Here is a 144,179-nt window from a genome sequence, read left to right on the forward strand (position 1 = left end):
GTATAGCATGGTTGTAAAATCTGGTTACTAAAATGTGTTTGCTGTGCATTATTTTGTATGAAGCAGACAGATTTATTGTAGGGACAGCAAGTAGGATGGTGCTCAGCAAGGACACAACTCAGTGAGATCATATATATATATATATATATATATGAGTGTGTGTGTGTGTGTGTGTGTGTGTGTGTGTGTGTGTGTGTGTGTGTGTGTATATATATATATATATATATATGTATATATATATATATATATATGTGTGTGTGTGTGTGTGTGTGTGTGTAGATATGTATATATATATGTGTGTGTGAGTGTGTGTGTGTGTATATATATATATATATATATATGTGTGTGTGTGTGTGTGTGTGTGTGTGTGTGTATATATATGTATATATATATGTGTGTGTGTGTGTGTGTGTGTGTGTGTGTGTATATATATATATATATATATATATATATGTGTGTGTGTGTGTGTGTGTGTCTGTGTGTGTGTGTGTGTGTGTGTGTGTGTGTGTGTATATATATATATATATATATATATATATATATATATATATGTATATATGTGTGTGATGGCTTCTTCTTTTTTTTTTTTTTTTACAATAATGCAAGTGTTTCTGAGAATCTGCATAACTATGCAGTATGATTTATAACAATTTCTATAAATACAATATTTTATTCTATTGACAATAATGAGTATGAGTAAAATGCTCATATACAAGCAATTCAAGGTTTTTTTTGGAAGCTGTTGACTGCACTTACATGACAGAAAATAGATGCATCTTAATATATGTAATGTCTGAATCATATTAGCCAAAGTTTTTGATTTAAATGAATGTTAGAACTTATTTTTCTCTCCTCTTGATTTCTAACATCAAGATTATTTGAATGCTATTTGAATACAAGTGTTTTATATTACATAGATGTATATAGTAGTATGAACAGTCTTTAAAAAAAAAAAAAGTTTATTTTAGTTTATATGATGCTGTTTTACCAAATGTGTAGTCTTGTCTTGCTAGATAATTGAATTGAAAACTGTTAACCTCAGTTAAATATAACTAATATTAAATTGATAAGGTGGTAGCTGAGGTACTGCTGCTTAGGGTAGGGGGTTAACTTGAGTGGTAAATACTACTCTAAGTTGGAGTTTATAACTCCAGGCTGGATGCAAGGTTTAATCCTTACATTATTTTCACTTGTTCCTTGTTATATGTATATAGTTTTGACATCCACAATATATTTTGTACACTCATTGTCACTACAAACAAAATTGAATCCTATACAAAATCCCATAAGAGATTCAATAAATACAGCTATATTTAAAGGTACACCTAAAGGAGGAGATGTAACATTACTTATTTTGTTATTTGTTATTTTGATCATAAGATTCTTAAGTTTTAAAAATGCCAAATGACATCTTTAAAAGGAATTTCTTTAAACATTAATGGATTGAATAATCCATGTAAAAGGGCAAGCCTAATAAGATACATTAATTTACATAAGGCCAACTTAGTCTTTCTGCAAGAAACCCATCTCTTGAAAAAAGATATTGATAAACTAGCCACAAACAAATATACAGTATTGGTTAGTTCAGAGCACACTCAGAAAAAAAGAGGAGTGGCTATTTTATGGAATAAAAGTATGTCCATTCCAAAAACCATTAAGTCTTATCAGGATGACAAAGGAATGTTTTGTATGGTTACAATACAAATTAATGGGAAGACTTACACTTTAATTAATGTATATTGGATACCTGGAATTGGTATTAATACAATGAAACATCATCTTGATAAGATCATATCATTCTCTATAGGAGATATTATTTTAGCTGGTGACTTTAATTGTATACTACATGAAAGTGATACTACCACTACAGGAAAAAGAAGAATTACATCTAAATGCAAAACATTTAAATGATTTTGCTAATTCTTATCATTTGAATGATATTAATAATCAGATAGATTCAAAATCATTACCATACACCTTTTTTCTAACAGATACAAAATTTATTCAAAAATAGATAGGGTCTTTATTTCTAACCAGATGGTAACAGATTTAATTAATTCCAAAATCATTTCATGTCCTATATCTGATCATAATTCAATTGTTTTTGAATTCATGATAAAAAATACTCATAATGTTCAGATCAAAAGGATACCAGCATACTTAACTCAACTAAAAGACTATAAAGAATATATACTTTCAGAAGTAAAACATTTTTAGACATAAATAATACTCCTGAAGTCTCCATTGTCTATGTTTGGGATGCCTTAAAATCATATCTATATGGACAAAGTATCAGATGGTATAATAATAAAAGGAAATCTTGGGATAAGGAATTGTTAGATATTCAAAGTAAATTAGACTCTTATAAACATAATAATAAAGAAAATATTATGGACAAGAAAGTTATTGAAGAAATAAACAAACTAAATGAGAAATACAAAGAAATTTTAACTCATAAAGTTAAAATAACTTTAGAGAAATACAAGTTTTTGTATTATTCAATAAGCCCCAAATATTTACATAGACTTAAAAATAAAACAAAAAGGTTGACTAAACAAAACCATATCAAAAAATCTTTTCTCTAAGGAAAAAGAAGAATGTTTCTAGTATACCAGAAATACTAGATGAATTTAGAAATCACTTTCACAAAATTAACCATAATAACATTAACATGGAACCTAAAGATAAAATAAAGGAGTTTATAACCACAAACATGAATAAAAGCTTAATAAACAACAGATTAAACTATTGGACAAAAGTATTTCATATACAGAGGTTATTACACAAATAAATAAGCTTAAATCAAACAAAGCACCGGGTAACGATGGTATTATACCAGAGATATATAAAATCCTCTCTAAAAGTACATATTCATTAATACATAAGGTTTTATTTTGGCCCAAACTGAGTTAATAACCCCCCCATCTTGGCAATATACATTTATTTCACCAATTTTAAAACCTAATAAAGATCCAACTAGATGTACTTCATATCGACCCATCTCATTACTTAATGTTGATTATAAAATGTTTATGAGTATTTTTGCTGATAGACTGAAGACAATCATCCCGGCATTATAGATATAGATCAGACAGGCTTGATTGTAAATAGAAATACTTTTGATAATATAAGAAGAACTTTAACATTAATTGATTTTGGAAATAGGAAAAGAAAGATTTAACACTTATTAGTCTTGATATAAGTTCAGCATTTGATTCAGTAAGTTGGGACTATCTGTTTACCTTACTAAAGTGCACAAACTTCTCAGATGCATTTGTAAATCTAATTGAGCATTTATACAAAGGAACTTTGGCTTATATTAAGGTAGGAACATATGTTTCACAAAAATACCCATTTTAAAGGTACAAAACAAGGATGTCCACTTTCTCCACTATTATTCACTTTAGTAATGGAGCCTTGGGCTAATTTGATCAGAAACAGTACTGACATAGAGGGTTTTGAAATAGATGAAAATATAACATCCAAAATTCAACTTTTTGCAGATGATGTTCTAATTACATCAGCAGGATCTAATTCTTCTATGCAGTCTCTATTTCATAAAATGATGAATTTTAAAAGTATTTCTGGTTTAATATTCAATGAAGAAAAAACTAAAATACTACCTATATATACACAGAAAAATATTCTCATTAGTGATTTTACTAAATATGTACCCAATTCAGGTCAGATAACTTATTTAGGTATAATACTATCTAAAGATATTAAATCTATTATATATAATAATTATAATACCTGTTTTCTTAATATACAAAACCTTTTTAATACCTGGAATAATATGTTTTTACTATGGAGGAGAGACTTACAATTATTAAAATGATAATATTCCCCAAGATTTTATACTTAATACAATCAATAATACTTCCACCTACAAAAATAATTATCAAGAAACTGAATACACTAATGTTAAATTTCCTATGGGCACCTAATAGACCTAGGATTGCATTAAAGAAACATACTAATAGCTGGTCTCAAGGGGGTATTTCTTTTCCAGACTTTAATTTATATACTATCTCTTCTCTTGTAAAAGTTATTACTTTATTAATAGATCAGTCATATGTTGCAAAATGGAAAGATTATTAGGAGCTAATTAGTATGCACTTCATGAAAATCTCCTTAACACATAAAAATATGATAGTAAATAACTCCATGTTATGGTTACTAAAGGAATTTTGTACTTCACCTATTACACCTAAACATATGGTTTGTTACCCATTAAACATTATTATTAGCTATCGTAACTTTATATTCATGCACCCCAAGTATAGGGAATGGAATTTTATTATATTCCCTATAATGTATACTCAGGGTATGCTTTTGTCATCTACTTCTGAAGGAACTCATTTAGCTATAGATAATTATCTAAAGTACTGGTATCAGTTGATATCTGATAATAAAGTTAAAAATCTAGATGTCTTAAAACAAGAATTTGATCTAAGAGAAACTTGCTGGTTAGAGGTTCAGACCTTTAGACAACATCTCATTAATAAAATAGATCTAATGTCTATAACAGTTAAAGAATCTATTCCAACACTGATTGATTACTTGATATTAAATTTACAACATAAAGTTTCTGATAAAGGTAAACTTTCATACATACATAAAATTATCAGACAAGAAACTTTTTACAGTGTAGATACATACTGGAATTATTTCACTTCTATTAATGGGGACCCACGAAATCAACAAGATAAACAATATATATTGGAATCTGCCTATAGAACTACGTCTTCCATTGTCTGGAGACTTTATACATGGAAATTTTTACATAGATCTTTTTATACACCTTTGATAATGAATAAAATAAATAATAAAGATAATCTATGTAAGAGATGTAATGTAGAAATTAATGCTGACTGGGCTCATATGTTTTATGACTGTATAAAATTGAAAGAATACTGGAAGTCAATTAATGAATTTTTGCAGGCTCTTTTTACAGATAATTTCATTATTTCTAAATCTCTTATATTATTCAACACACCTGTACCTCAAAGTGTTAAAAAGGTTAAGCTTCCCTTGTTATGGTCTATTCTAGCAGTGGCTAGGAAAATAATAACCAGAAATTGGATTTCAGATACACCTCCTTCGTTCAATGAATTTAAAAATGCTATGAATATAGTGTGCCATATGGAAATAAACACAATTAGGTCAAGAACAGCTAGAAAACATCTTATTATATTGTATGGGATAATTTACAAAATTTGTTAAAAAAATCCTAATTTCAATAGCATGGTATTTTAGTTTAATTAATTGATCTGATTGTAGTGGATGTCTTTGTAAATACTTTAGTTGTTTTGTTGAATGTTATAATCATATCTATTTTTAATTATTTGTATAAAATTGTTATGATATTTCTCTTGTATGTTAAAACAATAAACCTGTTTTGAGAAAAAAAAAAAAGCAGCTGCCAAAACAGTTCACATTGTTCTAGATGCAATTCACAATCCCCACCTATAGTAGGCACTGGAACCTTTTCAAGTACAGAAAAAACAAAATTTTTAAAGTCTGTGCATTTAATGGAATGTGTGTACAAGGCGTTGACATTGTGTGCCTTTTTAATGGCATAAATATGCTGGTAAATCCATTTTCTCAATGGGCTGATGGTCTTGCCAACATAGAACACAGGGCATGAGGAGCAAAAATTAATGTATACAACTCCTTTCATTTCACAGTTAAAGTTCCCTCTGACTGTTAGCAATTTGGAGCAATCTGCTGCCACGTACTGTGTGCCCTGTAAAATAAATCTACATTGTTTGCAAGTCCCACAGCGTTTCATGCTGGCATTCCTAACCACAAAGTCTTCACCATCCATGTTATTTTCTAAAAGGAATTTAACGTTCTTACTATTTTTGTAAACAAATTTGGGTTGCACCTCAACCTGGTCAAGTATCCCAAAAGTTCTAAAGACTGTATTCCGATGGTTGTTAATAATTTGTTTCAAACTGGAAAAATCTCTACAAAATTCCACTACAAAAACTTGAGTTGAATTCTTGTGCTTGACCAAATGCTCTTTGATCTCCGATACATGTGAACCACTTAAAAGTACTCCATGCTTTGTCTTTTTGTGTTCACAGACCCATTGGTAGATATTGTCCACCAATGTAAGTGGATAGCCATGTTCAGTAAAAAGATTAATCATAAAAGCCACCTCCTCCTGGAATATCTGGTCATCAGTCATTAGCCTACTCAGCTTTATTAGTTGCCCCTGACCAAGTTCTTTTTCTGCCAAAGGGGGTGCTGGCTGTCAAAATGTAAGTAGGCAGTGGAATACGTTGGTTTTCTATAAATGTTAGACTCGTACTTACATTCATTCTCATTCTTGTAGATAGTGACATTCAAGAAAATAATGAAGTCATTATGATATTGATGGGTGAACTGAAAGAAGTTAGTCGATTGGTTTAAACATTCGACAAAAATCAAAAGTTTCTCAATGTTTCCTTTCCACAGAATGAATATATCATCCAAATACCTGAGATACCTTTCCATGTGAATGAACAGTGGGGAATTAAACACAATACTTGTTTCCCAGTTCCATAATACCATATTGTCAAAAATGGGGGCTGAAGCTTTGTGTTGTTTATAATACACACCTTCAAAATAGACAACATCGTTGGTCAAGACTGTTTCCATATCCTGGTAGACCAGATTTATGTCATTACTACTCTGGTCTGAGCCCTTCACCATGGATTCCAAAAACCATTCGAGCCCCTGGTCATGAGGGATAACAGAAAAGAGGTCCTTAATGACAATGGTCACAAATAATGACTCGGATAAATATAGTAACCCAGCCATGGACTCACAAAAGTGCCAAGAGTCCTTGACTAATTGCCTCTTGTGGTTGTAAAAGTACTTCAATTTAAAGTACACAAATTTGGTTACTGGCTCAGTCTTGGGTTCTGCTGAAGCTACAATTGGTCTAAGAGAAGAGCTGCAGGGGGATTTGTATATCTTTGGGTTCCCAAAAATTGCTGGGATCCTAGGATGTTTCATTGTGAAATATTCTTGAGTTTTAGTATTCAAGCCGTAGGTGATAAACATGTCTTGCAGGTTCAAATCAATACCATGGTATGCACTATTGATTTCATTATGGGAGACTTCTGTGAAGAATTCACCATTGTTTGGAAACTTCAGCATCTTGGATGAATACAAAAATGTATCCATAAACACAACCCCGCTCCCCCTTGTCAGGCTTCATGATACATATACTTTTGTTGTTACAGAGAAAAGACAACAGGTCTCTTTCATCTGGTAGTATAATCTCCTCTTACTAGAACACTCTCTGATACTAGTTTCACAAAGGTGTTCAAAAAGTAAAACTAGTGGTATAAGGGGTGGGTTCAAAATACTGCTTCTACATAGCCCGTTATATACCAGGTTAATACCTCCATAATTCATAGTACACTGGAAGGTAATCTTTCTTGTGAAAAAATTTCAGTTCAATTATAGGTCAACCACTTTCAGCTGGCTCGATGGAACAAACTTAAAACCTTCCTGAAAAAGGGCACCAACTGTAAGGGTGATAGATGTGGATCAAAAATTATGAATCTTGTATCCCCCAAAAACACTTACTATCTTGACAGTCCCTGGATCAGTGGAAATTATTTGCATTGTCTACAGAATTGTTAATTCTGGTGGTATCCTTTGTGAAAATACTGTTTCTCATAACTGTCATGATAGTTGGAAAAATCACCACCTTGCCTACCATGTTTCTTCTGTGGTCTTTTGGATCATCGTGGATCTTCATAAGCCTGTGCAACATCCCCATAATCCTCAGAAAAGTGTTCATCAGGTTGCCTATAATCCCCATAGAATTCCGGTGTCTTTGCTATTTTTCACAAGGTGGTTTGGGGTTGACACCCTTATTTTTGTAGTCATTGATGTCCCTGGTAATTTTCTTTTGTTTATGTTTAAATGTAACTGCTTCGTAGCTCTCCAGCTTGACAAACATGCTTTTAAATTCATCTTGGTAATAGGAAAATAATAAGTCAGACTTAATATGACCATGTAAATTGTGCATTTGTTTCTCCAGTATTTTAATTTGCCTGATGTCACGAATCATAATTTCCATTAATTGTATGTTGGTCCTATCAAACAGTTCCAGCAACTCATGGTGGAATGGTGAGCCTTCAACCACCCCATTGGGGTATTTGTATATTTGAAGGCCCTTTGGGACTTGGCTATTTTTCACAGAATAATAGAGAAATAAATTGTCCAGTTGAAGTGCTTTGTACTTTAAAGAGAGCTTTTTGAAGGTTACAATTCATATCATACCTTCTGGCCTCAGTTACCAGATCGCAGTACAAAGGGCGGAGGTGTATCCATATTCATGAAGGATACCCATATGTCCAGGTAAGTAGCGCAACATGATGCCCCAGAGATCATCCATGTGCAACTATCAGCAGGCAAAACCACATTTCAAGTCGTAGCCAGTTACAGATCGCCCACCATGTCCCAAGATGCTCGCTCTGCATTCCTTGAGACATTGGAAAATATAAAGGTCCTACCCAACACCATAATCTTGGGTGATTTCAACTACCCTGTTATAGACTGGGTGAACTACCAATGTTCCAACTCCTATGCTCAGTGATTCATAGAATTTATAAATTCAAATGCCCTTGAACAACTAGTATGTTCCCCCACTAGAGGGGACAACATATTGGATTTAATCATCACAAATATGGGCGCCCATTGTACCACACCCGTTATCACTCCCTCCTTGGTCAGATCTGACCACAAACTGATAACCCTGGACATCCTCACCCCTCCACCTCCCCCAGTCAAAGAAACCATAGTCAAAAACCTTTCCAAAGCAAACTTCAAACTACTTGCATCCAAAGTGGAAAGCTTCACTATTCCCTTGCAGAAGGATAATGATATCCAGGATGCGGAATCCTACACCAAGGCACTCTATATGCATCTTCAGGATTGCATGGACCATGCTATCCCAAATAAAACCAAGACTCCTTCCTCAAGCAAGAAGAAACCAGTCTGGTGGACCCTGGCCATAAGCAAACTTTACAATAAAAGGAGGCGACTTATACAAAAAAAGGCCAAATCTCAAGTAGAAAAATAATCCATGATCAGCATTAGTAAGAAATTGAGGGCCCTCATCAAGTCAACTCAAGCTAATTTTTGAAAAGAAAGTTGCCAAGGATGCCAAGGATAACCATAAGGCCTTCTATGGCTACGTCAAAAACCTAAATGGCAACGCTCAGGTCTGTTCTGAGCTAGTACAAAATGGAACAAAATACACTGACCCTTCTGACATTGCCAACATCTTGGCTGACAGGTTCAGTGCAAATTTCTCCCCCCCCCCCCACCATCTACAGGGCCTATTACCATTCCAGGGGATTGTGTAAGTCCAATTATTACTGATACGTTGGTTAACAAGGCTCTATCTAAAGCTAAAAACACTGCCTCCATGGGACTAGATGGTGTCCCAGGCCGTGTCATACGCGAGCTCCAAAAGGAATTAACCCCGCATCTTAATACCCTGTTTAGTCTCAGCCTCTCCACAGGATATGTGCCCATAGAATGGCGCACAGCAACGGTGTTCCCGCTACACAAGGGTGGGGCCACAATTGACCCTGGGAACTACCGACGAATAAGCCTGACCAGTCTGATCTGTAAGGCTATGGAGCGAATCATTATGGAACTCATAAATGGAGAGATTGGGAACCTCCAGTTGCTGGACCCCACACAGTTCGGCTTCATCAAGGGCAGGTCATGCCTCCTGAACCTGGTGGATTTCTTTGAGACAGTTACTCAGGCTATAGATAAGGGAAAGAAGGTACACACGGCTTACCTTGACCTTGCTAAAGCATTTGACACCATTCCCCATTCAGGTATTATTGATAAGCTCACCAGCCTGGGCATAAACCCTTACGTCACAAGATGGATCGCAAACTGGCTCTCAGACAGATCCCATAAAGTAAGAGTAGCAGGATCTATGTCCAAATCCTGACCAGTAACGAGTGGTGTGCCTCAGGGCTCTGTCCTGGGGCCCCTCTTGTTTGGCATATACTTCTCAGAAGTACAGGCAAGCACGGAAGGGCTGTGGCTGACTAAGTTTGCAGATGACTGCAAACTGGGTGCTATAATAGAGTCTTTGGCCGACATGGAGATCCTCCAGAAGGGCCTAAATGAGACTGATGCATGGTGTCAAAGCCATGGTCTCAAGCTAAATGCAAAAAAATGTGTAGTAATCCCCTTTGGAAAAAACAGAGTACCTGCAAACTACAACATAGAAGGTAATCCCCTGAAATCTGAAGAAGAAATAAGGGATCTAGGGACCCAAGTAGATAGTCAGGTTTCCTTTGATAACCATGTTGCCAAAGAAGTTAGAAAATCCTTCTATGTGACCCATCTGATCACAAAAGGGTTTGCATCAAGATCTAAGGATGTAATGGTGCCCCTCTACTCTTCCCTCATCAGACCCATTATTGAGTACAATGCACCAATTGGAATGTACCTGGCTAGACATCTCCAGCAGCTGGAGAGACCACAGAGGTACCTAACCAGGGGGATTACTGGCCTCAGACAGCTGCCCTATGCAGCACGATTGAAAAAGCTAAGACTGTTCTCTGTTGCATACCGCTTTCTCAGAGGTGATCTCTGTCTAACGTACAGAGCCATGTCCAACCCAGAATTGTTGAACATGCTCCATCTTAGCAAAACCAAATCTACTCGAGCTACACGCTCTAGGGATATAAACCTCAACACAACAACGAATAGAACATGCTGGAGGGATAGATTCCCTTTGGAGAGACTTCCCTTACTATGGAACAGGGTCCCGATCTACATAAGAAAGAGCCCCTCAGTATCACTCTTCAAGAGGAACCTTGATGAGTGGATGGGTAACAGAAAGTTCACAACGGGGATCACACCAACAGCACTACTAGATAGGGGCCAAGGGTACTAGCTGCTAGTACAAGGGTCTAGGGAACTATTAAAGGGGTGGTGAATACCGCACAACGTGGCTGGGCTAATATATGCCTTCAGGCAGATAGTCCAGTACCAGCCTATGAACCTATGAACCTATGATCATGTCTCATAAAATAGGATGCTAGCCATTCTCAGATTCTTGAAAATGGGCTTCATTTACATTGTTAATACATTCCCCAAATGAATGTTTAGCCAAAAAAAAAAAATCCTGAAGTTTGAGATTGTTCCCACAAGTACCACCACAATCAGGACCATTAAAACCAGCCTCCATTCCAACCAATGTGCGTGATCCTTCAAAACGAACTGCTTCAACAAAACTTGAAGGGTCTAAACAGTCCATTAGAAAAATTGCCACTATCGGTGTTGTTGCTGTTAACAGGACAAGATGCAATGCTTGGTCTATCAGAAGTACCAGTATAGCTGTTTACCTGCTTCTTTAGTTGCTCGATAACTTCTAACAGCATAGTGAGGTTAGGCTGTGAGCCATTAGAAGCACAAACCATTTCAGGCTCAAGGAAAAGATCAGGCTGTGACTTTCCAGAAGCAGAACACAGAAAACACTTGCAACCAAAAACACCATGACCAAGCATACTCCAGAACTTAAATAAAACAAAAAATGCTGATCAGAAATGTCACAGCACACAGAGTTTAATAGTTCAAACACCTTTGTTCCAGTAAAGCAGAAACTTCCTCAGAAACAATGAAGCAACTTCCTGTATTCCTTAAAAATCCTTAAAGGTACCTAGCATTACAAAAATTAAACACATATGTAAATTAAGAAATAGTGCTAATTATTGTAAAATAAGAAATAGTACTAAGAAAACATTTAAAATACAAAGCCAAATAAATGAAAAAACATTAAAATTATTATATAAAGCCTGCGTATGTCTAAAGTGTAAAATTTAAAATGCTAAATGCATCAGTTGTAATCAATCCAGAATATAAACCTGTGTAAAACCCTCACTAAAACCAAACTGCCAAAAGATGGATCAACCATGGCTGACATAGAGTTTAATACTTTGTAAAACTTTATTTAAATTTAGTAAAATAACAGGAATCTTTTTAAATACTAGCTGCCTTAATTCTTATATTGGGTTTTATGGAGACAAAGTCATTCAATCCAGGGAATGTCTCTGCATTCAAAAGCAGCTGCTAAACTAGTTCACGTTAATCTAGATGCAACTTCCAGTCCCCAATGGAACCTTCTCAAGCACAGAAAACCCAACGTTTTAAAGACTGTGCATTTAATAGAATGCTTGTACAAGGTCTTGACATTGTGTGCCTTTTTAATGGCATAAATATGCTGGTAAGTTCGTTTTCTCAATGGGCTGATGGTCTTGCTAATATAGAACTCAGAGCATGAGGAGCAAAAATCAATGTACACAACCCCTTTCATTTCACAGTTAAAGTTCCCTCTGACTGTTAGCAGTTTGGGGTAACCTGCCACTATGTAGTGTATGCCCTGTAAAATAAATCAACATTGTTTGCAAGTCCCACAGCATTTCATGCTGACATTCCTAACCATAATGTCTTCACTATCCCTGTTATTTTCTAAAAGGAATTTAAGGTTCTTACTATTTTTGTAAACAAATCTGGGTTGCACCCAGCCTGGCCAAGCATCCCAAAATTTCTAAAGACTGTATTCCAGTGTTTGTTAATAATTTGTTTTAAACTGGAAAAATCTCTACAAAATTCCACTACAAAATTTTGAGTCAACGTCTTGTGCTTGACCGATCACTCTTTGTTCTCCAATACATGTGAACAACTTAAAAGTGCTTCATATTTTGTGTTTTTGTGTTCACAGACCCACTGGTAGATATTGTCCACCAATGTAGATGGATAACTACGTTCAGTAAAAAGGTTAATGATAAAATACATTCATTTGGGGAAACTATTGACAATGTGAATGAAGTCCATTTTCAAGGAGGAGGAGGCGGTCCTCCTGGAATATCTGGTCATCAGTCACTAGCCTACTCAGCCTTATTAGTTGCTTCTGATCAAGTTCTTTTTCTGCCAAAGGGGGTGTTGGCTGTCAAAATGTAAGCAGGCACTGGAATATATTGGTTTTCTATAAATGTTAGACTCATACTTACATTCACTCTCATTCTTGTAGATAGTGACATCCAGGAAATTAATGAAGTCATTATGATATTGATGGGTGAACTGAAGGGAGATGGTCAATTGGTTTAAAAATTTGACAAAAACTAAAAGTTCCTCAATGTTTCCTTTCCACAGAATGAATATATTGTCTAAATACCTGAGATATCTTTCCACATGAATGAACAGTGGGGAATTAAACACAGTACCATATTGGTGAAAATGGAGGCTGAAACTGCCTCCATTGCAACACCTTTGTTTTGTTTATATTACTTGCCTTCTAAATAGATGAAATTGTCTATCAAGACTGTTCCCATACACAGGTCTGCGCCCTTCATCATACATTCCAAAAACTATTCAAGCCTCTGGTTGTGAGGGATAACAGAAAAGAGGCCCTTAATGTCAATGATCACAAATAAACATATCAGCTAAATATGGTAACCCAGCCATGGTGTCAAGAAAGTGCCAAGATTCCTTGAGTAAATGTCCCTTGTGGTTGCAAAAATGCTTCAATTTAAAGTCCACAAATTTGACTAGTGGCTCAGTCTTGGGTCCTACTGAAGCCACAGTTGGTCTAAGGGGGTGTCACAGGGGGATTTGTGTATCTTCGGGATGTCAGAAATTGCTAGGATCCTAGGATGTTTCACTGTGAAATATTCTCGAGCTTTAATATCCAAGTCATAGGTGCTAAACATGTCAAGTTCAAATCAATACCATAGTATGCAATATTGATTTCATTATGGGAGACTTTTGTGAAGAATTCACCATTGCTTAGAAACTCCAGCATCTTGGATGAATGCAAGAATTTATCCATCAACACAACCCCACCCCCTTTTCAAGCTTCATGATGTTTATACTTTTATTGTTACAAAGGGAAGACAACAGGCTTCTTTCATCTGGTTTGAGGTTATAGTATAATCTCCTCTTACTAGAACATGACTCTGATACTAACTTCACAAAGGTGTTTGAAAAGTAAAACTGGTGGTATAAGGGGTAGGTTAAAAATACTGCTTCTACATATCCTTTTATATACTAGGTTAACACCTCCAGAATTCATAGTACACTGGAAGTTAATCTTTCTCATGAATAATTTCAGTTCAGTTAATAGGTCAACCAGCTTCGGATGGCTCAACAGAACAAACTTAAAAACTTTATGAAAAAAGGGCACCAATGGTGGCCTGATAGATAGGGAGGAAAAATTATAAGTCTTGCATCCCCCAAAAACACTATCTCGCCAGTCCCTGGATCAGTGGAAATCATTTGCATTGTCAGTTCTGGCGATTTCCCTTGTGAAAATCCTGTTCCTCATAAGTGTCATGGCAGTTGGAAAAATCACCACCTTGCCTACGTCATTTTTCCTGTGGTCTTTTGGATCACTATGGGCCTTCATAACCCTATGCAACATTCCCATAATCCTGAGTAACATGTTCATCAGGTTGCCTTTAATCCACATGGGGTTCTGGAATCTCTGCTATTTGTTTACCAGGTGGCTTGGGGTAGACATGCTTATTTTTGTAGTCATTAATGTCCCTGGATATTTTCTGTTGTTTACATTTAAACATAACTGCTTCATAGTTCTCCAACTTAACAAACATGCTTTTAAATTCATCCTGGTGGCAGGAAAATAATAAGTCAGGCTTAATCCGACAATCTAAATTGTGCAAAATAATTTGGGTTTGCAGAAATTAAAGCACTGCTGGGGATTCCCTGCTGGCTGAGGAAAGTAAACCTATATTTTTGTCTGTGATAGAACTGTTTTTTGTTTTGCCTTCTCTATTTTGTTTTTATTTTGTGTTAAGAAATGTGCTTGGCCTGGTGCTTTTGTTCTATGTGGGAGACAGACTTAAATTATCTAGGCTGCACATTTCACATGTTTTTGTTGGTTAATTGTCTCTTGAGTGATACTTAAAGGCACAGTGAATTTCTGGCCCTTTGTCTTTTGCTGAAAAGATTTCAAGCTTAAATAAACTACAGCACTACTGGGGGAATTCCCTGTGGCTGATGAAAGTAAACCTATATATTTTTTTTGTCTGTGGTAGAGCTGCTTTTTGTTTGGGTCTATATTACAATATCAAAACTTTAGTTAATTGAATAACTAAAGATCGATCTTGTAATATCGAAAGCCAAAAACCTTGAACGGTCAATTTAACGCAGGGAAACACTTCTCTTGGCCACATGAAAAAAAAAAAAACGTTTAATCCCAAATCAAGTGAGAGGCTTTGCCCCCCACACACTCAATGTGGGGGGTCGTGCCCCCCACATCCCCCTAACTAAATATACCAACTCCAAGATCGCTCCAAATTGGAGAAAAGGGCATAATCCACAGAACAGCCAAGGGAAGTGTTTCCCTGCATTAAATTGGCTGTTTGAATTTTTAGCTTTCGGTATTACAAGATCAATCTTTAGTTATTTGACTAACTAAAGTTTTGATCTTGTAATATAGACCCTTCTGTTTTATCTCTTTTTTTTTTTTTTTTTAAGAAATTTGCTTGGTGGTGTTTTTCTTCTGTGTGGGAGATAGATTTAAATTATCTAGGTTGCACATTACACATTTTTTTCATTGGTTAATTATCTCTTGAGTGATATTTAAAGACATAATGAATTTCTGGCCCTTTGTCTTTTGCTGAAAAGATTTCAAGCTTCCAGAAACTAAAACGCTGCTTGGGATTCCCTGCTTGTGTTTCCCACCCACCCTCTTTTTTTGCTGATTTGCTTTTTAAACCTGGTTATTTTTAAGTGCCCACTTCTACTGTAAGTTGAGCTTAATAAGCTCCTCCCTTTCTGCACTGCTGTTGATGTACTGAATTATTTATTTGCTTTTCCTTTTACTTGTATTGAAAAAAATGCATTTTGCTTCTCGTTGTCTGTTCTACTGATTTACTTCATCTGAATTCGTTACCTTCATAGATGTTGGATAAAGTAGTGTGTTTTTCCACTCTAGCAGGCACTTGGTTTTACATCAAGAGGTCAGTGGATATTCCATCTTGTGCACTGGGAGGTAGCCTGGTTTGTTTAGGGTGATGAAACATCTGAGATTTCTGCTTGTAGTTTTATTGGCTGAAGGGCTTATTAATCAGCTTATCTTGTTTTTAGTGCCTTTATAAATTCTATACAGTTAAGTGGCTCTTGGCTTACTTATACAAAGCGAAGTACTTTTATTGAATAATCACACTTTTATAAGCTGTTTAAAGCAAACTGCTGTATCCATATCTTTAAGTTTGTTTGTGGTAGCATTTCACTCCAGATGCTCCTTTACTGTGCTTTTGCATTGGGAGAACTGGGATTGTTTGTCTGGTGGTGTCTTGCCTAGTCTGTATGAGTTGGGAAACACACAAAAGGGCACTATGTATTTTTTTTGCACTTCTCTTATATACTGTGACTGTACTTTAGCAGTTTCAAAAAATCTGTACTGTCTGCTGCTGCTTTAAGTAGTTAATTTCACTGTATTACATTGTATCTGTTAGCTGTAGGGCTGTTCTATGTAGTTTGCATGATTTTGCTACACATGAGCTCCAAACTAGCTACTATACATAAAGAAAGTTTTTTCTGCACCCTTGTAGTGGAAGTGTGTTGATCTATTGCATTTAATTGTTTTATTACCTTAATTGGTGTACATCCGCGGTGGTGCAGTGGTAGCATTGTTGCCTCACAGCAAGAGGTTCTCCCATTCGATTCTCGGCTGGAGTGCAGGGAGTGCCTTCTGTGTGGAGTCTGCATGTCCTCCCCGCGGTTGGGTGGGTGTTTGAAAGACATGCGTAAATGGGCGTACCTTCGATGGAAGGTTGAACATCGAGCTGGCACCTCGGCGTTCGTCAAAATCTACTGCCAACCAGAGTTCCGCTGTGGCAACCCCTAACCGGGAAAAGCCGAAAGACAACAACATTACATTAATTGGTGTCTTTTTGACTGTTTTTTTTTCTGTCTGTGCCTGCTTCATTATTTGCACTTGTTTTGCACTGTAATATTGCTTAGGCAGCAGACTACATCCAGACTTGCTGAATCTAGACTGCTTTTGATACACTTGAACTCAAATCCAGCCATTTTACATTAAGAAGGGCTCCCCAGCACCCATGTGGTAGAAGAGTGTGGATTAAGCCTTGTCTCAGTTGGGGACTGGAGGAATGATTATTGTGTGATTTCTTATTGGCAGACTAGTTTAAAACTGTTTAATTTCACCTGTATATAAGCCTGTTGTTTACGCAGGTTTTGGCTCAATTATCCAGCGCTATTCCATGTTTGGCATCCTTTGCTAGAGGTCTAGAGTATTTCTACTTGAGTCCAAACCATCCACAACTAAGAAGAAGAAATTAAGTTTATTTTGAGCTTTATCTGCACTTGTTTTGCATGGTAATATTGCTTAGATAGCATAGAACAGATCCAGACTTGCTGAATCTAGCCTGCTTTTTATACACGAACTGAAATCCAGCCATTTTATATTAAGGACTCCCCTGCACCCTTGTGGCAGAAGAGTATGGTTATAGCCTTGTCTAAGCTGGGGATTGCTGGAGAAAGGATCATTGTGTGATTTTCTATTGGCAGACTAGTTTAAAACTATTTAATTTTGCCTGTATATAAGCATCGCATTTGCATGCAGCTGCACACTGCACAATGAGAGTTAAGTGGTACCCTGTATAGTAGCAAATTCCTAGAAACTATTTTTCCCTAGACATTTGTCAGTTGAACCCTCCCAAGCTTCCCTGCTGTACTGCAGGCAACTTAGCTGAGCACTGAGCAGCATTACCGCACTCCTTCACCCCTAATCCTCAACAGAATAAGCCTCCTTGTTTAGTTAGTCGAATTACTCCTAGAGCAAAAGCTAATCTAACTTGTCCACTCTTCAACTAATACTTACAGTTTAACCTACTACAATGGACAGCTAGTTTCCCAACATTTCACCAGCTAGCCTGATTGACATGGGCATCCTAGGGCAATACAGTAATTGCCTCATGTATATTGATGACCACTTGCTCCTAAAGCAAACACATATAGTATGTGAGAGATGTAACTATACCATGAAGCTGGAATTAATCCTTTCATGTAACAATAAACAAGACATCAAGCAGGTTGTCAGCACACACACCTCTCCTCTTACACAAGACAAAGTCAAGTCACATAGACCCACCTATGTGAAGGTACTCAATAAGAGCTTACCAATGGACCAGAGACCTCCCAAGCACATACAGATTGCACATACTGGAACAAGAACACTTCACATAGCAAAACACATACAAGTGTCTCAGGAAAACACCTCAAAACCTAATGTCCTGGTCATAGGCGATTCCATAGTGAGACACACCGATGTCCCCCTCACCAGGCTGGGACAAGGAGAAAGTCATGGTTAGCTGCCTGACAGTGTCAGGATCCATCAAATCATGCACACAATCAAGTCACTCAAAAACTATTACTGTTATGACTCTGTCATAGTACATGTTGGAGTGAATGACTTGAGATGTACCTGTCTGGACTATATGAAGGGAGACATGACTAATCTCTCAGATTATTTGTCCCAGGCAGGTATGTTTGTAGCACTAAGTAGCATTTTACCTTCACCCATGATGGTGGCACAATACAGACAAAAAAAAATGATTGACTTCAACAATTGGCTTAGCTTCTAGTGTTAGTCCAAGGGGATCCAGTATCTGTCAGCCTGGGAAGACATGGTCAACAGTCCACTCTGCTTTGCCAGAGGTGGTCTTCACCTGTCTCCTCTAGGATTTTGGATGCTTGCATCCCCCATAGTGCTTTTTTTAGGCAATGTCAAAACAAAAATATTCCTGAAGTAAAGAAATCCACTGGAGGCAAACTAAAGTTTATACTGCTTAATGCTAGGAGCCTCAACAGAAAACTGCACTCCCTGGAAGCACTCCTTACCTTGGAAGATGCTGGAGTCTGTGCAGTCACTGAGACTTGGTTCAAAGCCGCAGAGAGCGCCCCAGACTACATGGCTACAATGCCTTCCACACATTCACACCCCAAAATGAGTGTGAAAAACAAAAGGTGAAGATGCATCCATCTTGATTAAATCCAAATACACCTCAAGACTGGTTAAACAGTACAACTCTCTAGAGCTACTCCAGGTACAATTAAATATAGGTAAAACACCCTACCATATCATCACTAGCTACAAGTCACCCACCATGAACCAAGAGAAACACATTGAATACCTGGATTGCCAGAATCAATCCTTATACAGCCAAACACTTTGGCCATGGGAGATTTCAGCTATCCTTTCATAGACTGGACAACATACATGAGCAGAAATGTGATTGCCTTGAGGTTCATAGGTTCATAGGTTCATAGGTTCATACTAGGCTATCTGCCCTAGGGCATTTATAAGCCTAGCCAGAGTGTGTGTGGCTTTCACCACCCCTTAGGATGAGAATACTATACCCATTAGTTTGCTGTGCCTCTGTCCAGCAGTGATACAGAGATGATTCCCGGGGTAAACCTACGATCTCCCATCCACTCGTCAAGATTTCTCTTGAACAGAGTCAGTGAGGGGCTCTGCCTCACATGGACTGGGATTCTGTTCCATAGTGTAGGGAGTCTCTGGGTGATGAATCTGTCCCTCCAGCACGTCCTATTTATATCCGTGTTGAGGTTTAAGTCTCTTGCTCTCGTGGCTCTGGTGGATTTGGATTTTTTGAGGTGGAGCATGTCCATTAATTCCGGGTTGGACATGGCCTTGTATGTCAGGCACAGATCACCTCTGAGCAGACAGTATGCGACTGAATAGAGCTGGAGTTTCTTCAGTTGGGCATCGTATGACATATGTTTGAGCCCCTTTATCCTTTTGGTGAGGAACGTTTGGGGTTTTTCCAACTGCTGCAGGTGTCGGGTAAGGTACATTCCGAATGGGGCATTGTACTCAATCATTGGTCTGATAAGTGAAGAGTACAGGGGTACAATGACCTCTCCTGATCTGGATGTGAATCCCTTCACGATCAGGTGGGCAATGTAGAAGGTCTTCCTAACCACTTTGGCAATGTGAGTGTCAAAAGAGAGGTTACTGTCAACTTGGGTCCCCAGGTCCCTGATAACTTCTTCCGTGTTTAATGGATTACCACCTATGTGGTAATTAGGGGTTACCTTGTTTTTCCCAAAGGGTATGACTATACATTTTTTGGCATTTAGCTTAAGGCCATGGCTCTGGCACCAGTTATCCATTTCTATGAGACCTTTCTGGAGGATGTCTGTGTCTGATGGAGTGTCAATTATGGTGCCCAGTTTGCAGTCATCTGCAAATTTTGTCAGCCACAATCCCCCTATGTTTGCCTGCACTTCAGAAAAATAAATGCCGAACAAGAGGGGGCCCAGGACTGAGCCCTGTGGGACACCGCTCGTGACCGGCTTAGAGTCTGACATGGCACCAGCAACTCTAACCCTGTGTGTTCTGTCCTTGAGCCAGTTTGCAACCCATCTTGTGACATATGGGTTTACATCTAAGCTGGTGAGCTTTTCTATGATGCCCGAGTTCCTGGACTTATTTAATTCAAATGCTCTGGAACAACTAGTCTGCCCCCCTACAAGGGGCTTGAATGTCCTGGACAGGTAGTCACCAACATGAGGGACACTGCACTACCCCATTTTTTTTAATTTCTCCAAATCTTTTGGGTTTCTAATACCATGACGGGAATGGACCCCATTCCTAAGTCAAAGTATGATTCATTTTCATGAAATTAGTATTGTTTCACTCTTTGATGTAAGCCAAAAGTGCTCTTTGCAGCACCCACAATGTAATCTTTTTGTATATCCCGTATCTGGAAATTCTGGGCTTTCTGCATAATAGTAGCAATACATAACTTCTTTCTTATCCTCAATAGTCCACTCTATCGTCTTTAAGGCTTTTCTTTGGCTTATCAGTTTTTGTGATTTTTGTGGACTGCTACTTCTTTCTACAACGGGGGGGGGGGGCATCCTCCCCCTGGGCTTGGCCCCATTGAAGGAATGTGTCCATATTTTGAGGATTCTACACTGTCATTTTTTCCAGTCCTGGCACCAGTGCTCCTACCAGGATTGGGTACTTTTTTATCTTGGGTCCTGTGCACCCAGCTATCTTTTTTAGTTTTTGACCTACTTCTGTCCATGATATATGCTATATAAATACAGTCTATATATCAGTATTGCCTTGGTGAGATTTTGTGAAAAACAGGGTCCACCTTGTGAATACACTTACCAAGATTTGAGGATGAATTCAGTTTCAGCACTAGTACTCTCCTTTGTTTGCTGACTTTTCATCTCTCCATTTGGACTCATGCTATTAAGTGACAACCTAGCAAAATGTCAAGCCCCCATAAACCCAGAGAACACTTCTGCCTATGCAGAACTGTTCACAGAAACCCCTGTACAAGCATGGTAATAGCTGTATAGAGGTAGCTTTACCCACCAAGAGGAAGTACAGAACTAACTCAAAAAAACAAGCCACCCTGGTTGAATCACAAAATCAATTGGCTGTATAACAGAAGGAAGAAAATCATGGCAAAAATTAGGAGGTGCAACACCCAGCAGGATAAAACCACTCCCATTAAACTAAACAAACAACTCAGAGGACAAATAAAGTCTAAAAAGCCAAAGTTGAGGAAAGTTTGGCCTCCCAGGCCAAGGACAACCACAAAGCATTATTTAGCTATGTCTGCAACCTCAAAGGCAATACACACTTGTTTGCAGAGCTCACTGTAAATGGAGCCACCTATACTGAAACAGAAGATATAGCAAACCTCCTGGATGATAAATTCAGCTCCAACTTTACTCTTCTCTCCCACTCAACCTTGCCTCAGGAAATATAATCAAATATAACTCCCCCTACTATCACTAGGGAACAGGTCATTAATGCTCTCTCTAAGACCAAGAGCACTGCATCAATGGGCCCAGACAATATCCCAGGATGCCTTCTAAATAGTATGAAACATGATCTATCAGGGCCTCTGGAATTATTAAACTATAGCCTCCAAACAGGCTTTGTGCCTCATGAATGGATAAAGGCAACAGTCATCCCTCTGCACAAAGGTGGGCCATCTACAGACCCTGGAAACTACAGACCCATAAGTCTCACTAGTCATATATGTAAAGCCATGAATAGAATTATCAAGGAAATGATCAATCGAGATATATTAAACCTCCAGACACTGGACCCAACCCAGTCTGGTTTTGTCAAGAGCAGATCATGCCTACTCAACCTGGTGGACTTCTTCGAGAAGGTCAACCAAAGCAATGGATGAGGGCAAAGTCATTCACACTGCCTACCTTGACCTGGCCAAGGCATTTGACAGAATACCCCACTCGGGTATTGTTGACAAACTCAAGAGGTTAGGTACAAACCCATATGTCATCTGGTGAATAGTCAACTGGCTCACAGACAGGGCCCTAGAAGATAGAATTGGGGAGTCCACCTTTACAAAGAGGCCAGTCACAAGTGGGGTCCCTCAGGGATCAGTTCTTGGACCACACCTTTTTGGCATTTACTTCTCAGAAGTCAAGGCCAATATCAGTGGTCTCTGGCTGACTACATTTTCAGATGATTGCAAATTAGGAGCTGTCATTGAATCTCACACTAACACAAATGTTCTCTAGGAGGGGCTGACACAAACAAACAACTGGTGTCAGAGCCATGGACTAAAAGTAAATGCCAAGAAATGCATAATAGTATCCTTTGGGAAGTCATCCATGCCTTGTAACTATCATATTGACAACGCACCCCTTAGAGTTGGCCCAGTAGTCAGGGACTTAGGGACATACATAGATAGTAATCTAGCCTTTGATCATCATGTGTCTACAGTGGTGAGGAAATCATTCTATGTTGCACAACTTATAAACAAAGGTATGACATCTAATGAAGTCATTGTTCCACTGTAGTCAGCATTCATCAGACCTATCACTGAGTACACTGTTCTCTTTAGTATCTACCTAACTGGCATATCCAACAACTGGAACATCCACAGAGGTTCCACAATAAAAGAATGCAGGGCATAAGTAATATGTCCTATGCAGACAGCATCAAGGCCCCATCTCTGTATTCTGTCTCCTACAGACTTTTGAGGGAACATCTATGCCTGGCATACAGAGCATTGTAAGATCCCACTCTGATGGACCTCCTGCATATCCACATAACAAGCAGCTCCAGAATAACCTGTTCTAAAGACTTAAACCTTGCCTATGATATAAATAGGACTTGCTGGAGAGATAGGTATGCACTCCAGAGACTACCCTGTCTATGGAACTGGCTCTCCATCCATGTGAAACAGAGTTCCTCCCTAACCCAATTTAAGTGCAACTTGGACAATTGGATGGGAAACTGGAAATTCATCCCTGGTTTGGCACCTGTGTCTCTAATGGACAGAAGTAACCTGTAAATGGTTCATCTCCCAGGCCCATGCTTACACTTATCAAGGGTATTAGAATTTGTCAGAGATTTGGGATGCATGGCTAGGCTTAAAAAGGCCCTTGTGGTCATTAGCCTAGTAAACACCTATGAACCTATAAGCCAATACGAGAATGGAGAAAGGAGATTTTCCCAATAGGGATGACTGCAAGTAGGGTACTGAAATTAGGCAAGAGGTGGCGGGATTATTTACTTATTATTATTTTTTTTTTTTTTGGAGAAACCTGGCAAAGGAACCAAGATATTGGGAGTAAATAGCTCAAGCAGGAAAGGTAATAGAGTTAGATGAGGTCAAGAAGAGATTTGGATTGCAGGCTAGAGACTGCTTTCCTTACCAGGTCTTGATCTCATAGTATGGGTGAAGAAAAAAGGATAGGGGAGTTTTAAGTGAAAGACCTGATCTGGTAGAGTTCATAGGTTCATAGGTGTGTACTAGGCTAATGGCCCTGGAGGCTTTGCAAGCCTTGCCCATAGGATTACCCTGGCATCATGCCACCTGATCTTAGTTCCTAGTGCCTCTGTCGAGTAGAGCCACTGGAGTGATCCCCGGGGAGAATTTTCTATTTCCCATCCACATCAAGATTTCTCTTGAAGAGGGCCAGTGAAGTGCTCTGCTTGACATGTATGGGAAGTCTATTCCATAGCATGGGCAGTCTTTGGGTTATGAACCTGTCCCGCCAGCATGTTCTGTTGATTGTGGTAATGAGGATGAGGTCTCTAAAGCATGTAGTGTGGAGGGATTGGGATTTCTTTAGATGTAACATTTCTAACAGAGCTGGATCAAGAATGGCTTTGTAAGTCAAGCAGAGATCGCCTCTAAGTAGGCAATATGAGACAGAGAATAGTTGGAGTTTTTTGAGTCTGTCAATATAGGACAAGTGTTTAAGGCCTAGGATCCTCTTTGTGAGGTACTTTTGCAGCCTCTCCAGTTGTTGCAGGTGTCTAGTGAGGTACATGCCAAATGGGGCATTATACTCAATGATCGGCCTAACGAGGGAAGGGTAGAGGAAGACAATGAACTCTATTCCTGGATGGATTCCTGGAACCCTTAGTAATGAGATGTGCCACATAGAAGGACTTTCTGCCCACAGTGGCAATGTGTTGGTCAAAAGAGAGGTTGTTGTCAACCTGTGTTCCCAGATCTCTTATAACGCAACGCCTTCTGTGTTCCGTGGACTACCATCAATGTGGTAATTCAAGGAAACTGGTTTATTCCCAAGGGGGATGATGACACATTTTTCGGCATTGAGCTTAAGGCCATGGTTCTGACACCAGTCGTTGGTCTCATTGAGACCTTTCTATATGATGTCAACATCACTTGGGGAGTTAATAATAGCTAAACAAAAAAAAAGGTACAAGCCAGATAACCAGTCCCAGATGATTGTTTACTCGGCAGATCCATGAACCAACACTGATAAATCACACTGCAAACCAAAGAACATTAACATAGTACAAAATATCCTAACATTTTCATCATATCACTTCATCAGATGAATACCACAATCAAAATTAACTATTTAAATAGAAGTTTAAAATGTGGACATCCAAAGAAAATACAAAAACAATTAAAACCTTGTTAAAATTGTGACGTGTTTGAAATATTTTGTTAAATGCTAAAAATATACCATATATGTACGTATTTAAAAGAACTGAGAATATTATTCTAAAAACTGAATGTTCACTGTCGGGACCTGATTTTATAAATCAATAAAATAATAAAGAATTGAATAATATGTAAATGAAAGTGTGTCAAATATATGCATTAAAAACAGCTCCATCTGTTGGTGAAAGTAAAAAGCATTCTTAGAACATGAATATACTTTTCCAATGTTTCCCTGAGCTGTGATATGGATAACAAAAGTGAAAGCCATAACTGTTCAGTACTAAATCCTTAAAACAGATTATGAACAAATTTAATGTTGAAACATTTTTTAAAAACAATAAATAATATAAATGCAAAGTAATAGTTTAAGAATATAAATAATGTTGTATATGAGTGATATGTGTATATTTTATAACTTAGCAGCCCTTAGTTTCAAAACGGGCTTTACAGATACCATGTCATTAAGGCCTGGGGGATGACTGGCGTCTAAAACCAGCTGCCAGTACAATTCCCTATATTCTAAACGGGCCTCGCAAAGACCACCCCTAGGGTCTATGGGTACTACCTCAATAACAAAGAACTTAAAATGAGCTTTCTCACAGGTTAAAGTATGTCTAAATAAATAAAGCATCATTGTCCTTCTTTTTCCTTATATCATAACCATGTTCATAAATTCTTTGTTTAACCGTCTCTCAGTTTTGCCTACATAAAATGAATCACATGAGGCTAAATATACCACCCCTGAGGTGTTACAGTTTGCAAACCCGTTTGTATTAATGTATTTGTTTCTACTTTTTATATGAAGGGTCTCAAGGTTCAATATATTACAACAGTAACCACAACTACCACACTTATGTGTCCCTTTCTTGTTGTTGTCATATACATTGTATAAATACTTATGTGCACCCCCTTCCAAAATATTTTTTAAATTACGTCCTTTTTTGTAAATATACTGCAAAGGTCTCTCAAAAATAACTTCTAAATCTAAAATTTTTGCAAATCTAGACCATTCAGTACTTATTACTTTTTTAATTACGTTGGTTTCACCTGTGTAAGTCATAGTAAAAGCAGACAAAAATTTCTGCTCTGTGTTAACATGTCCTGAGTTTACAATTTCCGTGTTAGTAGTGGGCAATCTTATGCCTAAAATGGGAGCAAATCTATTTCTCCTACCATCCTTTACTTGTGCATAAATTTCTGTTAACATTTCATTTGGATAACCTCTAGTTTTGAACATATCTATAATGATTTCACTTTCTTCTTCAAATTCCTTGTCCAAAGAGGTCATTCTACTTGCTCTAACTAGTTGACCTTTAAAGACCCCTCTCTTTTGGTGTGGTGGGTGGGTGCTATTAAAATGTAAATAAGAGTTGGAAAAGGTTGATTTTCTGTGTATTCTGGACTTAAATCCATCTGTTGTTCTAACTAAATTAATGTCTAAATATACCAATTCATTGTCGTTAATTTGATGTGTGAACTTCAGAAAGTCAGTAGTTCCAGTAATATATTCAAGGAACTCTACAAATTTAGTTTCTGAGTCATCCCAGAATAAACAAATATCATCCAAGAAGCACCCATATAGATTCCAACAATTGTAATATTCTGAGGAGAAAACATATTTTTTCTCCCAGTATAACATAACAATGTTGGCATAAGTGGGCGCACAATGTGCCCCCATTGCCACACCCTTTAACTGCTTAAAATATTCACCTTGAAAGAATATAAAATTGTTTTTTAACACAAGGTACCATTAATACAAGACATGTTCGAAATGTTTTAAAAGAAATAGTGTGAATGTCTGCTAGGAATTCTTTAAACCAAACCAGACCTATATTGTGAGGAATACAAGTGAATAAATCTATCACGTCAAGAGTAATGAAACTTTTTGTGTTAATCAATGAACTGTCAATACGTCTTAAAAAGTCCCAGGAGTCTTTTAAAATAGTCTTGTTTTCCAAAATAACTGATTTAAGTTTAGAATCTATGTATTTAGCCAAAGGTGCAGTCACTGAGCCTTCAGCCGAAACTATTGGTCTCAGTGGAGGATCAACTAAATCTTTATGCACCTTTGGAATACAAAAAATTGAAGGGACTTTTGGTTTTTCGACAGTCAAAAAATTATATGTACTTAAATCAATCAATCCTTCAAAAAGTAAATCATTTAAACACACCTGTATTTTCCTGTAAGCTATGTGTATTTCATTTAATGACACCCTAGCATAAGTTTCTTCACCATTTAAAATATCCAACATTTTACCCTCGTATGTAATATAATCCATGAAAACAGCACCACCACCTTTATCCGGTTTCATTATTCTAATATTCTTGTTATCTCTACAGCCTTGTAAAATTTTCCTTTCTTCTATTGTAAGATTGGGGGTTACTCTAAGTGTTTTAAATGCTCCCTCAGTTCTTTTTCCACTACGGTTTCAAAGTTTTTTAACTGAGGGTATAAAGGTGGATTAAAAGTGCTTTTTCTGGTCAAAGGGTTTTTTACGTGTCTTTTTTCTTGGGCTGAAAAGAATATTTCCAAATTTTTGTTCGAATAAACAACTTAAGGTCAACTAGTAAATTAAAAATATTGGTCTTAACCTTTGGTATGAAAGTGAAACCTTTTGAGAATAAAGCAAAATGTCCTTTGCTAATCTCAGTATTGGTGTAATTAAAAATATTAAATCCTTGATAAGTACTAATATTACCATTCCTTAAAATTTCATTAGTAGAATTTACTTCCAATAATCTTTTTTCGTTGTTGTTGTTATTGGGTCTCATACTTTCTGTCTGTGGGGACCATAGTTGTACCTGTAATTCACTGGTTCCTTTCTCTGTAATCTCTCTGAACGTCTCGGGGAAGGGTGGTCTAAAGGGACCTGTCTATCTAGGTTTTCATGGTTGTCTTCGCCCTCCCATCTGTCCATATAATTGTCGTTGAAAGACATATTCTGGGAATTGCTGTTTTCTTTGTATTCCCTAGGCCTTGAATAATGTATTTGTTTACTATATTCATTAACATCTCTATCTATCTTTTTTAACTTTCTCTCTTGTGTCTTTTTACATCTTGACTCAATGTTAGCTAACATGTTAATGTATTTGTTTTTTTCTGTTTCAACTGAAAATAACAAATCATTCACTATTTTGTTGTTCACAGTTTCAATCTGATGAAAAACAACCTCCATTTTGAGCTCATTATTCCGTATAATGGCTCTCATAATGTCCATACCACATCTATCAAATGCTCTTAATAAATCTTTATGAAAATCAGATCCTTCTTTGACATTATTCGGGTATTTACATACCCGTAAACCTTTTGGAACTATATTTAAACTTAGACAATGTTTTAAATATGCATTGTCCATTTTACAATTCTTGTATTTATGCAGTAATATGTCCAATTTGTTAAACATCGTGGCATAAGAATCATTGTCGCCATGAGTAGTATTTTGTACTTTCGTAGAAAAGTCTATTTTAAAGTCTAAAATGCTGTTTAAAAGTCTTTTTGTACCTGTTGGAAATGAATTGTTTAATTGTCCTTCTCCCTCAGCACTTCCGTTGTGCGTGGTAACGTTCATTGGTTCACCTGCATTCGCGTCGGAACCTGCAAAAGTGAGTGCAGAAAACCCATCCAGACTACCACGTCGAACCTGGCCACTCTGTGCTGCCCTGTTATCCTTTTAAAGTCTTTGTTACCAAAATTTCTTCCTTCCTTCGAAGCTGAACATTTTAAAAGTTCCTGGTTTCCAGGTAAACCGGATCCATTAGCAAGCACCATTAACGACTGGCTGAGGGGAGTGAGAAGGTTGACCAACTGAGATACTTGACCAATGAGCTTTCGCAGCTCACCTGTAGCGGTTTTCTCAAAGCTGTTTGCCTCGTTGGAAACACCGGAACTGGCCATCGAGTCTATGACCACAAAATAACCACGAAACAAGCAAGTTGGTCAGAAGTACCCAAAACTGCACTGATAAACCAAAAAAAGGTACAAGCCAGATAGCCAGTCCCAGATGATTGTTTATTCTGCAAATCCACGAACCAACACTGATAAATCACACTGCAAACCAAAGAACATTAACGTAGTATAAAATATCCTAACATTTTCTTCGTATCACTTCATCATATGAATACCACAATCAAATTTGACTGTTTAAATAGAAGTTTAAAATGTTGACATCCAATGAAAATACAAAAACAATTAAAACCTTGTTAGAATTGTGATGTGTTTGAAATATTTTGTTAAATGCTAAAAATATACCATATATGTACGTATTTAAAAGAACTGAGAATGTTATTCTAAAAACTGAATGTTCACTGTCAGGACCTGATTTTATAAATCAATAAAATCAATAAAATAATAAAGAATTGAATAATATGTAAATGAAAGTGTGTCAAATATATGCATTAAAAACAGCTCATGGCGACAATGATTCTTATGCCACGATGTTAAACAAATTGGACATATTACTGCATAAATACAAGAACTGTGAAATGGACAATGCATATTTAAAACATTGTCTAAGTTTAAATATAGTTCCAAAAGGTTTATGGGTATGTAAATACCCGAATAATGTCAAAGAAGGATCTGATTTTCATAAAGATTTATTAAGAGCGTTTGATAGATGTGGTATGGACATTATGAGAGCCATTATATGGAATAATGAGCTCGAAATGAAGGTTGTTTTTCATCAGGTTGAAACTGTGAACAACAAAATAGTGAATGATTTGTTATTTTCGGTTGAAACAGAAAAAAACAAATACATTAATATGTTAGCTAACATTGAGTCAAGATGTAAAAAGACACAAGAGAGAAAGTTAAAAAAGATAGATAGAGATGTTAATGAATATAGTAAACAGATACATTATCCAAGGCCTAGGAAATACAAAGAAAACAGCAATTCCCAGAATATGTCTTTCAACGACAATTATATGGACAGATGGGAGGGCGAAGACAACCATGAAAACCTAGATAGACAGGTCCCTTTGCACCACCCTTCCCCAAGACGTTCAGAAAGATTAAAGAGAAAGGAACCAGTGAATTACAGGTACAACTATGGTTCCCACAGACAGAAAGTATGGGACCCAATAACAACAACGAAAGAAGATTATTGGAAGTAAATTCTACTAATGAAATTTTAAGGAATGGTAATATTAGTACTTATCAAGGATTTAATATTTTTAATTACACCAATACTGAGATTAGCAAGGGACACTTTGCTTTATTCTCAAAAGGTTTCACTTTCATACCAAAGGTTAAGACCAATATTTTTAATTTACTAGTTGACCTTAAGTTGTTTATTCGACAAAAAAATTTGGAAATATTCTTTTCAGCCCAAGAAAAAAGACACGTAAAAAACCTTTTGACCAGAAAAAGCACTTTTAATCCACCTTTACACCCTCAATTAAAAAGCTTTGAAACCGTAGTGGAAAAAGAACTGAGGGAGCATTTAAAACACAGTAGAGTAACCCCCAATCTTACAATGGAAGAAAGGGAAATTTTACAAGGCTGTAGAGATAACAAGAATATTAGAATAATGAAACAGGATAAAGGTGGTGGTGCTGTTTTCATGGATTATATTACATATGAGGTAAAAAGTTGGATATTTTAAATGATGAAGAAACTTATGCTAGGGTGTCATTAAATGAAATACACATAGCTTACAGGAAAATACAGGTGTGTTTAAATGATTTACTTTTTGAAGGATTGATTGATTTAAGTACATATAATTTTTTGACTGTCGAAAAACCAAAAGTCCCTTCAATTTTTGGTATTCCAAAGGTGCATAAAGATTTAGATGATCCTCCACTGAGACCAATAGTTTCGGCTGAAGGCTCAGTGACTGCACCTTTGGCTAAATACATAGATTCTAAACTTAAATCAGTTATTTTGGAAAACAAGACTATTTTTAAAAGACTCCTGGGACTTTTTAAGACGTATTGACAGTTCATTGATTAACACAAAAAGTTTCATTACTCTTGACGTGATAGATTTATTCACTTGTATTCCTCACAATATAGGTCTGGTTTGGTTTGAAGAATTCCTAGCAGACATTCACACTATTTCTTTTAAAACATTTCAAACATGTCTTGTATTAATGGACCTTGTGTTAAAAAACAATTTTATATTCTTTCAAGGTGAATATTTTAAGCAGCTAAAGGGTGAGGCAATGGGGGCACATTGTGCGCCCACTTATGCCAACATTGTTATGTTATACTGGGAGAAAAAATATGTTTTCTCCTCAGAATATTACAATTGTTAGAATCTATATGGGCGCTTCTTGGATGATATTTGTTTATTCTGGGATGACTCAGAAACTAAATTTGTAGAGTTCCTTGAATATATTACTGGAACTACTGACTTTCTGAGGTTCACACATCAAATTAACGACAATAAATTGGTATATTTAGACATTAATTTAGTTAGAACAACAGATGGATTTAAGTCCAGAATACACAGAAAATCAACCTTTTCCAACTCTTATTTACATTTTATTAGCGCCCACCCACCACACCAAAAGAGAGGGGTCTTTAAAGGTCAACTAGTTAGAGCAAGTAGAATGACCTCTTTGGACAAGGAATTTGAAGAAGAAAGTGAAATCATTATAGATATGTTCAAAACTAGAGGTTATCCAAATGAAATGTTAACAGAAATTTATGCAAAAGTAAAGGATGGTAGGAGCAATAGATTTGCTCCCATTTTAGGCATAAGATTGCCCACTACTAACACGGAAATTGTAAACTCAGGACATGTTAACACAGAGCAGAAATTTTTGTCTGCTTTTACTATGACTTACACAGGTGAAACCAACGTAATTAAAAAAGTAATAAGTACTGAATAGTCTAGATTTGCAAAAATTTCAGATTTAGAAGTTATTTTTGAGAGACCTTTGCAGTATATTTACAAAAAAGGACGTAATTTAAAAAATATTTTGGAAGGGGGTGCACATAAGTATTTATACTATGTATATGACAACAACAAGAAAGGGACACATGTGGTAGTTGTGGTTACTGTTGTAATATATTGAACCTTGAGACCCTTCATATAGAAAGTAGAAACAAATACATTAATACAAATGGGTTTGCAAACTGTAACACCTCAGGGGTGGTATATTTAGCCTTATGTGCCTCATGTGATTCATTTTATGTAGGCAAAACTGAGAGATGATTAAAACAAAGAATTTATGAACACGGTTATGATATAAGGAAAAAGAAGGACAATAATGCTTTATTTAGACATACTTTAACCTGTGAGAAAGCTAATTTTAAGTTCTTTGTTATTGAGGTAGTACCCATAGACCCTAGGAATGGTCTTTGGGAGACCTGTTTAGAATATAGGGAATTGTAATGGCAGCTGGTTTTAGACGCCAGTCATCCCCCAGGCCTTAATGACATGGTGTCTGTAAAGCCCGTTTTGAAACTAAGGGCTGCTAAGTTATAAAATATACACATATCACTCATATACAACATTATTTATATTCTTAAACTATTACTTTGCATTTATATTATTTATATTATTTATTGTTTTTAAAAAATGTTTCAACATTAAATTTGTTCATAATATGTTTTAAGGATTTAGTACTGAACAGTTATGGCTTTCACTTTTGTTATCCATATCACAACTCAGGGAAACATTGGAAAAGTATATTCATGTTCTAAGAATGCTTTTTACTTTCACAAACAGATGGAGCTGTTTTTAATGCATATATTTGACACACTTTCATTTACATATTATTCAATTCTTTATTATTTTATTGATTTTATTGATTTATAAAATCAGGTCCTGACAGTGAACATTCAGTTTTTAGAATATTATTCTCAGTTCTTTTAAATACATACATATATGGTATATTTTTAGCATTTACAAAATATTTTCAACACGTCACAATTTTAACAAGATTATAATTGTTTTTGTATTTTCATTGGATGTCAATCTTTTAAACTTCTATTTAAACAGTCAATTTTGATTGTGGTATTCATTTGATGAAGTGATATGATGAAAATGTTAGGATATTTTATACTATATTAATGTTCTTTGGTTTGTAGTGTGATTTATCAGTGTTGATTTGTGGAATAAGCAATCATCTGGGACTGGCTATCTGGTTTGTACCTTTTTTTTGTTTATCAGTGCAGTTTTGAGTACTTGTGACCAACTTGCTTGTTTCAGAGTTAGTAATAGTTCTCAACTTGCAATCATTTGCAGACTTTGTCAGCCAGCATCCCTTTGTGTTGGCCTGGATTTCAGAGAAGTAAATACCAAACAGGAGAGGACCCAGGACCGAACCCTGTAGGACTCCACTCGTGACTGCTCAGTAGTCTGACTTGGAGTCAGCTACTTTCACACTGTGGGTTCTATCTGTGACCCAGTTTGCAACTCACCTAGTGATATAGGGGTTGATGCCTAGCTTAGTGAGTTTTTCTATGATTCCTGAGTGGTGAATGTTATCAAAGGCCTTAGCCAGATCAAGGTAGGCTGTATGAACCATCTTGCCTTCATCCACAGATCTGGTGACTGACTCAAAGAAATTGACCAAGTTGAGCAGGCATGATCTACCCTTCAGAAAACCAAACTGTGCAAGATCCAGAGTTTGGAGATTCCCTATATCCTTGTTTATTAGGTCCATGATGATGCGTTCCATAGCTTTGCACATCAGACTCATCAGGCTAATGGGGCAATAATTCCCGGGGTCTGTAGTTGCTCCTCCTTTGTGGAGAGGGATGACTGTAGCAGTGTGCCATTTGGTAGGGACAACGTCTGAGGTGAGGCTGTGATTGAACAAGGCACACAGGTCAGGTGCCAGTTCACTCTGTAGTTCATGTAAAACACAGCCAGGGATATTTGCAGGTCCCATAGAAGCTGTATTCTTGGCCTTGGGCAGTGCTGTTTTAACATGTGCAGCAGTAATACTGGGTGCCTGGAAATCTACTGGTATTGTGATTGGTCCTTTGGGGGGAGAGAGGGGTAAAGTTAGCACTGAATCTGTCGGCCAGTATATTGGCAATATCTGTTGGCTTGGTATAGGAGGTGCCATTGTGCAGTAGCTCAGAGCAAACCTGGGTATTGCAGTGGAGATTCTTTACATAACTATAGAAGGCCTTGTGGTTGTCTTTACTATCTGTTGCCATTCTGTTTTCATAACTAGCTTTAGAGGATTAGATGAAGGATCTCAACCTTTTGTTGAGGCTAATAAGGGAGTTTTTCCAGTCTTGGGACTTTGCCTTATTCCTCATCAGTTTCCTTGTACAGCTTGTTTATGGCAGGGGGCCACCAGATTGGCTTCCTTTTTTTTTGAGGAGAGCATCTTGGTTCTATTGGGTATGGTGAGATCCATGCATTTGTGTACATGTTTGTACAGTGCACTGGTGTATGATTTGGTGGTCAGGTAACTATTCTCCATTTGCATGGGTGCCGTGAAGTCAGCCTTTTTAGGACCCTAAAGTTAGCTTTGGAGAAGTTTCTCAGGATGGTTATCTTTGTGGGAGGTGGGGGGTGGGACGGATGTGGATTTCCAAGGTGATGAGTTTGTGGTTGGATCTATCCAGGGAGGAGTTGACTATTGGTGTAGAGGAACAGTCGCCCATGTTAGTAATGACCAGGTCAAGGATGTTACTACCTCTAGTGGGGGTAAGAAAGAACTGGTCCAGAGCATTGGAAGTAATGAATTCCAGAAAGCATTGGGCAAGTGTATTGGTACATGAGTAGTTTTCCCAGTTAATGGAGGGGTAGTTAAAGTCACCCAGTATGAGAGTGTTAGGTTGGACCCTAATATTCTCCAGGGTTCATCCTTTATGAATATGGAAACACCACCGCCTTTGGAGCTTCAGTCCAAGTTCTGTGGCTGAAAGGTGTGGACAGGAGCGGCCTTAGGTCAACTGGTGCCCTAGGCAAAAGAGCTCCATGGCACCCCTCACCACACCACCCGGTGCCCCCATCCTGGTCTACCTACACCAAATAAACACTGAAAAAGTTCCCCTGCTAGAGCGGCGCCCTAGGCAGCTGCCTAGTTGGCCTATGCCTAAGGCCGGCTATCAGTGTGGAATGAGTTATAGCCTGGTAGTGCAGGGGTGCTTTCTGCTGCCTTGAACCAAGTCTCTGTTACAGCACAAATGTCAATGTTCTCCATTTTAAGGAGTGCTTCGAGTGAGTGCATTTTGAGATTTAGACTTCTAGCACTGAGCAGCATGACTCTCAGATTCCATTTGTTTGTAGCTGTTATGGTGGTAGTTTGGTCTTTGGAGCACCACCTAAAAAAGGCACTATATGGGTGGCAAGAGCCTTGGCCAGTATCTGGAAGCCCAGGGGTGACAGATACAGGCCATCTCTGGCAAAGCATCGAGGTCTGTCAATCATGTCATGCCAGGCAGACAGATACTGGATCCCCTTAGAATGACACCAGAAACTTAGTCAATTGTTGAAATCAATCATTTTCTGCTTGTACTGTGGTATCATTATGGGTAATGGTAGGATGCTGCTCAGGGCTAGGTTCATACCCGCCTGGGCTACATAATCCAAGAGCTCTTCCATGTCTCTTTTCATGTAGTCCAGGGAGGTATGTCTCATGTCATTCACACCCACATGTACAATGACAGAGTCATATTTGTATATGTTGTTGAGGGACCTGAGTGCGTGCATTATGTGGCAGATCCTGGCGCCTGACAGGCAGCTGACTGTTACTTTCTCCTTATTCAACCTAGTGAGTGCGACATCAGTATGCCTCACTATCGAGTCACCTATGACTAGTGCGTTGGGCATGCTGTTTTGCATTAGGGGCTTGGGTTTTGTGGCACACTGTTTAAGAGAGTTATGTGTCTCGTGATTAGTGTTGTGTTGTAGTGGTTGGGTGCATTTCTGCCTTGGAGGTTTCTGCTGTTTAGGTAGATTTTTATTGAGACCCTCTGCGAAGGTGGGTGTGTGGTTTGTGTTTTTATGTGAAGGCAGTGCTGCTGTGTGTTCTGGAGGGCTATGTGTTCCACGTGGTGTGTTGCAAGTGTTGACCTCTTGACCAGCTACTCCGGTCTTAGCTGGAGAGTGCGTGGCTTCCAATTTGGATATATAAGTGCATCTCTCACAAGTCTGAGTGTTGGGAGGTCAGTGTACATGAGGCAGTTGCTGCATTGCCTCAGGATGCCCAAGTTCACCAGGTTAATAGGAGAAAGACAGGGAACTGACCTTTAGACATGCCTGGAGGGGGGGGGCATTAATAAATACTGGAGCTGTTTCCTTTTAGAAAGTTTGGTGCTGGTAGCACTTTTGTGTGCTTTAATAATTGCTACAAGAAGTCTGGTAAAGTGCTAAACTAATAAGCTAGTAAAAGTGCAGGAGAGGAGAGAACTAGCAGATCTAAGGGGAAAATTGAAGAGCAAACTTTGGCACTGCTCAGAAGCTTACAAACAGTCCTGGATACAGCAAATCTGTATCTGAACTAGATTAGTTACAGGAAAGGTGGGAAACAGTTTTAAGCTGAATGTAGGACAGAAGCAGCTATTAAAAAGGGATAATTAGTATGGCATATAAATATTGCTTGATAACTGTCATAGTCAATCAGAGCAGGTTAGAAATGATTAGGAAGAAAGAATGGAAAATAAATTAACAAGAAAACAATGGGAAGATGTACTGTATGCTCCCAAGAGTACAACCAAATTGAGAAGGTTTAGAATCTTTGCTTGGATGTGTTTGCATAGGTATTTTTTACAGCCTAAGCAGACTTCAAAGAATATTTTCTCAGTTAGATAGCAAATGTTGGAGGTATGATGGAGAAGAAAGAGGTAACTGGGAATATATGTTTTGGGAGAATAATGCGTTGGCAGATTTTAAAAAATTCCCTACAGAATATTCTTTTGGAATTATTGGGAGAGCAAACAGCTATAAGTAAGGAAATGATTCTTTTGAGCTGGGATACAGGCTCTGAATTACCTAGACATAGAAAGGACTTAGTTTAATTCTGCTGGCTGCCAAAAAAAAGCAATTGCTAGAAAATGGAAATCAAAGTCTACACCAACTGTATTTCAGGTATTTAATATTATAAAAGAGATAAAAGAACTGAAGAGGGATCTTTGGAAAAGGGAAGGAGCAAATTACACAGAAGTAAATGCAAAAATTTTTTTTAGTCTGCTCGTGGTGAGGAAGGTCTCCCCAGCCCCTTTTCAGTGTGCATGCCTGCAACACACTTGGTCTCCCTGTATCATTGCAGCTCAGGTTCTCCACCCCCCCCCCCAGCAACTGCAACATTGCCAAATAAATCCACTGCTATGGTCTGGTTTCTCCCTACAGTTATTGCAAGCCAAGAATAATACTTTTTAATAAGGAAACCTACCAGACAAGTCTGCATAGCACACTTTGTCTGCCTGTATAATCACAGCTCGCCCCCCCCCCTCCCCACAGCAACTGCAACATTGCCAGATAAAACCACTGCTATGGTCCAGTTTCAACATGCAGTTATTGCAAGCCAAGAGTAACAGTTTTTAATAAGGATACCTGTCAGACACATCTGCATAGGACACTTGGGCTGCCTGTATCATCACACCTCAGGCCCCCCCCCCCCAGCAACTGCAACATTGCCAAATAAAACCACTGCTATGGTCCGGTTTCTCCCTACAGTAATTGCAAGCCAAGAATAAAACCTTTTAATAAGGATACTTACCAGGCAAATCTGCATAGCACACTTGGTCTGCCTGTATCATTGCAGCTTGGCCCCCCCCTGGTTTCTCTCTACAGTTATTGCAAGCCAAGAATAACACTTTGTAATAAGAATACCTACCAGGCAAGTCTGCAAAGCACACTTGGTCTGCCTGTATCATCGCACCTCGGGCCCCCCCACCAGCAACTGCAAGATTGCCAAATAAAACAACTGCTATGGTCTGGTTTCTCCATACAGTTATTGCAAGCCAAGAGTAACACTTTTTAATAAGGATACCTACCAGACAAGTCTGCAGAGATGACTGGATTTTTACAGTTCTTGTTATTAGCAGATTTGGTCCTTAGTTATGTTTTAAGTATTGTGACTGGTTATTTGCATTTTTTTTATAGCAAAGTTGTTACTTTTACTAGTTATTTTTTAAACATTGTTTTGGCTGGCATGCACACCTGCAAGGACTTCCCCCCACAGGCAACTATAGCTTTGTCTCTCACCACTGGGTGGCAGAACTAACAGTTTACTTGCTGTATCTTGTCCCAAATAAATCTACCTCCACACTGAATACTTGCAAAGTAAGGCTAGTACCATTTACTTGGTGTATTTTGTCCCTGGATAGATTTGCCTTCCTTTGTTTTACTTACACAGAAAGGCCATAAAAGTAGTGTTTCTGCAACTATCTGCTTACACTCCTACCTATTTGCCTCTACCTATTCCTTGCTTTCACTTACCTTACAGCTCCAAGGCTTCCACTTCTCATACTGATTGTTTTTCTTTGCACTCTTCTGTGAAGGGGGGTCTTGCCTGCTCCATTTGCCCTCACTACTCTTGGGCTCACTCTGCTCCCCTACCCTATCCCCATACCCACCCACCACTGCATCACCTAGGCTTATACCAACACTGACTACTCCTCTAACTTCCCTAATCAAGAATCACCCTCCATCCACCAGTCACACCTCAATTAACCAATACACTATTTGTAACACTCCTCCCTCTCCTCACACAACTTACTTGCAACTGTTCTTAATCACTCTACTCCCACCAGACTACACCAACACCCCTCTGTCCCTACATCTTCATCACACCATCCAGATAACCTAACATTTAAAAAGAATACATATCATGCTCTTTCTCCCGCCCACACTCTATACCCTACTGCTATCAGCATACTCTCTAACATCCTACACTCACCTACAGATACAACATATCCATAGACCCACACTACATTATACTAATACTATCCACTCCTCATTCTCCTACCTTGCTATCTCCTCCCAACTCTATAATCACACACCTATTGCATACTTTCACTTCAGACATATAGTTGTCAGCAATACCACTAACCACTTCAGCAACCTCCTTCACATACTCTCCAAATTGTCACACAAACATGCCTGTATATTATCTCAGATTCTCTGTAGTGGTGATATACGCTCCAATCCTGGGCCACATACTGCACAACATACCATCATGGCTACCATTTCACCCCTTCCTCATATTAAAACTACAGACCTTCTCATTTTTAACATGAACATTAGAAGCCTAGTTAACAAAATCACAGACTTTCATGCAGTCATGGCACAATACTCACCAGACTGAACCAAGAATACGCAGGGCAGACTAAGTGCACGGATTAAACCAAAAACTTCCAAAGTCCAAAAAAAGAAATCCAGCACAAAGGGAGATGAAGGTTTCAAAGTTTTATTGTGGCAAGCTCCATAAATAAAAAATCCACAGCAAACCGGTTTCGGCTAAAAATTCAAGCCTTCTTCAGTGCAAAAAGAAAAATACAATAGAGCAAAACCCTGATGCCTGCTTATATATGTATACTTACGTTAGCTTAATCAGCTTAATAAGATAATTGAGATATTTAGTCATTAACTGGACAAAAAACTTGGCCAGCCAAAGCTGTATTTAGCTTAACTAATTCAGGCCTGATTTAAATAAAGCACCTAGCCTGATTATCCAAGAGGATTCTTTATTATTTAGTATATTGTGCCAGCCAGCTTTGGATGTTCTATTCATCTGAATTTTGTCAATAATGGTAAATGTGAACTTAGCAGTTTGGTGTACTAAAGTGTGTTTATACAGAGCGTTTGAAATTCTTTTGTTTCTAATTTCGCTTAGATGTTCACTGATGCAATGTCTAAAAGGTCTAGACATTTGTCCAACATAAAATGAATGATAACTAGAGGCATGTAATAGGGTATTATATTCTGGAAATTTTCTGTGTACCTTGGTCTCTAAGGTATGATCATCCTGTCTAGTAATGATGACTTCCAGAAAAATAATTTCCTGATATTCAATATGTAATGTGAACTGAATACCCCATTTGTTCTCATTAAGATATTCAATAAATTCATGCACATATAATTGATCTCCCCGCCACACCATCCAACAATCATCCAGACAGCATCTCCAAATGTCCAACTGATCAAGAAAAAAGTTGTGGCTATCATCATATATAAGTTGTTCCTCCAAAAATCCCATAAACAAATCAGCATAAATGGGGGCAAAAGATGCTCCCATTGCTGTGCCACGGACCTGCCAATATATCTTACCTTGAAATTGGAAAACATTCTTAGTCAATACATGTTCAGTTAGGGATAGAAGAAGTGTATTGAAACCAGGGGAATAAAGTTTGGATTTTTCCAGCCAATATTGAATGGCCTCTAATCCCGCCCAGTGTGGTATACTTGTATAAAGGGAGGTGACATCGAGTGTACATAGGTACCAATCGGGTTCCAATTGTGCATCTTGGATGATATTAAGAAATTCAGTGGTGTCTTTTAACCTGGACCTGTCCATAGATAGTTAAGGTTGCAGATACTCAGTGAGGAAGGCAGATAAAGGTTCAGTCAAAGATCCCCTCCCAGACACAATCGGACATCCCGGAGGACAATTAGAGTTTTTGTGTATTTTAGGAAGTAGATATAAATATTGGGAGATGTGATCAGATACCTTCAATTGTTTACAAATCTTTTGATTTATAATGCCTTCCTCAGTGGCTAAGTCTAAAAAAGAATCAATTTCTTTCTTAAAATTAGGAGTTGGGTTAACAACCATAGGTATGTAAAAACGATGGTCGGACAATTGCTTATCCTCCTAAGCCTGGTACATGTACCAATCCATTACCATGATGCTACCTCCCTTATCAGCTGGTAAAATGACTATATCATGATTGGAACTCAAATCACGTAGGGCATTTTGTTCATCTTTAGTGAGATTCTGTCTCATAATTTGATGTTCATGAGAAAAATGTAAGTCTTTCAAAACACATTCCTTAAAGATAGCCACATGTTTGTCCATAGGGGGTTGAAGGTTGGATTTACCAAATTGGAAACCAGTAGCTCTTTGAGTATTAGTTGTGTCTGAAAAAATATTTTAAGGTTAAGTAGTCTACAAAAATCATTTGATTCATTAACCAAAACATGTTCAGGTACAACAAAAGTCGGTACAAAATTTAAACCCTTGTTTAACATTTTATTTTGTACATCAGACAGTTCGTATGAAGAAATGTTGTGTACATTGTTTATTGTGTTACAATCTTCTCTAATAGTTGTTGAATGTTTGGTGTGATTATATTTTCTGTGTTTTCTACCCCCCCCCATGTTTCTTATGCCTAATGGGACTGCCTGTGGTTTCCTTTTTGCTACTGGAGATTCTTGGGAGGAAAGGGAATCTAAATCAGTGGCAGAGGACGAATCTTCCTCTGAAGTGCCACTATATGCCTATGAGTATGGATCTTGGTCTCTTTTTTTATTATTTGTTCTAGGACCTGAGTCAGAAAAATGAACATTTTTCTGTGTAACAAAGGGTTTTCCTTTTTCATAATCTAAAGTATCCCTTTGAAACTTCTGTGTTTTCTTTATTATAAATTGTGCTTCCAATGTTGATAGATCTTTAGCCAAATGAGTTAAATGACAATTGAAAAAACTCTCAGACTCATATGTCTTGGCCTCTTGACAGTTAGCAGTAACTTCCTCTATCTTAGTTTCAATCATTCTTTCATAGTAAGAAATCAGAATGTCTACAAAAGCCATGGATGCTTTGTGTTGTGCTTGGGCCCAATCTTAAGACAATTGATCATCAATTTGTCCCACCAAAGGTTGAATCCTAACACGTAGGCCTCGTGGTGTGATATATTTAAGCTTGTAAGCCTTAAAAAGTTTTAGATGCCAGATATTAGCCCTAAGTGTCCTCTTATTTTTGGTCAATTTTTGGAATAATAATCCACAACGATATTTGGGATCTTTTTTCAGGAATAGAGGTAGTAGATTTAAGGGACTGTAAGCCAAAAACCTCTAAGTTGTCCCTATCAGCAGACAGGCCCTGCAAAATACCAGTGAGGTCCATGGTGCAAAAATCGGACAAAATATGTCTGTATTTATTTAAAAAGTATTGTTAATAGGCAAAAATATATATATATGTGTTTATATACATATTTTTTAATATTCCTTCTACAAGATGAATATATGTTATATCCATGCCTATTACAAATGGTCTATGTGATGAGGTTCTAATACTGGGCAAAACATGATAACAAAAAACATATATATATATATATATATATATATATATATATATATATATATATATATGTGTGTGTGTGTGCGTGTGTATAAAAATTATTAGTAAGAAAGTTCAACAAATGTTGCTCACAACAACCCCTAAATTATAGCAATCGTCCAAAAGACTGGGTTATGCGTTTCCAAAGAGACTATTTGTTAGTGGAAAAAATTATGGCTGACCTTCATCTCAGCCACTTCTCATATATTATTTAGTTTAGTTATAACTCCACTGTACTTATTGGCAACCTCATAATTAGAGGTGACCAACTTCGTCTCTGTCACCTGGTTTTAATAAGGATTTTAAAAATTTTTGTATATAACATATCAGTCCAAATCAGTAAGACTCAGAAAAACTCTATAGAACTGAGTCTAATTTGGTCTGTTCAATTATAAAGAAATTTACTAGGAGAAGTTGTGAACAGCACTATGAAAATTTATGTTCAAAAAGAACCCAATCTGAATATGTTATTCGTATAAAGCCCATATATAGAACAAAAATGGTGCTAATCATTAGTTGTTAAAAACAGACAATATTTGGCCACATCTATACACCATGAAGGTCACAATGGGATGTGTCAAGACACACCTAAAATGAATATACAAGGATATACCTTTCTGAATTCCCACAAATATTGTTAAATGACAAACACAAAAAAAACATCATAGTATAAAATCATAAACTGTGAACATGTATGTTCAATGAAGAAAGAATAAATCTGCTGTTACAAAGTTTTGGTAGATGCTAAATACAGACTGAATATATAAATGCTTATTATTAGCCCAATATATATGTATTTTTCCAACTAGAATCTATGCCGCCATAACATAAGATAATGTTGTCTTTATATTTAAAGAACATCTGTTGATAATTGACTGGTTGAAAAAAAGGTAAAAACCATTTTAAGCAGTCATGGTATGAAGCACCAGAACCAAAAAGACATTTAGATTCTAGTCTCATCAGAAATTGTATGCCAACAAAATTAAAAATGTCCGAACTTGGTTATAAAAAGTTCAAACAATGAAAAAAGCATACCCATTTATGTATTCACAACATGAAAATGATAATACACATTGCAACCATCAATATTATTCATTCATTACAAAAGGCATCACTTAAATACAATATTGAATGAAAAAATAATTTTCAAAATGTCCAAACCCAACCATTCGGTTGATAATAAATATGCAATATGAAAAGAGCGTTCCGCTTCACCATTCATAAGGACCATTCATGTGGAAACACAGACTGTCCCTTAGGTCTACATCAAAAATAATTAGAAAGTGTCCAAACACAACCATATGTTGTTTGAGATTCGTTCCTTCAGAATAAAAATGAAGGCCAATACTCACCAGACATTCTTATAGCAACAGAAACTTGGCTAAAATTCCATATAAGAGACCCAGACATACTCCCACAAGGTTATAATGTACACAGGTTAGACAGGATAAGTATGAAGGGTGGTGGGGTTGCAATCTTCTACAAACATAATCTAAGATAGACTACCTACCCATCAAATACCCTTAAGATAACAACTTTGAAGTCCTAGTAACACGGCTAAAAATCAACCCAAAGAAAAATATTACCATAATAGCCACTTACATATCTCCCAACAATATTCCCACTGCCATTGAGGAACTCATAGTCTGGCCAGCCTCAACCTACACCCATGAAACCATTATCACAGGTGGTTTCAACTTAGACTGGAACACTTGCACTGGTGATAACCATCCACCTTCATAAATCTACATGGTTTCTCCCAAACAATCCATTTTCCACTTGAATAGATAAACATAGCAAAAGGAGATCTATCTTAGACTGGTCACTTATTAACAGTACCACCCACAACTATCTCTCCGAATACCTTCCAAATAATTTAAGTGACCACATACCTACCTACTTAATCCGTCATCAGCTCAACCTGCCCAGGACCTTAGTTTACAAAGTCATACGAAATACCAAAAACTTCTCCAATGAAGCATTCTTAGACATGCTCAATAAATACAACTGGACACCACTCCATCATCTCCAACTTGACCAGGCCGTAACATACTTCAGTAACACATTTCTAGCTATTCTAAATAGCTTAGCACCAACTTGTACATGTTGTGTTAAAAATAAGAGATTTCCCTGGATATCAAAAGAAACCATTGGACTTCAAAAACTAAGGAGCAGAACCTGATTTCAATACCAGAAAAGAAAAGACAATAAAACTATGCTAGCATACCAGCAGCTCTGTAATCAAACAATAGAACAACTCAAACTAGACAAAAAACATACTATAAATCTATGCAAAACAAATATGAAAACAATACCATAAAGTTCTGGCAAGCAATTAACTCGCTCCTCCACCCAGGTAAAGCTACAACTCCAGAACCAACAACCAATAACCAAAACGTGAGTATTGCCTCACAAATTAACACCTACTTTATAAACACCATCCTCTCCTTAGTTACAGGAAACAATTCCACCCCTCTGTCTCTTCCACCTAATGTGGAAACTAACAACAACTCTTTTGACCTCAAACCTGTCCCAAGTAACACCATACGAACAATGCTGAAAAAGCTGAAAGCTTATTCCTTAGCAGCTGACCAAATCCCCAATGAGTACCTCAAACTTTCAGCTGATGCCATAGCTCTGCCTATCTCCATTCCGGTAAATAGGTCTATAACAGAACAATATGTTCCACAATTATGGAAAATGCCCTATATCACCCCTTTACATGAAGGAGGAACATCAACAGAATTAAACAATTACAGACCCATAGCCATCCTTTCCCCTTGTGTCAAAATTGTGGAAAAATGTATCCACACTCAATTACTACAATACCTGTTATCTCACAACCTTATTTCTCCCTCCCAACATGATTTCAGACCAAAACACAGGACCACCACAACCCTAATTAATTTCTCTAACACCATTAACCAACTCAGAAATTCAAACAAGCAAGTAGCATCAATCTTCCTAGATATGTCAAAGATTTGCCTCTCCTAGTTCCTAAGCTATCTTTCTGATAGACAACAAGCAGTATGATGGAAATCCAAACTCTCACCACTTCTGCCTGTCTTGGTTGGAGTCCCCCAGGGCTCTATACTAGGACCCCTTCTTTTCACCATCTTCTCCAATGATCCAGCCTCATCCACAACACATGCTAAAGTAGTTCAGTATGTGGACGATTCAACTTTAATCTGCTCAGCAGATACCTTACCAGACCTCCAAATAGTAGCCCAACAAACTTTTAATGATATAAAAACATATCTAAGTAAATCACAACTAATCCTCAACTCCAAAAAGACACAGTTAATGGTATTTACCAGTAGCAAACATTCACCGATCACACCTGCTTTCACAATTCTTTCAGTAAACAACACATTCAACCAGTTGAGCATACTAAACTCCTTGGCGTGATAATCAAAAATAAATTCAGATTTGACCAACACATAGCTGTCACAATTAAGAAAGTTTACATCAAACTTGGCTCACTGTACAGAAGCAAGCCATTCCTCCCTGACAATACCAGACTAGCCATATCCAGAACCTTCCTCCTCTCTATGTTCTTATATGCTTTCCCCTTTTTACCAACTTAAAAAAAATCAGACTTAACCAAATTGGAAACTTGCTACAACAAAATAGCCCACTTCGCAGCCAACCTTCCCCACCATTGTATTGCTCTACATACAGTGGATATAAAAAGTTTACACACCCCTGTTAAAATGCCATTTTTTTGTGATATAAAAAAAATGTGTCCACAATAAATCATTTCAGAACTTTTCCCACCTTTAATGTGACCTACAACCTGTACAATTCAATTGAAAAACAAACAAATCTGTTAGGAGAAAAATATAAAAAATAAAAAACATACAATACGCTGGTTGCATAAATGTGCACACCCTTAAACTAATATGTTGTTGTGTGTGCACACCCTTAAACTAATACTCTGTTGAAGCACCTTTTGATTTAATTACAGCATTCAGTCTTCTTGGGTGGGAGTCTATCAGCATGGCACATGTTAACTTGGCAATATTTGCCTACTCTTCCTTGCAAAAGCACTCCAAATCTGTCAGATTGTGAGGGCATTTCTTGTGCACAACCCTCTTCATGTCACCCCACAGATTTTCTATTGGCTTTAGGTCTGGGCTCTGGCTGGGACATTCCAAAACTTAAATTTTCTTCTGGTGAAGCCATTCTTTTGTTGATTTGGATGCATGCTTGGGGTCATTGTCATGTTGAAAGGTGAAATTCCTCTTCATCTTCATCTTTCTAGCAGACACCTGAAGGTTTTGCGCTGAAAGTGACTGGTATTTGGAACTGTTCATAATTCCCTCCCCCTTGACTAAAGCCCCAGTTCCAGCTGAAGAAAAGCAACCCCAAAACATGATAATGCCACCACCATGCTTCACTGTGGGGATGGTGTTCTTTTGGCGATGCGAAGTGTTGTTTTTGCGCCAAACGTACCTTTTGGAATTGTGGCCAAAATGTTCAACCTTGGTCTCATCAGACCATAACACATTTTCCCACATACTTTTGGGAGACGATGTATTGTTTCGCCAGGCCTGGATGCTTTTCTATAAAAAAAAAGGCTTCTGTCTTGCAACCCTACCCCATAGTCCAGACATGTGGAGAATATGGGAGATTGTTGTCACATGTAGTACATAACCAGTACTTGCCAAACATTCCTGCAGCTCCTTCAGTGTTGCTGTAGGTCTTTTGGCAGCCTCCCTGACCAGGTTTTCATGTTGTCTTTTCATCAAATTTGGAGGGACATCCAGTTCTTTGCAACATCATTGTTGTCCCATATTTTCTACACTTTTTGATGACTGTCTTCACTGTGTTCCATGGTATATCCAATGCTGTGGAAATTTTTTTGTACCCTTCTCCTGACTGATACCTTTCAACAATGAGATCCCTTTGATGCTTTGTAAGCTCTCTGCGAACCATGGCTTTTGCTGTGGCAGGCAACTGAGTAAATGTCAGGAAAATCCTACTAGGACAGCTGGGTTAATCACAGTGTCTTTAATTGATGGCAGGTGTGTACCCAAGAAGACTTAATGCTGTAATTAAATCAAAAGGTGCTTTAACAAAGTATTATTTTAAGGGTGTGCACACACAACAAAGTATTAGTATAAGGGTGTTCACACTTATGCAACCAGCGTATTGTACGTTTTTTATTTTTTATATATTTTTCCCTAACAGATTTTTTATTTTTCTGTTGAATTGTACAGGTTATATAGGTCACATTAAAGGTGGGAAAAGTTTTGAAATTATTTATTGTGGTCTCATTTTTATATCACAAAAACCTGGCATTTTAACAGGGGTGTGTAAACTTTTAATATCCACTGTAAATGAAGTTGGCTCAAGCTACCTGACCTTCTCCATCTCTACCATCTTAAATTCACACACAATATAATTTTCCATCCTGACAGTTGCCCATCCCTCAAGGGACTTGTTGTTCCCTACTCATGCCCACAAAGTCTAAGATCTGCAGACAAAAACTTTCTCACAGTAAACAAAGCTAACAACACTCAAGGTAAAGCCCTATTCTCAAATCAAATAGTCAAATTATGGAACTCTGTACCCCACACCCTCTAAAACACACCTGAATCTACCAATTTCAAACAACTACTATTTGAACACCTATCCAAAAACTGGCATTGCTCCTTGCCAAACCTGACTGACAGGATATCTATAACTCTCTCAACACACTGTTCACTCCTTACCTTATTTTCTCCCTCTCCTCAGTGTTTATTACCACTCAAAAGGAAATCTCATTTGTTCATAACTATTATTTAATAAGTACACAGTACTAATTTTATTTTTCTCACAGTAATCATCACTGAAATGCTTGTTTTTTTTTCTTTTTGAATGCACATCTTCTAGAAAACTGTATTGAATACTATTTTGTATAGACTAACTAGAAGATATGTATTCTCCATCTTACTGTATGTATACTATTGTACTATCTAATTATTGTATTTTGCTTATATTTCTGTGGAGCTTTTCTCCCCAGGCCTCCACTGAAAATAGGCTTCTGGCCCAGTTGGACTTTCCCGGTAAACAAATGTAAATAAAATAAAATAATAAAATAAAATAAAAATAATAATATTCAGGAGGTGGAGTGAGGTTTAAGGCAAGGCAGGAATTCAGCAATTTATTTTGTAATGCTGAACTGATGATAGTAGCAAAAGAAATATATTTATGTATATTGTATTTAAATTGATAAATGTATTAATAGTTAATGTATGTTTGCCTATGTCTTAAGTAATACTTTAATAAAGGTGTTAAAAAAACATTTTATTATCCCTCTTTACTCTGCCCTAATATGATCAGTTATTGAGTACAATGCACTTTTCAGCACCCACCTAGCTAGACATATCACGCAGCTAAAAAGGTTGCAAATGCTCTTAATGAAAAGATTATTGACCTAAAACCTTTAGCTACAAGGCAAACTATGCCTGTACTCTGTCTCTCATAACCTCTTGCATGGAGATCTATGCCTGTCATTTTGTGCCGTGAAATACTCCACCCTGAAGGATCTTTTACATCTTCACAACATGAATGGCTATGTAAACACCTGAACCAACGATATGAACCTTAATCAACCTATGAATAAAACATATTGGAGGGAGAGGTTCATTATTAAACATTTGTCCCAACTCTGAAACAAATTGCACCTGTATGTTAAGCAGCCTAGCACCCTCAACTTCTTCAAGAATAAACTTGAAAACTGGATTGGTACCAGCAAGTTCATGCCTGCCCTGACATGCTTTGTCTTCCTGGAAGTGGAGGGTACATCTTGATGGTGGTATTGGATAAGGTGCATGTGCTCTTTAGGTTTACTTGCCTTGTAGTCTCTATGATCCTATGAGTGTCAAAAGGTACATGGGTTGTGGGTAAAGGAAGTGAGCTCCTGGCCAAGGCATACGGAAAGAAGTACCTAGAGGGTGGGAACTTTCTATATTTGGTGCAGAAAGGAAAGCCAGAGTACGAGGGTGAGGAAAGAAAGAATTCAATAGATGGTAATGGTTGGGTGGTTGAAGAAGATGATAGTAATGAGTTGGAAACCCTAACTATGCCTAAGGATATGTATTGAATTATGCTTGTAGTTGTCAAAATTGAATGAGGTCTGGGGAAGGTGGAGTAGATGGTGGAAGAAGTGGGAAAAGTACCATGTAGTACCACTGAGTAGGACTGGATAGGGCTGATTGAGTCCTTTGCTAGGGAAGTGGTTCCAGAGTGAAGATAAACAATTAACAGCATGACTTTGATCTCTTTTACATTGGGCAAGGGGTAGGGACGTGGTATTTAATATAAAGGAGGAGGCAGCAGAGGGTGGGACATTTTTGCCTGGAGTGCAGAAGTTATTTGCTCAGTATCTAGATTTGCAGTGCATGGTGACAGGGGCATGTATCATATTTGTTAATGCTGGACATGTATGAGCCAACTTAGTCAAGCTATTTAGTGCTGTTAACAAGCTTCATCCTGTAGTACTGAGTTTGATTTTGTCAGACAACATTTGCCTGTTGTGTAACTCTGAGCAAATCACTTAAACAGACAGTGCTCCCTGGTCTTCCTAAAAAAGATACTTGTGCTTGATTAATAAATACAAATAAAAATAAAAATTACTGCTACCACATTTGAATTTCTAGAAAAAGTAGTCTCAGAACAGTTAAAAGTTTTTGTTTGTGACTGTGGACTCTGTCTCAGGGCCACACGTATTCTATCTGGATCTCAGCAATATAGCCATATTTTAACTTACTAATCTTCTGCAGGGCTATAGACAAAAGACAGCTTGTTCATCTATGTCTTCTGCCCTTCTTTTCATCTCACTGCACTGTGCCTGTGGGTGGTGATTACTTACAAGCATACAGGTGTAACTTGTTTACATATGCTACTTCCTGGAATATAAATAAAAGCTGTACTTGCTCACTATCAGTAACTAATACCATTTAAATGTAATGTGCAAGCATTCCTTCTCCAATCCTATCCCTAACCCTCTGAAACCTAAACTCTGACACTAACCCCAACTTCCTCCCTAACCCCAAAATTCCTACCCTAGCACTAACCCAGATATCTGTCCCTAATGCTAAAACTTTGGCAGTTGGCTCAGAAGTAGTTCCTGCTATAGAGGGTTTGATCCCCTCAGCCCTCATTTGCCTCTTGTGATGTCTTGAGCAAGTCACTTAACCTGATGTTGCAACTGGATTGCTCCTGAAAAGAGACTGTGTGTCCATTGGGCTTACCTGGTTAACAAATATTGTCTTTAATATTAAACTCCATATTTAACCCTAATACTCTCTCCCTAACACTAAAACTTCCTCCCTAACCCCAAAACACCCATCCATAACCCTGGCCTTTCTCCTAAAAATGTGTTCCTAACCCTAACCCTAAAATTCCAGCAAATATAAGGATGCCTTAAACCAACACTGTCTTTTGTAGTCTACTGTGAAAAAAAAAAGAAAAATGGTTAAATGGCATGATAGTTCAGTGTTGCAAAGTCTCATATCTCCAAATAGCTAAATACGAACTAGAAAACTATATCGATATTCCTTTTCTCAGCTCTCACAGCAAACACCATTATCAACACTCATACTAAATGAGTTCTCCATAACAAAATGTTTTTTTTTTTTCATTTTACATCTTGACCAAAATGTGAACATCTTTGCATCATTCTTTCAAAAGAACAATAGCCTTTCCTTACAGAGTGATGCACACTGGTACATGGATTCTTATTTTCAAACTTCTTAAGCTGTTTTCCTGCTTTGTTTTGCAATGTTAGAACATTTTGTTTTCTATTTTATGTTTGTTGTAACTTGGTTGTGGCTAAAAATAGGCCTGATTTTCTAGTCTACATACCTTGTTTTATTTATTTATTTATTTTTTTTGCAGACCTTGTCCTGTTGAGGTCAGGTACTGCTGAATTTAGACTACCATTCAAGTCCTATTCCTCTATTCTGTTTCCTGGGTCACCACAATTAGAGGCATACCTTATATTTATCCCTTTACTAGAATGGTCTCATCTCTCTAGGTTTAAGCAGTATCACAGCTATGCACGTTCTGAATGCCTCATGATGAGTAGAGTGGCAGATGAGCATGGCTATCATACTGCAGCTGTCTGTGTGTACTGGGTGGGCTTCTCTAACGACTCAACATGCTTACTGTGATGCATGTTGGTGCGCCATGGAATACTGCTACAGCAGCACTCTAATAATCCCCACTCACATGTATTTCTGTCAATTGCGACTCTGCTGTGTCCCAGTATTCACTGGGAACATGCAACAGGTAAGTTTTCCAACATATCCTCCTTTCCCTGCCCATTGATAAAGGAAAACAGGCTTTTTGTCTCATTATTCATCACCAGTGATGAGTTCTTCACATGAATCATCTGGATGACAGTCAGGGATTCATTCCATCTGTACTACAGAGCCAACTAAATACACACTTTTTATAAAATTAACTCATCATAACTGGTGCACACTGTATACTCATAAATGGTCCTAAGGTATGTATAATATCCAACTTGTTTTTGGTACTCACTTCTGTATGTCTGGCCACACACTCTTATATTTTTAATGCAATGTGAAGTCATCCATTCATACTCATACTATATGCATGCACCTATAGTAGATGCCCAGATGCCTTGTTCATAGGCTGCATTATAAATGAATGATACACAAGTTATTCTCATGCTCATGTCCTTTAACTAGGAACATCTTTTGTATCATTTTTGCAAATATAGGCCTTCCCTGATTAGGGCCCCTGTGCATGGCAAGCTGCAATTTCCTAAATGCTGTACTTTATGAAGGCTTGCTTTTTTTCTTACTGCTTGCTGACCTGTCACTAAAGCTATTACTCTGCCTCTAATTCTGTTCCAGCATACATATTCCAACCCTCATTCTCAGGCAGTGGCAACTTGTTCTGTTTTAAACTAAGGCTACTTGTATTCCATTTAAACCATTAACTACTTTAATTTTAGCACCTGGCCTTATGCAATAATACAGTGTTTCTTTACTGCAGCCTATACTGCATATTACAGCTAGATATACCTTTATTCTTACTATGTGCAGCAGCTTAACAAACTATTCTGAATAAAAATACAGTATACACACACACAGGTCTATACAGACAAATGTGTATTTATTCAAGTTTATATATAGGTATATATATGTGTGTGTGTGTGTGTGTGTGTGTGTGTGTGTGTGTGTGTGTGTACATGTGTGTGTACATGTGTCTTTGGGCACAGACACACAAATGCACGCATACACATATATCTAAATATATAGTCCCTACCATGGGCCAGTGAGGCTCTTACAAAACATTGTTCTTGGTTTTATTGTCCTAAAAATACAGATGATCATAAAATAGTTTTATTTAAACACAGCAGCAAGGAAAATATTGACTATTCCAATGCTGACAGAACATCAGCCAGTAAAATCTGACTACATATAGGTGTGTCCTTTTTATATGTTGTTATCTTCATTCAGACCTACCAGTTTTTTATACACCTTTATTGAATTATCACTTATGACATAGGTAAACTTACATTTATATGAAAGTAATCAAACCATATCATCAAGTTCACATTTACAAACATTATAGGATTTATAACAATATATGAGATGTATAATCTAAGCAACATTACATAAATTATTCAATTCCTGTATTTTCTTAACCTCATTCCTCCTCCAAAATACTTTCTGCATGTATTGTTCCTACAATTTCCATTTTTTTATGCAATTTATTCCTACACTTTTCAAAAGATCCAACTTCCTGTTCTTTTATCTCTGTTACAATGTTCACTATTTCAAGTAAAGTTGGTTTAGATTTGAATTCCATTTTCTAGTAATTGATTTTTTTGGCAGTCATCATAATTAAACTTGACTAAACAATTCAGATCCTGTATCCCAGCTCAAAATATAATTTCGTTAGTTACACTCATTTGCTCACCCAGTATTCCTGACAGAGTACTCCGTAGGGATTTTTTAAAGTCTGCCAATTCATTACACTCCCCAAACATATGGTCTCAGTTACCTCTTTCTTTCCCATTACACCTCCAACACTTGACATCTACTTGTGGAAAAATTCTTGGGGGGTCTTCTTGGGATGTAAAAGTATCTATGCAAACACTTCTAGGCAAAAATCCTAACTCTTCTAGACTTTGTTGCATATTTGGGAGCCATACATATGTCCTTCCATTGTTTTTTTTTAACTTGCATATCTGACCTCTCTTCCCAATCTTTTCTGAACTCTACTGATTGATTCCTATAGTTATTGTGCAATACTTTATATGACCTATGGATCAGACCTTGTGGCTTTGGTGGCAGAAAGAGACTTTCTCGCTTTTCCAGTGTAGCTCTAAGGCTGCACTTTTTATTATTGCTCACAAGTACTGCAAGTAACACTAGGTACCCACACTTAAGACAGAAGCATACTGATTTACAAGTGTAGGTATTAATGACTGCAGAAGTTTAAACAATATGGAAATGGATAAAGGCACATGATGTCAAGGATATTCAACTGAATTCCATTCAAAGATATCATACCACAAAGTATAGAATAAACCCAAATTAAGAAGGCATTTAAGTTCACACAAAGCAGTTTCTGAGATAATCAGTATGTTTATACATGACTGATTTATCTGAAGGACTCGGGTAGTTTTGATGAATTTTGTCATTAGTGTCATTTGGCCATTTTACCTTTAAAGAAACAGCTGAAGCACAAAAATGGATTTCTACAATGGCATAGTAAACATGCGAACACTGACTTCAACATATCAAGTAAATATAGCCGGTAGCGTTGTTGCCTCACAGCAAAAGGTTCTCCCGTTCGATTCTCGGCTTGGGTTGGGAGTGCCTCCTGTGTGGAGTCTGCATGTCCTCCCCGCGGTTGAGTGGGAGTTCGAAAGACGTGCGTTGAATGGGCATGCCTTCGTTGAAGGTTGGGCGTCGGGCTGGCAACTCGACACCATAAAAAAAACAAAAAAAACCCAACTGCCAATCATTAGTGTACTGGAGTTCCGCTGTGGCGACTCCTAACCGGGAAAAGCCAAAAGACAAACAACAACAACAACAACCAAGTAAATATAAATGAGATAATAAAGGTGTATCTTTTTTCAAAAATATTCGATCCATTCATATGTTCTTCTTCAATAATCATACATCTGTGGGAAAGACCACCAACAATGCCATAAATCTGCATTGGGACTTTTACAATGCCAACAATGATTATCAGCCAATGCACTCATTAAACACAATCTATTAGGAGTATAATGGATTCCATAAAAAATTATATGGAATAGCTCTATCTCTCTACAGATACACACACATGCACACCCACACACACACACACACACACACACACACACACACACACACACACACACACACACACACCTGCTTTCATATTCATAAAACAAAATTTAATGTTAAAATTAGTCAGCAAATATTTCTACCATTTTGATTTTCCAGGAAAACACAAATCTTTAGGCATGGTAAGTATCAATTTATACACCACTGAAAGATGTTTATTTCTTCCAGTTAAGAAGGATTTTCCAGATAAATGATTAGGTATTTTCAAAAAAAAAAAAAAACAAAACAAAATGAAACAGTACTTGCATGTAATGTTTTGACAAACCAGAAAATTTATATTCATTATTACTAAGTTCATTATACAAAAAGGAAAGGCACAGAAAATAATGTATAAAAGGAAGAAAAAATTTTTAAAACTGTGCGACTCCCAAGGAATATCTATACAAACATATATATATATATATATATATATATATATATATATATATATATATATATATAGTTTCACTTCATAATCTCGAAATGCTGAAATACTGAATTTCAGCATTCTGAGATCATGAAGCCGAAAATTCAGAATGCCGAAAGTGCATAACAGCAAATTTGAATATCTCGAATTTGCGCTTATGCATTTCCGGTATGTTGCATGCAGTGTTATGGTGCCTGAAATTGCAGGTGAGTGAGTGTTTGTGTGTGTTTTTGTATGGTGTATGTGTGGGTAATGGTAGGGAGGTATAAGTATGATTGTGAGTGTTGAATTTGTTGGTGTTTGTGTATGTGTGATAAGCATTTGTGTGCGAGCGAGTGGAGAATGCCGTGGTGTGAGTTTTTTATTTTTTTATGTTATGTGCGATCTCAGAGTTGGTCTATATAAGTAGGGGTGTGTGGGGGGCTTGCCTCCCACATGGGGGTTGCAGGGGGGGCTTGCCCCCATTCTTATATGTAGTGTAGGGTTGTTTGGTTTGTGTGCTGTGGGTGGAATGGTGTGTGTGTTATGTGGTGTATGGTGTATGCATGTTCTTGATTGTGTGTTTCGTGATTGTGGGATTTGGTATTGTGAATGGTTCGGCTTCATGGTCTCGGAATGCTGAAATTCGGTATTTCAGCATTTCAAGATTATGAAGTGAAACCACACACACACACACATACACACACATATATATATATATATATATATATATATATATATATATATATATATATATATATATATATATATATATATGGGAGCGCTTTATAACCTCGAAATACTGAAATGTCGAATTTCAGTATTTCTAGACTATAAAGACGAATGTTTACAATAGTGAAAGTTCATAATTGCGAATTCAAATATAGCAATTTCGTGGTTATGACCTTACGCTACATAATGTCCATGATTGTGTGCGGATGGTGCGCTGTGCTGTGTGTGGATCTAGGTGTTATGTCAGGTAAGTGAGTGTTTTGTAAGGGTTTTGAGTGGGAGTTAGAGTATATGTGAGTGTGCTGATGTGTTTGATGTGCGTGTGAGGGACTGGAGAATGTGAGTGTGTGAGTTTGCTTTTGTTTCCTGTTTGTGCGATCTTGGAGTTAGTATATATAAGTAGGGGGGGTGGGGGCACAACCCTCCACATGGGAGGTGCAGGGGGGCTTGCCCCCCTGCTTATGTGTGTATGAGTTGTGTATGTGTGTAGTTTTGTTTGTTTATGTTGTGATGTGGGTGTTGTGGTGTATGTATGGTGTAGTGTGTGCGGTTTGTTCGGTGTTTTGAATTTTGTGGTTTTGTCGTTTCAGTGTTTTGTGGATTCGGTTTCATGGTCTCGAGATACTGAAATTCGATATTTCAGTATTTCAAGATTATGAAGTGAAAAGAAAAAAAAAAATATATATATATATATATATATATATATATATATATATATATATATATATATTTTAGCATAAGCTTTAGAAAGTTTAATAAAAGTAGTACATTCAACTTGCTCATATAAAATCCATACTAAACTTCTATTAGATGGGTTAATTGATGAATTAATCAAGTTATAAACCCATCTAACCTAGTATTGGAAATAAAAAAAATGTTAAATGGATTGGCACATATATAATTGTATATGTCAGGAAATGCTAAACCACCATGATCATCAGAAGCAATAATAACATCCTATGTTATCCTAGGAGAGCCACATCTCCATAAAAATTTAATTAAAACTCTTTTTAGCTTATTATACCACAAAATAGAAGGCAGGTTTATTAACTTCTGCAACAAGCACATAGGAAGAATCAGCATTTTAATAACATGTACCCTACTGACTAATGAAAATTGTTTACTACCAAATGAATCCAATTTGGAAATTGCTTATTTAGAATATATTTCACTTTTTATAATACCAGAATTATTATAATTACATGAATAAGTAATTCCCAAAAATGTACATTCCTAAACAAAAGGAAAGCATAAAAACTCATTCAAATCAGAGGTAAAAGACTCATTATCATGTAATTGGAAACATTCTAATTTTTGAAAATTTAATTACAGATTCCATTCATTTTATAACACTCATAAAATTTTCACATGATATTCTAATATCTTGAGAATATGCTATAGTAATTATCAAGTCATCAGCATATGCACTTAGTCGAAGCACAGACTTCACCATGTGTTTTAGCATGCGTAACCTTTCTTTTAGGTTAATTCAAGTCTGTAAGTTTGGCTGTCAGTTTGGGTCTTTTGTTCCTATTAGGAGGGTAAAACTTCAATATTTGAAGATGTACATAGTTTTGTCTGTTAGCACTAAGTTAATAGGTTTTGGGGGGTGTTTGTTTTTTTGTTTGAGGGCTTTCAATAAAAAAAAGTTTTGTAAGATGTGACATAGGCTCAAATAGATATGACAAGAAGCAACTGTATAAAAGTTCAACCTGCCAAAGAGTGTATGAATGTAACACAAAAGCTAGAAGTAGACATATAACAAAAAAGGTGTTATACATAAAAGGTGGGAATAATAACTTTTTAATGCAATGATGCTTTCTGTAATGTATTTAAATGTCAACAGTCTCACAGATAAATACGAAAAAGAAAGAGAAGTGAACTATATTACAACGTAGAATGCAAATAGTTATGATACAGGAGACACACTTAGAAAGAACTGAACATGTGAATTTGATAAAGAAAGGTTTTCAGGATGGTTATTTTAGCTGAATACCTATGGCAAATGAAAAGAGGAGCACTTATATTAATTGCAAGAGGAGCTCCAATAGTGATAGAAGTGATAGAAGAGGATAAAAAAGATAATAATAGCAGATTTGTAGTGCTACTGGGCTACTGGCAAGGGAAGAGGATTACATTAACATGTATTTATATTCCACCTAAAACTGGTATACTGGAGCTTAAGAAAATTCTGGAAGAAATTATCAGCTTTCAGCAAGGAATATTACTTGTAGGTTGGGACTGGAATGTGATTTCCAACAGTGAAGATGTGTCTGGGGGCCCTATAAGGGAAAGTATAACAAAGGAAGGTAGATTTTTGAAGAAATTTATAAAAATATTTGGCATGGAAGATGTGAATTCAGTAGTAGGAGTTCAGAGTGAATGTATATATTATTCCACAAGATATAAAAACCGGGCTAGGCTAGACAGAATTTATATTTCACAAGAACATAGGTTCATAGGTTCATCGATTTATACTAGGCTATCTGCCCTAAGGCATTTATAAGCCTAGCCCAAATTATTGTGGCTTACGCCACCCCTTATATGAAAAAATACTGTGCCCATTAGTTTGTTGTGCCTCTGTCCAGCAGTGACACAGAGATGATTCCTGGGGTAAACCTACGATCTCCCATCCACAGGTCTAGATTTCTCTTGAACAGAGTCAGCGAGGTGCTCTGCCTCACATGGACCGGGATTTTATTCCACAGCATAGGGAGTCTCTGAGTGATAAATCTATCCCTCCAGCACGTCCTATTTATATCCGTGCTAAGGTTTAAGTCGCTTGCTCTAGTGGTTTTGGTGGATTTGGATTTTTTGAGGTGGAGCATGTCCATTAATTCCGGGTTGGACATGGCCTTGTATGTCAGGCACATGTCACCTTTAGGGGGGGAGAGGGGGGTGAAGTTTGCACTGAACCTGTCCGCCAGTATGTTGGCAATGTCTGTGGGTTCAGTGATTTTTGTATCATTTTGGACTAATTCTGAGCATATCTGGGAGTTTCCACCCAGGTTCCTAACATAGCTGAAAAAGGCCTTATGATTGTCCTTTGAATCCATGGCAATTTTTCTCTCAAAATTGGCCTTAGTTGATTTTATGAGTGCTCGTATTTTTTTACTAATAATGATCAGGGGTGACTTCCCTTTTATGGATTTTGTTCTATCATGTAATAGCTTTCTCCTCTTATTGTAAAGTTTGTTAATGGCTGGGGTCCACCAGACTGGACGTTTGCCCTTTGTGGAAAGAGTCTTGGTTTTATTTGGGATTGCCTGATCCATGCAGTCCTGGAGGTGTTCATAGAAGGCATTTGTAAGGGCTTCCGCAGCTTGGGTTGTGGTTTCCTCTGGCTCAGGGGCCTTGAAGGATACCACACCAGTCTTGAGTAGTGTGAAGTTTGCTTTAGAGAAGTTCTTCACTATGGTCTTTTGCTTGGGGTGGGGCGGATGTGGATTTCCAGTGAGATTAGTTTATGATCAGATCTCACCAATGAGGGATATACTTCGGTGTGGAGCATTTTGTCCCCATGTTTGTGACAATGAGATCTAGTATATTTTCTCCTCTCGTGGGAACAGTGACTAGCTGTTCCATGGCATTTGAATTTATGAACTCCAGGAACCGTTGGGCTAGAAAGTTAGGGCTTGAGTAATGTTCCCAGTCTATATTCGGGTAGTTGAAGTCACCCAATATGATGGTGTTTGGAGATACATTTATACCCTCCAGTGTCTTCAGGAAGGCTGTGTGGGGTTCCTGAGTTTGAGAGGGTGGCCTGTAGCATGCTACAATTTGTAGAGCAGTTTTGCCTATGGTTAGTTGCACCTGGATGGTTTCCGAGCTGTGCGTTGCCACCAACCTGGAGGTATGAGTATCCTTTATGAATATGGATACACCCTCCTTTTGTGGTGTGGTCCGGGTTTTGGGGCCGAACGCATGATATGAGGTAAAACCTAATAGTGCCGGGTGCTCTCAGGAGCCTTGAACCAGGTTTCAGTTACAGCACAGACATCAATGTTCTCCATACTGAGAAGGGCTTGAGTGCGTGCATTTTGAGATTTAGACTTCTGGCATTGAGCAGCATTACCCTCAGTTTCTTCCCATTTTTGTTTTCTAGGGTGGTAGGTTTAGAATTTGAGCCTTGCCTAAAAAGGCACTATGGGGGTGGCAAGAGCCTTAGCCAATATCCGGAATCCCAGGGTGACAGGTGCAAGCCGTCCCTTGGAACAGCGTGGCTTGTCAAGCATGTCATCCCAGGCAGACAGACACTGGATCCCCTTTGAATGACACCAGACATTAAGCCAATTGTTAAAGCTGATCATCTTGTCTCTATATTGTGGCATCATTCTTGGTGAAGGAAGGATACTGCTCAGGGTTAGGGTCATACCTGCCTGGGCTACATAATCAGAGAGCTCCTCTATGTCTCTTTTCATGTAGTCCAGGGAGGTACGTCTCAGGTCATTCACACCAGCATGGACAATGACTGTGTCATATTTGTACTTGCTGTGGAGTGACCAGTGCTTGTGTTATGTGGCGGATTCTAGCGCCCGATAGGCAGCTTACTGTGACCCTCTCCTTGTTCAGCCTGGTGAGTGGGACGTCAGTGTGTCTGACTATGGAGTCACCTATGACAAGTATGTTTGGTGTTGTATTTGGCCTTAAGGGCTGTGACTGCTTTGCACACTGCTTTTGTGGTTTATGTGTTGCTTGTGGGGTGTCTTGAGGTAGCAGTTGTTTGGGTGTCTGCTTTGGAGGCCTCTGCTGTTTAGGTAAATTTTTACTCAGAGCCTCCGAGTATGTCTTTGTGTGTTTATGTGTTTGATTCAGTGGAGTGGTAGCATTATGTGAGGCTGGTTTTGTGGTGTGTGTAGTTGCCTTCTCCTCCTGTCTGGTCTTGCCAGTCCTGAGTTGAGAGAGCTCAGCCTCCAGTTTGGCTAAATAGCTGCATCTCGCAAGTATTTGTGTTATGTGGGAGGAGGAGAGGGTTGTCTGTGTACATGAGGCAGTTATAACATTGCCTCAAGATTCCCAGATTCACCAGCTGGACCGGAGAGGAGATTGACAACTGACCTTTGGACATGCTAGAATAATATTGGGAAATCCTTAATTGAAAACAAGGGCCAGTGGGGAGTGAGGGTGTAGTGCTTTTAATTTTTAGTGCTGACTTATATAATTGCTTTAGTGAGCAAGTGCCAGGTAACTTGAGTGCAATGTGTTACAAGTAACTAAATGCAAAACGACAAACAGTAACTTTCTTTCAAGTGAAACAAGGAAATAAGTACAGTAAGCAATGCAGATATCACTAGTGATCCACAGAAGCTGAGAAGTTGTGTATTAGGTGGAATTAGCTTCCAGGGAAATAACAAGCAAACAAACAACAAGCATATAAACAAAGCTAGATTCAGTAGGCCTGGATCTAGTCTATGCTAGAGCAAACAAGGTGAACCAATTTCAGTAAGATACAGTTCAAATATTCAGGCACTATAAACCTTTAACCAGAAAATTCCCAGCTCAGAAGGGCAGAGTCCAGCCTCTTCTCCCACAAGAGTGCAGACCACGAACCTTCTTAATGTAAAATAACTGGCCTGAAGCCCAAGTGCCTAACCCAGAACTAATACACTTGGACACTGGGCTCTCAATCAGCAGTTCCCAACTTAGAAGGATGAAAGCTACCTGTCCTGCCACCACAGTGCTTGCCACAAACCTTCCTAATGTAAAACAACTGGTCTGAAGCCCAAGTGCTTAATCCAAAAGACTTGAATGATAGCTACACTTTAATCAAGTTACAACCAAGCAGTAATAAATACCATTGAATACTTTAGAGAATGTCTGGATTAGTGCTCAAGTTACACAAACAAAGCTAGATCCAGCAGGCCCGAATCCAGTCTATGCCACAGCAAACAAAGGCACCAACTTCAGTAAGAAACAGTTCAGATATGCATGCACTATAAGCCTTTAACCAGAAATTCCCAGCTCAGAAGGGCAGAGTCCAGCCTCTCCTCCCACAAGAGTGCAGACCACGAACCCTCTTAATGTAAAATAACTGGCTTGAAAGCCCAAGTGCTTAAATCAGAATTAATACACTTTTAGAATAACAGACACTGAGCCCTCAATCAGCAGTTCTCAACCTAGAAGGATGTAAGCTACCTGTTCTGCCACAACAGTGCAGACCACAAACCCTCTCAGTGCAAAACAACTAACTGGTCCGAAGCCCAAGTGTTTAAACCAAAAGTCTTAGAATGAGTTACACCAAGCAGTAATAAATACAATTGAGTATTTTAAGATGATGCAAAAAAAAAGAAGTAGGTAAAACACAAGTACAGTAAAAGCAGATGAAAAACTTTTTTTTTTTTTTCTGAACAAGTGCTGAGATCAAAGAAACAGATTTGAGTGCTGAAACTAGAAAACTGGCTAGTTATAAGAAAAAACAAGCTAGAAGGCTTCCCTCAAACACAGAAGGGCTTGGGGGCTCAGAGAAGCCTACAAATAGTCTGTACCACTTAACAAGAAAGGCAGGAAATAAGCTTAATTTTTTTTTTCTATTTCCCAGATGCTCTCTTTGTACACAGTAGGAGTGCCTGAAATCAGAATATGATCTCACTGCACTCAGTTGAGTGAGCAAATGAGATGGGCCCAGAGGCAGGCTGAGGGGCGGGCAGTTTCAATGCCACTAAGATTAACACCAAAACAAAAACAGGGCGGGTGGGTGGGAATAACTGAAGAGCAGAATAACTTCAGATAAAAATTCCTTCAACACTCCTTCATACACAGTTTAAATCAATTTAAATACTGTATTTTTAAAAAAAAAAGTGCAGAAAAAGGTACTTAAAAACATGTGCATTAAATTGAAGTTCTTGATACATGCCCAATAACTATTTTAGATCATGTGCCAATAATAATTAAAACAACACAGGGTAAGAGAAAAGAGAGGAATTTAAGGAATGGATAGTGAGATTATTCAGGAGCTATTAGATAGGATAGAAATTTATTCTGAAAATATAGCAAGGGAGTGGGATAAAATTAAGGTGGAGTTTAAAAATAAGGGAGAAATAAATGATAGGGAGCTACGGTTAACAAGAATTATTTAGAGGTACTGACACATGTTAAAGTATTACAGAATAGGGGAAATCTCACAGAACAAGAAGAGGATCAACTGCAGAATGCTAAGCAGAAATAGGTGATTAGCTTGATAATATCCATGAGTATAGAAAGACTGCTGCTAAGTAACTGTTTTTTGATAATAACAGTAGAGCACAAAAACTTTTAGCACAACAACTCACGCAACAGAAAGTAGAAAGGGTTGGTGCCAAGCTTAGGAAGCCTATTAAAAGGAAGGTAACAAGAGATCCTGCAGAGGTATTAGAAATATTTTGGAAATTCTATGAAAGTCTGTATAAAGCATAGAAATGTGGAAATCAAAAAAATATACAAATGGAAATGTTTATGGAAAAATTAAATATGCCAATGTTAGCGGTAGCTGAGGCTCAGTTACTAATGGTTAGGATTGGAGGAGATGAAATAAAAATTGTGATGTATAACCAATCTACAGGAAAGCCCCCATGATTAGATAAATGGAAGTTGGAGGGGAAAGAACTGATAAAGATCTGGAAGGTTTTGTTTAACAGTATTTCAAGAGGATAAGAAGTACCAACATCCTGGAAGAAAGAAGTGGTAACTGAAATACCTAAAGAGATTAAAGATCCATTGGACCCAGCTTCATACCGGCCCATTTCTATTCTAAACCATGATTATAAAGTGTTCATGTCTATAATGGCTAAAAGAATGGCAAAAGTAATGCCAAAATTGATAGCTAATGATCAATATGGTTGAGGCAAACATTTGACAACATTAACAGAACACTGATGATCCAAAGGGAAGAAGAATGTAAGAAAATACCATTGTTGTTGGTAAATCTTCATGCAGAGAAAGCATGAGTAAGCTGGGACTTTCTGAGCAGGGTAATGGAAGCATTTGCATTTCCTGAAAAATATAGGGTTAATTAGGAGGATGTATGAGAGATAGGAGGTGAAAATTAAAGTGAGTGGGGTCCTTTCTGATAATTTCTGCTTGAGCAGAGGAACCATACAAGGTTGTCTTCTTTCTCCTTTGTTATTTGCATTATATGTAGAACCATTGGCAAAGGAAATAAGGGACTCCGAAATTCAAGGATATAATTGGTATGGTAGTCAGGAAAAGCTGGCTCTATTTGTAGATGATGTTATTTTAAACTTGACAAAACCAGAAAGAGACATTACAGTATTGTGGAACATTTTGAGACAGTTTCAAATCTTTTTGGGATACAAAATTAATGAAGCTAAAACAAAGACAATAGTGGTAAATTATGTACCCACACACAGATTGGTTCAGCAATATATTTATTTATGGCGACATGATACAATGAAGTGTTTAGAAGTATGGATTAAAATGATTCTGGTGTGGCAGGTAAAGATATTAGGGAAGAGACTAAACAAAAGATAATGCAAAAACTGAGAAAATGGAAGCTTTGTCATATAGATATGGATAGCATCATACAAGCAGTCAAAATGTTTTGTCCCTTCAGTCTTATACGCAGGTCAGTCATATTTTTATCAACCAGAGGAGAAGTTTTGGATAGTAATTAATACAGAATGAAGAACTTTATGTGGGAGAGGAAGATGTGATAAGCTGATTCTTCCAACAGAACATGACAGATTGGGATTACCCAATTTGAAGGGGTATTTCAGAGCTGCACAGTTAAGGCTCCTATACATAGCACAAGCAGAAAACTATAATTTGAAGTGGAAAGGGATGATGTTGAAACAGAGAGAAGCTCAAGAAACAAGTAGTCACTGGGATTTTGGGTGCAGGCCTTTAAGGAGAATAACAATAATCATACAGAATACTATATCCATAAAGTAGCAGAAAGTATTCTAAGAACTAAGCCAATATGGAAATGGAGAAAAGAAATTCTGCCAATAGGGATAAATGCAATTAGGGATATAGACAATAGGTAAGAGGGGCTGGAATTTATTGGAGAAAACTAGAAAAAGAACCAAGGGATTGGGAGCAAATAACTAGAGAGGGAAATATGATAGAATGGGAAGATGCCAATAATTTATTTGAACTGCAGGTTAGACATTGCCTTCCCTATCAAGGATTGATATCAGAGCATAGCCAAAGAGAAAGAAATGGTGGGATCCTAAATGAAAGACCAGCACTGGTAGAGTTTTTAGTAGAATCTGGAACGGAAGTTGTGATTAAAAAGGAATAATTAGTAGAGCATATAAAATATTGCATGATAACTGTAAGAATCAATCAGAGGAGGTTAGGAAGGATTGGGAAGAGAGATTGGGTAAGAAATTCACAAAGAAACAATGGGAGGATATATGTATGTCTCCAAAATATGCAACAAAATCTAGAAAATATAGGATTTTTGCTTGGAAATGTTTGCATAGATATTTTCATACCCCAAGTAGACTCCAGAGAAAGTTTCCTCAGGAAGATAGCAAATGTTGGAGGTATGACAGGGAAGAAAGAGATAATTGGGAACATATTTTCTTTGAGTGCAGTGAGTTGGTGGACTTTAAGCATTTCCTGCTGGATGCACTGTCAGATATGCTGAGTGGGCAGATTGGTGGGATGAGGAAGATGATTTTTTTGAGCTATGATACAGAATTGCAATTGTTTAGACATGGTAAGGCCTTGCTGTCTCTAATTATGGTGGCTGACAAAAAAGCAATTAGTAGGAAATGGAAATCAAACCAACTATATTAGAAGTAGTGAATATAGTAACAGAGATAAAACAGCTGGAACTGAGATCTTTTGAAAAAGGTAGGAGCAAATTACATAGGAAAAATGGGAATTGTGTGAACAGTACATACAGGGGAGGAATGAGGTTTAAAAGAAGGCAGGACTTAAATGAACTATGCAATGTTTGAATGAAAATGATTGGGTAGATTATAAGTGATGTATAATGTTTGCAATTGGGAGTGTGTCAGTACAGTTTGTGATGTAAAATGCTTGCAACTAGCATTGTGTTGGTGTGGTTTATTTTCACTTAAATACATTTCTGATTAAGTATGTCATAAGTGCTGGTTTAATAAAGACGTTTCTTGTTTAAAAAAAGGGGCAGGAATTGAATAATTTATGCAATGATTCTTAGGTTATATGATATATATCAATATACATTAAGCATGATGTTTGTTCATTTTAACTTGTTAATTTGGTTTGATTACTTTTATATAAATGTAAATGTGCCTATGTCACAAGTGATAATTCAATAAAGGTGTTTAAAAAAAGTCATCAGCATATGCCATGTGATTTATTTTTACATTATTTATCACATATTCAGGTATAGAAGCATGTATTTTAAATAATAAATAATTTAAAGTCATAACAAAAAAGAGTAGAAGACAAGGGACATACTTGTCTGACTCTTGTATTTATAACAATGTTTGCTGAAACCTTACCATTTATTATTAAATAAGGAGAAGTTTTATAATATAAATTTTTAATGAAAGTCATGATATCACAAGGTAAACTGTAATATTCAAGAACTCTCCATATAAAAATGTATATTTAAGTAATCAAAACATTTGTGGCATCAACTTTAATTAAATCAACTATGTATTTATTTAAAATGTCATTATTAAAAAAAAACAGCGTGTAGCAACTTATTAGCCTCTATCATTATTCTTCCAGGACAAAACCCAAGAGGAGAGTCTATTGCAGTATCAGTTAACTGTAAAACCAATTTAGTTTTTATAGCTGTAGCAATTAATTACTAGTCCAAGTTCAAAATAGAAATAGGCCAATAATGGTCTGGAAAAACTTCCTTTTTGCCATCCTTTTTTAAAAATATTATATTTGCTTCTTGCATTGATGAAGGAAAATTCCATCATAGAATAGTCATAAATTGACTAAGTTGGAATAAAAAAGGGGTTACTCATTTATTAAAAGTTAAATAAAAGTCTGCAATGAATCTCTCAGGTCTAGGTCCTTGTCTAGGTACTTTGTTTTAGTAGAGAGATGCTAACAATTATATTTTGTTCCTTTATGGTAATATTGGGAAAGCTATATTTGGGAGTTTCTTTTAATATCTCATCAATTTTTCCTGTTTTACTATTACATTCTTTATTACAAACATTTTCAAAATATTTAATCATTTGATCAATTATTTGTTCAATAGATTAGTATAATGTGCCCTTCTTATCATAAAGTATATTAATGTTATTTCTGCACAGTTTTTTCTACACTGAGAGGCTAATGTTTTACCAACTTTTACATCAAATAAATAACTAATTTTAAAAGACTCACTACCTCTTAATCTTTGCCACTGAACCTCATATTTGATCTTCTGACCTAAAATCTGCTTCCATAACATATTTATCATAAACTATTGATAATAACTTTGTAACAACACAAAGTTTGTCTTGAATATGATATCATTTTATACATAAGTGATTATCTTCAACAATATAGCGTCATGATACTATAAATATAAGTCTTAAATAAATCCCATTTTGTAATAAATGAAACGGATTCTGATTGATTAATTTCCCAAAAGGAATAGCCTCATGTGTTTTATACAAAAGTGGAACAAGTAAACTATTCTACATATATGTTTCTCTTATATTAGTTATTATCATAAGGATCTGCAATCATCGCTCTTAATCACATATTATCAGAAAAAAATAGAAACATTAAAGTCCTTAAAATAAGTTTTATGAAATAAATAATAAGAAATAAAATTGATTTTAGAGCACAATTTGGCAACATGAGTAATGTGTGTGAATGCTCTAACATTAGGGTTCTTTATACAACAACTATCCAGTAAACTTTCTTTTATTAGCTATTGTAATAATTTCCCATGATTAAACTGATATGAATTATTTACTTGGCAAATGTGATTTATCTCTGTCAGGTTCAGGTGTGCCATTCCATTTTCCTCCAAAAGGTACTGAAATATTACCTAAAGATTGAATGATATGATTAATAGTCTCTAAAAAAAAGCTAAACTATCACTAAAAAGACCACAAACATACAAAATAGATATTGGTAGAATCTTAAATTTTACAGAAAGTGCTATAACATGACTAGAAATACCAACTTTAGAAGTAAGGATTTCATCATCAAGGGTATTCCTTTTATTAAACACCTTTATTGAATTATCACTTAAGACATAGGCAAATATACATTCATATAAAAGAAAAAAATATGTTAACGTCTTCACAATTACAAACATTATACTTCACATGTATTCTTTTATACAATTATCATCAATCCAACATGACATAAATTGATCAATTCCTGCCTTCCCATAAAGCTCACTCATTCTCCAAATCATTATTCTGCATGTATTGTTTCCACAATTTCCATGTAATTGGCTCCTAGTCTTTTCTAAAGATCCCACATTCAGTTCTTGTATCTTTGCTACAATATTCACCACTTCAAATACAGTTGGTTTAGACTTCAATTTTCACTTTCTAGTAATTGCTTTTTTGGCAGCCACCAGAATTAAACTTAACAAGATATGACTATGTCTAGATAATTCTAATACCGTATCTCGGCTCAAAAAATAATTTCTTTAGTTACACCCATTTGTTTACCAATACTTCTGACAGAGTAGTCTGTACGGAATATTTAAAGTCTGCCAACTCATTACACTTCCAAAACATATACTCCCAGTTACCTTTTTCTTCCTCATCACACCTCCAACATTTGCTATCAACTCGAAGAAAAATTATTTGGAGTCTTTCTAGGCTATAAAAATGCCTATGCAAACACTTCCAAGCAAAAATGTTAAATCTTTTAGACTTTGTTGCATAATTGGTAGGCATACATATGTCCTACCATTGCTTTCTTGTGAATTGCTTATCCAGTCTCTCTTCCCGATCTAGTCTAACCTCTTCTGATTGATTCCTATAGCTATCATGCAATATTTATATGCACTACTAGTTATCCCTTTCTAACAGCAGCTTCTGTTCTAGATTCAACTAAAAGCTCTACCAGAGCAGGTCTTTACTATTAAGGGTATTATTTGCCAAATTCAAATCTCCTACAGAATGTGATGCACCAAAATGATTACATATATCTTTAATCCATACATATTTAGATTTTAAATATGTACATTGCTCATTGCTATGATATGAATATCTTGTAGCTAAGCAATATCTTCTGTATAACTTTTGTATGTAATTAAACACCTCCCTTAATTTTGAAGAGCTATGTGCACCATTAATATTCAAGGACATTATCTGAACAAGCATTGAGAAAAAAGAAAGGAAAGAAGAACATACTTACATTCAACCTCACTGTATGCCCCAAAACACACACACACACACACATACACACACACACACACACACACACAAATAGCAGTATACATAGTCTTCTTGGTGTACATGTAAGAACCACTGCAGAACAATACAGTCCTGGATGATGTGAAGAAAAAGTCTTAAATGAATCTTTAATCAGTCAGTTCCCATCTAGCTTCAGGATCATTCACAAAAATCAAAGGAACTGACTTCCATACTATTTTTAGCTTCTCTAGATATGCAAATGATGATTTAATATGCTTCTACCAAAGTTTAGTATGACTGTCTGAAAAAATAATATACTTGCTTCACAACTTCATATGTCAAATCTGAATAAAGTGAAATAGAAGCACAACTCAAATTAATTCTCTTTTTAGAAGCTGCAGCAAGAATCTTTTATTTATCACAATTCCTTAAAAATTTAAATAAAATTGGCCTGAATAATGTATTAGAAGAACTTGAATTGTTAAATGGAGCAGTTCTGTGAAAGTGATCCAACTGAATTTTTTACATCTTATCATCACGCATAAAATTTTGAAAGATTGTCTGCAGAACATTATTTAGCCTTCAACAGAATTCCATTCATCCGGAACTCCCAAAACTCTTAAATTCGTCCTTCTCATTCGAGTTTCAAAGTCAGTTAATTTATTTTGTAAGGAACTTTACCCTTGCTTGTGTTATTCCATTTTTTTCTTTCATTTAACCAACTTCAAATTCATAAAATGAAATATTTTCATTAAATTGTTTAATATCGGCATCATGGATATTTTGTTTCTTAGCTACTTCTTTCATAGTTACTTATAAAATGGTAATATTGTTTATAACAGCACCAATTTATCCACTTTCAAACATATAGAGAACAGCAGCTTCTCAGAGTGGATATTAGCTCACCATTGCTTGTTTCATTAAGCAGATTACAAGATAAATTATTGGAAGGTGGTGAACTAACAGCATATTCATAGTGCCCTCACCTGCACCTGCCTGCTCACTAGAAAAAGAGGTTCTACTTGACAAAATTACTCTCATTACTCACATGTGAAGATAACACATTTGTATGAAAAGGTTTCCCAGCAAGTAAGGGCTTAGGCAACAAGGTACACACCATCCTATTTGACTTACCACCTTTGGCATTGGACTCCACACATAACTTAAGTGAAGAAAGAATGTCTCTGTGAGCAGGTATGTTGCTAGATGAAAGGGAAAATATTCAACCATCTGTTTAGAGTGAGATGGAGTTCTCCAATGAACTCTAGACATGATTATTGGCCTACAGAAACAACTGATTCACCATCAGTACCAGGGCATACATGCTACTTGCACAGAACTCATATTCCGCTTCCTCTCCCCAATGTCATGTTAGTGTTGGTTGTAACATTTCTTGTGTTACCATCTTCATACCAAGTATATAAACTATATAAATATTCCTCTTACCACTACTCAATGTTATTTTATTGTAGTCTTACCGGATAGTTATAGTACTGCATTACTTACATGTATTCTTTGTTTTGACTCAGACGATAACAGTTGATTTTGTAGGACACACCATTCTTATCTGTTTCATTATATTTTGTATTTATCTTCATATCTGGTGGTGCATATCACTACTACTATTTGAAACACCATCACTGATGAAATTATAACAAATACATGTTTGGATCTAAGAGCTGTAACTGTAAAATCTCATAGAAATAACTCAAAGATATTTGTCATAATTATTGAACACTCTTGTTCAGTTTGCTATTGTTTAACAGCTGTCATATGAGTTTGCTGTCTGTAGTTTACTGTTCTTATCTGAAATGCTGAACACTGCAATAATATAATGGCTGAATGCAGTCCTGCAACAGGTAAGGCTTTATTTAGCTTCTTGCCTCCAGGGATCATAAAATAAAGTAATGTGACAATTTCAGCAGTCCATTCACTGATGTGGCTTATTTGAATGCTAGATGGCAGATGGGTTAAAACATATCAACTGTCCTAGTAGAAAATACGATTAAACATATTGGTTCTATGTTAAATATATTTGGGATATTATCTCCCCAGCCCATGGTACTCACAAACTGTCATAACATATTTTGCCAAAAATATGACAGTTTTTAAGGTACTCTTCTAGCTTGTTACAAGGGAGTATTGTATTTTCATGTAGTTCCACATTTAAATATAATTTTACTGCAGCTTCTGATAAGTTTGGGACAATGATGGCTAACGGATGCTTCACTTATGCCTACTTTTAGGCAAAAAACTTGTTTTACATATTTATGAGTGGGGGGCAGCTTTATTTTTTTCTGTAGCTTGAGTAAAGATCCTAACTGCACTTTGATGTTGTCAAACTATACCGTTCTATTTCAGTCACTGTCAAACTCTTTTCACATAATTGTCTTCAGATGAGAAACTAGTTTTTTTACACAGTGTTTAGAAAATCAATTATTTCATCAGCAAGGGTTAAACTTATTGGCACTCTTGAATAATTTAAAATTACTTGATTGGGCTGTGTATATGAGAAAGCCTAAAGACAGTTTGCTTTGTTTAGATGTGATTTTACGCATAGCTCATTTGCTGAGTATATTGTATCTCCTTCAATATGTACTGATACCATTACTGTGGTTATGATGTTAACTTACATTCAAGCCAACACATCAGTTAATGATAATGTAGTCATAAAACCCCATTTTACTAGTTTTTGCTGTTTAATGACTCTAGTGATCTTGCTGACATTCAGAACTAGCATTACAAAAGTCAGTTACTCTTGGTTTCCTTCTCAGCATGCCTGCAGACTTATTCCTCCATTCTGCAACTCCCCATACAGAAATGAACTCTGCTTATGTTTTTAATGCTAGAAAAGAAATGTTCAGTGTAATTAAAAAACGACAATGCACTGACAAAACAAAAAAGCCTTAAGTACACAAGATTCAGCATATTTTATCTTCTCCCATAACTGATTTCTCCTGAGTTGTGACAAATATTTAAAGGCTTTTTCTTAAATTGTATGTGTAAAGGGATGCTTTATGGACTGGTAACACATGGTTCAACAGATAGTATTGATTAAATCTTTGTGACCTTTTTTGTGTATACAGCCCAAATGGTTACTTCTACAGCTTTTATTACATTATATATAGATATTTGTGGGTGAATTATCCCATGAAGGAATTATTGAATTTATTATTTAGCGTTATTTAAAAACTGTTCATGAGTACATTCATACACCTTTCTTTTCAGCTGTTACAGAAATAAAAGTTTTACACATTTATTTGTATTTTTTATCTGAGGTCCATTAGCACCACTTATTTACTGTATTTGTTCATGAGATAGATATGCATATAATGGAGATCTTCATCTCAACTACATCACAATGTTTACAGTCATGACCCGTTATGTGTAAAAGTGTTATTTCTAGCAATTTTAGGACTTATGAGACATCTCATTGCTTCCTACAGGGCCTGTTACTGGTTTTTGGTTATTTATAGTTTGAGGAGTTTCTATTCCACAGTCATATGCAAACCTCGCTTACAGATAAATCTCAAACTCTTCATAACTGTTTACCAGTAAACACATGCAGAAGAGTAAGATGCCATAACATCTCCAAAACTAAGTAATGGGATAAATGCATTATTATTTACTATAAGTTCACAACACGTTTAACATATTTTATTTCATTTTATATGACCACTGGCACGTTTGGTGCTGATTTTGAGTCTGATCACCTGGTGTTCTACAAGAAGTGAACTTGTACTGCTAACAGTTTTATTTTATTGTGATCATAATGTACCTAACTTATTATTATCAGACTAGTGAACATTACAAACAGTAACTATCTGTAAGACAGGAACAGCACTGTGGGCTACCTTATGTTGCTCCTCCATTATTGTAAGACAATTTCCATCACTGACAATACTGTACCATGAGGTACTAAACTTGCATGAATGGACTCGGCCCTCTACTTTTGTTTATGAACAGATTAGTATGTGGGACCATCATTTTCTTGATATAATTGCACAACTTTTTTTGGTTTACATATGGTAATCAGGTTGCTCAGTTAAGATTTTCTCATTACTTCTATAGCTTTTTCATCCTTTGTGAGGGTACAGCACATCACACTTTTTTGTAGGTCCTTTTCTCCATGATGCATTCATGATTTTTCTTGGCAGTTTCATTAAAGTGTATCAGTCAAAACTAGAAGCATCTTTTTTACAATTAAATTAATTTGCATCTATACTTCTCATGTAAAAGTTGCAAATGATTTCCAAAAAAAAACAAAACAAAACAAAAAAAACCCAAAAATGATCATAGCGTGCATTATGATTTTTTAGTTTCATGCTTTACTCAGTTTTTTCTGTATAACTATACCCACAAAATGATGGCATGGTAGGTATTTGACAATGATATACATACAACTGCAAAGCATTATAGATAAGCAAGAACTACTTACGTCTTTACTGGATTTACTTCTTGCTGGCAGTCAGTGCAGTGGGTTAAGGCTGTGAGCTGCAGTTCTTTTGTGGTACATGGTTTATTTCCTCAGCCCTCATTTACCTACTGTGTGACTTTGAACAAGTCACTTAACCAGACATTTCTCCCAGGACTCCCCTAAGAATGGACTGTGTGCCCTGTGGACCTACCTGATGATGGATATTATTATTATTACGACTCATATTTACAATCTGGCTTCATTTCTATGTCACCATATGAATTAATTTGTGACAGGAGGTGCTCTACCACCAAAAAGCTGGCAACTTGTTTTTCTAGGAAATAAGAAACTACTACTAATACATTTAACATAGAAATATTTATTTATATTTGTTTACCAGGGTAGTGCACTGATCAATATTGACCGATTTCAGACTCAGTCCATGTGAAATCAAAACATTCTTCCAATAAAAAATACCGAAATATAAGCAATAACAGAGTAGTTCAGACTAATTACACAAAAATACTTTTACCTATTTCATCTGTACTTGTGATACCAATTATATCCTAGAAGGATAATAGGCTTCTTATAGCATTATACAATTTTTATGTTATTAAAATGACGTCAATGTCTTCCTCTGCCACAATGTACAAGACTCTTAGAAGTATGAGATACAATTTTTTCAGCTTTTTATTTAAATTCTGCTTAAATATGTTAAGTTGCAGTTATAGTGAACTGTGTGGTGATACATTTTTTACTTCTCTGCTTTTTGTTCATGGTTTGTTCCCAAAAAAGTTATCTATTTGCATTTTTTTTTATTTTGTTCTGGGACCTTAGTTTTGTTGCCTTCTTTGCATTTGTGTGAAGATTGTATATTACTGCAAACCATTAGCATTGTTTATACATTATACTTCACACCTTTTTCTATAAGTAGAATTACCTGTAAAAGGTAACTTTTTTGTAGTTTGAAACCATTCTGATGCCTCAGTTTTGAGCTTATTACTGTGCTACTGGTAAATTACTAAAAACCAAACAAATATGACCAACTAGAAAAATAACAAAGGATGCCGGGTAGACTGTTCAAAAATGCTTTTGTTCATCCACTATACACAATGAACTTCTTCAGACAACATTACTCAAAATTCCATGTATTATAAAACCCTAATAATTAAGCAATTAAAAATCAATTAATTAAAAAAAACATTATTTTCCTATAAACTTTTTAACTAAAATATAAAAACATTTAGGTTAATCGTAGAAATACCAATATTAAACATATTATTATTAAAAACTAGCTTCACTTCTCCTTCCATCCTATATAAAAATAGAGTGGGAAAATTAAACACAAGGACTTTATCATCACTGCATAGTCAGGTGCCTTAGTCTGTGGTAGGTTTGCAGTAGTAGCAGTATTGGGAATTCTGCTCCAGGATTTGTGCTGCAGTACTTTTTATAGTGGTTTATATCTGCTTAAAGTTGCATTCCAGTAATCTGGTTCCATAGTCTGTGATGTGATTGCAGTAGTGGCAATATTGTGAGTTCTGCTTCAGGACTTGTGCTTCACTACTTTTTATAGCCAAACATACCATCTTACATACTGCATCCACTGCCTTTCAGTTTGCCCTGTTACTGTTTTTTCTCCTGTTCTTTGAGTCTGCCCCACACCCCACTGAGGCATTTATCTGGACGGACAAGGGAGGTGATTGTCAACATGGTGGATATGCGCTCGTAATCGGATAACGCTGCTGTAGCTCTTAATTTAGTTAGTAACAGTCAAGAAATGAACTGAACAGATTTTACATTTGAAAATGGGACTGGGAAGAGATTTAATTTCACTGAGGACAGACCACAAGTACACGAGACATTTGGCAACCTATTAAAGGTATTTAAGGAGAAACTGTTGACTTTAAAAACATTGCAGCTTGAAATAGACTATTTAACTGAATGTGTTGCAGTGGGAAGGGTACCGAAGAGGCTGCGACTCTGTAAGTACCCTAATAATGTTGAAATAAAAACACTAAGACCTGACAGTCTTAGTGACCACTCCCCCAGACAAACAGTCTGAAGCCCATTATCCACAGGCAAATATGGAACAAGTCCAACTTTAACCCCAACTCCTTCATCTCCTCCCTGCAAAAAATTAACTGGTCACCACTAAAATACCTCAACTTAGATGAGGCTGTCCACTTCTTCAACAGTACCTTCCTTTCCATCCTAAACACCCATGCTCCTGTAAGAAATGCCAAATTCAGATCCAGACGTGCTCCATGGTTACAAAAGACCACCAGAACACTAATGAAACCCAGAGATAAGGCCTGGGAGCACTGGTGACTAACAAAAAATAACTCAGATAGGCAATCATTCCTTGAACTGCACAATAAAAACAAAAAGCATATAAAATTAGACAAATCCCTCTACTATAAATCCACCCTAAACTCTACCAACCACAACCCTAAGCAATTCTGGTCCACTATTAACAATATCTGCCACCCAGAGACGGTTGATACCCCCCAGCCATCCATTCCTCCCTCCTCCAGCAGTATTGCTGAATCCTTCAACAAACACTTGACTGAAACTATAACAGCACTAAACAAACAACACTTCCCTACAACAGCCCCCAAACTCCTAACCCTAAACCCCCACTCCTCTTTTCTTCTTCACCTCAGTATCTACCTCCAACATAAAAAGACTATTATCAGAACCTAAACCCAAAAAACTTGCAGCTGACAACCTTCCCGCTGAATACTTGAAAATTGCATCTGATACACTAGCCTACCCAATTTCAATTCTAATCAACCATTCCATAACAGAAGGCTATGTCCCCTCGATATGGAAAATATTCCACATCATTCCCCTCCACAAAGGCACCCCCTCCACTGACCTCTCCAATTACTGCCCCATTGCTATCCTTTCCCCTTTCTCCAAGATACTTGAAAAATGTATCAACACCCAGGTCTCCAACTACCTCCTAGCTAATAATCTCCTCTCCAAAACCCAACATGGTTTCAGGCCATATCACAGCACTACCTCCACTCTGCTTTCCTTCACCAACACTATACTTCATCACAAAAACAATGGCCTCTTCTCTACTGTCATATTTATAGATGTCTCAAAGGCCTTTGACATGGTATCTCATGAGCTACTACTCTCTACTCTCCCCAACCTCTCCTTCTCACAATCAGCCTGCAACTGGTTCCACAGCTTTCTGCATGGATGCCAGCAATCAGTAATCTGGGACAATAACATATCAACTCACCTCCCAGTTACTCTCGGAGTTCCCCAAGGGTCTATCCTTGGCCCTCTGCTATTCTCACTTTTCACTAACAACCTACATACTGCCACCACACAAGCATCTCTTATACAATATGCAGATGACTCTACTCTCATCTGCTCTGCCCCCACTCTACCAGAACTAGAATGAATCACACAGGAATCATTCTCTTCTGTAGAAAGCTGGCTATCCAGTGCTCAGCTCCTACTCAACCCAAGTAAGACAAAACTTCTCCTGTTCCAACCTTCCAAAGCCACCCAAACCACCCCCCACTTCAACATTCTTGCCAAAGACAATACCATCATCTCTCCATCAGAACACACAAAATTACTTGGTGTGGAAATAGACAACAAACTTAGATCTGACACCCACATATCTCTCACAATAAAAAAAGTTTGCAAGAAACTTGGTGCATTACATCGAAGCCGCCAATTCCTAACCAAGGTGGCTAGAATCTCCATAGCCAATTCCCAGCTAATCTCCACCCTACTCTATGCATCCCCTATACTTACCAACCTTAGACAGACAGACCTACACAAGCTGGATGCTTGTTACAACAAAATTGCTAAATTTGCCACAGGAACCTCCTACCGCAGCCATCATTGTATCTCCCTTAAAGAACTAAACTGGCTAGAACTCCCACAAATCCTTCACTTTAATCAACTCACCCTCGCTTATAGACTTATTAACCACCCCCTTAACATTCCTTCCCTTCAAACCCTTATCCAACCCTATCACCCCACTAGGCTCCTAAGATCAAGCAACAAAAATCAACTCACTGTTATCAAACCCAAAAACTCAGCAGGAGAAGCCATATTTTCATGTACTATATCTAAACTTTGGAACAATCTCCCACCCTCTATAACTACTCTACCTTCCAGCAGCCTTTTCAAGACTGCACTCAAATTCCACTTAAATTTGCACTGGTTTTGTCCTTGTTCTAATCCAGACTAACACCCCCCCCTTACCCCGTCCCCCACCTAGACTCTTAACCCAACTATACTACCTCCACTACTAACCACAGCCAGAAATAGCTAGTTGTGTTTACATACTTTAACATCTTGTCTGACAACTTTGTTACTAATATTATAAAGATAAGAAACTATCTTAACTTGCAACATTTTCTGTATATACTGTTGATAAACAATATCTTTTTATTGTATTAAAGCCAACAACCTGTAATGCTGTTTACTATTGCTGCAACTTTGTATCTCTATTTATCATGTACATGATGTGGAGCTTTTCTCCCTGGGCATCCACTGAAAAAGGACCTGCGTCCAGTCGGAATTTCCCGGTAAACAAATATAAATAAATAAATAAATAAATAAATAGTATTTTTCACAGAGTTATTAGAATTATTTAATAAATTTAGAATTTAACTTTTAAAACTTATGATTAGAAATTATGAACTGCAAAAGGAGACTGTGATGAGAGGTTAATGTTTTGCACAACAAAATCCCTGTAGATTGTCTTTTCAATGTTGAAAAAATGAAGTATAATGCTGTATTTAAAGAAATCAATTCACACTGTGATAATGTGGTAATAAGAAAGGTTAAAAAGCTGCAGAGGGATTTAATGGAATATGAAGAAGAGAAAGCATACTCACCCCCAAAGAAAGCCTTTAAGTATGGTTTAGTTGAAGGGGAGAATTTGAATGAGGAGGTATTCATTCAAGAAAATGGAATTTCCAATAGTACACATACCCACCGTTTAGAAGAGCCACCACTGAGAAGAAGTGAAAGAATTGCGCAGAAACATGAAAAAGAATGTAGTGAAGAATTTAACTCAGGTTTGAGGAAGATTTGATAGATGAATTATGTTAGAATAAATGCAGGATAATGAAACCTGATAAGGGGGTGGGGTAGTGTTAATGTATATGATAGCTTATGAAGTAAAGATGTTTGAAATTTTGAATGATGAGGTGAAATACAGTGTAGCATCCAAGAATGAAATAAACATTGCATACGCCAAAATTCATTATTATTTAAAGGACCACCTGTTACAAGGAGCATTTGATAAGAATTTATACAATTTTATGTATGTGGAGAAACTGCGTATTCCAATAATATTTGGAATACCTAAAACACATAAAAGTATTGAAAATTTAGATTTTAAGCCTATAGTATCAGGGGCTGGCTCTGTAATGGAACCTTTGGCCATATTTGTGGACCATCATTTGAAAAAATTACTGGGATCGTTAAAACACATCACCAAGGATTCTTGGGATTTTTTAAGAAATATTACAGGTGACAAATACAGCAACACAGTGTATTTGGTGACAGTGGATGTGGTAGAATTATTTCTTAGCATTCCACACAATATAGGTTTGGAATGGTTTCAGGAAGTGTTATCTGAGGTTAAGTATTTGGATGCCAACACGATTAATTTGATTATTGAATTTATGGAAACAATATTGACAAATAATTACATGTTTTTTAATGGTGAATATTATAGGCAGGAACGTGGACTGGCCATGGGGACTGCTTGCGCCCCCCCCCCCATATGCCAATTTGGTACTAAATTATTGGGAAAAGAGGTACATTTTAAACACTGAATGGTATAGGAACATAACTTATTATACCAGATTTCTGGATGATGTTTGTTTACTTTGGCAGTAGTCATCGGATGAATTGACCTCTTTCCTGACCTATATTAATACAACCACCTTTTTGAGATTTACGCACACAGTCTCTTTGGAGGAAATAAATTACTTGGATGTGACATTATATATAAGGATACAGGGAATAATTGTTTTCAGTCAAGAATATTTAGGAAACACACATTTTCCAACTTATATTTACCCTATGGGAATGGACACCCCAATTTACAGAAAAAGGGTATTGTGAAGGGGAAGCTAATCAGAGCCTCAAGAATGTGTAGTGAATCCCTGATATTCCATCAGGAATTATAATTTATTAAGGGACAGTTTTTACAGAGGGAACATCCATTAATTTTGGTGAATGGTTTAATTGATTAAGTGGTTTGAGATAGGAAGTTAAGTATGGTCCATTGTTAGGAAATGGTGGTGACACTGAAGCAAAACATAATTACACTCAGGCAGAATATGAAAATGCTTTAATTCACACATATTCCACTACCACCATGGAGAGAGAGGGGATTATTAGGAGACAACGGGGAATTTTGAAATTACAGAATGAAATTAAGAATCTGGTACCGGATACACCCCAATTCATTAGAAGGAGGGATATGAACCTAAAGAAAAGGTTTGAAAGGGGAATGGTCAACCAAAATAAAGTAAAAAATAAGGTAGGTACCTATAAATGTGGATGTGCAACCAGTGCAAGTATATCATAGATAAAGAGGCGGTGATGTTAACAGCAAGGAACTATAGAGTGAAAAGTAATGGATACTATACATGTAATACCTTAGGAGTGGTTTACTTGGTAGTGTGTGAATCATGTTATAGTTTTTACGTTGGAAAGATGGAGACGAATCTCAGAAGGAGGATGTATGAAAATACATATGATATTTTTAAAGAAAAAGTAACTAGTGCACTTTTTAAGCATTCCCAAGTATGCTCTAACTATTAAGTTTAAGTTTATGGTTATAGAGCAAGTTACATCTGATGCCGGGGGGGGGGGGTAATTGGGAAGCCAAACTCGAATACAGAGAGTTGTTCTGGCAGATCAAGTTGGAGGCTGGCAATCCCCCAGGGTTGAATGACTGTATCAGCATTAGTAGTGTCCTTAAACTGAGATCAGCAAAATTATAAACGTCACAGTTACAAAGTAATTTATTTATGGGCTAATGGTGTTGTGCACAACATGGATTTATTTAAATATTTTAAAAGGAGACTGAACAAGTTCAAGATATTATATGTTAATATGTATTTTTTTATATGTATTTTCTATATGCATTTTTATATGTATTTTCCTATTGACAATTGAAAATAAGGGTATGTCTTTTTAAAAGTGTGCTTAGGGTTAATTAAGGCAATTTTTATTGGTTCTTTTGAATTTGTTGACTACTTATATAAGGGATTTTGAACATTGTTGCTTTGTTCTGAGGAAACCTGACATTCTGTTAGGTTAAAGCGCTTAGCTGTGGAAGTATTTTCTTTGCATTCAGTTGGTGAACTATTTTATTGTATTTGCGAGTTTTTGTTTCAACATTTTGATTGTTTTTTGCTGTCAATTGTCTTGGCTACCTGTGCTGAGTTAACCGGACTGCACAGAGGAATAAATATTTCAGATTCCGAAGCTGTGGTGTCCTTGCTTTTACGCTTTTACCTGAAGGTTTCTGAAATTCTAACCACAGGACTTGAGCTCTAGTTTGAATTCTTTCGCAACTCATGCTCTTTAATTGTGGTTTTAAGACTGTGCATCTGGCTTCTGACATTTATGGTAATCTGACTTCCAAAGTCCCTGCCTCTCCTCTTTCATTGCTATTGTCTATTGTGTAGCCTTTCCCACCCATTGTTTTCTATATATTCGTAATACTACATGCTCATCTAGAAAACCAGTATTGCACTTGAGTAAAGCTCCCTTACTACAAATTGTCTCCTGATTATGTTCCTAAAGCACCTATCTGCATGGCACCCTTGCCACACCCGGGGGGGGGGGGGTGAGTGCAGATAAGAGATTTTTTTTTACTGTTTTGCACTTCAGTTAACTGTTTAGAGTACTGCTACTTTATTTTTGCTTTATTTGTTGATTTTACCTTTAAAACTTATAATACTTGAAATTGCCTTGTCAAGGAAGTTTAAGTATTGTATTAGACTTGCAAGCAATTTTTCTTGCTGTTATTACATCAAGAAGTTAGCAATGCCCTGTACAGACACAAGCACCTTGAAAGTAAATGTTATGTATGAAACTTATTTTAGAACTGAAACCTATAACTTAGTATGGCTAAAACAAAGATATTATGTGGAGACAAGCACTGAGCAGCCTGTTTTCACATTCAGCAGCACTAATGTCAAATCTTAGCTGAATCTAACCTGATTTAGTGTCAAACCCTGGAGACCACCCAAGGAAACCTCTGTATAACTCAATTCATGACCTACAGTAGCCATCCCATATACAGGTTCGGACGACATGGATATGCAATTTCCAAATGTCTCTTTAACCAGCGTGGTAGATTTGGGCATCCTGAGACAATGTAGCAATTGTCTCATGTTCTCAGACAACCATTTAATCCTTAAAAAAACAAACACAGTATGTGAAAGAGTCACATACACAATTTCACTTGAGGCAAAAATCTTGCAAACAAACAACATTGTCAAAAACACACACAGTACATCCCCCACACATTGTGTCCACCATCACATAAACCAACCTATGCTGACACAATAAAAGTCAATCTTCTCAAACCTCAAAGACCTCCTAAGCCTATAAATGGCAACGCCTATCCTCAGAAATCTCTAAAGCATTCATCAAATGCAACCCCAAGAACCACACCTATGCCTACACCAAGTGCAACCCCAAGAACAAAACCCATAAGGCAAACCAACATATTACCCAGAACTCTTGTCATAGGAGACTCCACTGTACGACACACAGATGCCCCATTCACCACACTGAACAAGGAGAAGATAATGGTTAGTCATTTATCTGGAGCCAGGATCTGCCAAGTTATGTAAGCACTCAAGTCACTATACCACAGGTTGCAGTATGACTCTATCACAGTCTATATGCCGCTAAAAACCCGAGGCTTGCTTCCCTGGGCTATACGAAGAGAGCCATTGTAGATCTCTCTGAGTATGTGTGTCAGATAGGTATATGCCTTGCACAGAGCAGCATTCTACCTTCACCAAGATGATTCCACAGTATGAACAAAAGATGATTGATTTCAATAATTGGCTTAGTTTCTAGTGTCTTTGGAGGGGGATTCAATATTAGTTAGCATAGGAGGACATGGTTAACAGACCATGCTGCTTTGCAAGGCATGGTCTGCACCTCTCTTCCCTAGGCTTCCAAATATTGGCAAAAATATTATTCATGCCCTTAGAGCATTTGTGGCTGGTGACTTCAAATCAAAGGGGGGGGCTGCAGGAGACAGCTGAATGGGTGGGGTCAATGAGAATGAGTGTGACCAACTAGAAAGGGGAGGAGCTATGCTCAAAACCACAAAAACTGTAACTTTAATTAAATATACTGCCCTGGGTACCAACCCATCATTATGAGAGTCCAATCAAGACAAAATGAAGTGTAGAAGAAAAAAAATATTTCAGTGCATTGGCTGCATGACAGCTTGCTTAATATCTAGATGGAAACAAAAAGGTTGAGAGGCATGAACAAGTAAATTACTTTTTAAATACATTACTGGAATGCCAGTCAAAATCAAGTATAAAAAAAACAAGCAGCACTCAACTCAAACCACTTCTCCTTGCACTGCAGTTCTAATTATAATTTATATTCAGCTTTATTAAAGTACCAAGTAACATGCTGAAAGTAGCAATCTCTGTGATACCCCACTTGTAAAAATGTATCTTATCCAAAAAAGACTTGCTGCCTGACAGCAACTATCCATTTGTTTCATGGGGAAAACATGATCAAAGTAAAAAATGAAAAGCAAACAAGAAACAAGCTCAACATACATTGCTTAAAGGATTACTGCACAGGTTATGGACCACACACGATAGATTGGCATTCTGTTTAGTTTGCAGGTAAAGCCTGCAAAGATGACTGCAAGTCTCCAACAAATGTAATGAGCTTCTTAAAATAATGTAATCCTGTCCTTTATTACAAATACTGTCATATGCATTTCAATAGACATAGACCTACCACGACAGCAAACCAAACACATAATCACACAAAAACATACTCGTAGGCTCTAAATAAAGATCTGCCTAAGCAGCAGAGATCTCCAAAGCAGACACCCAAGCAACCGCTACCACAAAACAAAACACGTGCAACACATATCTCACAAAGCCAGTGTGCCGAACAGTCACAGCCCTTAAGACTAAACAACACACCTGATACACTTGTAATAGGTGACTCTATCATCAGGCACTCTGACGTCCCGCTTACCAGGCTGAACAAGGAGAGGGTCACGGTGAGCAGCCTGTCGGGCGCTAGGATCCGCCACATAACACAAGCACTCAGGTCACTCCAAGGCAAGTACAAATATGACTCAGTCATTGTCCATGCTGGTGTGAATGACCTGAGACGTACCTCCCTGGACTACATGAAAAGAGACATAGAGGAGCTCTCTGAGCATGTAGCCCAGGCCGGTATGACCCTGACCTTGAGTAGCATCTTACCCTCACCAAGAATGATGCCACAATATGAAGACAAGATGATCAATTTCAACAATTGGCTTAAGTACTGGTGTCATTCAAAGGGGATCCAATGCCTGTCAGCTTGGGATATGCTCGACAAGCCACGATGCTTCGCTAGGGACGGCTTGCACCTGTCACCTCTGGGCTTTCGGATATTGGCAAAGGCTCTTGCTACCCCCATAGTGCCTTTTTTAGGCAAGGCTCAAAAGACAAACCCACCTCCATAGGTATCACAAGGGATAAGAAACTAAGAGTAATGCTACTCAACGCCAGAAGTCTAAACCTCAAGATGCACGTACTCAAAACTCTCCTTTGCATGGAGAACATAGATATCTGTGCAGTAACAGAAACCTGGTTCAGGGCTCCCGAGAGCACCCCAGCACTACCAGGTTATACCTCATACCATGCTTTTCGGCCTCAAAACTTGGACCGAACCACAAAAGAAGGGGGAGTATCGATATTCGTCAAAGATACCCACACCTCCAGGTTGGTGGCAAAGCACGAAGCATCAGAGACTATCCATGTGCAACTAACAGTGGGTAAAACTGCCTTCCAGTTTATAGCCTGCTACAGACGACCTTCCCAAACCCAGGAACCCCACTCGGCCTTCCTGAGAAGACTGGAAAATATGAAGGTCTCTCCAAACACCATTATATTGGGCGACTTCAACTACCCAAACATAGACTGGGAGCATTACTCTAGCCCCAACACCCTAGCCCAAAGATTCCTAGAATTTATAAACTCAAATGCTATGGAACAACTTGTTACCACTCCCACAAGAGGGGAAAACATACTGGACCTGATCATCACCAACATGAGGACTCTATGTTCCAGACCAGAAGTGTATCCCTCACTGGTAAGATCAGACCATAAAATAATCTCACTGGATATTCACATCCTGACCCCACCCCCTGCCCAGAAAACCACAGTGAAAAACTCCTCTAAAGCAAATTTCACACTCCTCAAAACCGAGGTGGAATCCTTCAAAGCCCCCGGGCCTGTGGAAAATATGGCCCAGACCGCAGAATCCTTTATAAACGCATTCTATGAACACCTTCAGGAATGCATGGATCATGCAATCCCAAATAAAACCAAGACCCAATCCTCCAAAGGCAGACGTCCTGTCTGGTGGAACCCAGCCATAACCAAACTATACAATAGAAGGAGGAAGCTACTAAATGATAGAGCAAAATCCCAAAATGGGAAGGCATCGCTGATCAGTATTAGCAAAAAGCTATGGGCACTCATAAAATTGTCTAAGGCCAGCTTCGAGAGAAAAATTGCACAGGACACTAAGGATAATCACAAGGCTTTCTTTAGTTATGTTAGGAACCTGGGTGGTAATTCCCAGATATACTCAGAATTAGTCCAAAATGACAAAAAATACACCGAACCCACAGACATTGCCAACATCCTAGCTGACAGGTTCAGCACAAACCCCCCCCCCACCAAAAGGGCAAATATCTATCCCAGCAGAGTGTTGCCCACCTGACATCTCAGATGCTCAGGTAAGAGCCGCCCTCTCCAAAGCAAAAAACACAGCATCAATGGGACCAGACGGTGTCCCGGGCTGCGTCCTACATGAACTCCAAGAAGAGCTAAACCCAAACATAAAACTACTGTTCAATCTCAGCCTTACTACAGGATATGTGCCCAAAGAATGGCGTACAGCAACAGTGGTCCCTCTCCATAAAGGTGGTGCCTCAACGGATCCTGGAAACTATCACTGCATAAGCTTGACTAGCTTGGTCTGCAAAGCTATGAAAAGGATCATCATGTACCTCATAAATAAAGATATTGGGGACCTACAGACACTGGATCCTACCCAGTTCGGCTTTGTTAAGGGCAGATTCTGCCTCTTAAACCTGGTTGATTTCTTTGAAACAGTCATCAAGGCCATTGACGAGGGGAAGGTGGTCCACACAGCCTACCTGGACCTGGCAAAAGCCTTCGATACAATACCCCACTCGGGCATTATAGATAAGCTCACCAGCTTAAATATAAACCCCTATGTCACTAGATTGATTGCAAACTGGCTCAAGGACAGAACCCACATAGTTAGAATTGCTGGAGCCATGTCAGACTCCAAACCAGTTACAAGTGGTGTCCCACAAGGCTCAGTCCTGGGACCTCTCTTGTTCGGTATATATTTCTCGGAGGTACAGGCCAACATGGAAGGACTGTGGCTGACCAAGTTCACAGATGACTGCAAACTGGGCACCATAATCGACTCTCCAGCCGACACAAGCATCCTCCAAAAGGGTCTCATAGAAACAGACAACGGGTGCCAGAGCCATGGCCTCAAGCTAAATGCCAAAAAGTGTATAGTCATCCCCTTTGGCAAAAACAAAGTGCCCACAAATTACCACATAGGTGGCAATCCATTAAGTACAGAAGAAGTAATTAGGGACCTGGGTACCCAAGTTGATAGCAATCTCTCATTTGACAACCACGTGGCCAAAGTGGTTAGAAAAACATTTTATATAGCCCACCTAATCATGAAGGGATTCACATCTAGATCAGGGGAGGTCATCGTGCCTCTTTACTCATCCCTCATCAGGCCCATAATTGAGTACAATGCCCCTTTTTGGGATGTACCTTACCAGACACCTGCAGCAACTGGAAAGACCCCAAAAGTACCTCACCAAGAGGATCAAAGGGCTCAAACAGATGCCATATGCTGCCCGGTTAAAGAAACTCCAGCTCTACTCAGTGGCATACCCCCTGTTCAGAGGTGATCTGTGCCTGACGTATAAAGCCATGTCCAACCCGGAATTAATGGACATGCTGCACCTCAGAAAATCCAAATCCCATCGAGCTATGCGCTCGAGAGACTTGAACCTCAGCACTGAAATAAATAGGACATGCTGGAGGGACAGATTCATAACCCAGAGGCTTCCTTGACTCTGTAATAAAATCCCAGTCCAGGTTAGGCAGAGTCCCTCATTGACTCTCTTCAAGAGGAATCTTGATGAGTGGATGGGAGATCGTAGGTTTACCCCGGGTATCACTTCTGTGTCACTGTTAGACAGAGGCACAGTATACTAACCTCGAAAAAGGGCATAGCAAATTAAATTTAAAATGGGTGGCAAAAGCCAAACACATTCTGGCTAGGCTTATAAATGCCCTAGGGCAGATAGCCTAGTATGAACCTATAATACCCAAGGCGTATACGCTATCTAGTTATGTAAGTATTCGCTGCATGGCAGCAACAGAAAGGCTTTCAATGTTGGCAATTCTTTAACAGTATGCTTATTAAAACTTACTTGCATCTTACAATCTCAGACAAGCTTACCTGATGGCCATTAAAGCATTGATACTTAAACACGAGCAACAGGCACTTTCTGAATAATAATAAGCATAAATCAACAGTACAAAAATATGACAGAAACCAGAACAGTCTGCAAAATCAAGGACAGATGAAAAGCCACTGTAGCACTTGTGTCTACCTTAGATGGGGGGAATACTCTGCACATTTACACTGCATAACTGCTCCTTGCCTTGCTTGGACACATCCAGAGTCACTACATGGGGGAGTGGGGTGCAACAAGTATGTCACAATTTGAAATGTCTCTGGCTGACTGTGATGGCCCTGACACATTTGTCATACCTCTCAACCTCAGAGCAAGAAATCTGGACAAAGCCATACATATAAGTGGGACAAAGGCCCAAAAATAAGGACAATTTTTAAATATTGCTCTTATAAACTTAGAAAGATAATAGAATAGTAGATCTTGCATTAGTAAGAATTTTCTGAAGGGTATGAAATCTGAAACTCAAATGTCTGTCATTATTTTCTAACTTCAGTCTTTAATGATTTGTCACTTACTTGGCAAAAAAACCCCACAAATTTATGAAAAACGGACCAAAAATGTGATGCAAAAATATAAAATAGTCATACAATACAGCTGGGAACCTGTCAAAGAAGGGACACTTTTTTAATATTAGTATTGCTAACTTGAGCAGCTGACAAAATAAAAGAATATACATACAGTTCTTAAATAAAAGTAATCCATAACTCTGATCATTACAGTTTTTATTAATTGTAAACCCTCCATGATTTCTTCCAAAATTGCCATTTTGCGGAGGGATTATTAGGGAAAGAGCAACATTTTGAGGCAAAATCGGGGACAGTTGAGAGGTTTGGATATGCCTAATTCTATAAAGCAATTTATCTGCATGTACCTCAACCTGTTAATGCAGGAAATCTGGACAAGGCCAAATATATTGGGGGAATATATAAAGAGTAATAAAAATTGCTCTTGTATAAAGTGAGACAGTTGATAGAATAACAGGTTTTGCTTTAGCATGCATTTTTCTGAAGGTTACAAAGTCTGAAACTCAGTGTCTGTCATTATTTAGTGACTTAAATCCTAAATGATTTGCCAGAAAACCACAAATTTTATGAGGAACAAACCAAAAATAAGAAGCAAAAATCTATTCATTCTGCAAAAATCTGGACAGTTGAGAGGTATAGTTCAGCCAGGGCTGTCTTTGAGTTTGCCACCCTTCCCCCCTCACAAAATCATGGTCGAATGGAACCCCCCCCCCCGCAGCCATTCCAATGAACCATTACTTGGCTATTTCACCCCATTTACCATAAATACTAATGTGCATACTGCTTTACTTCTGCGATAATTTGGACTTTATTTGAAAGTTTTATTTTGCATTTTACAGTGCAAACACTAATAGATATCTGATAAACAAAGCAATGCAGTCTCACAATGAAAACAGACTTAGCATTAAAACTTCTCTGCTCTTGGATCTCACATTCATTGAACCAGCATTCAAACCCACATTCAAAGAAAAGGCATTTTGTCAGTGGCAGATAAAGATTAACTTTGGGTTTGGGCTGTTTTCAAATCACAGGCCTCTTGCACACGAAACATACACATGCTCTTCCGTACACCTTCTTGATTGTATTAAATGATATTCATTGTACAATACAGTGCAGTTTTAGAGGGAATTTTAAATTTATTGTTTTGAACATTTTTCCAGTAAACAATGAAACAAAATGCATGCACCAGTAATGACAAAACTGCCAAATTCAGAACATTTCCATCATAAAAGTCTACTCACACTTCTACAGTCCACCAGTATCAGTACATATGCACAATCTCTGAAGAAGTAAAAGACATCTAAATAATTCCACATTAAAGAGATCTGTAACTAATGAAAAGGTTGCTGCTAGCAAACAACTTTATATTTCATTGTTTCATCTACAAATAAAGTGCCTGTTGCCCTTGAGGATTAAATTGCCTAACTTACACTAAAAAAAGATAAGTTAGTAATATTGCAATAGAGAATGGATGGCAAACTGATAACAGGTTCATAGTTACTAGGTATCTTCGCCAAAAAGGAGTATAGCATCCACCTGCTTTGCAACACAGTACAGTATCAGCAATGCATCTATCTACTGTGGGAGTAGAACCTACAGCCTTCTGCATCAAAAGCAAGTACACTGCCTGTTGTGCTATTAACAATGCAAGCAGACTCAACATAAGCAGCACTAAACATTTGCTGCTCTCAGCTCCTTGTAAAATCTACTCACTCAACTGTATCTCTGAACTTTGCAGCACAAGAAATCTGGAAAAAGCCAAAATTTATTGGGGGGGGGGGGCAAAAGCCCAAAAAACAGGGACATATTTTAAACATTGCTTGTATAATGTTGGAAAGTTGCTAGAATAAAATGCTGTGTTACCACCATGCATTTCACTGCCAAATCTTGAACCCAGGACCCTGTGCAAAACAGTCAGAGGAACATACCACTATGCCAAATCAGCTGCTTTGTGAAAGAGAGGAAGACTGAAACTTAAATGGCTACCATTTAGTGAATTCAGTTCTCACCATAGCTGTCAACCTCTTAGCACAAAATACCTGAACAAAGCCAATAATGGGGGAATACAGCCCCCAAATTCAGTGAATTCAGTTCTCACCATAGCTGTAAACCTCTTAGCAAAAAACACCTGGACAAAGCCAGTGATGGGGGAGTACAGCCCCCAAACATATTCAGTGTATTCAGTTCTTACCATAGCTCTCAACCTTAGCACAAAAAACCTGGATGAAGCCAATAATGGGGGAATACAGTACCAAACAATTTCAAATATCCATCTTATAAACTTAGAAAATTGCTAGAATAAAAGCTTTTGTGTTACCATGTACTTTCTGAAAAATATGAAGTCTGAAATTCAAATGCTTGTCATTTTTATTTAACATTTGTTAACCAGGAAAGTCTGACTTGGAACAAAAGCCAAGAGAAAGGCCCAGAGAGAAAACACATGTCTTTGTAGGATGGGAGGATACCAAAGCACACCCACACAAACAGGACATACAGACTCCACACAGAAGGCACACCAGCCAAAAATCAAACCAGAGAACTTGTAGCTCTCAGGCAACAATGCTCCCACTACACCAATGCACTACTAACTTTGTAAGGGCACAAAAATACAGAAACCACAGCTTTTATGAGGAACAGAACAAGTATGAGGGAAAAAATGCATTTTGTTTTTACAAATGGTGGTGGGTAGGGAATTCAGGCTCTTGCCACCTGGGCCCAAGGTACAGGGTTCAAGCCTGTTCTCTACCCACCACCATATAGCACTTGAGGAATTTCACACACACACAGAGGCACCTTTTGTTTCAGTTTGTTCCCTACCCGAAAACAAGTGAGCAGGTTCCAGTAACAGTCCCACGAGTCTTCAGTTCCCTGCCTGAAAAGTGAGAGAGCAGGCTTCTATCTACAGTCCTTCTGTTCCCTACATCTACGGTCCTGCACAGCTAAGTGTCTTCCTGGGGAAGGTTTCCCCATGAGAGCAGGCTCCAGCCTGAGGACGTTGCAGTCCAGACATCTTCCATTCTGTGCGGTCAGTACTGCATAGACTTCTGGGCTTCAGAGCAGAGATTGCCTTTCCTCCTATCCGTACTGCTGACAAACCAGTCTGGAGTTCCCAATCTGTGCAATGACGCATGAGCGGAGTTCCAGGACTATTTTTTCGTGACCTTATTTTGTTTTGTTTCTTTCCACAGCTGGGGGGCTGCAGTCCCTAAGTCCTATAGCACAAGCCGCCCCTGCCTTAGATCCTTTTTAGACAACGTCAAACTGACAAACCTACGAACATAGTAAATGAAACCCAAAGAAACCTACATGTTACTGCTCAATGCTAGGAGGCTAAACAAAAGGTTCCTTGGCTTCCTGTTGAAATGTTGGCACTCAAAATGCTGAGTCTGAAATGCCAAAAAAAAAAAATACCAAAAACTCAGGAGAACAGCAAATCTCAAAAATCATTCTTCTCCTTAAAACTTCTTTTTTCTGGGGGTTTCCCCTCTTGCACCCTCCATTTAGGGGGCAAGCCTCTCACACCCCCAAAGTTATACAAACCAACTCTATACCTTGGAGAAAAGGGAATGTTCTGAGAAGTGGCATCTCAGACTTGGTATATGTGAGTCCGTTCTTTCTGGCTATTCATTCTCCACAGTTTGGACTTTCTCTAGTGGGTTCCAATGTTTTAAATGGTTACCAATTCCACACCTTACAAGGTCTCTTTATTCTGAAAAATATAGACATCTGTGCCATTACTGAGACATGGTTTAAATCTGCAGAAAGTACTCTGGCAGTGCAAGACTTTAGTAACTTCCACACAGTTAGACCATCAGCTACACAGACAGGGACAAAAGGGGGAGGAGTCTCAATCTGTATTAGCAACATGCATAACTCTACATTGGTTAAACAGAATGATGCCCTGGAATTTATCCATGTGCAAATCACCATAGACAAAGTGGCATACCATATCCTAGCAAGGTATAGGTCACTCTTTGTGTCTCTAGAGTCCTATAACTTATTCTTAGACCTCCTGGAAACACTCACCATTCCATTAATACATAAATTCCTGGAATCACCAAAGCAGTATAAAGGCAGATAATCCATGGTCTGATAGCCAAACAATTTAATGGAATAACCACAATAAAATACACAATAAAAAGGTATAAGCACTTTCATCTGTTTTACACATATACTTCATTAGATAAATATTGCATTTAAAAATCCCACTTATAAATACAAGCCAAGTCACATAACATACACACCTCCCTTTCAAACTGTAGCCATTTAAAGAAACAGATGCTATTGCAACCCAAAAAAAATAATACATTTAAGTAATCCATTTCTACTTAAAAGCATAATGTAAACATTTATTACATAATATATTTCAGTACAATGGATAGACCGTAGCTTAGGATGGTCCCTCCTTACTTTGGATATCCTTTCTTTTTAAGCAAGCACCAAATAGAAATAATGTCATTTAGGCCCGGGGGTGGGGGTGGGGTGAGGGCTGTAGCATTTAGAAATATCTGCCACCACAATTTGCACTGTTCAATGTAAACGTTCCCACGTCTATCCCTAGCGCTCCTATTTACTTTTCTAAGATACTAAAAAGGATGAGTGGGGTAATCTTTTATGTGTTTGTACAATGCATTTGTTTTTCTTTTTTAATTAATATCATAGATGTGTTCGTATATGTGGCCTTTCATTCTCCACTCACATTTTCTGATGTAAAAACAATTACATAGTTGACACATTGCTACATATATAATCCCTCTGGTATAACAGTTGTAGCTACCTTGAATATTAATAACTTTGTCTCTTATTACTAAAATATTACCATTACAATGAATTGACATTGTGTACATGCCCCACATTTATGCATATTTCCTTTTGAACTATCTTTCTTGTCACTGATCATGCTTTCAAAAATATTTTTAAAGCTGACTACTTTTCTATATATATTCCTGGGGGCAGTCCCTAACTGATAACGGAGTACCTTGTCATTGGTTATAAATTTCCAATTCTTCCTCAATAGATTACAAATTTCTGGACTATCTACAGAATATGCAGTGATGAATGAATGTTGAAAATCAGGATTTTAACCATCAAATTGACCATTTATAGCTATAATATAGCATTGGTCAGGGTTAAGATGTAAATTATTAGATGATATAATGTCATCACTTTGGACCATCAATGGTTTCTCCTGGAATAACTTACCATTTAATCTTTTCCTTATGACCTCCTCTTTCAAAAATTGATGAGAGCTATTGGGTCCCCTCTACTTAAAAGCATGTCTCATAACAAACTACACACCTTCAGAAAGTAATTGTAAGTCAGGACCATTCTTGCAGCTCTAACCAGTTGTCCTTTTACCACTGCACACTTTTGGTGTGGGGGGTGATTCCTGGTATATTGCAAGAATGAATTGGAATAAGTGGATTTTCTGTAAATTTGAAATGTAAGCTGATTCTTTACTGTATCATTGCTGAGTTTTACCTCCAAATAAGCTATGTACTCTGTACCTTTGCTGTATGTACATTTTAAAACAGTAGTTGTACTGTTAATGTAGTTGATGATCATTGATCTTATCTACCTCATCCATCCATGCTATAAAAATATCATCCAGGAAGTGTGTGTACATGCTCTATGATGCACTGAAGTGGCTATTGAATATAAAATTGTCTTCCCATGCAGCCAGTATTGTATTTGCATGTAAATGCCCACACACTGCTCTCATGGCTATGCCCTTTTGTTGCTGCAGGTAGTAGCCTTCAAATAGTATAGAGTACAATTTCCATCAAAGCATGGAGCATGACTAGAAAAAGTTTTCTTATTGTTTTTGCTTATATTGTTCCTATCCTGTGCTATGTGCAGGGAGTCTGCAAAATATTCAGAGAACCAACTTAATCCAGTACTGTGAGGAATGCAGCTAAATACATTTTGACATCAGTGCACCACTTCAGTGTATCATGGAGCATTTACACATGCTTCGTCGCTGATATTTTTATAGCATGGATGGATGAGGCAGATATCAATGATTTCATCAACTACGTTAACAGTACAACTACTTTTTTAAAATCTGCATACAACAAAGGTACAGAGTCCATAGCTTATTTGAATGTAAAACACAGCAAAGATAAAGTAAAAACTCAGCTTATGTGTCAAATTTATAGAAAACCCAACTATTCCAATTAATTCTTGCACTATACCAGTAGTCACCCCCCACACCAAAAATGTAAAGTAGTAAAAGGACAACTGATTAAAGCTGCGAGAAAGGTTCCAAATTACAATGACTTTCTGAAGGAGTGTAATTTGTTATGAGACAAGTTTTTAAGTAGAGGGTACCTGATAGCTCTCATGAATTATTTGAGAGAGGAGGTCATAAGGAAAATATTAAATGGTAGGCATGTTCCTTTATTACAGGAGAAACATCTGATGGTCCAAACTGATGATATTATATCATATAATAATTCCCATCTTAACCCTGACCAATGCTATATTATAGATATAAATGGTCAAAATCAATGGCTTGAAGTCTGATTTTCAGCATTCATTCATCACCACCTATTTAGTAGGTAGTCCAGAAATTTGTAATATATTGAGGAAAAACTCAAAATTTATAACCAATGACAGGGTATTCAGTAATCAGTTAGGGACTGGACCCTGGATTATATATAAAAAAGGAGTCAGCTTTAAAGATATTTTTGAAAGCATGATTAGTGACAGGCAGGATAGTTCAAAAGGAAATATGTATAAATGTGGGGCATGTACACAATGTCAATTCATTTCTACTAGTAATATAATATTTTAGTAATAAGAGGCAAAGTGATTAATATTCAAGGTAGATAGAACTGTTAGACCAGAGGGATTATATATGTAGCAATGTGTCAACTGTGTAATTGTTTTAACATGGGAAAATCTGAGCAGAGAATGAAAGACCACATATACAAACCCATCTATGATAGTAATGAGAAAAAAGCCACAAGTGCATTGTAGAAATACATAAAGGATTACCCCACATATCAGTTCATTTTTAGTATCTTAGAAAAAGTAGATAGGACCCCTATGGGCGGACCTTGGGAAGTGTACATTAAACACAGCGAATTGTGGTGGCAGATATTTCTAAATGCTACAACCCTCCCGTGCCTCAATGACATAATTTATATTCAGTGCTTGCTTAAAAAGAAAGCATATGAAAAGTAAGGAGGGACCAATGTAAGCTACGGTCTATCCATTGTACTGAAATATATTATGTATAAAATGTTTGCATTATACTTTTAAGTAGAAATGGATTACTTAAATGTATTATTTTTTTGGGTTGCAATAGTATCTGTTTCTTTAAATGGCTACAGTTTGAAAGGGAGATGTGTATGTCACGTGACTTGGTTAGCATTTATAAGCGAGATTTTTAAATGCAATATTTGTCTGATGAAGTCTGTATAAAACAGATGAAAGCGCTTATCTCTTTTGTGGTGTATTTTATTGTGGTTATTCCATTAAATTGTTTGGCTATCAGACCACGGATTGTGTGCCTTTATACATTGTTGATGGTTCCAAGAACTAGTTATTGTGGCTGTTTTTTCTTGTACTCACCATTAAGCCAAATACCCTATTCATTGGAAACTTTAACTGCCCCTCTATAGACAAACACTGCCTCATATTCGCAGGCACAGTGATTCTTGGACTTTCTGGTCAAGGGTGTTTGTGTTAATATAGTGTGCACACCCACTAGGGTTTCAAACATATTGGACCAGGTACTCACCAGTATGGTAGAACACTGAACCCCCCATGTCATGTCCTCACTGATGAGGTTGATTCACAAAGCTGTTTCCTTCAAATTAAAAATCAACTTGGTAACCCCAACAAACCCTGTAACAGTTAGGAACTATTTCAAAACAAACTACATCCAATTAAGTGACAGTCTGTCAAAATACAGTGCCCTTTTCAACCCCAGGTTCATAGCAACCTATGTGTAATTGTTCACAGACACCCTGTACAACCACAGATAAATGGTTGTACTGAGTAGATCCAAAACAAACTCTGAAAACAAGCCACACTAGTGGAATTCTAACTTTAATTAGGTATATAACAAAGGGAAAAGTCATTGTTAAAATTAAGAAGAGCAGCTCCTATAATAATAGAAGCTCTCTAATCAAACTAAACAGGAAGCTAAGCACACTAATTATGTCCAACAAGGCCAATTACGAGGTCAGTATAGCCTCACAGGCTAGAGGCACCCACAAGGCCTTCTATCACTATGCCCAAAACCTCAAATACAGCACATATCCTTGTGCTGAACTGGTGATCAATGGTACCACCTTCACTGAGTGGAGTGATATAGCAAATTTACTGGCTGACAAATTCAGCTTAAACTTCACCCCACTCCTCCCTGCATCTCCCATGAAGTATTTACTAGCATAACCACCCTCCCCCATCTATTAACAGGGAGCAACACAACCGCAGTGGGCCCTGACAATATCTTGGGATGCCTCCTAAATAGCTTGAAAAATTACCTATTAGGATCACTTGCATCACTTTTCAACTATAGCCTTAAAACAGGCTTTGTACAGTGAGAATGGAGAACTGCAATGGTTAATCCACTTCAAAAGAGTGGATCATCAACTAACCCCAGAATCTAGAGACCTATCAGTCTGATTGGTCTAATATACAAAGCCATGGAATGAATTATCTTGGAAATGATCAACAAAGATATAGGAAATCTTCAGGCATTGGACTAAAGGAAAGGTTATGCCTACTAAACCTGATGGAATTCCTTGAAAAGTTCACCAAAGCAATGGATGAAGGGAAAACAGTGCATACCACCTACCCGGACCTGGCTAAGGCGTTTGATACAATACCACACTTGGGTATAGTTGACAAACTCACTGAACTGGGCATAAACCAGTACATAACTTGCTGGATTGCCAGCTGTCTCACAGACAGGACCAAGGAAGTCAGAATTTTTGACCAGCAGGGTACTTCAGGGTTCAGTGCTGGGATCGCTCCTATTTGGCATCTACTTCTCGGAGGTAAAAGGTAATGCCAAGGGCCTTTGGTTGACCAAGTTCACAGATGACTGCAAATTGGGAGGTATCATAGATTCCCCCCATGACACAGACATCTTACAACAGGATCTAACACAGGCAAATGACTGGTGCCAAAGTCACAGGCTAAAGCTCAATGCCAAGACATGCATTATAGTTCCTTTTAGGAAAACTGCCACCCAGGCTAATTACTCTATTGAGAAGACACCCTTAAGAGTTGACCTGGCTGTCAGTGATCTGGAAACATATGTAGAAAGTAATCTGGCCTTTGGCCAACATATGTCCAAGGTAGTAAGAAAATCATTGTATGTTGACCAACGTGTAAGTAAGGGCATGGCATCCAGGTCAAAAAAAGTCATAGTAGTTCCACTTTATTCAGCCCTTATCACCCCCATCTTTGAGTATAATGTCCTCTTCAGCATGTATCTGACCAAACATATGCAACAGTTGGAATGTCAACAAAGGTTCCTTACCAGGAGAATAAAGGGTATAAACACATTGTCCTATATGGATCACCTTAAAGCCCTGTCTGTATACTTTGTTTCCTGCAAGTTACTGAGAGGTTATTTATTGCTGGCTTACAAGGCATCCTCGGATCCAGCTCTGATAGACCTTTTGCACATCTGCAAAAAGAACCACTAGATCTAATTATTTAAATTTTGCTTGTGACATAAATAAGACAAGGTGGTGATTCAGCTATGTGTCTCCGACGATCCCCATGCTTTGTAACCGGGTCTCCATCCATGTGAAGCAGAGTCCCTTCTAATAAATGCACATTATACATGGGGTACAATTGAAATGGATTGCATGGAAGGCTTATAAAGGCCCCGGTGGCCATTAGTGTAGTATATACAGTACTTATGAACCTAGTCAAGCAGAGTATAATGTACAATGTATACAATAGTTTCTAATGTGGGTCAATCTTCAGTGAATCGAGAGAGGAGAAGAGGGTTGCATTCTGAATTTGGAATAAGTGTTGATTTCCTTAATGTTGATGGGGACAGCTTGCCAAAGAGTAGGTTCCTAAGAGTAAAAAGCATGTGCAGTGCTGTAGAGTTTTGTTCTAGGAGTAATTAGAGTTGGTGTGGCTTGTGAGTAGTGTCTTAGGTTGTATGAGTAGATATTTTCATGAAGTCTAGCTGCAAAGGAAGTAAATGAATGGGGCTGGAGTAGTTTGCAGAGTTGGAACCCTAAATGTAAGTTAAATCTTTTGTTTTTATGGGTAACCGTTTGACCTTTTCTTAGGTGATAGAGATGTTCACAGAGAGATAGTCTGGAGTGTGGCAATGTTTTTCTTGCAGACAGAAGCAAAAACTGAGAACCCATATTCAAGTTAAAAAAGGAGAACTCTTTTGCCAATGGCTACTCTAGCTGGTTGGGGTAAAAAAGGGGAGATCTTTTTAGCCCAGAAGAAGAAGAGGGAATTTATTTTTGCTCACACTTTGTCTATGTGGAAATGGAAGTTTAGATCAAGACATAGTCCTGGGTATTTGAAGGTGGAGGTTCTTTCTGTGGAATGGTTGTGTAGGTCAAAGTTAGTTAAAGAGTCAGGTGCTTGGTGAATTTTCTTTGGCATTCCAAAAAGCATAGTTTTGGTCTTGTTGGACTTGATGGGGTTGAGAAGTAGATTATGGTTTATGAACCATTGGTGGAGTTCATGTAAGTCTGACTGGAGCTGGCACTGAATGTTCGTGTGAGATTCACCTGATTGGTAAAGGAGCATGTCATCAGCATAGAGGAGAAGTGGGAGATGGGAAAGGCCACAAGGAAGTTTTTTAATGAATATGGAGAAGAGGAGGGAGTAAGAATAGATCCTTGTTTTACACCTTTGGCAATAGGCACAGATTCTGATTGGTAGGATCCTCTGAAGTGTCCGTCAGTGAGGAAGTTTTTAAATTGGGGAGTAGCGTCTGGTCTGACACCAATTTCAATTAGTTTGTTTGGAAGAAGATAGTGGTCAGTGAGGTCAAATGCCTTTGTCGGGTGTATAAATAGGGTACCTCTAAGGTGATCACTGTCTGAGTGTAGCAGGACATCATCAGTTATGGACCAAAGTGCTGTCATGGTACTTCATCGAGGCCAGAATCCATGTTGTTTGGAGAAAAGCAGGTGCTACTGCTGGATATAGATGGAGAGTTGGGTGTAGACTACCATTTTAAGACATTTGCTCAGAATTGGGAGGATGGATATTGGATGGAAGAGAGAGGTATCTTTTGGGTCGGTTTGCTTTGGGAGGGATTCTATTAGAGTAGTTTTCCAAATGTATGGCATGATGTTTTGTGTGAGACAGATTATATATGTGGATGACAGGAAGACATAGATGCTCTCTGCAGTTATAAATGAACAAGGGGGTTATGTTGTCAGATCAAGAATATATTCAGGTAGACTAGAGACTTCTTTGGGACATATGCATTTGAAGTGGTAGAGGAGGATGAATAGTGGTGGGATGTGCAATACATGATATGTGGGAGGTATGGAGTTTATTGATGGGAGATTGCTAAATTCTTTAAGGAAATCTGGAAAAAGCTTTGCTGCATCACACTGAATGGTGTTTGTAGGCAGGGTATCAGGAGGAGGTTTTCCTCCTGTAAGTAGGTTAACCTCTTCCCAAAAGTGTTTGGGGGAATGTAAGAAGGTAGTTTTATTTCTTTGTTTCTTTGTTTGGAGATTTCTTTTGTGCCTTCTGGTGGACTTCTTGGCTAGGTTATGCAAGACTATAAAGAATGTGTGGTTGCCAATTGTGGGGGTTTGTTTCCATTTTTGCCGCACTTCATCCTTTAGAGTTAAAAGATGTTTGAGTTCAGTGGATAGCCATTCAGTTTTGGAGAGTTTATGAAACCTGTAGATAAGTGGGAAAAATGTGTCTTGCATCTGGAACAGAAAGATGCTTAGGCTTACAGCTGCTGTATTATAAGGTCATATAAGGAGAGTATATGGTTCCATTTGAGGGCTGTGAGAAAAGTTCTGAACTTGTCTATATTTGTGTTATTCTGGATTCTGAAGGCTTTTAGTATTAGTTGACTACAGTAATGGAATTGGGGAGTAGTCACTTAGTGGTGTTGACAAAATGTTTATGCTGGCGATGGAGTTTGGTGTGTTTATAATAATTAGTAACCATAATACAGTAACCATTAAATTAATTTAAGTAGTAAGGCATCATGGGTTCAGTCTTTCATGATGTCATAGCAGAGGTTATCAGTTCTGAGGAAAAAAAATCAAGGGGCCATCCTCATCAACAAAATAAAATACAAAAACAATGCACTTTGTGAATCAAAAACTGTATAATTTGGCACTGTATATGAACAGAGATTATATTCAACTCCAAAGGTTTGTTGCTTATTCTTACTTCAGAACAGGCCGATACAATTTAACCTGACTTTAGTGAGGTCACAAATATGTGTTTTTTGTTTAGAACCACTGGATCACAGTCCAACAAAGATAAAAAAATATTGCCTTGGTTCATTTGAACCAATCATTTTTCAAATTGTTCATGTCCTGCCCCCCCCCCCCCCCTGAAGAAATCATGTTTGACTCTGGATATGTTGGAAAATTACTGTCTCAACTGTAATATTCATTTTATAAGTAACATTATTGCACACATATATTTCTACTAAACATGGCATGATCAATTGATCCATGCTGGTTTGGCTTTAGGTCTAAACATAGCAATGAGACAGCCCATACTGAGGTTAACAGCGATATCCTATTGGCGCAACACCACCTGTACTATTCTACTTGGACCTCAATGACATCTCAATGCCTTTTGAGACCATGGTCCATGTTATTCTGACTAAAGACCAAGAGTACAGTATAGTTTGTCTGGCACTATACTTGAATGGTTTGGCTCTTACCTTTCACTGTGAGTGGTCTCAGGTGTTAATTCTTCCAGTAGTCAACTGACACATGTCTAGATTCTGTTGCTGTTTTTTTTTTCTATATCATTTTCACAACATGCCTGACAACCATCAAACCCTCATTCTGTAGGTCTGATCTTAGTACAGGGGACCCTGTCTGCACTGAGTGGATACCAGCTGAAGGGACCATCATCTAGCCAGCCATTGAGGAGCTTGTGCTTCTCTCTGCTCCCTATTTTATACTTGTATGCCACTAGGAAAGGGTGTCTCTGCCCAACAGCCTGAGAGTAGAGTTTAAGCCATTCTGCAGACAGGGGCTCTCATGAGATCATTCTTTTTTCCCCAGACTAAAAAACAACACAGCAGTCCCTGCCACTAGCAGCAGCTCACATCATACTAGGTGCAGGGTATATAGTATTTCTAATGTATCCCTAAACTCACCCTTTGATGGCTGATGTGAACATTGTATCACTGCAGGTTATCATTTGTCTTATGTGTGCATCTAGAGATACACATACAGCCCCCCCCCCACACACACACAGATATTTGCATCACCAGGAATCACCTTGCCTGCCCTCCAGGATGGGCGAGCCAGCAATAGCCATTCATTCCCACCACTCTTGCCTGTTTCTTTCAGCACCTCAGCTGCTAATTGCACTCCAGCCTTCTAGGTTATAATCATGGCATTATCCTCTACATGTCATATCGCCAGGTTGATTATTGCACCTTTGTTGTTCATGTTGTGTATGTCGCTGCTTACAGATATTCTGAAAGACAGAGATATTCATGTTCATTCATACCCAGATGATGTTCACCTTTACTGTTCCCTCACCCAATAGTCTGTAACGCGCTTTATTTATTGCTTGCAGGAAACTCCAGTAAAACACAGCCTAATTTTTACTAAGGTGATGCTGGTGCATCCCACTGCCTATCCATCATGGCTTGCTCTCCTTCTCTTCAAAACGCATACATAGGGAATATTTCGCAATTTGTATCACAGGTCTGTGATGTGTGCCTGATTGTTGATGATAAACATATAGTTAAAGACCAGGACTAGGTGTTGATAAGACATTATTTTCATCTTAATTATCTCCCAGATCCAGAACCTTGTTCCATCATTGGACCTTGCAATGATTCATGCAGGGGTGTCTTCTCTCTCAGATTACTGCAAAACCTTTACCCTTAAGTTAATGTAAGGCTAAATGCTATCATTGCAAGGCTATTAGCTGAGCATCTCAGTAATAACCTCTTAAAGGTCCCTATTTGGGACATTCCTATTTTCAGGCCAGCTTTACCCCTTCACAGGCTATCTCTGTGTTTGGAGGTGTTCCTATTTTTAGGCTTACCTTCACGCAGTTTTCTGAATCCCCCTCATTATATGCGATTTTGGAAGTTGTCTACTACACAGAAAACTGCAATATCTGACCAACATAGTGGCAACATTAATTAAAAAAATGGGAACAGTCATCTAACCTCTCCATTTTTCTTAAGCAAAAATAAATGTTCTTGTGTGGCAGAATTTTGCAATGCAGTTCATTAAAGTCTACAGATTTTGTATTGCCTCTTTGATCATGCACTTATATTTTCCATCATTTTTGTCACTCTGTTTCTTAAACGTGTTTTTGACTAATCACATTCCTACTGTAAGCAGGAAGAATTATATACTATTTAGTATTCAGATTTTATGCTAATTAAATGTCCAGATGTTTAGCTGGTTGCTCTTGCTTTTCAAGTGTCTTTGTACCTGTTTTCGATATCTGCAGGTTGACAGGCATGATAATGCCACATAAAGCCTTTGCTGCAGGTCTTGAACTGCCTGCTAATCACTACCAGGCCTGGTTTTAAAATTCTGATTCTTACTTTGTGGGCCCTGCATATCATGGGATCTGCTGTTTAAGAGACCCTAGTGATCTGTTGTCTGGCAATAGACCTCAGGTCACCAGGTGACGGACCAGTAGCTGTTTCATGGACATGCATTTATTTAGGAGGGTGTATTTAGGAAAAGCATATGCTACATATGTGTTGCAGGTTTAGTCGTTTACCGCTGTTAAATATGTTAAATATTATATCAGTGAAGCAGTATTTTTATGCTTTGTACTTATTTGCGGGTAGCATTCTAAAAAGGTTCTGTGTTTTTTAGGTTTTTTGGTATTTGGCATAATGTGTTTTCAGTAAGATGGCTTTGTTCAGAAGGTATCTGGCAATTCCTGCGTTGGCACAGTGACAATCCATTGTCAGTACATACCAAATTATGTTGCATATGCACAGCAGGCCAGGAATAAGGCACACCAGATCAGGGGATGATTAGGCTTGTCTACTGCTCCACAAACTGAACAGAAGAATCATGGCCTTCAGTATTGTCCAGTTACATTTTCTACCACTTTAATTACTCACCTACAGAAAACAAGTATAATGAATAAAACATAGCATATATTTATACAATACATGTTCAAAATACTGCATTCTCTGCCTCCAGCAAGTTCAGTTTCTCACAGAGTTTCCACTCATTATTGTGTCTGCAGGACTCTACTAGTATAGGACCCACAGATTCAATAACAAATCTGATGATTTCACCTACACAGGTTCTATCAGCATCCTTTCTAGGCTTCTGACACAGTTGTCTCCTTTACATCTAGAGGACTTGACATGTCACCATCTTTTAATGATACAATTGGAATTCATCATCTGCCTAAGGCATGTACTGAGATGTCCATTACAATTTGTACATAGTTGTGGTCATCTGTCCTAGGTGCGCGCATCCTTCTCTGGACACTGGACTGTTCATTTATCTAGCTAGGAATGATTTAATCTGATGTTTCATTAAATATTTTATTCATCTCATAGTGGGTAATAGACTTCAGAGGTGGTTGGCACTTTAGATCTGTTATCTACAGGTACTATATCCAACGTTAGTTGTGCAAGGCAAGATAAACAACATGCAGTATAAAAAATGTTTTTGAGGCAGGTCCATAAAACAGCTACCAGTCCCTTACCTGTTGACCTGAGGGCTACAGTTAGCATGATGCATTTGCCATTCATCGCTTCTGAAATCATGTAGCAAAATACAATGTACCAAACAAAAACAAAACACATCAGGCTTAACCTTTCATACTGTTATGCACTGTTTTTCAAATTGTTGGCTTCGGTAGGCTTGATCTTAACCTCATGCTAATATTAGGAGTTTGACGGTAACCATAAAACTTAAAAAGTAATAAAGTCATGGCTATTCAGAAGCCATGTAGCTGAAACACTTAATGTCCTTAAGGGGTGATATCCATATTTCCCATGGGCCTCCACTACAGGATGTTTAAGGTATTACACAGTGAAAACCCTAGCTTGGCTGGATTTTTCTTGCATTTTCCACTGAACATTAGGAGTTTTGGAATACTATAAGAAATTGATTCACAATAACCTACACAGACATGTGTTTGTAACTCATGGACTTGACAGGTTTCTTGAGGGTGTAAATAAATCAGATAACCAATTTTAGTTTGGTGACGGAATAGATACAAAGTGTTTTATGTCATTTTGTGAAGGATTTAAATTCCTGTAAGATAAATGTGCATTATTACTATGGATGCTTTGTTCCAGCTGACCGTTTCTTGTTAACATTTTATTAAGGTCACTTTTGTTAACTGGTAAGAGGACTGTTCCGCGGAATATCTTTTGCCACAACCTTGGCCACATGACAAAGACGTGGTACATGACAATGAATGGTAATATCTGATGCTTGACATTTGACAATAGTAGAAAGTTTTATACAGCACAGCAGAATATACATAAAACACTAAAAAAGAAACTTTTTTTTTTAAACAGAACAGCACAAGTATTCTTTGAAATGTTATATTTGCAAATATTCTTGATAAATATTGCAATAGGTAAAATACAACCAATAAAATCTTAAGGGAAAATGTAGCATTTATAGGATGGGATTTAATATGTACAGCATTTTAAAATTAGTACAGCTAGAAGGACATCTGTTGGTAAGTTCACTGCAGAAATCTATCAGTTCATGTGTAGTACAGCACTCTTACAAAATTGAATAGGCATTGAACAGAATTTTAACAATTTTTAGTGCTATGTAAGATTTGTTTGTCATATACATAAGAAAACATTTACATTAACCTAATCCAGCCAACTATTTTATCAAGTATTTTATGTGGAAAATTGTAGAGTCAGAGAGATTAATGTTAGCATCACAAAAGAGAATGCTTAGTGAGCTAGCCTGTATCTCTGAAGCAATCACACTTTGTCTCCTTTGTCAAATCTGCCTTAGGCTTTTTTCTAAATGTAATGAGGTTATTGAGAGTTCTTTGTTAGGCACTTCACTCTGTGAGGCAGGGGCTGTTTCTGTACAGGCTAAGGTTACATCAGGTCTTAAAGGTTATGGGACATCACAATCTCCTAGGTCAGGATAGTATTGTTCTCTCTGTAATTTAAAAGCTAATGTACTGATTGGAAAAGTGTCTGATTCTGGTTAATAACCACTTGGATTTATTTAAAGTTAAACAGCGATGTTCAATGTGTTCAGATAAATGAATACAGCTTATAATTTTGTATTCAGTGATACACAGCAAATCTGTATTTTGTACAGATAGACATGCTAAGACAGATAATGTATACTATAGGCCGGGTAATAGGATGTTTATTACAACAGCATCTGTTGCTTTAATGGTGAGAAGGCATGCTCCTTTTAGGAGATTTGTAGCTGATTCAAAACTTTGTTTAACAGGAGCTCAATATGTATAAGGAAGGAATGATTTTGGTCTAATTCTATACAAGATTATTTTAGTGTGTAGCATATGGTATGAGATTGCCAGCAGGGCTCTTAATAGTACATGGGAGTGATGCTTTCTTTCTTTTTTTATTGTTCCAAATTATATTACAGTAGATTTTTGTGGGTTAATAGTATGATTCATTTTAACAAGCCAGTCCCAAACAACAGCAAAGTCTTGCTGTAATTCATTATTTATTGTTTTTGTTTATCATTGTAATTTCATCTGCATATGGAGTGCAGAAAATGTTTGAGAGATCCCAAGGGAGTGTGTTAATTAAGCAATAACCCACGCCTGGGTGTGGGTAATGCTGGATTTACCCACAGTTGGTGTGGTTTGGTCACAAGGGCAAAGCCCGAGTGGCCAAACAAAGACAACCGTGGGTAAATCCAGCATTACCAGGCTGTAGCATATTTCAACAAAACATTTCTACAACACCTAGACACTGTCGCTCCATTGCACAAAATCAAGGTTAGAACCTCTACAAACCCCTGGCTCAGTAAAGAAACCAAACAAATCCTCAAGTCCAGAGACACTGCCTGGCTTTAATATAAAAAAACAAAGAAACACAAAGCCTAACTAAGTGCCAAGAACTGCGCAACTGTGTAAAAAAATGCATTAGGCTGGACAAAAAATCCTACTACACAACATTACAAACTAAATACCAACACAACCCACAAAAATTTTGGAAAAATGTAACCCAGCTACTAAAATCCACCCAAAAGGCTACCCCCAAACCAACCACCCCTGACACTAAAGTTCCCATTGAAACACAATTCAACTCCCACTTTGTGAACTCAATTCTATCCTTAGTATCACAGGACAGTTCCTTCCTCATCATCCCCCTCAACACAAATAACACTAATACAAGCTTTACCCTCAAAACAGTTTCCACCACTTCAATCAAAAGCATGCTCTCCAAACTAAAAACCTCATCAACAGCAGCCGACCTACTGCCCAGCTATTTCTTGAAACTTACAGCAGATGCTATTGCTATCCCAGTCTCCACTCTCATAAACAGATCAATTGTTGAAAACTATGTGCCCAAACTCTGGAAAATATCCTATGTTACACCCATACATAAAGGCGGGACCTCCACTGAACTTAATAACTACAGTCCCATTGCTTTACTCTCCCCCTGGCCAAAACCCTAGAAAAATGCATCCATACCCAGATGCTAAAATATCTCCTAGACAACAACATCTTGTCACCTACTCAATATGGTTTTAGACCTGCCCATAGTACCACTATAGCCCTCCTCTGCTTCAGAGACACAGTAAACCATCTTAAAAATGAAGGCCTACAAGTGTCAACTCTTTTTTTGGATATGTCCAATGCATTTGACACAGTCTCACACCAAATCCTGCTAAACAAACTAAACCAATATCATCCATCAAATTCCACTCTTACCTAGTTCCAAAGCTACTTAACTGACAGGTACCAAGCTGTGAAATGGGAAAATTATCTCTCTCCACAGCTGCCCATAACTATAGGAGTCCCACAGGGTTCTATCTTAGGACCACTACTATTTACAGTCTTCACAAATGACCTCCATTCCTCCACACAGCATGCATCTATAATTCAGTATGCAGATGACACTACCTTAATCTGTGCTGCACAACACATTCTCACCGTCCTGCAAACAACTCAACTAGCATTCTCTGACGTTGAAATGTACCTTACCAAAGCCCAACTTATCCTCAATCCAAAGAAAACTCAGCTTATGATTATAACCAGTTCTAACAAAAACACTAACAGTCAATTCACTATCTACTCCACTAATGCTACTCCAATTGCTCCAGTGGCACAGGCTAAGCTATTGGGAATAACCATCGTCTCCCACCTAAAATTTGATAGTCATCTCAACTTAACTATTAAAAAAGTACATGCCAAACTGGGGTCGTTCTACCGTATCAAACCATTTCTTACCAACAACACAAGATCAGCCATTGCTCGCTCCCAACTTCTATCCATCCTACTCTATGCATCTCCCATTCTGACTAATCTCAACAAAACTGAACTAAGCAAAATGGAAGCCTGCTACAACAGAATTGCCCGCTTTGCTGCAAATTGCTCATATAGAACTCATCACTGTACTGCTTTGAGGCAGCTCCACTGGCTTGAACTGCCCAACCTCCTAACCTACAATCAGCTCTGCCTCTGTCATTCTATTACCTCCCCAATAAGTGTCCTGCCCTCAAAAACCTAGTACAACATCACTCAGCCAAAAGGCCTCTTAGATCATCAAGCAAACTACTACTAGAAGTCACCAACAGCTACAATAGCTTTGAAGATGCACTATATAGTAGTTCAGTGGCTAAAAAATGGAACTGTGTCCCTACAAGCTTTCAAAACACATCATCCAAAGCCTCCTTTAAAGACCTCATCAGGCAACATCTCAAGGAAAGTTGGCAGTGCCATGATTGCTCCCCAGGCTAGTGAAAGCGGATAATACATACATACAAAATCTAGAGCACTTGATAATAGTTTTCAGTCTTACTCACAAACACTGGCTAATCTACAATGTATGTACTGTACCTGTGTACTATGCATGTATTCTACCTATGTTCCAAATTTCAGCTGTACACCACAAATCTGTTAATTACCTTTATTTTTAAAATTAATATTTTTTTGTTTGTTCTCTCCACTGTAACTGTTTATGTGCCGCATACCACTGTAAAAACATGTCTCCTGTAATTTCTGTGTATACTGATCATGTCTAAATAACTAAATGTGTCTGTAATTTTTCTTTGTGGAGCTTTTATCCCCGGGCCTCTGCTGAAAAAGGGCCTTTTCGGCTCAGTCAGACACCCCCGGTTTATGTCTTTTCGGCTTTTCCCGGTTAGGGGGTCGCCACAGCGGAACTCCGGTCCGCTAATTATTGGCAGTAGAGTTTTACGTGCTGGCTTGCCGGGCCTAATGCACAACCTTCAACGAAGGAACGCCCGTTCATGCATGTCACCACACAAAAGACGCTATAACTGTGAATCGAACGGGCAACGTCTAACTGTGAGGCAACAACGCTACTGCAGCACCACCACTGCAGTATATAGTCAGACACCCCCAGTTAACAAATGTAAAATAAAATAAATAAATAAATTACCCACACCCAAAAGTGGGTTATTGCTATTATACAATGACATTATTTAAGAAAAAAAAATACTTTTCTTAAATAATGGCATTGTATAATGCCTCCTTGCTGCCCTTCCTCAGCTGTCCGGTATTCTGGAGCAGTTCTGATGTACTGTGCATGCTTATGCAGTACATCAGAGCTGTGTGTAGAGGAAGCAATGGAGAAAAGTAGATCTCCATTGCTTTTTAAAAGTGTCTCGCTATGTTAAACACGTTTAACATAGCGAGATAGCTTAAAAAAAAGCAATGGAGATCTTCCTTTCTCCATTGCTTTTTTTAAAACTGGCTCGCTATGTTAAACAAGTTTAACATAGCAAGACAGCTTTAAAAAAAGCAACAGAGATCTTCCTTTCTCCGTTGCATTTTTTAAATTTGTCTCGCTATGTTAAACCCGTTTAACATAGTGAGACAGCTTTAAATAAAGCAACGGAGAAAGGAAGATCTCTGTTGCTCTTCTTTAAGCTGTCTCGCTATGTTAAACATGTTTAACATAGCGAGATAACAGCAATGGAGCTTTTTAGTTTTCCGTTGCTGTTCAACACATACAAAAAAAAAAAAAGACTTATACTAGTGGAAAAAGTCTGGGTGCCCGGACCTTTTTCCATTAGTATAAGTCTGAGTTACAACAGGCACGCTGACCAATCAGCATGCATGTTTCAGAATATTAATGGGGGGGTCGTTTTATAATGGCAAGTAAGAAGGGGTGTGGGCCAAACACAGATCTCCACTGCACACCTTCTGCAGCACTGCCTGCATTTGTGAGTCAGCTGGCACATAAATTATGAAGGTTTGCCAGAACATGGTTACAGAATCATAAAATGTTATCATCTGAAAATCAACAGTTAGCTAGTTTCTTTAGTAAAAGGGATAATGTACTATTTCAAAGGGACAGTTGAGGTCCAAGAATATTGCATCTGTACCCATGTTGTCAGTCCATATTTCTTTGAATTTGATCAGTGAGATAATAGAAAACGGTTATTCTGTTATATTCCAGTCAAAAACATATTGCCTTTTAGTTTGTCATACTTTGTATATATTTAGGAGTTTAGGATCTTGGCAAGTGGGCACATATTTGTTTTTATTCTGCAATATGCTGCACATAAGAGTATATGCACCTTAGGAAAAGTTTGATTTTAGCATGTTGGAACCTTGGAGGGATTATCTTGGTAAGGGATAAATTAAAAATAAGTTTTAGCAGCTTGGTGAGAGTTGAGTTTCCTGTATGGAAGAGTTGTAGGTGCAATGCAGATAGCTGAAGTCTGTTTTGTCTATCGGTTCCATTACTGTCTTACTATTGATGGCTTTGAAATAAAAAGGAAGAAAGGAGGAACCTGTAAGTAAGTACGGGGCTGAACTGCATGGGTAGCTGTTGTTACTTTCTTAGACAGTAATGTTGTACGCAGACATGGAGAGAAGATACAATTTTTAATGTCATGTAGTAATTTCATGTATAGATTGCTTGGTTTAGCAACCGTAGGAAGCAAAGTATTAGTATTTATACTTTTAATAGCTTGCCAGACTTGTTTAGGTTATCCTGCTAATCGAGTTTGTAAAATTCTATGGTAGATTAATATTTATGCATTAGTCTTTACCCCAGCTTCTCATTTAAGGGCTAGAAATACTTCTGTCTTGTTTGTACTTTATGAACAGACTGCAGGAATATATAAGACATGAAACATCAGAAAAAAGTAATGTGGTGCATAATAGTAATTTTAAGTAACAAAGGGTTACAATTTTAGATAAGGTTATGAAGTCTAATAGTTATTGTTATGCTATTGAAGATTTGTAACTTTACTAAGAGTCTTTATACTTAAAAGTTTAGCATTTTAAGATGAAATGGATAAAGGGCCCAGGTTACCAGAGTTAGTAGTGTATTGGACACTTGCCAGGGAGGGAGAGACGATGGATATACCCATCATATGTGGGGTAGGGGGGGTACATGGTTAGGAGCACACCTGCATAGGTTGATTTCCGTTGTGGAGATTTGGGAAACAACTGCATGGTGGCTCCTCTGGGTGGGTGTGGCAATTTTGTTAATGTAGCCCCTTGTAGAAGCAAGAGACGGTTGAGTGCTGAATCTGATACCTATTACATGCCCCTCCCATGGACTGTCACTTGGGGGGCACACAAGGGCAGAGCATTAGACCAAAAAATCTCAAACCATAACTGATGAATGTCTAAAAAATGGCCTCTCCCAACTGCCCTCACTTCTCATGATAGGAATATCTGGGCCAGATGGCAGGGAAGAGACTGATGATCAGCTGGCAGCAGGGGCAAAGTAGAACAAAGAGATCTAATTGTGTGAATAATGAATGCTCATGGAAAAGTGGCTTGTTGACTGAGTAAATCTGGTTGGTTTTAATTGAGAGTAAAACATTTATAAAACAGTTTGGTTTTGCTGGTTACTGGTCCCTTTAGTTAAGGTGATAGAGACATTTGTTTTGTGCTTTGTAATGAAAAAAATACAAACCCTGGACTCTTGTTTTTTATTTATTTGGACTTTAGTAATCTGCAGTGTTATATGTACTTCCCTGCATCTTATACTCACCACCTGAATTCTATTTACCAGCCCTCTATTTGCACACTGCCTTTCTGTGCTCTTTATCATGGCATCTCCAGCGTTTTTTCTCCTTAAGTAGTCACTGGCATTATGTGAAAGTGGGCAACATTAAGACGTTTTTGCTTCTTTTTAATACAAATAGGTATTCTGTAATACAACTCTCAGTTATAGATGTGGGTTAAGAGGAAAATATATACTCATATCTGACATCAAATATCTTTTTTTGGGGTGTTAGTCCATTAATTTATTTTTTGGTAGTAATATGGACCAAAACATTCTAAAATGTTGTGATTCTGATCTAACATGATCTGTTTGTGTACTTTTGCATGGTCTTGACTCATTCTGATTTTTGTCTTTTTATCATTTCAGTGCAAAAGACAGCTGTTTTCTTTTATTGTATGTGAAAAAAACAATGCTTCAGTCGTGCCACACCCATAGCCAGAGATCGTGCGTGCGAATGAAAATAATGGCTGACAACAAGGTAGTGCTCCCTTACTGGTGTTAAGCAAAAGCTTCCTTATCCAAACCATACATAGCTGTGCAATGCAAGACTCAAACTCCCGACGTAAACAGAATAAATATGTCTGCCCCATCTTTCATGATGTAGAAAAGCACGGCCCTTAGATAATTAGGTACTGCATCATGTAATGAGTGGCATCTCAGGAACTTAATGTGTCATCAGTACCTTATCTGTAATAATCAGTTATTTCACTTTATAGCAAACAGTTTTGCAGTATTTTGTCCATTTTGTCTTTATTAGCTGGTTTAGCGGCCGCAGTACTGTAGCTAAATTCATGAGAAACTAAAGGCAAATTGATGATAGTATTCTATTTGGCCATGGAAAAAAAGATCAAATACTTGGCACGTTTTTCTTTCTATGGCCCTTGCAAATATGACAGTTTTTCATTAATGTAGTCTATTTCTGTCAATTTGAGGAACACACAGCTTGGCTTTATCTTTGAAAAAAATCACATCTCATTAAATTTACACAAAGCTCATGTTTATTCAACTGCTCCAGTACATGTTGCAAGCTTTCTTCCTATGCCTTGTCAGTTCAGTTATTATTATTTTCAGAATACTCTGATTTCCATGACTGTCATTTAACATCCACTCTTTTTTTGTTAGATATCTGATGCAATATCAAATATGCTGTAGCCTTTGCAGTATAAAAGGTTTTGTGAGTACTGACCCCCAGACATTACATGGAACAGAGTGACAAGCTGGAGTCCCATACAGGATTAGTTCCTGCATTATTCCCATTGCTTGCCAGGGCAGGCTTAGGCTCCCATGACCCTGAACTTGATAAAACAGCTTTTGAAAAGAGGTAGAAGGGCAGATGCTTTATACAGATAGACTTATAATATGCACACTTGCAGTTAGAAGTAGATTTTAAAGAATATTCTTACTTTTTATTTAAGGACTATTTGCTCTATACAGTCTGCTTATTTTCCAACATTCTGGATTAAATATGTGGCTTATTAAAACAACAACCTACCTTTTCAAATGCACCACAAGAATTACTTTACATCTATATTCTGCATTTCAAATTCTTTTATTATATTTGAGCACCACAGGCACCTCAGGAAAGCTTGCTTTATACATATCCCACCATGTGTGTGAAAATAACAGCCTTAAAATTCCCCTAAGTTGCTCGGTATCTACCTTCTTATACATTTATTTTTCTAAGAGTACCTCCTTGATTCCCTTGGTTTCCTTTAGAGACTTAAAAGATTATATCATCATCTTCCTCCCCATCCTTATTGTGAGAGTGTAGCATATAAACAAATTAAAATGTAAAGGTTAAATTAAAAAAAAATCACTATTCGGATTCTGAATCCAATATAACAGGAGAAAATATGACCTCAGATGCCATACAGAAAATAACTTTAACTCACACTCATTTGACTTGCCTTCTCAAAGAAGAGATAACAAAATACTTGTTCTCTCGCTATGGCCACCAAAGATAAAACCCAGTAACTGTCGTCTGTACCTCACACCTCCACCCAGCCACCTGAGCAGACGTTTTTAGAGCAGTGCCCGAGACTCATCCCTTAGATAAAATGTGAGGATGATTAGATGTCCACTCAAGGGACATCTAAAGAGGGTTGAGAGCAGCCAGGAATGACAGAGTTGACATTTAGATATGGAAAGTTTGTGACAAAAAATTTACATAGTGAAATGTATTTCTTTTACATTTATTTTATACGACTTTGTGCCCTCTCAAAACCAGTGCCTGGAGTGGTTGTCCCCTTTGCCCGACCCTTCCTACGCTACTGCCTCATACTACAGTTCTTTTATTCCAGTTAACATTTTTTAAGTTTGCATTTGCATGCATTTTAGTAGGCTTATTTCAATTTCTCTATATGGTAGTCAGATCGGGATATAACACTTTATATGAGGCCCTTCTAGTGCCCTGTGAAATGAAAGGATCACTGCAGCAAATGTAGAAATTATCTCTTAACATTGTGCACCCCAGCACCTGCTGGTCTTCACTACTGACCATTCATGATGATTACAACCCCCAAATCCTTTTTCTTCTTTGTTTTCCATAGCTTTGCTCTACTAGCTCTGAACATTTTCTAGTATTTTCCACAACAAAATGCATAAATTCGCACTTTTCTATATTAAATCTCTGTTTCCACCTATTTTTTTACCTCTGTCTCATACTAGTACATCAGCTTGGTGTCATCAGCTTGCAGATTGCTCTTGCTCATTAAGACCATTGTAATATCTGACACAAGCAAGCTAAGTAGGGGTGGTATCAGCAATGAGTCCTGTGGTACTTCATTGTTTAATTATTTTTATTCTTTTAGCTTATTCTTAAATTTAACTCTGTGCATCTAGTTAGATTGCTTTTACCTTATTCACATTATCATTTTGTTTCCTGACTTGTACTCTTTAATTTCTTTAAAAACTTCCTATGATGTAAAGTGATGGATGTTTTGCTGAAGCCAAAGTACATAAGATTCATTGGGCTTATGTTGCCTGTATTAGTAATGATCAAATCAAGAAGATAGATCAGCCTGGAATGGCAAAATAAGTGCTTTATTATCAGCAGATCATAAGACAATCGACAATCAGCAACTCTAACAGCCTCCATGTCATAATTTTTTCCATAACCTATTCTGGGACAGATGCCAGCCTAAAAGGCACTAAATGGCTCATAATTCTCTGGTTCCTTAATATATATCTATGTGTGTGTAAGGTAACAACTATTACTTCCTTCTAAGGTATTGCACCATTCATTTTTTATGTAGAGGCAGCATAATTTAGCCAATGGTTCTATGTCTCCTGTCCTATTTCACCATTTCAGTTGTTGAGGAGAGACAGTATAGTTTAACCAATGGCTCACCCAGCACCACTGCTTTCACTTTTAGCATGATTGGGGGCATGGAATCCAGACTGTGCAGCATGATCCCATTAGAACTCTGGAGTTCCCTACCTGCATTGTTCTCATCCCTCCAGTTGCACCATGCATACCTGCTCCACCTTCCCACAATTGCACACCATCTCATTAGTGTTAAGTAAACAGAGAGGTGAGGGAATGACTCAGAATGTATGCCACCTTCACCTATTGTAATATAATTGCCTGACAAGTCATCTTATGTACCCTGATTTTTCTACATGCCCTGGTTTACCACTCCATCACACAAACCATCTCTTTCCTTCTTCATTCTGCCATTTTTATTGCTTTTTATAGCATCCCTATTATCTTATTATCCTGTTATCATTCTAATATTTGCCTTCTTCATTTCACTCATCAATTATTTTATCTTGTTCTCTTTAGCCAGGTTGACTGTTTTCTCCTAAAACACTTTATTTTTTATCTGTGTCTATAACAGTCTGCCTAATTTGGTCACCACCTCAGCTCTGAGAAAACAATGGCACTTGCTTTGGCTTTGGAAATTGAGTTTTACTTCTACTGCTGCACCGATTTGTTTAGCAGCTAGCTGAATTTACTCCTGCTTTTTTTCACAAAAGAAAATATATTTTTATCAGTTCAACACTTTTCATTCAGCATGTTTGAAAATGATAAATATGTGAAGGATATCAAATGTCCAAACCCCAGAAAAGTACAATAAACATCAGTGCTGTTCAATTATGAACCGCAGAAGAATCCACACATAAAAAAATCACATGCTCATGGCCTCCTTTGATATACACTTGGGCACAGAACTGAAAATTCATTCCTGCACAGTAAAAATACTTTATCTGAGCTGCAAAAAATAAATCAGAAATGTCAGGTTTTGTGCAAAAGCAGGCACTGTACTGTAGAAGCAGTTCATGTGATCATTCCAACTAGCCTGGAATCCAAACTGTCTGATAAGGTCAGAATAGGGAATTTAATACAGTATTATTATAAGACCAAGGGAAAATAGAGGGAAAATAAAACAGCATGAAAATAAGGTATTTTGATATTCAGTAATACTTACAGTAATTAGAAGAATCTGATGTCCACCATTTTCAAAAGTGGTTTTAAATGTGTTGGTTATCTAACATCCCGATGAACAAACAAATGAAAAAGTTCACAGGGTAGCAGAACCTTAACACAGTGACAATCTTAACCCAGGATCATGTTAAGCAAGTGTGTTACCTTCTCTCTAAGATTATATTAAGCCATGTATAAGCTCCTGAAAACAATAATATCTGTAACACATCACATATTTGCTGAAGAGCATACACGTTTTGACCAGGCAGCATTGAAGAATGTTTGTTCTTTTTAAGATATGGAAGGAACTATCTTAAATAACAAATTGCCTCTACATTGCCAGTGTTTCAGAACTGTATTGTGTATGTCAAAGATTACCTCAACCGACTATGGTAAATGTCCATTGTTGCCTTGGGCTATGACTAATACTAGCCGCACCTAGATAAGTTTCACACTGTAAGGTTAAAGAGCAGAGTTATGATCATTGGCTTCCCTGGATTTTCATCTTTTCAATTTCACCTCAGTGCTTTGCAGTGTTATCTTGCCAAAAGCAAATTAATCTTGTTTTTCATATTATTTCACATTCTCATACATATACAGTTTTCCAGGAGGGGATAATAATAATATCATTTCAGTGCCACCACCCTTTCCTGCTTCAGTGCTACCATACTGCGACAAACCAAGCCAGTCTGGCAACCCAAGGTCACAGTTACTGAACTTTCTAAAAATAAGTATGTCAGCCATGTTAAATATACAGAAAATATATACACTTACATTATGAAATTAAAATACAAACTGTCAAACAGGAAGTCATCTTTAGAAAAACAGCTACTACCCAGCTGTGCCTATCGTTATTATTATTACCATCAAAAGAGTAACTGAAAGTGTCTTTTGCTTACTTTTAGATACTCAATAATTGGAAAATGCAGGCAAAAAATGCAAACATGAATTCACTGTCTGGGAAGTAACTGTTCACTATTCCTAGGTTCATAAGTTCACACATGTGTACTAGGCTAATGCCCACAAGGGCCTTTTTCAGATTAAATATGCATTCTAAATCTTTGACAAGTTCTGGTACCCTTGATGAGTGTAAACAGGGGCTTGGGAGATGAAACATTTACAAACAGAGGCCTGGGAGATGAACCATTTGCAGGTTGCCTGTGCCCATTAGAGAATTAGATGCGAAACCAGTGATGAATTTGCTGTTGCCTATTCAGTTGTCCAAGTTACACTTGAATTGGGTTAGGAAGGAACTCTGCTTCACATGGATGGGGAGTCTTTTCCAGAGAAGGTGTAGTCTATGGGATACATACCTGTCTCTACAGCCCATTCTATTTATATCACAGGCAAGGTTTTAGTCTTTAGAATGGGTAATTCTGGTGCTGCTTGTTTTGTGGGTATGCAGGAGGCCCATCAGGGTTGGGTCTGACAATGCCTTGTACGCCTGGTATAAATTTCCCTTCAACAGCCTGTAGGAGACAGAATACAGGGATAGAGCCTTGAGGCGGTCTGCATAGGATATGGTACTTATGCCCTGTATTCTTTTAGGGAGGGACCTCTCTAGATATTCCAGTTGTTGGATGTGCCTAGTTAGGTACATACCAAAGGGGGCATTGTACTCAATGATAGGTGTGATAAATGCCGAATGCAGTAAAACATTTGCCGTCTTGGACCTAGATGCCATATGTTTGTTTATAAGTTGTACAACATGGAATGATTTCCTCACTATTGTAGACACATGATAGTCAAAGGCTAGATTACTGTCTATGTGTGCACCAAGTCCCTGATTACTGGATCCGCTCTTAGGGGTGTGTTGCCAGCATGATAGTTACCAGGCATGGAAAACTTTCCAAAGGATACTGTTATGACTTTCTTGGCATTTAGTTATAGTCTATGGCTCTGGCACTAGTTATTTGTCTGTGTCAGTCCTTCTGAAGTACATTTGTGTCAGTGGGGGATTCTTTGACTGCTCCTAATTTGCAATCATCTGCAAATGTATTCAGCCAGAGGCCATTGACATTGATCTTGACTTCAGAGAAGTAAATGCTAGGAAGGAGTGGTCCCAGGAAGGATCGTTGAGGGACACTGCTTGTGACTGACCTCTTTGTAGAGGTGGACTCCCCATTTCTAACTTCCTGAGTCCTGTCTGTGAGCTAGCTGGCTATTCACTGGGTAACATAAGGGATGGTACCTAACCTCCTGAGATTGTCAAAAATGCCTGAGTGGAGTATTGTGTCAAATGCCTTGATCAGGTCAAGATAGGCAGTGTGAATCATTTTGATGTCATCCATTGCTTTGATGACCTTCTCAAAGAAATCTACCAAGTTGACTAGGCATGACCTAACCTTCATGAAAGAAAATTGGGTTGGGTCCAGTGTCTGGAGGTTTCCTACATCATTACTGATCTGATAATTCTTTCCACGGCTTTGCATATGAGACTAGTGAGACATGGGTCTGTAGTTTTTACTGTCTGTAGATGGCCCACCTTTGCGCAGAGAGATGACTATTGCTGTTCTCTATTCTTGAGGCAGAAAGCTTGTTTGGAAGTTGCAGTTAAATAGCAATTCCAGAGGCCCTGATAGATCATGTTTCATGCTATGTATAAGGTATGCTGGAGTATTGTCTGGGCCCACTGATGCAGTTTTCTTGGCCTTAGGTTCATAGGTTCATAGTTGTTTACTAGGCTAATGATTACAATGGCCTTTTTAAGCCTAGCCACGAATCCCAAATCTCTGAGTTCTGATACCCTTGATAAGTGTAAGCATGGGCCTGGGTGATGAGCCATTTACCAGTTACCTGTTTGCATCAGAGACATACGTGCCAAACCAGAAATGCATTTCCAGTTTCTCATCCAATTGTCCAAGTTACACTTGAATTGGATTAGGGAGGAACTCTACTTAAGATGGATGAGGAGCCTGTCTAATAGACGGGGTAGTCTCTGGGATACATACCTATCTCTCCAGCAGGTCCTATTTATATCACAGGCAAGGTTTAAGTCTTTAGAACAGGTAATTCTGGTACTGTTTGTTTTGTGGATATGCAGGAGGTCCATCAGAATGGGGTCTGAAAATGCCCTGTATGCCAGGCATAGCTCTCCCCTCAAAAGCCTATAGGAGACAGAATACAAGGATAGGGCCTTGAGGCAGTCTGCATAGGACATATTACTTATGCCCTGTATTCTTTTAGTGAGGAACCTCTGTGGACATTCCAGTTGTTGGATATGCCTGGTTAGGTACATCCTAAAGGGGGCATTGTATTCAATGATAGGTCTGATGAATGCCAAATACAGTGGAGTAATGACTTCCTTGGACTTAGATGCCATACTTTGTTTATAAGTTGTGCTACATAGAATGATTTCCTTACCACTGTAGACACGTGATGCTCAAAGGCTAGATTACTATCTGTGATTCCCCAAGTCCCTGACTACTGGGTCAGCTCTAAGAAGTGTGTTGTCAATATGATAGTTACCAGGGATGGATGACTTCCCAAAGGATACTATTATGCATTTCTTGGTATTTAGATTTAGTCCATGACTCTGACACCAGTTGTTTGTGTCAGCCCCTCCTGGAGAACATTTGTGTCAGTGTGAGATTCAATGACAGCTCCTAATTTGCAATCATCTGCAAATTTAGTCAGCCAGAGACCACTGACATTGGCCTTGACTACTGAGAAGTAAATGCCAAAAAGGAATGGTCCAAGAACTGATCCCTCAGGGACTCCACTTGTGACTGGCCTCTTTGTAGAAGAGGACTCCCCAGTTCTAACATCCTGGGTCCAGTCTGTGAGCCAGTTGGCTATCTTCTTGGTGACATATGGGTTTGTAGCTAATCTCTTGAGTTTCTCAACAATGCCCAAGTGGGGTATTATGTGAAATGACTTGGCCAGGTGAAGGTAGGCAGTGTGAATGGTTTTGCCCTCATCCGTTGCTTTGGTGACCTTCTCAAAGAAATCCACCAGATTGAGTAGACATGATCTGCCCTTTATGAAACCAAACTGGGTTGGGTCCAGTGTCTGGAGGCTTATTATATCTCTATTGGTCATCTCCATGGCAATTCTTTCCATGACTTTACATATAAAACTTGTGAGACGTATGGGTCTGTAGTTTCCAGGGTCTGTAGATGGCCCACCTTTGTGCAGAGGGATGACTGTTGCCTTTCTCTATTCATGAGGCATGAAGCCTGTTTGGAAACTACAGTTAAACAGTAATTCCAGAGGCTCTGATAGGTCATGTTTCATGCTATTTAGAAAGCTTTCTGGGATAGTGTCTGGACCCATTGATGCAGTGCTCTTGGTCATAGAGAGAGCATTAAGGACCTGTTCCCTAGTGATTGCAGGGGGAGTTATATTCAATGATATTTCCTGAGGGAAAGTTGAGGGGGAGAGAGGAGTAAAGTTGAAGCTGAATTTATCAGCCAGGAGGTTTGCTATATCTTCTGGCACAGTATAGGTGGCTCCATTTACAATGAGCTCTGCACACAATTGTATATTGCCTTTGAGGTTGCAGACATAGCTAATGAATGGTTTGTGGTTGTCCTTGGCCTGGGAAGCCAAACTTACCTCAAATTTGGCTTTGGTAGACTTTATTTGTCCTCTGCATTGTTTGTTTAGTTTAATGAGAGTGCTTTTGTCGTGCTCTGTGTTGCACCTCCTAATTTATGCCATCATTTTCTTCCTCCTGCTATACATCCGATTGATTTTGTGATTCCACCATGGAGAGCATTAAGGACCTGTTCTCTAGTGATAGCAGTGGGAGTTATATTTGATGGTATTTCCTGAGGGGTGGTTGAGGGGAGAGAGGGTTAAAGTTGGAGCTGAATTTGCCAGTTAGTAGGTTTGCTATATCTTCTGGCTCAGTATAAGTGACTCCATTAACAATGAGCTTTGCACACAATTGTGTATTGCCTTTGAGGTTACAGACATAGCTAATGAATGGCTTGTGGTTGTCCTTGGCCTGGGAGGCCAGATTAGCATTACATTTAGCTTTGGTAGACTTTATCTGCCTCTGAGTTGTTTGTTTAGTTTGATATGAGTGCTTTTATAATGCTGGGTGCTACACCTCTTAATTTTTGCCATGATTTTCTTCCTTCTGTTATACAGTTTCTTGATGTTGTGATTCCACCAGTGTGGCTTGTTTTTTGAGTAAGTCCTGTACTTCTTCCTGGTGGGTACAGCTGTTTCTATGCAGCTATTATTATGGTTGTATAGGGTTTGTGTGAACAGTTCTGCATAGGCCAAAGTGTTTTCAATATTATGGGGGCTTGAAATTTTCTAGGTTATCACTTAATAGTAGGAGGTTAGCCTTAGAGTAGTCCTGGATATTTCAAGGTTAGCTGGGGTTCCAGGTTTAATTTTGACTTCAAAGGAGACCATTTTGTGGTGTGACCTTACCAGAGAAGACATTACACTAGGGGATGTGCAGCACTCTCCCATATCAGTGAGGACCAGATCCAGTCTGTTTGCACCTCTGTTTGGTGTATGGACAATCTGGTCCAGGCAGTTTGAGTTTATGAAATCCAGGAATCTTTGTGCCTGTACATTTGGTGTCATATATGATTCCCAGTTAACAGTGGGGTAATTAAAATCGCCCTTGAATATGGTATTGGGTTGGATGGTGAGTGTTTCCAATAAGTTTAATACATGTTATGGGTTTCCTGGGTCATAGAAGGGGACTTATAGCTTGCATGGAAGTAGTATGGAATTTTGCCTCTGGTAATTTGAACATGGAGAAGCTCAACTGCATAGTCCTGCTGGATCAACCTTGAGGCATATTTATTTTTAATGTATATCAAGACACCTCCACCTTTAGTCCCTGTTTGTTTAGTAGCTGGTCTAAACATGTGGAAAGTACTCTAGCTTGCACTGCCAGTGTGCTGTCTGTGGCATTAAAGCATGTCTCAGTGACTGCACAGACATCAGCAGTCTCTAGGGTGAGGAAAGCTTGTAGGGAGTTCTTTAGACTCATAGCATTGAGCAGTAACATCTTTAGATTTTCTTGTTTCTGATTTGTTACATTGGAAGTAGTTTCAGTTTGGCATTGACTAAAGAAAGCACCATGGTGTAGGACAATGTTTTAGTTAATATTGAAAAACCTAGAGGAGGGAGGTGCAGACAATCCCTGGCAAAGTAGTGTGGTCTGTTGACCATCTTCTTCCATACTGACAAATATTGCACTCCCTTACAATGACATCAGTAAATAAGTCAATTATTAAAGTCAGTGATCTTCTGTTCATTTGTGTCATCATCCTTGGAGAAGGTAAAATGCTGCTCAATGCTAAGCTCATACCAGCCTCGGACACACATTCCTAGAGCTCCGTGATGTCTTTCTTCATATAGTCTAGGGATGGATGTCTCAGTTCATTTACACCCACATGGACTATGACTGAGTCATACTGGTACTTGTGGTTCAATGACATTAGTGCATGCTTAATGTGCCAGTAGGCAACTGACCATGACTTTCTCCTTAGTCAGCCTGGTGATGGGGACATTAGTGTGTCTCACAATGGAGTCTCCAATGACACAAATGTTGGATTCTGTGGTGGCTTGCCTTATGGGCTTAGAAGTAGAGACTCCATGAGATGTGTTTGTATGTGTTGATATGGGTGTTGTTTTGAAAGAGTGCATTCAGGGTTGCTAAGGGTGTTTGTTATGTGTACTTCATCTAGGAGGTCTTTGGGGTTTAGGAAGCTTACATTTAAGTGCCTCAGCATATGTGGGTCTATGTGTCTGCTTTGAACTGTGTGTGATGGATGCAGTGTGTGCACTACTGACAACCTGACTGAAATTAGGAGTGCTTTTATGTGAGAGTTTTGTCTCCAGTGACACTGTGTACATACATTTCTCACATACCCTATCAGTTTGTTTGAGAATTAACTGGTTGCCCGTAAACATGAGACAATTTCAGCATTGCCTTGGGATGTCCATATCCATCAACCTGGTAATGGAGATGGTGAGAAAGTTCATATCCATGGCAACAGGCCCCTTTTCATCGATTAGACAGTTGCAGTGAGAATATAAAGTAATGTCAGGAGTATCTGGTTTGCAACTTTAGGGGCAGTTCTTGTCACTACAAACTAGTTGTCTTGTGTGCAACTTGGTATTGGTGAAATTTCAAAGGTGCTTTTACAGGAAAAATGTCAACTCAAGGTGTCTGTGTCTATATAGGGCACTGCCAAATACTTGAGGGGAAACTAGTAAGTAGACCATGATTATTTATGGATGAAGTATTTAGGGAGATATTCTCAAATTAGTTTAGCCAGCAGCAAATCAAGCAGTACTTGCTGAAAATAAAGAACTTGTTTTGTCAAGAATAATAAAAAGAGGGGATCTGCCTGAATGGTTACTGCCTGGCTGCTACTACTGCTGGTCTCAACACAGCTTCACGCTGCTGGGATACAATGTTCCTTTGCTTCTTCTCTCACCAGAAGCAAAACAGTAGCACCAATCCCAAGATGAGAAGCAAGCTACAGGCTCTTTGGTGATCAATAGTCTTGTCCCAGATAATAGGGTGGTGGAGCCTTTTCCTGGTAGATGCCATGACTATCAACCAGACCAATCAGGAAGGTCCAACACAGACATTCACTGCCCAATCAGAGGCAGTCAGGACTCCATGCACTCTACTCCCCTCACCGGGAGCAAAATATAAGCACAAATTCTAATCTGGCATCTATGAAGCAGTTATTAGGCTTTCTGGTGATGAGCAGTCCCCATGAAATAATGCCCCTATGCTCCTCCTTTCACCAGAAGCAAAACAGAATCACTAATCCCAAGGTGACTACTTAGTGGAAGAATGTGGGCTTTCCAGTAATTGGTGATCTTGGATTAGATGCTGGAGATTTTAAAGGTGAGATGGAAAAAAATGGTTAATATCCCGAGTTACAGTGTGCACTAAGCAGTTAGCTATGAAAGAGAGGGTAACTTAAGCTTTGACTATCTAAGTGGAGAGCTACTAATTTTAAAAAAGCAAAATAGATTTGAAGGGGGTTGACACCTTGTATTCTGGACCTATGAAATACAGTGGAATGGCCAATAAATTTAAATAGATGAAAGCGAGAGATTTCACAAAATGTTAGTTTTGTGCTTACTCAGAATAGCCAATGAACTAGAACAGGGAAGGAAACGTGGTCAAATTAACATAAGGGGCAGACATCTAGATAGACAGTTGTGTTTAAAAATATGTCACCACAATGGTATGAGGGTTGGGGGAAATTTAATTTCTGAATTCATTTGTTAATATATGTTCTTTAATTTGATTTTTTTAATTTACTGCACTTTATATAATATTATACACACATTCATAGGTTCATAGGTAGGTACTAGGTTATCTGCCCAAGGGCATTTATAAGCCTAGCCAGAGTGTGTCAGCTTTCGCCACCCCATTGATTAATTAACTGATCCTCTGTCAAGCAGAGCCAATGAAGTGATCCCAGGGGTGTATTTTCTGTTACCCATCTACTCGTAAAGGTTTCTCTTGAAGAGTGTTAGTGAGGGGCTCTGCCTAATGTAGTTTGGAATTTTGTTCCAAAGCATGGGGAGTCTCTGTGACAGGAATCTATTCCTCCAGTATGTTCTATTTATTGTTGTGGTGAGGTTTAGCTCACTAGAGCGCGTGGCTCGCAGTGACTTGGATTTCTTCAGGTGGAGCATGTCCATCAATTCTGAGTTGGACATGGCTTTGTAAGTCAGGCAGAGATCACCTCTGAGTAAGCGATATGCCACTGAGTACAGCCAAAGTTTTTTCAGTTGGGCTGCATAGGACATATGTTTGAGGCCAGTAATCCTCTTGGTGAGGTACTTTTGTGGTCTTTCCAGCTGTTGGAAGTATCTTGTGAGGTACATCCCAAATGGGGCATTGTACTCAATGATGGGTCTAATGAGTGACGAGTAGAGGGGCACTATAACCTATTTATTTCTAGATGCAAACCCTTTAGTAATTAGATGGGCCACATAGAAGGATTTCCTAACTACTTTGGCAATATTATTGTCAAAGGAGAGATTACTATCTACCTGGCTCCCCAGATCTCTTATTATCTTTTCTGTATTAAGGGGGCTGCCACCTATGTGGTAATTTGTGGGTGTTTTGTTTTTCCCAAACGAGATGACTATGCATTTTTTGGCATTTAGCTTGAAGCCATGACTTTGAAACCAGGTGTCTGTCTCAGTAAGACCCTTTTGGCGGATGTTCGTGTTAGCCAGAGAGTCAATTATGGTTCCCAGTCTGCAGTCATCGGCAAACTTGGTCAGCCATAGTCCTCCTGTGTTTGCCTGCACTTCTGAGAAGTATATGCCAAACAGTAGGGGTCCCAGGACTGAGCCTTGCGGAACACCACTTGTGACTGGTTTAGAGTCGGACCTGGACCCCGCTATTCTTACTGTGAAAGTTCTGTCTGTAAGCCAGTTGGCAACCCATCTCGTGACGTAGGGGTTTATGCTCAGGCTGGTGAGTTTTTCTGTAATACCCGAGTGGGGAATGGTGTCCAAAGCCTTGGTAAGATCAAGGTAGGCTGTGTGAACCACCTTTCCATCATCTGTGGCCTTAGTGACAGTCTCGAAGAAGTCATCCAGGTTTAGTAGGCAAGATCTGCCCTTAACAAAGCCGAACCTGGTCGGGTCAAGTGTTTGGAGGTTCCCAATGTCTTTGTTAATGAGTTCCATGATGATGCACACCACTTGCAGACCAGGCTAGTCAGGCTTATGGGGCGATAGTTTCCAGGGTCAGTTGTGGCCCCTCCTTTGTGGAGAGGAATAACTGTTGCTGTGCACCATTCTATGAGCATGTAGCCTGTGTAGAGGCTGAGGTTGAACAGCGTGTTTAGGTGGGGGGGTTAATTCATTCTGTAGTTCATGCAAGACGCAGCCTGGGACACCTGGCCCCATTGATGCTTTTTGGCTTTTGAAAGGGCTGTTTTCACCTGTGCATCTGTGATTTCCAGGACACTACATTTTTCTGGTATTGTTGTGGGCCCTTTTGGGGGTGAGAGGGGGTGGTTTGCACTGAATCTATCTGCCAAGATGTTGGCAATATCAGTAGGTTCAGTATATTTTGTGCTGTTTTGCACTAGTTCAGTGCATATTTGTGAGTTGCCACTTAGATTCTTAACATAGCTAAAGAAGGCTTTGTGGTTATCTTTTGAATCCTTGGCTATTTTTCTTTCAAAGTTATCCTTGGATGATTTTATGAGGGACCTTAGTTTCTTACCGATACTGATCAGGGATGTCTTTCCTTCTTGGGATTTGCTTTTTTTCTGAACTAGTTTCCTCCTTCTACTGTATAGCCTGTTTATGGCAAGGGTTCACCACACTGGTTTCCTTCTCGTAGAGGAGTGAGTCTTGGTTTTGCTAGGGGTGGCATGATCCATGCATCCTTTTAGGTGCTCATAGAGTGCATTTGTAAAGGTTTCTGCATCTACAATTCAAAATTTTAAATACATTAAATATTTAATTTTTTGCATTTTATGAGCTTTTCCAGTGAAGTTTTTACTTCTCATGTAAAAGTTTATTCAATATTTTTTTATTAAGCACATTCTAAATATTGGTATTTAAATAGATATTGTGATAATTTGGCCCTTGGAAGTAAATTATGTAAAAGACTATTGTGATGATGTACCAATAGGGTTGTACCTGTCATTATAAATGGTGTAAAATGTTACTTGAATTTATTTTAATAAAGTTTCTGACTAGATAAAAGCACTTAATGTATAATAAAACATTTTCTGTATACTGGAGGCAATTTTTTTTTAATTTGGTTATCCCATTACTGTGACTTGGATACTGTTTTCATTGGTATCTTTTTGTTTAACAGTCAAAAACAAACTAACCTTTCCCTCACAGCAATATATTGCAGAGTCTGAGTGAGCTTTTCCAGTAAAGCCTTGAAATGTTTTATTTTACCCCTTAAATAGAATGTTTAGTTCCTAGCTCTACCCTCAGCTCACAGGTAAGTAACCTTAATTGAGCTGTTCTAATTTCTGTGTGACTCACAAGAGACACAGCTGTGGTCTCTTTCCTAGTTTAAATATGCAGTTAAAAGCAGAATACAAGTAAAACACAGTGTAGAGAAAATAAACCATAATACACAAAACAGAAGAAGGCAATGAAACAATACAAAATATCAATCTATGGCAGAGTCTGAGTGAGCTTTTCCAGTGAAGTTTTTACTTCCCATGTAAAAGTTTATTTAAAGTTTATTTACTGTTTAATCACTGCCTCTCAACTTATTCAGAATTTTTCAGCACATGAAAGAGGCTGTGATTAACTGAAGCACTGGTTCTAGAAGAAAGGGCTGCATTACTTGTTGATAATCTGGAGCACTATCTTGGTATGGATCAACTATGATAGATATTCAGCACTGAATCCACTGATATGCTCCCTCCTTTCTTCATTTGGTCTAGCTCTCCTAGCTCTTTCTCTTCCTAGGAGGTCATAAGCTTTGTGCTCTCAGATTACCAGAACAAGGAAGTGCCACTCATTTAAAGTAAATAGCTTCTTTAACAAGAACTAACACCTTGAATATTGTGTGTGTGTGTGTGTGTGTGTGTGTGTGTGTGTGTGTGTGTGTGTGTGTGTGTGTGTGTGTGTGTGTGTGTGTGTGTGTGTGCGAGCGTTTGCCTAAAAACAATTTAATTCTTAGACATTTTGCTACATCTTTATGGGAAAACAATTACATACACCTTAGTTCTTACTGATTTTGTTCGTATCTCTCTCTATTTTTACACTTTAAGCAGGTTTCTTGAGATACTCCCAAGAATCATAGCTGTGGTTGAAGGTATATCCTTTAAATTGCAATACCGTATTATTTATTTTAAGTAGTCACCTGCTTTTGTATTGTTTTCACCACTTCTGTCCTAGATTGCATTGCTGTAGACCTCTAATCCCCAACCTCTATCATGGCAACTTACTGTTTTGCCAACTAACCCTGTGTAACTATTTTAAGGGATTGTGATATGTGGCAGTTGTGAATGTTTTACATATAAATAGTCATGCAGTTTTTGAATAGCCCAAACTGTATCTAAACTGTTCTTCTCCATGGCAGCATATGATGACTTCCTCAGCTAAAGTCTATGACTGAGAAACACCACTATGTGTTCCACTCCATGTAAAGATATGTTGTTGTGCACAGTACCTAACTGTGGTTTGAGGCATAGGTTCATAGATTCATAGGTGTTTAGTAGGATAATGACCACAAGGGCCTTTTTAAGCTTAGCCATGCATCCCAAATCTCTGACAAGTTCTGATATCCTTGATAAGTGTAAGCAGGGGTTTGGGAGATGAAACATTTACATGCAGGGGCCTGGAAGATGAACAATTTACAGGCTGCCTGTGTCCATTAGAGACATAGGTGCCAAATCAAGGATGTTTCCTGTTCCTGATCCAATTGTTGAAGTTGCACTTGAATTGGGTTAGGGAGGAACTCTGCTACACATGGATGGGGAGCCTGTTCCTTAGACGAGGTAGTCTCTGGGATACATACCTGTCTCTCCAGCAGGTCATATTCTAACCCAGGACCATGTGAACTTGAAAGTAACACTTGCACCACCTCTACTATGCTCTTCTAACTGTAATCAAGATGAGCCAGCACAATAGACATGCTCCAGGCCTCCTTGAGCTTTTGAAATACTTACTTCAAGGCTGGTATCCAAATAATTTTATCTGGTTGGTTCTTCTGGGTAAGGTGTGTAACAGAATAAGTACTGTGTTGTAATGAAGGACAAACTTCCTAAAAAGCCTTTCTGTCCCAAAGAAAATCCTTACTTGCTTTTTCGTAACATAGGTAGACTACGTTGGGAGAATCTCAATCTTTGGCAGGCTCTGGCTGGAGCTTGCCATCACCCACTCAATAAGCCTGGCATTTTTTCTTTGTTTTGTTAGTTAATCCTGTCCTTGTTACTCTGTTTAGTACCTACATAGCAAGCTAAAAATGTTCCTGCCAAGACTGATTGCAGATAGCAATATCATCCATATAAGCAAGAGCATACTCTCCAGCTCCTGCTAGGATGGATGCAATTTACAAGCCTCTGAAAAGTTGTCAGAACATTTTTTATCCCAAAGGATATTTTAGTATATACATGTAACTCAGAAGGATTAACAAAAGCTGACCTCTCCCTTGCTGCATGTGTCAGAGGTACTTGTCTGCAACGTTAGTTATCAATAACAGTCAGATATTTAGCTCCACCAAACTGCTCTAATGATTTATCTGTGTCAGGTGTGACATATGTATCTACCTTTCTGTGATTATTTCATTTTCTATAGTCTGTTCATAAACTGGGGCTCCCTTCTTTCTTTAATGGCACTACCAGTGAGGAGGAAGAGGAGCAAGGACTGCTGGATTCCTGGATTACTTCCAGATCCACTATCATTTGTAGTTCCAACTGTATGTACTTAGGTACCCTGTCAGGAACTTGTCTGAGTGGCTTTGATCCATGTGCCCACATTGTGCTCCACCGTGGTTTAGCAGTGTATTTGTTCCTAGACTCTTGTAATATTACTCAGACTTCCTGGACCTCGGAAGGGGATAGCTCCTGCAAGAGCACTATGTCTTTCACAGAACTGCTGTACTGGGCCTTAATGAGAAGGTCTACCACAAGATCCCTTTCTAGTTCTTTCTGCAACTGACTGCAAAAACTGAACACCAGTGTCTTTGTGTCATGGTAACACTTAATCACATTGACATGAGTCTGTGTTTCAGCCTCCAGCCTGACAACTCTACTGCTTAGTTAACATCATTCCACTGTCTCACAGTAGTGAAAGCACCCACTTACTGTCTGCAACTTATTCTACCGAGCAGAAGATGCACCCTCATCCTTTGGCCAGCTATTTGTTCTCTGGCTCTACCCGTCTGGTCATACCAGAAATTCTGCTGCTGTTGTACTTGTGCTAGATGCTTTTGTGTACTCCTCATGAGCTCACATAGCTTAGTCCTGAAATTCAACACATACTCCACAACAAACTTCTTGTGGGACTCATAATCACCCTCCCACTCATCAGAAAGTAAACTGTTGAATTTTCTGTAGGTAAACTGTTCTTTAACTGAGGCAGTATTGCTAAAAATAAGAAGTTATTGCATTTACGATCTGCTTTGGTGGGAGCTTGAATGATTTGTAAAAGCTCTTGGATCTGTTTTTTCTAGTTTGTATAGGTAAGTAACTGATTGCTTTCCTGGTCTTTGTTTAATTAAGTCTATATATCACTATTCCAAAACATATTCCTGGCCATTTTGGTCACATACTGATGTGATATACTGTCGATGACAAGCTGTTGTGTCAGATTTGTCTAGCTTCTTACATCTGCTTGAATGTTCTATAAATAAACTGTTGAATTTTCTGTAAGTAAACTGTTTTATTCTTTAGCCAAGACATTATTGTTAAAAGCAGAGGCCATATCAGTTACAATCTGTTTGGGAAGCTTGGCTGATTTCTAAAAGCTCTTGGATCTGTTTTTCTCTTTGTTTGTACAGATCTGTTTTATAGATTGATTTCTACCCCAGTCTTTGTTTAATGAAATCTGTATATCACTGTTCCAAAACATATTCCTAGCCAGTTTAGCTCAAATGCTAATATGATATACTGTAGATAACAAGTTGTAGTGTCTGATTTATCTGACTTCTTCCATCAGTTTGAATTTTTCCCCAACCCTACCACTGTTTTGCTGTTGTTGTTTTAAAAGCCAGTGTCTCTAGCTTTCAGCCCTTATGATAATCTGACTGCCAAAGTCCTTCTGTCCCCCTTTGATTGCTATTGCCAGTTGTGTAAGCTGAAGAAGTACTTTATCCACCCATTGGTTTAGATAGATCCATCATACCGAGAGCCACTCAGCAAAAAAGTATTGTTGTTTAGCTAACCTCCTTTACTACAAATCAACATTTTCAAAAAGCTCCCATCTGCTTAGCATCCTTGCCACATTCTCAGAGGGTGTTGAATAAATCCTGTGCCATGGTAGATTTATTTTACTGTTCTGCATTTCATTTAACTGCTTTATCTGCTGATTTTTGCACTTTAAATCTTTTTCAGGTACCTCAATATTGTACTGTTTGCTGGGAACTGCACTTTTGAGAAGCTTTACTGTCAGTGTTACTGTGTAAGTTACTACTTCATATTTTATTGTACTTAATTGCTGTATTCTTACAATGTAAACACTGCTAAAGGGATTCCACACAGTTTCCTTGTTCTAAGTGCCTGTATAAATTTGGCACATTTGCGGGGCTCTTGGCTGATTCCTACAGTGCTCAGCAACTCTTGATGTACTTGCTTGAGCATCTGAAGTGATTTCCTTGCATCATGTGCTATCTCAGCTCAGGCTGAGCACTTGTATTTAAAAAGAGCACTTCCAGAAGCTGTTTCAGTGATCGACTACTGATTTCTTGTTTTTTTTGTGCATTTATCTGTATTTCATTTGCTCAAACTGTCTTGCTATTGGTCTGATTGACTTGAAATCATCTTCTCAAGCTACTTTGTTTAAGCTGTTTTGTGGCAGCATACATGCTCAAGCAATCCTTTTTATGCTTTTACATTAAGAGGACTGGGATATTCCGTCTAGTGACCGTAGGTGGTGGCTTGATCTGTCTGAGTTGGAAAACACACAAGTTAACCTATAAAGTAGCATTGGGACTGTATCCTGCAGTTTAGTGAAGCATTGCACAAAGTCAAGCTCAGATCAGTTACCTTGTGAGTCAGATCATATACTAGCAGTATCCTAATACCATATCCTAGCATCACTCAACTCTAGTCCTTAACCCCAGAGACCACTTTAGAAGACCTCTATAAAACTCAGTCCTGAAACCCTAATAGCCCACCCTAATACAGGCCCAGGCAACATGGATATGCATTTTCCAAATGTCTTCATAGGCAGCTTGGTAAATATGGACATCCTGAGACAATGTAGCAATTGTCTAATGTTCACTGGCAACTTTTTAATCCTTAAAGAATCCAACACAATATGTGAGAAATGTGCACACACAATTTCCTTGGGGGCAATAATCTAGTATTCAAACAAGGTTGTCAAGAACATACACACTACATCCACCACACATTGTGTCCACAAACATAGACCATCTTATGCTGAGGCATTAAACATCAATTTCCCCAAACCTCAAAGATCTCCTAAGCCTGCAAACATCAATGTCTATCTTCAGCAGTCTTTAAAGGATACACCAAAAGCAACAACTAACAGTGCACATAAGCCTACACTATATGGACCCCCAGAAACAAAGCCCATAAGGCAAGCTGACAATTTACCCAGGACTCTTGTCATAGAGGATTCCATTGTACAACATACAGATGCCCCATTTAACAGACTGGACAAGGAGAAGATTACAGTCAGTTGCTTCTCTGGAGCCAGGATATGCAAAGTTACACATGCACTCAAGTCATTGCACCAGAGATGCCAGTGTGATTCTATCATAGTCCATGTAGGTGTAAATGACCTAAGACATACCTCTCTGGATTATATGTAGAGAGAAGTTATGCACCTCTTTGAATATGTGTCTCAGACTGGTATATGCCTTGCATTGAGCAGCATTCTACACTCACCAAGGATGATGCCACAATGTGAACAAAAAATTATTGACTTTAACAATTGGCTTAGTTTCTGGTATTTGTCCAGGGGATTCAATATCTGTCAGCCTGAGAGGATATGGTCAACAGAACACGTTGCTTTGCCAAAGATGGCTTGTACCTGTTTCCCCAGACTTCCAGATTTTGGCTAAAATTTTATCCACACCCTTAGACCCTTTTTTAGGCATTGCCAAAATGATAAATTTACCGATGTAGCAAATAAACCCAAAGGAATCTAAAGGTGTTACTGCTCAATGCTAGGAACATTAACAAGAAACTCCACACACACTACAAGCTCTCCTCACTTTGAAGAACATAGATATCTATGCCACTACCAAGACATAGTTTAAAGCTGCAGAACATACTCCAGCACTACAAGACTACAGTGTCTTCCACACATTGAGACCATCAGCTGCACAGAATGGGAGTAAAGATGAATGTGTCTTGAGCTATATTAGCAGCAAGTATACAGCAAGGTTGGTTAAACAGGATGATACCCTGGAGTTCATCCATGTGTAAATCACCTTAGATAGAGTCCCTTACCATAACTTAGCTAGCTAAAGGTCACTATCTATGTCTCAAGAATCCCACAACTCTTATCTAGACCTACTAGAGGCACACTCCATCCAACCACTCTATTCATGAGTAACTTTAACTACCCTTCTATAGATTGGGAACCACACATTGCCACCAACGTTAAGGCACAACATTTCCTGGACTTTATTAACACAAATGCACTTGATCAGTTAGTGAGCACATCAACCAGAGGTTCAAACATACTAGAGCTTGTTCTCACCATCCTATTAAGTGACAGTTTGTTAAAATTCAATGACCCACCCAGACTAGAGTTCACAACAGCCTATGCAGACTTTTTCACAGATACATGCACAAACATGTAAATGGCTGCATATAGGCTGTTGTACCTGTCATAATAAGCTCAACCCCCCCCCCCCCCTAAGCAAGCTACACTGGTGGAATCCTAATCTTAACAGGGTATATAACAAAGGGAAAAAAGTCATGGCCAAAGTCAGAAAGAGCAACTCTCATAATGACAAGAGCTCACCGATAATACTAAGCAGGAAACGAAGGTGACTAATTAAATCCAGCAAGGCCAGTAATGAGGTTAAGATAGCTTCTCAGGTAAAGAGGGCCACAAGGCCTTCTACAGCTATGTCCAGAACTTCACAGATAACATGCAACAATGAAGTAGTAGCAAATGGGACCACCTTCACTGAGCAGAGTGACATAGATAATCTGCTGGCTGACAAATTCAGCTCAAACTTTAACCTCCCAACTCCCCCTCTGCCACCTCTTTTGAAATCTGTACCAGCATAACACACCCCCAGCTATCAGCAGGGAGCAGAGCATAGCAGCAGTTACTAAGGCTAAAAACACACCCTCAACAGGGCCCGACAATATCCTAGGTTGCCTCCTTAATAGCCTGAAACATGACCTATCAGGACCACTTGAGTCACTTTTCAACTATAGCCTCAAGACAGACTATGTACCAAGTGAATGGAGAATAGCAACAGTTATCCCACTCCACAAGGGTGGGTCATCAACTGACCCTGGAAACTATAGACCGATTAGTCTGACTAGTCTAATATGCAAAGGTATGAAATAAATTGTGATGGAAATGATCAACAAACACATTGGCAGCCTACAAATGCTGGACCCATCCTAGTTTGGTTTTGTTCAAAGAATGATTATGCCTACTTAACCTGGCAAAAGGTAGTCAAGGCAATGTATGAAGGGAAATGGTGTATACCACCTACCTAGAACTGCCTAACGCATTTGACACAATACTTCACTCAGGTATTATGGGCAAACTCACTGAACTAGATTTAAATCCCGACACAACTCACTGGATTGGCAGCTGGCTCACAGATAGGACCCAAGAAGTCAGGATTGGTGAGACCACCTCCACCAGGAGGCAGGTCAGCAGTGGAGCACCACAGGGCTCTATGCTGGTCCCACTGCTGTTTGGCATCTATTTCTTGGAGGTTAAAGCTAATGTCAAGGGCTTCTGGCTCACCAAGTTCACAGACAACAGCAAAGTGGGAGCTAGCATTAATTTCCCCCCATGACACTAACATCCTGCAAGAGGGTCTAACAGACAAACGAGTAGTGGTAATTAAGGATTATATCTCAAGGCAAAAACAGCAGATTTTAGTGCCTTTTGGGAAAACATCTACCCAGGTAAATTGCTCCATTTATAAGATACTCCTAAGAATTGATCCAGTAGATAGAGGTCTGGGATCATATGTGGATAGCAATCCAGCCTTTGACCAACACATACCCAAGGTAGTAAGAAAATCATTCTATGTCGCCTAACTTATTAGTAAGGGTATAACTTACAGGTCCAAGGAAGTTATACTACCACTCTCCTCATCCCTTATAAGACCCATCATTGAGTACAATACCCCCTTTGGCATGTACCTGACTAAGCATATTTAACAGCTGGAATGCATGCAAAGGTTTCTCACCAAGAGAATCCAGGGTATTAACAAACTGTCCTATACAGATCCCCTTAGAGCCCTGTCATTATACTTGGCTTCCTACAGGTTGTTGAGAGGTGATCTGTGCTTGGCATATAAAGCATCCTTAGAGCCAGCCTTGATGGAGCTTTTGCACATCCACAAAATGAGTAGCACCAGAAACACTAGATCCAGGGGTCTGAACCTTGCTTGTGACGTAAGTAGAACATGCTAGCAAGATAGATATGTAACTCAAAGGATCCCCATGCTCTAAAATAGGGACCCCATCCATGTGAAGCAGAGTTCATGCCTAACCCTATTCAAATGTAACCTTGACCATTGGATGGGAAATTGCAAATTCATCCCTTGGGTTGGCCCTCATGTCTGTTATAGACCGAGACCTACAGTAACCATTCCCTAACACACCCCCAAAATAAATTTTTAGCAACTTCCTAACGTACCTCTCTTAAAAATCATACTCCCCAATTAAGACACACATGCTACCAAGGGATGCAGTTGGGTTGGTTTGGGTTGCGTGGCTAGGCTTATAAAGGTCCTGCTGGTCATTAACCTAGTATATACCTATGAGCCTATTAAACTGTGTAGGAGCAGCCTCACTCAGTGTCTGTAATGTTACTCAAATGTTGAGACACCTGTGGACTCTTGGGGGATCTTCTCTGTATGCAAAGAGGAGATGACAAAGGCACTTGAATCACTCTTACTTAAAGTGGTCTGCAAATTCTCTCAACATGGTCTAATGGGTATAATTGATCCTCTCCACCAGAATGTTTACTTGTGAATGACAATAGGTATTTTTAACTACTTTACCCCACAATGCTTTCATAAACAGGTCAACAGGCCTATCATGAAATTAGCACCCTATCTGTCGCTATATGGGGAAAGACCCCTCTGCAGAAAATTTCCAGGGGAATTTAATACCTTTTCTGCTGTAATAGATGCCAGAGCTACCACTTCAGGTACTTGGTATCATGGTTTGCCACTACCAAGATATAGCTCTTACCTGTACTGCTTGGTGTACTGAGAGGCCTGACAGTGTATATGAAATGTTTCCTCAATAATGGGCAAACCAACAAAATAACCCTGGCTTTACCTCCTGCGTGCCAATCTTTTGGCACTTCTCACAAGTCCTGAAGTACCATCTAATGTCTTTTCCAATACCAGGCCAATAGAAACTATGCACAAGCCTCATTTTATGCCTAGATGGCTTGAAAAAGAATTATCATGGATTAAGTGTTTGACACTAGGTCCTTGGGACTGCCAACTGTTGCCCCATTTCTTTCTGTAGCCCCCTTCAGAAACCCACTCTCTATATAACAAGCTCATGTCCAAGTTATTCAGCGTCCCCACGCAGTTGAGAATATGGAACTTCCTTTGCTACTTCCATCAAGTCACACAATTTGGGACACAACAGCTGTGTATATCTTAACCTTTTTTAATGGATTCATAGGTTCATAGGTTCATAGATTAGTACTAAGGTAACTGCCCTTGCGAGCCATTTTAAGCCTAGCCAATTATCCCTTGTGGGACTCAAACCCTGCACCTCGTGTTTGTAAGGCAAACACCTTAACCATTAGGCCACCCTCCCCAGTTCCCCTTCCAAAGGAAGTTAAGTACCATTTGACAGTTGTGGCTCAGCTTTAGGCATGTTGCTACTATCCAGCTCTTCCCCAAAAGTAGTCCCATAACAATTTCCTTTTGGAGGTGTGGACACTGAACAGATCACTCATGGAGTACTTTTCCCGCATGCTTGTCTACATGCTTGCCTGTATGTAATTACACATGCACAAAATACAGCATCAGATCACTTCCAATCAAAACAGCTGTAAAGATATAATCAAATACTGCCAATATTTTGTTACCCTCGCCTTTCTAATCCAAGTAAAATTTTGCCTGTGATGCCTGAAATTGTGTCTCTCCAAAGATGTTAACTGGAGTGGAATTCTTGTGGAAAAACTGCTAATTTCTAACAACTACAAGTTTAGCAATATTTATGTCTGATGTGAGATCTTTTTTAGACTACCCTTCATGGGTTCCCTTATACCTATGCATAGCGCTAGGTAAACTTTTTATGTGCAGTTGTGCCCTGCTGGCCAGATAGAAGTCACATTTTTTGCTCATCTCCTCACCAGCAGTATACTGCCAGTTTGTCAACCAGATTCTCATATCCTCCAGTAAAGTACAAAGTACTCTCTTCCTTAATATACAAAATGAAACACCAAGCTACCATGCATTACCTACAATGGATTTAAACAGGTAAAATAAAAACAAAGTCCCATGGTGCAGGAAATAATCACTTTAGTAGCTAAAAATGAAAATAAAAATCCAGTTAATCCCGTTTGTCTTACATCATCTTTCATTAAACTTTATCAGGTACTGTTTTGCATCTGTTTAAGTCTAAATTACAAAATCTGTACTGCAGTAATAGCATTTGGAGCATATGGCAAATGTGCACTGCTGCTTTGGGCTATGACCAGTATTAACCACACCCAGATATGGTTCACACTGCCCAGCTGGAAAGCAAAGTCATGGCCAATAGCTTCTCAGGATTCCTTCCTTTTCACTTTCAACACTGTCTTGCAATATTATCTTACTAACAACAACTGAATTTTGGTTTGTAGTATTTCATACTTGCTTACATAATACAGGATGGTTTAATAACACCCTTTTAACCCCCTTTTCCTACTTCACTGGCACCATGCTGCTACCATCCAGTCCAAACTAGCCCTCCAAGATCATAATCACTGAACACTTTTAAAATAAGGCAAACATATCATATTAGTTTTATGGTAGATGTAGCAAAAAACAGTCTATTTGTCAGAGGACAGATACTAAACAGTTACATTTCATCAGTTTGTACAATGACCATTGTATGCTTCAGTAATCAGCCAGCCACAAGACTGCATAGAATAGTACAATATTCTATCTAAAATTATACAAAGCACACTGATAGTTAAATATGCAGAAAGCATACACACTTGTATAGGAAAATTTAAAAAATAAAGAATTGCTGAATAAACAGCGATCTTCAGAAAAATACTAACTGCAATATAACTGTGTTTATTGGGGTCTATATTATATCATCGAATGCTTAAAAAAGTGAACTATGAATAATCAACCCCATGTGAGCAAAAGCTTACAATCTCAAAAGCTCAGAACAGCGATTTTTTCCATGGGAAAAAAAAATCGGTGTTCCAAAAAAAAAAATTTGAAAGAATACATAAACTAGGGTGCTTCCCCCCACCCTCGACTGATGGAATGCGTCTTCGGTCATCTAATAGGAACCCGTTTATTGTTGTCACTGTCTAAAGGGTTACTAAACTGGTTATTGCTAACTTGCACATTTACTTTGTGCATACCTCTCAATCTCCTAATACTAGACTTCTGGACAAAGCCAAAAATAATGTGCGGAAGAAAGGCTCAAAAGCAGCTTTTAAATATTGCTCTTAGAAATTTACAGAGTTGCTAGAGAACATGTTTAGAATTGGCATGCATTTTCTTTTTTCTTCAAAACAGGTTTATTGTTTTAACATATAAGAGAAATATCATAACAATTTTATACAAGTAATTAAAAATAGATATTATTATAATATTCAACAAAACAACTAAAGTATTTAGAAAGACATCCACTACAATCAGATCAATTAATTAAACTAAAATACCATGCTATTGAAATTAGAATTTTTTTAACAAATTTTGTAAATTATCCCATACAATATAATAAGATGTTTTTCTAGTTGTTCTTGACCTAATTGTGTTAATTTCCATATGGCACACTATATTCATAACATTTTTAAATTCATTGAATGAAGGAGGTGTATCTGAAAGCCAATTTCCGGTTATTATTTTCCTAGCCACTGCTAGAATAGACCATAACAAGGGAAGCTTAACCTTTTTAACACTTTGAGGTACAGGTGTGTTGAATAATATAAGAGATTTAGAAATAATGAAATTATCTGTAAAAAGAGCCTGCAAAAATTCATTAATTGACTTCCAGTATTCTTTCAATTTTATACAGTCATAAAACATATGAGCCCAGTCAGCATTAATTTCTACATTACATCTCTTACATAGATTATCTTTATTATTTATTTTATTCATCATCAAAGATGTATAAAAAGATCTATGTAAAATTTCCATGTATAAAGTCTCCAGACAATGGAAGACGTAGTTCTATAGGCAGATTCCAATATATATTGTTTATCTTGTTGATTTGGTGGGTCCCCATTAATAGAAGTGAAATAATTCCAGTATGTATCTACACTGTAAAAAGTTTCTTGTCTGATAATTTTATGTATGTATGAAAGTTTACCTTATCAGAAACTTTATGTTGTAAATTTAATATCAAGTAATCAATCAGTGTTGGAATAGATTCTTTAACTGTTATAGATATTATATCTATTTTATTAATGAGATGTTGTCTAAAGGTCTGAACCTCTAACCAGCAAGTTTCTCTTAGATCAAATTCTTGTTTTAAGAAATCTAGATTTTTAACTTTATTATCAGATATCAACTGATACCAGTATTTTAGATCATTATCTATAGCTAAATTAGTTCCTTCAGAAGTAGATGACAAAAGCATACCCTGAGTATACATTATAGGGAATATAATAAAATTCCATTCCCTATACTTAGGGTGCATGATTATAAAGTTACGATAGCTAATAATAATATTTAATGGGTAACAAACCATATGTTTAGGTGTAATAGGTGAAGTACAAAATTCCTTTAGTAGCCATAACATGGAGTTATTTACAATCATATTTTTATGTGTTAAGGAGATTTTCATGAAGTGCATACTAATTAGCTCCCAATAATCTTTCCATTTTGCGATATATGACTGATCTATTAATAAAGTAATAACTTTTACAATAGAAGAGATAGTATATAAATTAAAGTCTGGAAAAGAAATACCCCCTTGAGACCAGCTATTAGTATGTTTCTTTAAAGCAATCCTAGGTCTATTAGGTACCCATAGGAAATTTAACATTAGTGTATTCAGTTTCTTGATAATTATTTTTGTAGGTGGAAGTATTATTGATTGTATTAAGTATAAAATCTTGGGGAATATTATCATTTTAATAATTGTAAGTCTCTCCTCCATAGTAAAAACATATTATTCCAGGTATTAAAAAGATTTTGTATATTAAGAAAACAGGTATTATAATTATTATATATAATATATTTAATATCTTTAGATAGTATTATACCTAAATAAGTTATCTGACCTGAATTGGGTACATATTTAGTAAAATCACTAATGAGAATATTTTTTTGTGTATATATAGGTAGTATTTTAGTTTTTTCTTAATTGAATATTAAACCAGAAATACTTTTAAAATTCATCATTTTATCAAATAGAGAATGCATAGAAGAATTAGATCCTGCTGATGTAATTAGAACATCATCTGCAAAAAGTTGAATTTTGGATGTTGTATTTTCATCTATTTCAAAACCCTCTATGTCAGTACTGTTTCTGATCAAATTAGCCCAAGGCTCCATTACTAAAGTGTATAATAGTGGAGAAAGTGGACATCCTTGTTTTGTACCTTTAAAAATGGGTATTTTTTGTGAAACATATGTTCCTACCTTAATATAAGCCAACGTTCCTTTGTATAAATGCTCAATTAGATTTACAAATGCATCTGAGAAGTTTGTGCACTTCAGTAAGGTAAACAGATAGTCCCAACTTACTGAATCAAATGCTGAACTTATATCAAGACTAATAAGTGTTAAATCTTTCTTTTTCCTATTTGCAAAATCAATTAATGTTAAAGTTCTTCTTATATTATCAAAAGTATTTCTATTTACAATGAAGCCTGTCTGATCTATATCTATAATGCCGGGGATGATTGTCTTCAGTCTATCAGCAAAAATACTCATAAACATTTTATAATCAACATTAAGTAATGAAATGGGTCGATATGAAGTACATCTAGTTGGATCTTTATTAGGTTTTAAAATTGGTGAAATAAATGTATATTGCCAAGATGGGGGGGGTTATTAACTCAGTTTGGGCCAAAATAAAAACCTTATGTATTAATGAATATGTACTTTTAGAAAGGATTTTATATATCTCTGGTATAATACCATCATTACCCGGTGCTTTGTTTGATTTAAGCTTATTTATTTGTGTAATAACCTCTGTATATGAAATACTTTTGTCCAATAGTTTAATCTGTTGTTTATTAAGCTTTTTATTCATGTTTGTGGTTATAAACTCCTTTATTTTATCTTTAGGTTCCATGTTAATGTTATTATGGTTAATTTTGTGAAAGTGATTTCTAAATTCATCTAGTATTTCTGGTATACTAGAAACATTCTTCTTTTTCCTTAGAGAAAAGATTTCTTTGATATGGTTTTGTTTATTCAACCTTTTTGTTTTATTTTTAAGTCTATGTAAGTATTTGGGGCTTATTGAATAAGACAAAACTTGTATTTCTCTAAAGTTATTTTAACTTTATGAGTTAAAATTTCTTTGTATTTCTCATTTAGTTTGTTTATTTCTTCAATAACTTTCTTGTCCATAATATTTTCTTTATTATTATGTTTATAAGAGTCTAATTTACTTTGAATATCTAACAATTCCTTATCCCAAGATTTCCTTTTATTATTATACCATCTGATACTTTGTCCATATAGATATGATTTTAAGGCATCCCAAACATAGACAATGGAGACTTCAGGAGTATTATTTATGTCTAAGAAGTGTGTTACTTCTGAGAGTATATATTCTTTATAGTCTTTTAGTTGAGTTAAGTATGCTGGTATCCTTTTGATCTGAACATTATGAGTATTTTTATCATGAATTCAAAAACAATTGAATTATGATCAGATATAGGACATGAAATGATTTTGGAATTAATTAAATCTGTTACCATCTGGTTAGAAATAAAGACCCTATCTATTTTTGAATAAGTTTTGTATCTGTTAGAAAAAAGGTGTATGGTAATGATTTTGAATCTATCTGATTATTAATATCATTCAAATGATAAGAATTAGCAAAATCATTTAAATGTTTTGCATTAGATGTAATTCTTCTTTTCCTATAGTGGTAGTATCACTTTCATGTAGTATACAATTAAAGTCACCAGCTAAAATAATATCTCCTATAGAGAATGATATGATCTTATCAAGATGATGTTTCACTGTATTAATACCAATTCCAGGTATCCAATATACATTAATTAAAGTGTAAGTCTTCCCATTAATTTGTATTGTAACCATACAAAACATTCCTTTGTCATCCTGATAAGACTTAATGGTTTTAGGAATGGGCATACTTTTATTCCATAAAATAGCCACTCCTCTTTTTTTCTGAGTGTGCTCTGAACTAACCAATACTGTATATTTGTTTGTGGCTAGTTTATCAATATCTTTTTCAAGAGATGGGTTTCTTGCAGGAAGACTAAGTTGGCCTTATGTAAATTAATGTATCTTATTAGGCTTGCCCTTTTACACGGATTATTCAATCCATTAATGTTTAAAGAAATTCCTTTTAAAGATGTCATTTGGCATTTTTAAAACTTAAGAATCTTATGATCAAAATAACAAATAACAACATAAGTAATGTTACATCTCCTCCTTTAGGTGTACCTTTAAATATAGCTGTATTTATTGAATCTCTTATGGGATTTTGTATAGGATTCAATTTTGTTTGTAGTGACAATGAGTGTACAAAATATATTGTGGATGTCAAAACTATATACATATAACAATGAACAAGTGAAAATAATGTAAGGATTAAACCTTGCATCCAGCCTGGAGTTATAAACTCCAACTTAGAGTAGTATTTACCACTCAAGTTAACCCCCTACCCTAAGCAGCAGTACCTCAGCTACCACCTTATCAATTTAATACTAGTTATATTTAACTGAGGTTAACAATTTTCAATTCAATTATCTAGCAAGACAAGACTACACATTTGGTAAAACAGCATCATATAAACTAAAATAAACTTTTTTTTTTAAAAAAACTGTTTATACTACTATATACATCTATGTAATATAAAACACTTGTTTTCAAATAGCATTCAAATAATCTTGATGTTAGAAATCAAGAAGAGAGAAAAATAAGTTCTAACATTCATTTAAATCAAAAACTTTGGCTAATATGATTCAGACATTACATATATTAAGATGCATCTATTTTCTGTCACGTAAATGCAGTCAACAGCTTCCAAAAAAAAAAAACCTTGAATTGCTTGTATATGAGCATTTTACTTATACTCATTATTATCAATAGAATAAAATATTGTATTTATAGAAATTGTTATAAATCATACTGCATAGTTATGCAGATTCTCAGAAACACTTGCATTACTGTAAAAAAAAAAAAAAAAAAAGAAGCCATCACACACACACACATATATATATATATATATACATACATATACACACACACACACATATATATATATATATATATATATATATATATATATATATATATATATATATATATATATATCTGATCTCACTGAGTTGTGTCCTTGCTGAGCACTATCCTACTTGCTGTCCCTACAATAAATCTGTCTGCTTCATACAAAATAATGCACAGCAAACACATTTTAGTAACCAGATTTTACAACCATGCTATACTACTGCTTTAAAATATATCACATGACAATTTCTTCCAGAATAGAGTTATAAAATTATTTATGCTTGTCAATCAGATGAATTAAATGAGTTATAGTAATGTATATGTTTGGAACATAAGTTTTTAACACAGATTATTATGCTGCTGTTAAGTAGATTTTCAAAAACACTTGAATAAATGTTTCATTTTCTATGCCTTCTAAAATAAGACATTTACTTACTACAAGAAACTGCATCATTTAAACTCATTATAACTGACATATTTTATGAATTATAACATAGATATTTAAGTAATTATATAAAATAACTCACATTTAGATGTTAAAGAGTTAATTTTCCTTCACATAGTCACATTTGCATCAGTTCTACTTCCTGGTAGAGTGTTCTTCCTGAATCTGTGATGTGTCAGTGTGATATCTAGGTCAAAGGTTAGACTGACTGCTTTCAGCTTCTCTGTGAGAATTCTGAGAGTTGAAGCTTTTGAAGTAGCTCATGGACACTGTGCATGAGACAGCCCACATCCCAGATTGTCTCCCTTAACATTTTGGCGGGAAACTTATTAAAAACTAGTGACAAACATTCATTTAGCAGTGTAAATGAATCTAAACATGACAAAACCTTCACAATGTATTTTACAGGTTATTACAGCCTCTATGTAAGGGAAATTAAGCCCAAAGTTATTAATAAGTAATAAAACTCAATATTTTTTTCCCAACTCAATTTTTATGCAAATCTTATTATTTACTGTGTCTATATGATCAAAAGCATTTCTATATGTTAATAAAGAAAAGAAAAAGAGAGTAGAAAATAAAAGAGTGTAAGGCAGAAATAAAAAAATGTAAGAGAAAGCTATAAGAAGTATATACAATGGAATATTACTTACTGTTTATATTAATAGAGTTAAAAATAAAACATATTATTTACTATTATTTAGTTCTAATTATTATTAGTTAAAGCATGACAGATTATTTACAAACAAGCATAAGCAGTATAATCTACTACTCTCTTTCGGCTTTTCC

The sequence above is a fragment of the Protopterus annectens genome, chromosome 2.part0 (assembly GCF_019279795.1).
Source record: "Protopterus annectens isolate FY-2018-M chromosome 2.part0, PAN1.0, whole genome shotgun sequence".
In the NCBI taxonomy this organism is placed as follows: Eukaryota; Metazoa; Chordata; order Ceratodontiformes; family Protopteridae; genus Protopterus; species Protopterus annectens.